Source organism: Zonotrichia leucophrys, chromosome 1A (assembly GCF_028769735.1).
Source record: "Zonotrichia leucophrys gambelii isolate GWCS_2022_RI chromosome 1A, RI_Zleu_2.0, whole genome shotgun sequence".
Lineage (NCBI taxonomy): Eukaryota > Metazoa > Chordata > Aves > Passeriformes > Passerellidae > Zonotrichia > Zonotrichia leucophrys.
Genome location: NC_088170.1, coordinates 23589400 through 23715294, shown reverse-complemented (window position 1 = coordinate 23715294; position 125895 = coordinate 23589400). Strand labels below are relative to the sequence as shown.

General features: G+C 40.2%; 5 protein-coding genes across 6 annotated transcripts; 2 read left to right on the top strand and 3 right to left on the bottom strand.

Moving 5' to 3' along the window:
- The first annotated feature begins 13495 nt into the window (after positions 1 to 13495).
- Positions 13496 to 30919, top strand: BEST3 (bestrophin 3). The gene is made up of 9 exons (XM_064731251.1): positions 13496 to 13647; positions 15317 to 15411; positions 15952 to 16185; positions 21302 to 21456; positions 22157 to 22234; positions 22653 to 22805; positions 26111 to 26191; positions 27483 to 27634; positions 30013 to 30919. Exons 1-9 carry the CDS (start codon positions 13496 to 13498, stop codon positions 30917 to 30919), a joined length of 2007 nt encoding a protein of 668 aa, XP_064587321.1.
- Positions 30920 to 35418: 4499 nt separating this feature from the next.
- LOC135456996 (cathepsin E-like) lies at positions 35419 to 45512 on the bottom strand. The gene is made up of 9 exons (XM_064731238.1): positions 45435 to 45512; positions 45082 to 45259; positions 42365 to 42482; positions 41739 to 41857; positions 41072 to 41271; positions 40288 to 40410; positions 39225 to 39369; positions 36699 to 36797; positions 35419 to 36613 (listed from the first exon to the last, which is right to left on the bottom strand). The coding sequence occupies exons 1-9, from the start codon at positions 45488 to 45490 to the stop codon at positions 36434 to 36436; spliced, it is 1218 nt and encodes a 405-aa protein (XP_064587308.1). The 5' UTR covers positions 45491 to 45512; the 3' UTR covers positions 35419 to 36433.
- Positions 45513 to 50081: 4569 nt separating this feature from the next.
- On the top strand, positions 50082 to 50918 carry LRRC10 (leucine rich repeat containing 10). Its single transcript, XM_064731224.1, has one exon. The coding sequence runs from the start codon at positions 50082 to 50084 to the stop codon at positions 50916 to 50918; it is 837 nt and encodes a 278-aa protein (XP_064587294.1).
- Positions 50919 to 53355: 2437 nt separating this feature from the next.
- On the bottom strand, positions 53356 to 63853 carry CCT2 (chaperonin containing TCP1 subunit 2). The gene is made up of 16 exons (XM_064701918.1): positions 63752 to 63853; positions 62949 to 63023; positions 62433 to 62498; positions 62228 to 62339; positions 61335 to 61411; positions 60509 to 60621; positions 59758 to 59960; positions 59493 to 59593; positions 59285 to 59412; positions 58763 to 58866; positions 57120 to 57239; positions 56440 to 56568; positions 56252 to 56355; positions 55141 to 55240; positions 54306 to 54447; positions 53356 to 53670 (listed from the first exon to the last, which is right to left on the bottom strand). The coding sequence occupies exons 1-16, from the start codon at positions 63752 to 63754 to the stop codon at positions 53640 to 53642; spliced, it is 1608 nt and encodes a 535-aa protein (XP_064557988.1). The 5' UTR covers positions 63755 to 63853; the 3' UTR covers positions 53356 to 53639.
- A 1674-nt stretch (positions 63854 to 65527) lies between these two features.
- FRS2 (fibroblast growth factor receptor substrate 2) lies at positions 65528 to 117246 on the bottom strand. Of its 2 annotated transcripts, XM_064701916.1 has the most exons (7): positions 117112 to 117246; positions 84136 to 84241; positions 81663 to 81754; positions 79686 to 79872; positions 76498 to 76656; positions 75537 to 75700; positions 65528 to 73194 (listed from the first exon to the last, which is right to left on the bottom strand). In XM_064701916.1, exons 3-7 carry the CDS (start codon positions 81726 to 81728, stop codon positions 72244 to 72246), a joined length of 1527 nt encoding a protein of 508 aa, XP_064557986.1. In that variant the 5' UTR covers positions 81729 to 81754; positions 84136 to 84241; positions 117112 to 117246; the 3' UTR covers positions 65528 to 72243. The 2 variants fall into 2 exon arrangements, with proteins under 2 accessions (XP_064557986.1, XP_064557987.1); XM_064701917.1 differs by lacking the exons at positions 79686 to 79872; positions 81663 to 81754; positions 84136 to 84241; positions 117112 to 117246 and adding an exon at positions 77324 to 77826.
- Between the last annotated feature and the right edge of the window lie 8649 nt (positions 117247 to 125895).

Sequence of the window (125895 nt, the reverse complement as noted above, 5' to 3'; positions counted from 1 at the left end):
TTATTTTCCAGTATGTAAATCTACATGGACTACAATGGGGTTCAGGCAGAAAAATGGCTACAGAAAGTCATCATCTATACTTTTTCTGGAAGCAACCTGAAAACCAAGAAACCAAAGTGCCAGAAGTGGAATATTCAAACAGCAGTATAACTTAGAGTTAGTTATAAAACCCCAGAAGGGCAGAGCTGTTCAGTATAAGGACCTTGAACTTTAAATTATTTAATTTGCTAATATTGACATGAGATAGAATCCAGGCAGTGCTGTCAGAATACAGGTTTGACAAATTAGAAGACGCATCAGAAATTTATTAAAAACACGATTGCAAAAGAGATGACAAATGGAATCATAAGTTGAAAACAACCTATTAAGACATAATAAACCAACAAGAGTCTATAATTAGGATCTGTAATCCTATAGTTCTTAATCCTGTACAATGACTGTGCTTGGCATGACAGTCTGCTGTCTTAACCAGATTAGACATCTTGCATTTCAAGAAATAAAAGCAATACAGTTCCAAAGACATTTGACTGCTAAAATTAATCATCAACAGATTTATTTTGTCAAAGTACTCCTGAATTTTGCTGTAACGCTTTAAAGAGTCAGGCAGCAACAAACCACAGAAAGCATAATTTACATGGTTAAAATTAAAAGCTAAAATAAATTGAATAAATAAATTGAATTAAATCCAGAGTCATAAATAAGAGAAGGAGTCTTTTGTGCTGGGCTGGGTGAAAAGAAAAAGATATTTTAAAAGAGTATTTTTATGCAGCCCTTTGCTCCTTCCTGAGCTGCACATCAGTGTCAGGGCAGAGCTGCTCCTCCAGGCATCATGAACTGAGAGCCAAGGTCACCAATGAGGGCACAGCCAAGGGCAGAGCCAGGTGGCTTTGCCATACACCAGTGACCATCACCCAAGGTGAGATGTCAAATCAAGTCCAGGATGCATTCAGGAAGTCTTGTCAGGAAAAGCAGGAGGCAGTACTGGAGTCATGTGTGACCTGTGCACAGACCTCCACCTGCAATGTAGGTCCAAGGCTCATCCAAGGAAGAATCATCCAAGACAGACTCACAAGACAGTATGGTTTGGCTGCTTGTTTTGAGCTCCATAGTGTGGTCAAATGCCCCAGATCAGAAATTCCCATTCTCCAACTAGATAGAACACTGAATAGGTATCTTGGCACAGGCTTGGCTGGAGCAATGTATATACTAAAAACTGAGTCTTGACTGAGTCTTGTGTAGATTCTCTCCAGTCATACTAATGGAAGGTGTGATAAAAATCACTGCAAACAGTTCCTGCACTGCACAGAGTCCTCCTGAGCTGCAGTTCTGTCTGTCAATGTCTTCTGTCACATTGAACCATCTGAGAGACTCTATCTTCAAATGTGGTTGTTTCCTTTCCTAACAGTTACAGTCCACTCATCCTAAGAAATCTGTTTCAGGGAGGAGAAAACAGAAGAGACAGGGCTCTCTGTTGAAGGCAAGGATTGCTGCAGGACTTCAGAAAAAACAAGTGTGTAGTTTTTCTTTGATCTGAATTTCGTTAAAGTTTCTCATCTCCACACAGAAGCGCAAATGCCGGCTAATGTAAGTTTTCCCCCTACAGGTTGGGAAGTGTTAAAGAAAGAGATAGTTGTTCTCTTTGTAGAAGATGTTTAAGTGTTTAGTAGGGGAGGATGTCCCAGCAATGTCATGGATAAATAAAACAAATAAAATTTGAAATTTCACTTTCTACTTGCCTATGGTACTTCTTACTTATTTTATTGCTTTTTAATATTGAATGAACTGTACTTATTAAATTGTACTCCCTTTTTGTCAAGATGTTACAAAACAATAAACTCAAGAAAGCCAAAGGATAAATCTATTAATAGCAGTCACACATGCATTGAAACCCCATAGTACAATGAAAAAAAAACCCCAAAGAATGATCCACTATATAGACAAAAAGGTACAGAGACTGTAAGTCTAACCTATTTTAGAAATTCTCCCCCTATTTCTACTAGCTCAGCTGAACCAGTGCTACAGTACTGGAAACTGTAGTTCCCCACTCAGGCACATTTCTTCAGTGTTTAGCTAACCATTTTGAAAGCAAATCCAATTGGTACATTGGCATAAATAAGGTTCCAGCTGATAGGAGCTCTAAAACTTCTCTTTATGCTGCCCTTCCTGTCCAACTAACAGAATGTTAAAACTGGTGAGATCTGTGTTATTTTTCAAATCTACCCACCAAAAAAAGGCCCAGAATAACAGAAAATAAGCAGGACTGATATTAACTGCTCCTGAAGCTCTTTCTCAAAACTTCCAACAGTGAAAGACAGAATAGCCTCCCTAAGCAGTACATTCCAGTGCAGAACTAACCTTGGAGTTACAAGTATCTTCCAAAGTCTAACCTCATCTCCTGTGCTGCAGTGTAGAGGAGGTAACGAGCTTATCTCAGTGAATCCAGGAAGCAGAATTCAGGGCATTTGATAGTATCATTTATACCCTCAGTTTCACCAAAGAATAAACAATTATTTTAATCTTTCCTCAAAGGTGATGTTTTTTAGACCTCCAATTGTTTTTATTGTTCTTGCTGGGTTTCTTCCTGTGGGTCTTTATCAGAACAGTGCTCAATTCCAGGCACAGCACTCCAGCTGGGGTCTGATGAGCACTGACTTCAAAATATCACACATCTGCTTATACATCCCACCAAAGATGCTTTGTTTTTTCTCTTTTGGCAGGAGAACACTGCTTAACCAGTCCTTCTCCAGCTTGTGTGTAACCTCACTTGTGAATTTTCTTCCATGTCCATTGATTCTTACGAATTCTAATCTTGTTCTGAAAAAAGTTTAAGATCTTTCACATCTTGCAGATTTGATGATAAGTGCACTGTCTATTCCATCAGCCAAGTCATTAATTAAAATACTGCATGTTATCAGATCCAGAATGATCCTCTGAGCTGAGATGATCCTCTTGAAAAATTGACCTTCTAAAAACATGGTTTGAGCAGGGTTTTCATACCCATCTTGTATTTTTTTTACAGTAGTTTATGCTGGACAGCATGCCCCTCCCTTTCTTATGAGATGTCACAGGAGGGGATTTCAAAAGCCTTAGCAAACTCTATCTGTATCACATATATTGATTCTTTCCTATTTGTCTTCAAATGATGTGCTCAAATCATGCAAGAAATATGTTGCAGCATCAAAACCTCAAACTGTTTTACAGTCTTCACCTCTGTTACCAATGTTATCAACTCCGTTGTCCATGCACTAAATTAATGTAGAAACAAGAACTTAAAATGACGTATAAAAAGGAAATACTCATTAAAGCTCTGTATTCATTAATTGAAAGTCAAGGCTTGAATACTAAAAAATATTAACTTGGCAAATAAATTCTTTTATACACAGCATACATCTATACACAACTGGCAGAACTCACTGACAAATAATAAAACAATGGCTCATTCTTTACTGATTAAAAAAAAAAAAACAAAAACAATGTTAAGGGAATACACAGAAAACAGCCTAACCAAGGAATGTAGAAATTCATAAAAATATAAATTCTTCATTAACTATTAAAATGACAAGGATTAAAAAGAAATTTCCCCTTCAAGCACGTTAGATTACAATTGCCCACTTTGACCGTAAGACTGATTCTGCAAACAAGCTGCCAAACTAGACAGATTCTACTGTTGAACATGAAATAATAATGTCTCTACATTTTTTTGAAGATGCTTATTAACTTAGCAATACTAAATAGAAGAAACATAACAACTGAAATGGGCTTACCATCTTATGTAAGAACTGACATGTGGCTTCGTTTATCTTTAGAAGCAAGCCAGGGACAGATCCAAAGTGTGATTAAAAATAGTACAACGTGTTCATCCCTAGTTGGAAGACAGCAGACATACCAAACCTGAACTCAGAAATCAGAAAATAAAAATACAAAATAGATTTTCACATGAAAGTTACCTTTCCAAAAATCCAAACCAGCTTTTAGCCCCAACAAACCTGTTGTTAAAACTCAAGAATTCTTTTACTTGATGAGACTCCAAAACCAGCTCCACAAATACTGAAAATAGAAGCAGTGAAAGGCACCAGGGAAGAACTCAGGAATCCTGTGTTTTCTTCACAAGCTTGCTTTGGACCTTGGTACCTTCCCTGTGCTTTATTTTTTTACATCTCTAAATGAAATTAATGAAACTTCTTCCTCCTTCCCCATAACACATACGTGATAAAGTTTAAATACTTTTTCAAAGGTCTTCATTCTTTCATACTGAAGTTACTGTGAACATGGAATATGTGGCTTTAATGAGCTGGTTTTTCTTTATTTTGCTCAACAACACAGAGATTCAAAATCAGGCTTCAGTCAAGCCTGACAGTTATTGCTGAGTTGTGCTCTATGAGCCCTATGAGGTGAAGCTGATCTTATGGAAAAGTTTCTACAGGTACCAACCATTTACCTGTGTGATAGAAGTACCATTTTATTCACCTTCTGTTTAGAGTTACCTAGTTGGTACAGGCATCACTCCACTGGGCATAGGAATGCATCCCAATTTAGAGTGGCCTTTTCTTCTCCTTGTCTTCTTCTCTCTTCTCAAGCTCAACACACTCATGATTCCAAGGCTCTGCAAGTTCAGTGCAGGAGAGAGGCATTTCTGAAAAGTAATCTGAGTTCTTTACTCAGTAGATGGTAAAAAATGCTTAAGTAGTATTGAAACTAGAGCAGTTTCAGTTGCACAAAATAAAGGGATTACTGTTACACTTCCCAAAGTGACCTTAAAAGTGCTAGGCCTCCCGGGACTTTAGTCTCCAGTATCATATACATCTCTGTTACCTTGATTGGAAATGTTCTCTCACACTCACTGTGGTAGGAAACATTTTCTGTCACCTCATTAAAATAGTCAAAGCATGGATTTATCCAGAGGAGAGTGAAGGATAAATTCCCCAGCTAGCACCATTCAATGCCTGTGCATGTTCTGGGCCAGGCACTGGCTCAGCAGCAGCACAGCAAGCAGAGGGTTTGTTTCATCTGCTCTTGGCAAATTGATTGAACCTCATGTCTGGGGAAACAACGAGGCTTTAGGTGCTGTTCAGGCAGTTTTTCTAAGTGAAAAGGTGCAGAGAGCAGAGAATGAGAGGATTTGTTGAAATTCAGGTGGAAATGATCAGACTTGCTGTTCATAGAAAAAGGTTAGTTGTTTATCTCTGTTGGTTCACTAAACATGCTATTCTTTTTCCTGCATGCTACGTGATCTTTTTACACTCTTTCTGGTTTATTCCCTCTTAAGCAATATCTAAAAAGTGAACAAATTAAGTTCTGAGGGAAATGTGTGGCATTGAACTATGCGAGGGAGGAAAGCCAGAGTTTGCTTTAATACAGGACTGGCAGGACAGGCTGATGAAGGAAAGTCCTCAGTTTTATCCTTTTCATGTGTGTATTACTGCTGCTTTGAACACCAGAATGTATTATTAGGGTTCTTTGAAATAAAACTAATTAAATAAGATAAAACTCATGTGAGTTGTTCCCTTTACAGAAAGAAATTAATGATGGTTAGCCATCTCAATGTAATAATTTTTTATCACAAACACCAATAACCATATTCTCACAAATACAGCAACAACAATTCCAAATTCTTTCCAGGCAATAAGTTACAAAAAAGAACTCACCTTTTCTAGACACATTTCCCTGGAAATGCTTTTCTGTTCTTAGTTGCTTTCTTGTTCTTGGAATCTCTTCTGTCTTATCTTTCCCTTTGTCTCTCATACAAGCAGATACTCCAACAAATCTCTCTGCCCAAAAGACAACTCAAGAAAATCCTCCATCCTTATAAATACCATTTGCATTTGCCGGTACCATGACTCTAAATTTTGGGTTGAGGTCCCCTTTAATTTGAATAGAGGAAATGAAGGGCATACTTTCTCCAATCAGTTGCCACACGGTTTAATCACACCTCTAGCAGTGTTATATAGGGTGAATTACTCCACAGTTTTGTATCACTCATCACTGCATGGTGTTATTATCTTAAATAGTGCACTAATCTGGATCATCATTCTTGTAGGTGGATTTTCATAAACACAAACCGAAATATAATCCTATGAAGAATTTCTCCAAATAAGCAAGGCTGTCCTTGTCAAATGGTAGAAGCAGAATGGCTCAGTTGTACTGTTATGTGTATTGTCCATTTTTACATACTATTTTTATTGTTGTTTTGTTGTTATTATATTTCCATGCAGGGCACATGGGTCATCATTTGCTATTCTGAGATGTAACATCCCTCACTGAAAACCTAGGCCATTAAGCCATAAAGAGCATGAGTTTATGTGGCTTCCAGTGATACCTCAAAAGTCTTGACTAAGAGCACAGAAATGCTTATTGAGCAAACAACAATGCATTATTAACTCTAATATTAATATATTAGGTGAATATTTGTGGTGCAAAATAAACATTTAAATGGGAGAGAACATTTATCTTTCTCTAATTTAACTCCCTTAGAAATGCAAGAGATATGAGTATGAAGTATATATTATGAAGCAAAGACTATCAGCTATCAGTACTCTTCAATGTCCACAACAACACAAAATTTTGTTAACATAAATTCTTCATTAAAAAGAAATTACAATTTTGCAGCATCAGCATGTTAAAAAAAAGAATGATTATGCAAATGGCTGTGCAATCAGCTGCATTTTTAGGTAAGTAAAGAAATTGTCTCATATCTAACATTTGATAATGTGCAAGAAGTTTTAAAACCCTGGTTACATTGCAAAGTACACTGACACTTCAGAAAAGCCAGTTCATAGAGCAAGATCAAGCACCTCTCCTTCTGTGATTGCCTTTTAACCATTTAGCTTTCACTTAAACTGTGCTAGCATGTATTAAATAACCTACCCAGATTGTTTCAGATGAACATGATATAGAGCACTTTGGAGACATAAGTCTTAAGTCATGAGAAAGCTCTCCCAGTCAGTCCAGGCACTGGCTTTTGAATCCAGTTTCTGGACGCCTTATTCCTGGGTGCCTTGTTGATCTCATCTTCTGTCTGATGAGTCCCATGGTGACATCGTGTGTCTGTGCCTTTTGCCAATAAAAGGATTGTTGAGGCTGATAAGAGTCACAGTAATAATATTTCTAATAGCAAACTCAGCACTGCTGCATAACAAATGATGTTTATTTCATTACAAGGAACTTGCAAAGCATAGTATTTTTGGTTGCAGTTTTACAGTACTCAGAGAATTAATCTGTCAGGACAGCAGGCTTTATCCTGCAGACAAATTCATTTGTAATCCTCTCAAGTATTCTACCATGTGACTTCAGGAGATAAAAGAGCCTCCTTTAAAGTATATTTCCATAACCCACATTGACTGATGCTAAGTACAGTGGTATCTCTCCCACTAGATTAACTTTTAATTATTGCAATTTCTCTCATGAAAGAGACTGTTAGATAGCACAGCAAGTCTCTACACAGTTGTTCTATGGGCAGAGGACATTTTATGTTAATTTACTGATTTATTTAAGACAGGAATTCCAGCAGCAAGTGACAGTAAGTAGAAATGTATAGCAAAACTCAATATATTCTCATTTGAGAAAATCTGACAGGGGATTCTTTAATGCTGCTCTCTTCCCAACACTTAAATTATTCACTTCCTTTCAATAAGAAAATTCTTTCATGTTGTTCAGATCATATTTTAGCCTATTTTTTATGGCATTTCTTTGGATATTGGCATTATGTGATGTTACAGATACTGAAGTGCTTGCTTGAAGCTTCACTAGCACATGATATGTATTAATGTCTCTTCCAGAAATCTTCCAGTATAAATGGGCTCAAAAATCAAGAGAAAAGAGAAGTCAAAATCATAAATATATTAAATAAGTTTTATTTGCTAGATTTCTATCTGTTACACTCAGCTGTCTTGTTAAACATCCATGGATGATACTAGCAGAAACCTGTCTAGTTACACAGTGCTAAAATGTTTTTGTCTCTTGTGTGTGTTCAAAGTACATCAAGAGAAAATGAATGCAAAATACACCATTATCAGTGATTATTAGTAGAACTTCCTGTAGAAAGGGACTTCCGAAAACTTATTTTTGTAGATGAATGTAGATGAAACTACATTTCCGTAGAGGGAAACAGAGGAAGAGAGGTAAAAACATTGTCTATCTTTGGAAATATCCGACAAGGAAATAGGGACACCTTAGAGATAAAAAAAGGAGTACTTCCTACAGAACCAGTCCCGATGGAGCTACACAGATGGAAACCTGTATTTATTTCTGCCTCTGAAAACACAGGAGCTCTAAATCTCATGTCTTCTGCAAAACAGCTCAGAGCCAGTAGAGCAATCTCAGCCACTCCAACCTGCAGGAATACTGAAGAGTTGCCAGGAAAACCACCTGATACCCCCTGACACATAGAGGTGCTATTATTTACCGCTCAGTAAGACCAGCAAACTATTATGCTCAGCAAAGAAAAATGTTTTAGGTCTAAGTAATAATTTTCCCAGTGACCTTAAAATATCCCTGTTGTTAAGAATTTTCCTTGCGCAGGGCAGTCTCTGTAATAGGATCAGGCAGTATGTTTCTCCATGCCAAGTCACTGAATGCTAAAATGATTTGTCATCTTTCGCCACAGGCCACTGCCTGACACACACATGCCACAGTCTAATATCTCGCCTGCTTTGACATCAAAGTGTCTTTCTTCGGCCATTAATAACAAGAGGAAAGGTAAACAATGGCAGAAACTTCCATTCTTTCTGGGAGAGTTTTAATTAAATAAAAGGCCTCAAATAGCTTAATGTGACTGAGGCAGGGGGGAAAAGGTTTCATCATGAAATGAATTAAATCTATAAATCTTGCTTATTCTCTTCCCCTGCATTTTTTAAAATTTACTTCACAGTCACATTATTTCTTTCTCTGCTGAAGTTTATGACATTATATGATACCTCCTGGGCTTTCATAGTCTATCACCTTTTACAGCTCACTCTTAATGCCATAGGTCATAAAAGACAGAGTTCATCTCATTTTACAAAGGGGAAAAGGGAAAGAAGTCCTATGTAAAACCTCCAGTTGCAGAAGGATTTTCACGTGCTGAAATATACAGTTGTGAATAGGTCCACTGAGGCTTTTCCTAGCACCAACTCTGCCTGTTTTGAGGGATGAGTGATTTCTACAGCATGCCCCAGAGACCTGATTTCCCAAATCAAATCAGCAAAGCAGAAATGCAGCAAATGCTCTCCTCCAGGGTGGGACCAAGGTGCAGCTGGGGAACATTTTCAGGTTTGGTGGGGTTGTCTCTGGTCTTCCTATTTAGATGTAGTTAATCAGTGCTATTCATTGATGTGTCTTCACAGGACCATGTTAGAGACATATCACTTTTCAAGACAAGTCTCAGAACAAAAAGCTCACTTCTTGTCCATCCCATTTTGGAGGAAATAAAATGCAAAAAAACTGTATGTGCCAGCCAAAACCATTGCAAGATTCTTCATTCAAATGAAAGAGGTCCTTCCGATGGCAAGTGGCGTTATAATTATAGACTAGAAAAGAGCAAGATCAGCAGCTGCTGCTGCTGCTGCTGCTTGCGTTTGTTCCCTGTGTAACTGACAGGACAGAGCACTTGGCAAAAACAGACTTCCAGAAGTGGAAAGACATTTTAACCCCTGTTCTTGTCAGTCCACTCCTCTCAGGGCTCGGCAGCAGCAACCCCTTGCTTCAGGTTAAGGGAAGAGCAAGGTGATTTTTGCAGATCTGAAGGGGACTTGGCTAAGGACGTCTGAGAAAGAGGAAGGGTCCAGGATTTGCCTTCGGGCTTGGATTGCTGAATCAAAATAGCAGGTCAGTGGATACAGCGTAAGCTCAATATGTTTTTATACTTGGCTTAACTCAAATCTCACTTTCTCTTCTATGCCGTAAACTAAAACATAAGGTGAACAATGACAAGGGGTAAGTCTGCATAGAGGTACTATTTATTTATATATTCTGTAAAGAGCCTTTCATGGTCAGTTAGGAAACATTGATGGCTGTTATTTTGTATTGTGGTTTCTCTCTGAATCCTAATGCATCCAGAAATTCTCAGCCAGGCAAAAATCCCATTTACAATTGGGTTCAATATTGACAGAGAGGACACACTTATATTTTTAGCTGTTTATGCCCAAGGTCTTCTAATGATCTTTGCAAAAGTGGAATAATATATAACTGTCATTTCAGTTTGTGCTTGAGAAAGTTTCAGAAAGGAAATAAACACTGAGTAAAAAAAAAAAAAAAGCAGTATCATAGATATGAGTCAAGGTCTCTACAGACATCAAATGGGCATAATTTGTGTTATGTCCTCAAAACTCACAAATCCATACCAGCAAAAAGCCTAACCCTATATCTGCTAATGAATTTAAGGGCAGCATGATAATTAGGAATGTTTTTCATTACACTGGTGCCTGTGGTATCTGATCTAATGTACTCTGTCCTTCTTCAGCCCTGGCCAAAAGAGTGCTTAGGAAGGAATGTGCTGGGGGGCATCGTTATGCTTTGTTCTTCCTGTCCATCTCAGGTTTAGCTTTTTAATTTCCTGTGGCCATAAGTAATGTAGGAAGGACTCTCTGCCAACATGCTGCCCATGAACCAAGGGCTTGGGACCACTCTGCAAGAGCCAGAGTCAGCCCAAGGCTTTACTCCAAAACTTCCTGTTGCAAGGGGAGGCCATACCTAAATGGTTGTTGTTGTCAGAAAAAAAAAAAAAATAAACCACAAATGCAGATTTAAATTTGTGTTTGCTGTGTTGAGAAATCTAACCAGACAAACGCAGAGCTGTCTTTCATAGCTTTGTATAGTCAAAACTGTTCTGTAATTACCTAATCTGACCTAATGTATATTTTAAGACTTTGAATTATATTATCCTGAAGTCCCTATATGAACCAAATAATAAATGTTTAGGAAAGCATTTGCTTAGCAAGAGGATAAAACAAGCATACAATAGGCAAGGAAAGGAAACCAAGGCACCAAAGCCTCAAATTTCTGTAACAGTCCCACTTTTCTTTGCCCCATTTCAGCGGCAGAAAGAATAAGCAGGGGCATCCAGTGTCTTCCAAGAATTTCTGTTCAGAGTCAAGGGCATTGAGTAAGGTGCTAAGAGATGGCTGGACTGTGATTAAATGAAATATAGTTGCTACAAGCGGACAAATTGCATTTGGTGGATAAAAATCTTCTCCCAGTCTAATGCATGTGGAAATATTCTTAATCTTGATTCCTGTTATCACTACAGCACTGCATTTGTGGCCAAAACCAATCTACTAGGCCTTGCAAGACAGGATTTGCTTCAGGTCTGTAGAGAAGGTAGACCCACTTTGTCCAGCTTAGCTACCGACCAGTTTTTGGCACTTTCCACTTTCTGGTACCTGGGAGATGGAATCCTTCCTGAACCTCCAATGCAGAAACTGAGAGTCGTGTTTTTGACACTAATGGTTGCCTTTCTGTAGAGCTGCAGAAGCTCCAAGGGTGTTGCAAGCAATCTTTTTTCCTCTGTGGCCCACAACAGATGCCCAGATACCAGGAGAGACCGGCAGAACCCCTCAGCCCCTGCCTGTCTCAGTTATGTGAATTCTTCCCAAAGGTCATCTTCTGTACTACAATTTGCCCTCAGCTTAAAGATCCTAAACAAGAGGGTGACTGTCTAGTCCCCTGTTCTGATATTTGGCTGCCCCCACAGTTAGCAGTTTATGTTTTGTTTCATCCTGCATTTGTCTAACTTCATCCTCTGATTGTAGCCCTGTGTTGTGCTGAGGGTCTGGGTTCTTGCCAAGCTACAAGCCCTCCCACTATCAGACATCTTTCCTAGATCCAAGTCCCTGCTGGAGATTTCCCACTGGTGATTTCCATTACAAAGTGGATATTAATGGAGAGATAGAGGCTCACTTGTTGGTGGCATGGCTTAGGCACATGCTCCACACATCAATGGGCAAGATCTAAAGGCTCCTACAATAGTTCCAGGAAACACAGTATATTTTTAAGCATATTCTTTTACCCCATTCCTCCCCTATAGCCCAGCCACAGATTTTTGTCATTGTTCATAAAGCCCCACTTTTTCTGGAGAATGGACATCTTTGCCTCCATTTTCTTAAGTATTGCATCCTAACCTCAAGATTTTTAGCAGACAGGACTGCATTTCCATGCATGCCGGTCAGACAAGTTGGCTCTTGCATTGAACTTCTTAGAGTACAGCAATGACAACAAAATTTTAAAGGTCTGTGCCAAGGCTCAGGAAAAGAAAAAGTACCATCTGGATTCTAAAGACCAAAAGCCATGCTTTTTTTTTTTAAGAAAGAAAAAAAAAACAACACAAAAAATAATCTTCAGCCCCATGCTGTCAAATATCGAGCAATCATTCTGCAGAGGAAAAGAGGCAGCCTGTCAGCAATACAAGGCTTATAGTGTCTTTTCCCTGCTGAGTCCCTTGGTGACTAAAATAAAAACTGGCAAATTTACAGGTGAATTTTAATGGCTTACATTATGCTCTGCATCAGAGACACGGCCAAGATGCACAAAATATTTGTCATCTATTAACTAGGAGTTCAGGTTTTTCTCCCCCATCCCCCCCAATAGATTTGCTACAGTGGCATCACAAAAATATAGACAAGAATAATATTTGTGATACACAGTAACTTTCTTGAGATTTTGTGATTGTCTTAATTACTCTCTTTCTTGCATGCTGCATAAAACATTTTTCATTTGCATTTGGAGCTAGGATTTGTTTTGTAAGCATGTGAAAGTTCCTCCAGCATCTCCCTGCACTGGGTAAGCAAGTACCAAACCCAGCGCAAAGTATTTACCTGTGTATTTTCAGTTGTACTTTAATTACACTGTGTCTCACACTGCCTACCTGGGCAGCCTTAGGGCTTGTTTTGCATGGCCATGCAATGCTGAAGTATTGAGGAGCAGTCTAGCTGCCAAGGGGAGAAATAACAGCATTCCCCAGCTGATTTCAGCTGCTGTAGTAATTGTTAATGAAAGAGGCAGTCCCCAAATCTCAATTGTTTTTTCAATGATTATAATTATCACAGCCAACTAAAAATACTGGCCGGGGATGTACCTGCATTTGTGGAATTTAGCTTCACTGCTGTAACCAAGAAGTTGAAAATTTTGAAAAAAATGTCAAGCAAATTTGTTTCCTATTCTTTGCTCACACTAGAGTGGAGAGGTGTAATATGTCCCAGCCACTGCCACCCAGAAAGGTGGCCTCATTCAGTGCTAACTGCTGGGTTTGGGTGGTCATTGACATAGAGCCCAAATACAGCCTTGCACCAGTCAATCTGCAGGTCTCAAGAGGGCTTGTAACTGCATGATTTTTATTTTTCCCTCTCTATAGATATATGAATACAAACACCGTGTATTTATGTACACATATTTTATATGTTTAAATTTACATGTATATCCATGTATCTATCTATACAAGGGTACATTCAGGTTAGGATACGCTGTCTAAAATGCTGTTGGTGTCCTGCTTCTCTTCTACTGTTTCTAGGCCCAGCCTACCACGACGATGACAGTCACTTATTCCAGCAAAGTAGCAAATGCCACTTTCTTTGGATTTCACAGATTACTCCTAAGGTGGAAAGGCAGCATCTACAAATTGCTGTACAGAGAATTTATTGTTTTTGCTACTCTTTACACAGCGATAAGTGTATTATACAGGTACACTCTTTCCAATTCACATCTCATTAAATGTTATGCTGAAGTTTCAGACTTCCTGGAGTTAGACTGATGAATGATGGGGGGAGGTTACTCTTTACTTATTATCTTTTCCTTGGACATTTTCCAATGTGCTTACCTTTCCATGTTTACTTTAAGGTTCCAGAGGAAATATATAGAGTGTCAATACTGTTTATCATATTCACCTGATTGTACTTTTAACCTAGCATTGAGCAACCATCCTACTGAAGTTAGACTAAATAAAAATTAAGAGCAAGCTTAGGTTATATAGCTTTTGTCATTCTGACATTGAGTTGTCAGTTGTGAGAGTGCCTCCCTGCCTTAGATCAAAGGTATAGACCTTTTGTTCTCCCTGCAGAACTCTGTCTTTGGTTGCTCAGTGGGAATTTAACACACTCAGAGGTAATCATTTTGGAGTGAAATTACATAGCCAAGAAAAGCAAAGTTTTGCTTCAAGCTAGGAAGGCATGCAAACTTGATTTTTAAGCTTGCAAAGAACCAAGTAAAACTGCATGGAAGCCAGACACGGTTATTATCTGTGTGTCACCCAGCACCTGGCACGAACATATTACAAGAATAATTGCTTTTTTCACCAAGGTGTGAATTAAACACCGTATGACAGATGCAATGCATCAATTAGTACAGTGAAACTTTTAATTGATGAAGTACCTTACACAGAAGTATCAAAATTATGGTTCAGTTCTTACTGTGATCTCTAATTAGATCTCTGGTTTTTATTGGAAGCAAGGAGAAAACGAGCTTCAGTTTTTCTCTGATTAATCGCTATTTTTTGTTCAGTAATCTATACCTGTAAACAAAGAAAGAAAATTATAGCATTAATATGTAAAGGAACACCAAAGTCTCACAGTTATTTAAATTAATCTAGTTTAATTGAAATGTCAGGCAATTGAAGACCATGATAAATACACGACAGAAAACTTTCTACATGTGCTCCAGTTTATTTCACAATTGTAAGCAAAACCCACCAAATATTTGTTATATGCTCCATTTATAAGAAGTCAAAAAATAACTGTAATACTCACCTATACAAAAAAAAAATTATACTGAAGCTTGTTGTATGTCATTAGACACCTTTTCCTGTGGGCAGAAGCTACTACCATGGCCCACTTGGTATCATTTGGTGAATATTTTCCTGATTGCAAAATACAGTTGTTTTTTAATCTTGTGGAAAAGAAAAATGTCATAGGAGTAAGAAAAACTGTTGCGACAATGTGACATTTTCAAATCAGAGGAATTTGATTGGTAATCTTTTGCAATTCAAGCAGACCTGAGCATTTCCATGAAGTACCACTCTGGAAAAGGAGACTAAGCTCTACTTGCAGACTTAGAGCTTGCTGTCGTCTTTGGTCTGTATGGGACAGCAAATTTTTCCAGACATATTGATCCAATTGGTAGTACCATTCAGATTAGTCCTGAGAAAACTACAAAAACCAGGGAATAATACTGTTGCTTCCTCCAGCTTCTTTAATACTTGCCAAAAGTGTTCAGACCTTTCCCTTTAAGAATTTGCTTGAAGGCATTAGCCAAGGTTGCTCCCCAGTGTACATATCTGATTATTTATACATGCTTGCACTTAGTAACTAGTGCCAGAATATTATGGAAGGACAGATACATTTTATTTTTGCTGCAGATTTTTTCTTACAGGTAGCCAAAAACGGTTCTTTGAAAAATTATCAATTTACTGTGACAAATATGCTGAACAAATCCCAGTAACTTTTGTGCTTGGTAAGTACCAGTTAAATGTGAAATTATTCTTCAACTATGTGTCTGTTCAAGCATTTTGTGAATGTTGGTGCATGGAAGCATTTCCGAGCTGAGGGGCACGTGGGAGGTTAGAGGTTCACAATAGCCATCTGCTTCCAACACCAACAGGACTTCTCAAGTTCAAGTTGTTTTTGTCACATCAACATTTAAGCTCATGTTTTTAATATACTAACAAAAAAGGTTTCCATATATCTAGATCATGCCCACTTACACTGATACCTTGTACGTGATCTCCCAATGAAATAATTTTGCCCTGAGTTTCACTACACAAGAGGAAATTTGGAAATTCATGGGTATGAGATACTCAGCTGGAATGTACTGTTACATTGCAATGTCCATTAAATAATTAGTATTTATTGCATCCTGAGTTTTGACATGGCTTACTGCATTTATTCTGGGAAATATAGCAGCTTAGTGATATGAACAACACTCTGCAAACTAAAATTAAAGTACCTGAAATCCTGATAGGCACTGGACTTTTTTTTCCCTCCTAACCCTCAGGGTTCTACGTAACTTTGGTGGTGAATCGCTGGTGGAACCAGTTTGTGAACTTGCCTTGGCCGGATCGCCTGATGCTGCTCATCTCCAGCTGTGTGCAGGGCAGGGATGAGTACGGGCGCTTGCTGAGGAGGACTCTCATGCGTTACGTGAATTTAACATCCCTGCTGATCTTTCGCTCTGTCAGCACAGCTGTGTACAAAAGGTTCCCCACCATGGACCATGTGGTTGGAGCAGGTACTGCCCTTCGCCTCCCCAAAATTGCTTTCCTTTCTCTCACAGGTGGGGGCTCAGGGAGGGAAGGAGCCAGCCTCATTTTTTCTTTCCTGTGGCCCCATGTGTGCCTTGTACTAACCCACCTCAAAGCAATCACCTTTTTGTTAGTGACTTCGATGATATAACCTTAAGAGTGCATCTTTAATGTTCTTAAAGTCTTTAGCAACACTATAGACAGTCTTATGTGAATCTGCTTTCAGACACTCAGGCATATGGAACATTCTCTAAAATACAAAAAAACCAAAATTGCAATATAGTATGATGTAGTAGGAATGGTGACTTGTTATATGGCATTGCCCCAATGTCTGGGATATAACTTGGTCTGATGTATCAGAGACTGATCTCTGGAGGCATTTCACAAGTACAGCTTTATCCCAATTTTTATTTAAGTAGACTGCATTTTTAATAGATTGCGCATTTTAAGTGTTGTGATTTACTAAAAAAATTCCTCAGCCCCAAGAGTTTTTTCTTTGTATTGAAAAACTTACTTTAAACTTAGTTTTTTCAATGATAACTAAACTAAGTATTAAACATGTCTTTGCTTTCAGTTTCTTTCAATAACACAGTGAGTGTAATGATGGTGAAGAGAGCTCAGTCGTGTAACACTTTAATTGTCTCTCAAGAACTGACTGCTCAGTATTTAAAGGCAAGGTGTGGCACTGTGCCTTCTGACTGGCATGGTCAGTGGCAGAGGCAGAACAGCAATGCAAAGACGTGGGGATCAGTTCCAAATAAAAGTCATGTTTTCTACTGAATGTCTTGAATTTCTTAAAATTATTCCTTTGGCAGGGATTAGTAAGCAAAGTTTTAGCAAGTTAAAATATGCAGTGTAATATACATATACACATTTAAAATATGTGAGAGAAGCTTTAGATATTAAAAAAAAATGCCAGGCAGAATGCACCAATCTTACTTAAAAAAAAACCCCAAACCATTTAGTAGAATTCATTGAATTTTAAAGCTCTCTTCCTTGTGTTGTGCAACAAAACTGTTTACCTGAGCCAGTGAGAGGTCAAGGAAGCTTCTGTCACTGTCCCCAGCAATCTGCTTCTATTATGCACTGGAAAATTACAACATTTCCAGGCAGCTAATCCAGCTCTGCCTCCCTATTGCTAAAGACAATCTGTTCCAAAGAGACAGAATGTCACAGCATTGTACCAAAATTGTAGACTGGAAAGCAAGTTTTGATTGTTGGTTTTTTTTTTTAACAGTGAAAAATCTTCTACTATAAACTGTGTATATAAGTATAGACAGTGTAGTCGGCTCTGCATTCCGGCACTTTTTTTTTGGTAGGTTTTAATTCATATTGTGCTGCAGAGCTTTTATTGATGCAGTATTGAGCTTTTCAGGGTACATTTTGCTCCTGTTAATATCCATGACTTAGACAATACCCTGCAATCATCCCCTCCCTAGCTCCCTGTGCCGTGGCATATCAGACTGCATGGGAAGGAGACATTTAATATGAATGTGAGCAGCACAAATCTGATACCTACAGCACAGTCATCATTGAAACAACTCATGATGATTTTGCATTTTGCTGTCAAACTGTGAACTGCTGTGACATAACTATTGCTACACACTTCTCTTTTCAGCAAATGAACTGCTTAAATTCATAGATTTTAAATTTGAGAACAGTGCCACAATGATCTAGTCTGACTCATCCATAACACAAAGCACAAAAGCAGCATCCTTTATCATGCTGCAGTTTCTGACTGAGCTAATACCTTCTAGGAATGTAATCAGCCCAGATTTAAAATTTGGATGGGTGTACTGGAGACTACACTGCATCCTAGGTGACCAGACATTCACAACAGTAAACTTGCTGTTGAAGAGTGACAACTTATTCTCAGCCTGAACTTACACAGTGCTATCTTCTATTCACTGGATTTTGTAAAAGTTTGGGTCCTTCTTTATTTTTAATTAGAAGAAAGCATATTGTTTCCCTCAATGGCTACCTGTTAGCAGACTGCATAAAGGCTTGAATGAAACTGAGGAGCTTCACCAACTGTTGGCTCTTTCTATAGGATACAGTCTTGAGTGCTGGACCTTCCTTCTGACTCTTTTTCATGTTTTAACACTCCTTATGGAGCTGTAGACAGTAGGTCCATGTGGATTCACTCCTTTATGGTGCTGACTGCTGGTGCACACATGCTGCAAGTGTCAAATGCCCAGCAGCTGTCCTGAGCACAGCAATCGTGTTGGCTGCAAGGGGCAAGGGGGAAGCTGGAACTGTTAAAAACAGAGTAATGAGTGAGCAGCTGAGCAGAGAGCACCCCAAAAGAGCTGATGGGAAACAGAAGAGAAACATGAGGTGTGAGCTCAGCAACAGGAGTATCTGTGGGTGGCTGAAGAGTGCAGCCCCAAATCCTCTACTGGAAGGAAGCACCTGAATTCATCCTTTCCCACATAACACAGAAGCAGAAAATGAAATTTTATCTACTTGATCATGATCCTTCTTTTCAAACCACTAGTATTAAAAATATTTAATATGAATTACCTGAACTAGTCTTGTCTCAAGCCATTGAGTTTTGACAGGAGAACTGAATACTCTTTGAATCACTCAAGGGAGAGCATGAGTGATTTTGTCCCAGCCAGGCTTGTGTTCTCATCAATAATTTTCCTGTAATATCTCTTTGGCTGACAATGTGATACTGCTCACATTAGTATCCTTTGATGGTTTATTGATTGCTCTCCATGTCACTCTTCTGAAACTTTCACAAGGATTCAGTGCCCTGTCATTCCTTAGGTCATCCTTTTCATGATCCTGGCACAATGTTTGACAAATATTTCCCATTTTCTGGAGCTACTTCAGTCTTCCAATGCTTGTCAAAACCAGTATTCTTGTTTATAGAGTTTCTTGGTTAAGTCTTTGAATACTTCTAAATAAAAATAGAATGACCATATTTAGAAACCATGTAATTTTAATAACTGAAATTTTATATCCTCCCTTATATTTAATGGAATATAAAGTGTTTCCTTACCACTGCAATATCAGTGAGCTATTCTTAACTGCATGTTGTCTGTATTGCCAGCAGTAAGAGCAATCCAGAATTAGTATTTTCTGCAATAAGAATAGTAGACATTATTAATATTAATCAAAGAGAATATTTAATCAATATTAACACAAAACTTCAATGCCAATTTGAACTTTATAATTTAAAAAATCAGATTTTGTTGAGCTTTCTGAACAGAAGGTGCCCAATTACAGTGGAAAGCTGAACTGATCCTTGCTGTTCTTTGTGACCCCTTCAGGCTGAGTCTTTCCAGAGCCTCCAAGTGACTTGCATCCAGTGTTTACTCCAGACGCAATTTTTTGTTTTTCTGTCTATCTGTTTCAGCCTGACAGATGCATGTTTTCCTGTCCTGTAATAAGCAGGCTGGCTGGACAAAAACTAAAGGCAGCCTGAAAGACTGACTTTTAGGAGTCAGGAGCCATGACTAGCAGGTTAATTTGTCTGGTTGCCTGAATATTTCTGTGACGTTAATTATGAGAAATGCAAAATGCCCAGGGAACTTTTAAAGGTTTATCTTATTCTGTTCTGAAATTCTATGATACTGCATGAGTACTGTCTCTTGCTGCTGAATATTTCCTCTTCCACAGTGTTTTCTGCCCTGCCTTTCTTCTCAGTAGGTGCAGTATTTCATACCTCCTGTGTAGTCTTGTTCCAACTGTGCAATAGTGACATTTTCCTCAAAAAGAGAATGTTTAAGATCACTGTGTTTAGCAAATCTCCTCTAACTTAATTCACATTTCTATGCATCACAACTGAGTTTATATATATTTATTTGTTTGCTGTGTCATGTGTCATTAACTATGTTAGCCATAGTGGACATATTCTTAGTTACTCGTTGGAGTCTACTGTCAATTCTCTTACTGAATTTTCAGCATTCAAACTTGTAATTGGTTGGCTGGGCCCCCTGTTTTGGGGCTGTCATGTTACTAACTTTGTCTTGTTTCAGAGCTAATGTCAATACAACAAAAGAAGCTTTATACCCACATGATAGATGTCACATACCTGAGCAAAAACTAAGATCCTTCAAACATGACAATTGCCCCGATGCCAGAAAATACAGGATTTGGAGAAAGGAAAATGTGAATTTTCTGAGGTTGTTTTTGTCAAAGCCTGGGTGGAAGGAGGACAGCAGAGCAGAGCTTTCTTCCCCAGAGGGGTAGAGGTGCTGCTCCAAAAGGCAGCTGCTCCCTTGCCAGCCCCAGGCAGAGACTGGCTCTGGTGCAGGATTTGTCACACGCAGCCCTGGCTCCTGGTTATGTGACCTTGGACTTGCTTGCAGCAGGGGGAAGCAGGGCTTCACAAGGCAGGAGAGCTCTTCAGGAAACCTAAAACCTTCCCAGCTCCCCAGCAAGGCAAATTGCCAGGCAGAGAGCATCTTTGCTTGCAGCCCCACAGCATGTCACCTGGCCCAGTGTCCCCTCAGCAGCGGGATTTCTGTGCTTGAGTCCCTCTTCATCACTTTGCATGCCTTCATAACCCCAAAGGAAACATCAAACAATCTGTCAGGGAAGTGTTTCACTGGCAGAAGGCACACACTCTGTTGGGCTTTGTTTCATGCATGCACTTGTATCCTCTGCTGCTTGCTCACTGCTTTGCAGATATAACAAAAAATTATCAGAATCAGAAGGTCATGTAACAGCCCTTACAATATGTCCAAATGCTTCTGAAAGCAATCACTGGTGAAAAATGTGTCTTGACTGATATGTCCAGTTCCTTATTTTTCTGAAAGCAGAATATGAAACTAGAGAGTAATTTGTACAATTCTTAGTATTCTATGTATCTACTATCTGTCAGCAGTTAGATATAAGAACACAGTAATAATAAATTATTGCCTATATTGGTAAAGAGGAATTTAGTATAGGTAATTAATGCAAAAAGAAGTTCTTTCAATCAAGATCTATCTTGGATTTTTTTTAAGAGAAGTTTACTAGTTAGAATGATAAGCTGCGTTTAACAGAGTTCTTTGCAAATAATACATAAACAGATAAAAACATACTCCAAATGTATAGAATCATAGAATAGCATAGAATAAATGAAGGTTGTTTTGTTTTTTTGGTAAATAGGTTTTATGACAAAATATGAAAGAAAACTTTTTGATGATCTTAAGTCTCCCCACCTGAAATACTGGGTCCCATTTGTCTGGTTTGGAAATTTGGCATCAAAGGCACGAAAGGAGGGAAGAATTCGAGACAGTGTGGATCTGCAGACACTGATGAATGTAAGTAACAAAAGGAAACCTACAAAAAACTAATCTATTGTTTTTGAAATTGCTATGTTGCTTTTCACTTACATAATTAGTTTTATTTAGTATGCACAGATCTCCTATGTCATCTAAATGACCTTACTCAGGATTTATCCTGCTTTTCTTTGTGTACCAATGCACACTTAAACACACAGCGGCATTCCCTGGGATTCTTTTTAATATGACTAAGAAGGTATTGCAAAAAGCAAAAAATTGATAAGTAAAAAATTATTGTAACATCACTCTAAATTCATACTTGTCCTGTTGCTTAAAATGTGAGAAATGAGAATAATTTGGCATTTTGAAGATTTTATTATCAGCTTCAGAGAAGATAATCTCCCTGAATATTTCATTATGTGGTAAAACATCATTTTTATGATGTAATATAATCTCTTTCATGTATCACTACACTGTGAATAAAACAGAAGCAGAAGATGAATTGTGAAGAAATACGAAGCATACTAAGCACTTCAACTCCATAAAGTCAATATTCAAATGGGGTGCTGGGTACAGTTATAGTATCAATTTATATATACTTTACCTTCTTTTCTCCCTGTCCTTTTATATGTGCAAAAATAAACTGCAACAAAATATTTACAATTCAGAATTGTATTCCATGCAATTCTATTTTGTTGTGGTTTCTTGTTGGTTGGGTTTTTTTCTTTTTGCCTTTTAGGAGATGAATAAGTACCGATCTTGGTGTAGCCTTTTGTTTGGTTATGACTGGGTTGGAATTCCACTGGTGTATACCCAGGTACTGAGCTATTATCCTGTTAGAAAGTTCAAAACACAGTTTCCATAAAAGGGGGGTTGGTACCAAACATTCGTTATATAAAACATTCATAGTCCCAACCTGAGTCTCTGAGATACTGAGCACTGGTTCACTTGCACAGGATCATGGAGGCCTGGCTAACTATTTAAGGCATATTTAATGCAGAGATGTTTTGAAGATGTTGCGTAATTTGGAAGAGGGGAGGGAAGCACTGAAATGTTCTTCTGTTTCCTGAGTGTTCTTCCTGGCTGTAATTATTCCTGTGGCCTCTGTACTTGCAATACCTCCTACAGGTTTATAAATTAGATGGCAAAAGGCAGACAAAGGCCTTTGGGTATGGGTTGCCCTGTGCATAAGATTGTATTGGTTCCTTATTTCAATGAAGTTCTGTTCTTTGCAGGTTGTTACTCTTGCAGTCTATACCTTTTTCTTTGCCTGCCTGATAGGGCGTCAATTCTTGGATACTGACCAAGGGTACCAGGGACATGACTTAGATATTTACATTCCAATCTTCACACTGCTGCAGTTCTTCTTCTATGCAGGATGGCTCAAGGTAAGCTGGCTTTCTGGACAGGTGAGGGGGAACCCTCCCTGGGGGGCAGGTCAAGGTGTCAGATGTGTGACACGTGTAAAATCCCCAATAAATACTGAAGTTACACTAGAGGTGAACTCAGCCTGAAGTGCTCTGTGGTCATATAGAAATATCATGCAATGCATTTTTAATTCCACCTGACAGACCATATGGTAAGAAATGGTGGTGAATCTGAAAGAGCCCATTTTAGTAGCACCAATGCCACAACTCCAAGGGAGTATTACTCCCACAAGGTCTCAGGACTTGAATTATAAAGTGACAGAAAAGAGAATTAAAAAACCCTTTCTGCCACTCCATTCTGCAGTGGGAAACTATGGCTGCAGACCTGGCATCAGCTGAAAGGGACTGAATGATACTTTCTTCTTATGATCAAAGCTGGAAGTATCTGCTGTTAACCTCATCAGATGCAGGCAATTAAAGGTCCCCAGCTCCAGAGGGCTATGAAAGAGTGTCAGACAATATTGGCTAGAAACCCACTGCATAAAAATGTTCATTAAGAGGAAGAGTTGTAGAGGAATTGGATGCTGCCCATCAGCCTGTTGATGACTGCTAGCTAACACATCACAGTCAATCTGATAGTTGAGTAATTAATCCACATACCTCAAGGTGGTTCTCTCCTCTGAAACAGACTTGCTGGAAAAAAATTTTCATTGGGGTCCATGTCCATTAGATTTCCTTCTGTGTTTATCAATCATGGATGGAAACATAGAGCTAACTTTTCTGTTAGAATATAACTTTTCTGTTAGAATATAACTTTTCTGTTAGAATATAGATTGAACACGGTCATATACATGCCTTCCCACAGCCAACTCTGAAGGGCAGAGTAGAGAAAACAGCACGCCGAGCTGGCAGATTATGAGGAAAAGTAAAGTGTGTGCAGGACAAGCTACTCTAGTGCTGTGTCCTAGGAAATGAGGGGGAAAGGGATTTTGCTGCATTGGGACCAGCCTGGATGGGAGCAGCAGAGAGAGGAAGGGAGGCTGTACAGTGAAGGCAGCAACTTCTGAAGAAAAGTAAGGCTTTATCTGTAGGCAGTGTTTTCCCATTAAGCTAGAGGGTTAAAAACTGTAAGCTGTTCCTCTGGACTGCCCTGCTGGTGCCCCTGAAATGGGTTTTCCTTCTTCAGCACCCAAGGATGTTTATAGCATCTCCTCCTACAGTTAGGCTCAGAGCTTCCAGCCAACTCCTGACTGTGGCAGCTATGAGATGCCATTGTAACTGAAAAATATTCTGCATCAGGAAATGAAAGAGAGGAGAAGAAGTTTTTGAATGTTAATTTAATATCAGCAGAGTTTCCTCAGACTGGGGGTTCATCCAAACCTTCAGTGCCCCGAGTCAGGATATTTTTGTCTTGAAGGTTACAGCCAGTTTCCTGCTGAGACTGTTGGACTTTGGCTGCCAGGCACCAAAAAGGGCCCTGAGGTATTGACTTCCAGTAACTTGGCAATTCCTCAAAAATAATGGGTAAGCTGAGCTCATTCCTTGGCCTCAAGCCTGGTCTGTTATACCTATAATAAAGGGCCAAAGTTTCCCATTACATGAGACCCTTCTAAATCCCCATTTTCTTTACAGGGACAGATGAACTGCTCAAATACAGAGTTTAGTTGTCCATCACTATGTTATTTTCTGGAGAATAAAGTCATGTCTCACATGCCAGGACGAGGTCAGCCAAAAAAACCACCACCACTATTTGCTCTGTCCCAGTCCTCACTTTTTTAAGCTCATTTGATAGGTTTTATGGTGGACTTTTGGGTGGTGGTCCACTGGCTTACATGAAGCTGATCCATGTCTTCCCTGAAGAGCCACAATACAGACTGTGTTCTGGTTCCTCCCTTTTGCAGCACTTTCATAGCTGTACCCAGAATTTAGTGCCATGTGAATGAGTGTGAGCAGAGGTGACCTCTGTCTCCTTTCGTTGCTCCCACCTTACAGGTGCTTTTGTAGTGTTAATCTACTCAGCAGTTCTTTTGTTGTGTGCCCATGCTGGCCTGGGAGGAGGTGGCCTCAGAGAGCCAGCAAGTGCTTATCCACAGGTACAGCCTAGAGGCACACAGGGGAAATATGCAGGGAGCAGCTGCCTCACAGCTATCAGTTATTTAGACATAGCTGGCCATGGTGAGGTTAATGAACAGCACTGTTTAATCATACAGCTGCTTTTCCCCTATCCACATTAAACCAAGGACCTACTGCTGCTCCTGTGCATGGCCCTGGTGATCACAAGGAAGGCTTGGAAGGGTTATCAGGAATGCCATCAGCTTCAAAACCAGGGCTTAAAAAGATAAACAGACGGAGAAAAGAATGGAGGGGAGAGGATATTTAATGTCAGTGTACCAAGAAACTAGGAAATAGAAAAGCACTCTGAATTTCCTAAATTTTTTTTCTATTTAACCTTTTTTTTTCCCCTCCATCAGCACTATATGCTTACTCTCCACACAATGTACTTTAGTAATCATGGAGTGTGGGGCAGTCTCTGTGGGCATTTTCACTGGATATGGGGAGCCAGAGAGAGTACCTTTCCAGACTAGCCCCCAGACTAAGGTACCTCAACACAAATGTGTCTGAGCTCACTGATTTTGTCCTCCATGGGATGAGCTTCTGCCCTGCAGTTTAACCACTTCAGGTACACAAACCCAAGCCAGCAGGGTTACCTGCTGAATTAAACCTGAATTAAAGACAGGTTCTATCTCTGGGATTTGGCTAGCATGATGCAGAGTTAACTTGAGTCAAGTTTTTTGTATGCTGCTTTTCCTCAAAAGCCCTGGAAGGTTGCCATTGGGGTTAATGCTGATAAAGAAGTAGGGGCTGAGGGCTGAGGTGGAGAGATGAGCCCTGCTCCCTCCAGCAGACTCCAGCTGCAAGGCTTGGGAATACTGATCCCATGGACTGGTGGACTGTTGCAGACAACAGCTCAATAACAGAGCCTCTAGATGCTAAACCATTCATTTAAATGAGCCAAAGCCAACAGTAAGGAAAGGTAATGACTATTGGATGTGACAATTACCTTGGCCCAGACATGTCTCAGTTCCCAGCACCTGGGAATTGCACTGGCAATTGTGATTGACAGCACCAGCGAGGCACAGAGATATGAATCTATAGTGAAAGCAAGCTGTTCCTTGGCTAGGCTGGCAGAACAATCACACAGGAGCTCTAGCTATGATTGCAAGTGACAGGCAGGGAGAGAGAGAAAAATCCAATCCTACTTTCTTTGCAGCAGTAGTCCTGACATGGCATGCCAACCTCTCTTCACTGTCTCGTTTTCTTTCCAGGTCGCTGAACAACTCATTAATCCGTTTGGAGAAGATGATGATGATTTTGAAACTAACTGGTGCATCGATAGAAATTTACAGGTTGCTGTTGTTATTTCTACTTCTAGCTTTACTCTACCATAGGTTATCATTACATCTAATGCCATGTCTTAAACTGAGGAATAAATCAGGGCAACAAGTGCTAGCAAAACATATTCTTTCCCTGAAGGATCACCTGTGGCTGTGATCCACAGAGTTGGTTTTCACAACCTAATTCATTGTGATTTTGGTATTTGGCCTTTACAATGCCTGACTAAACATGCAAACAGCTGACCTTAAATTATAAAACCACTCTATGCCTGGAAAAACATGTAATGTAGGTCAATCCTGCAAAATCCAAAATTCATTCCCACATAGATAAGAACAAATTTTGGTAATCTGAATGTCTTGTGATTAAAATATTGTATATGAACCTTCCTTTAAAGAGAAAGGCAGCAAAAATAGTAAAAACACTAAGCAGGGCCCTGAACTAATAAGCAGGGCCAGCAGCGTGACTCATGCTGGGATGCTGTCACCCACAGCAGTATCTGTGGTCAGCACAGGAGCCAGTGTCCCCAGTCACAGGGGCTGTGAGATGACAAGGGTACAGTTTTACCCCTGATTCCCAAAGAGCCCTGGCTGTTTTGCTGTCAAGGAGCTCAGAGACATGAGGAGGTCCCACAGCACCTTGCTGCTCCCCGTGCATAGAGCCAAGCACAGGGCTGGCTGAGCTGCTGTCGGACTCCAGGAAACCACATCGCAGAGTTAGGGGGAGCAAGGGCCACATAAACCACCAAACTAAGCAAAGCAACCAGAGTAAGCCATGCAGGTATGTGCAAGAATGGGAAAGGACTTCACATGGACAAAGATGCTCTCTGGCTTAGCACCAGGTCAGGATACTCATGCTAATGTGCCTTAGAGCCTGTTGTGTAAAATTTATTAGAAGGGTGTTCACATACTTGATTTGGAATGTCTTAAAATGGCAATGAAGCCTATCAGAAAGTTTCTTGACCTCTGGACACTCCTAGGAGCACATGTGTAATACTTTACACAGATTTTCCATAGAACATAAGGATCCCATCTAACTCATTATACATGTGGGAAGGACTTCAATCTGGCACAAATAGCTTTGCAGTCCAGAAAATTCAAGTTATGATAAAATTTATTCTCTCAGAAGTATAGGCAGATATAGGGGGTTTATTTTGTAGTACTGAGTCTCTTCTAATGCCCAGGCCATCATACACAGCTTATGTTAAAGGGTTTCTGAAAGAAATGACCCAGGGAGTATAAAGTAGACTATTTCATATACTCCACTATGTTGAAAGTGATATGATTTATGCAAAAAAAATTTAAGGTTTCACTTCTGGCTGTGGATGAGATGCACATGAACTTGCCAAGGATGGAGAAAGATATTTACTGGAATGATACCTCTGCCCGCCCACCCTACACAAAAGCAGCTGCTGATTACTGTATTCCTTCCTTTCTTGGATCAACTATTGAAATGGGGTGAGTGGCACTAAGGGTCCTTAATGCCATCAGAAAGGGCACCATCCCCACAGTCTGCATTGGCTGGCAGACAGCCAGTGCAGGGATGTGGGCTCTGATGATACTCCAGCGGAGAAGGTGAAAATGAGAAAAGAAATTAGGAGGGAGTGGACAGGCCAGTGATGGTGGGAGGGTGTCTCCAGTGGTCCATGTGTTCATCCAAGCTGCACATGCATATCTTAAATTGTATAATCAATAAATAGAGCATATTTGCTGGGAGGGTTTGTTGATAGTCTCTGAACACATATGTTGATAGTCTCTGAGCACAGGATGATACCTGAAGACAGTGACTGACTTATCTTAATGATACTTGCTTTGCTACTGCTTCTTCATGCATCCCCAATTAGCAAAGCAGCTATTCCTTTGCTCATTTAGTTAGTAGATGACACTTGAAATCAGTCCAGATTTTTGTGAAGATCAACAACAAATAATCTTAAATGTTTTATGACTTTTTATTGACTAATAATCCTGGCATGGAAGTTGAAATGGCCAGATTTTGTGAAGGTATTTATTTGCAGAGATCAGCAAAGAACAATGGTTACAAAGAATAGAGGGTACGGGATTGCCCCCTGTTGTCAGGATCTACATGAGGAGTCTGTGACAGGCCAGTTAGCCTAGAAGCTGTTAGTTTAAATACTTGTGACATGCTGTAATGCAGACAGATCAATAAGCGTAAATACCATCCTGACTGACAAAATACCAGGCAAGAAGATGTTCTCATCTGAAAACCTTTTTAAAAACTTTACAGCAGATATTTTTTTAACTTTAAAAAATATCTCAAGATATTTATCATTTTCCCATCGTTTCCCACCTTTATAAAAATAAAATGTCTTTAATTTTTTGTTTAATTTGGCTTTAAAATTGTGGTTTACTCTTTTTTTGTCTTCTTTTTTTTTTTTTATTTTTTCATTTTTGCATGCATTCTACTACAAAGGACAATGGTTTTATCACACACAGCCTTTTCAGAGGTTATTTCTTTCTGGAAAATAATATAAAATGGCAAAAAGAAAAGTAAAGAAGGAAATAAAAAAACTAAAGAAGAAAAATTCATAGAATATAATTTATTTTAAGGTAATTTCTAGGGGGAACAGGTGGCAAAGAAGAAACATCATTAAGTCTGCAAACAATTTTTTAATAAAAAAGTACTTCACACAAAAAACTTAAGGAAGGAGAAAATGAGAAATAGCTCCTGGTAGCTCCTGTGGAATGCAAACAGCTCTGATGTGTTGACTTTTTATTAATTATCTTCTCATGTGAACCATTTCTTTGTTCATATTTCTAAAAATTATGGATAACTCTTATGCAAACTTCAAAAACAAGCTCTAAAAATTCTTCCAAACCCAAAGCAAATATATAAAACCTGAGCCTAAACCCAAAGTCTTCTCCAGCCACCACAAGCTAACATCTGGAACAAGTTGCCTAAAGAGGTGGCAGGTGTCCCATTCCTGTAAACACTCAAGGCCAGGCTGGATGGGGCCATGAGTGACCTGATCTAGTTGAAGGTGTCCCTGCTCATCACAGGGAAGATGGATTAGCTGCCTTTAAAGGTCCCTTCCAACATAAACTATTCTATGATCTTCACAAATGCTGGATGAAGTTCCTCTGTCCCTCCAGGTTAGAGCTGCCTGCCTGTGCTCCATTCCCCAGATTTGGCCCAAGCCCCTTTGCCATTCTTGTCCTTAGGCCAGGTAACTGGGCCAGTTTGGCTTGCCCAGACTGCACTGTCAGTGACGTGCGCTGAATTCACTGGCACGTGCAGCAGTAGCTGTGCTCATGAAGCAGCAAGGCTGTGCAGGAGAAGAGTACCAGGTACAAGTGAGACCTTCAGACACACTGTCATGCCCCAGAAGTAAGTGAGATTTGGCCATCTGAGTAATTTCAACCTTTCTTAAAACTGTTGTCCTCTGCTTCCAACAGTAGCTTTTTCACTGTTGCTATTTTTCTTGAAGGATTCTCCTGAAAAGGTAACTACAGCACTGAGTAGGGTTCCTTTCTCCCCTTTCCCTCACCCTGAGCACAAGCCTAACCATGTTAGAAGGTTAGGCCTAAGAAGGCTGCAGCTCAAATATTAAATGGTGCCAGATGCCTGGCTGGATGCCCTCCCAGCCTGGTCTGTAGGGGAAGAGACATCTGGATGTGGAGAGTTCTTTGTGTGATCTGGCTGATTCAAAGGCACAGACACTCTTTCCTGGCACCCTCATCTTTTTCTTCCTTCTCTTAAGGGACACACTAGGGCCTTGGTTCCTATGTCTTGGGTCCTATGTTTGAGACAGAGGGATAAATGTGTATTGATGCTTCCTATATTTAAGTGACATGTACTGCCTGGCTTTACTTGGCAGGCTGGCTGATACCGAGTTTCTCTATGGGGAAGAGTGGCCTTGGGAAGAGGAGAAACACCAGAGACAGCATTCGGTTTTGAGAAGAGTCAAGAGGTTTCTCAGTGTCCATGAGGGTCCTTCATACCCCACTCACCAGCGCTACAGCCGGCAGACGAGTGAGAATTCAGTGTTTTTCCCAGCAGATGAAAAAGGGCACATCAGACGGCTGCAGGAGATGCACACAAGAGGGAGGCACTCCACCTTAAGCTTCAAGAGGAAACATGAAGGAGTTAGCAGAAGTAACAGACTTCATGGTAGCCGAGAGCTAGGACCCATAACAGAAACCTCCAGGAACGAGGCACAGTTTGGTGACAGTGACACCTCATCTGACATAGCCAGGCCAGTTCCTGAGGTCATCGTTTCTGAAGCCCAGGAGATTAAACCTGATGCGCTGGACGAACCAGAGCTCCCAACAGAGCGCTCTGCAAGCATGCCAGAAGAGAAGCTCCAAAGAATCATAGCTGAGGCAAATGTGGCTCTTCTGAACCAACACTTTTTCCCCCCAGAAATGACTCCATACCTCTCAAGCTCAGAGGTGCATCAGTCACTTCCTAGTGTGATAGGAGAGCCCAAACATGAGCCCCAGGTTAGTAACATAGCTGGTCTCATAACAGACCATGAGAGAAACCTTCAGCGATGGAGTTTACCAAGCTTCCATAGTCCTAGTACAGCATCAAATGCTGATGATGATCCACCTTCAACAGATTCTGGGACAACTTCACCACAAAGGACATTGAGTGATGGAAAAAATGGTACTTCTGCTTGTGCTCCACAAACATTTGAGATGCAGGACTTATGGGAAAACCTGGACAGTAAAGAAACAGCCATAGTAGAATTTTCTAATGAGGAGAGTGAAAGAAAACTTTGACCATTCTTCCTCTGGGTTTGACTGAACTTTTTGTCTTCTCTTGAATGTGGTTCTCACACAAATTTGCTGAAAGTGCAGAAGGGCAGACTCAGTACTCAGACAAGTTATGAACAAAATGCAACAGAGGATTTGGGCACCTAAATAGGAGGCCTTGTGGTGACATATTTTAAGCCACTTGGTCAATGGCTTGAAATCTGTGACCCTGTGGGAAATACATTTACAGAGAGTACTGGGAGCCTCAGGATGTATATGGCAGTGAGCTGTGCAGACATAACTTGAGGAAACACTAAGGTTTTCAGAAGAGTGGGTATGGTTCTGTCTACTTTGGATATGCACTGAACTCTGCTGCCTTTGTCTGCTCCGTCAGCTTAAAGTTCGTGACATCCCAGTAAGATCCACCAACAGTTTTGGTTTCTACTCAAAGGCAAGATGTGGGCTCAGTTCCTTTGTCAGCCTGGAGAGATTCAGCCCATCATCTCTCACTGCCTGGAGGAACACTTGAAAAATCAGGCCTCACATTTGTGTAGGACAGTATTCTGCCCCACGCCTGATAAAGCTATGCCACTAAAGAGTAGATAAAATAAAAGGATTAAATGTTTAATTTCATTTTAAGTAATGGGAGGTGCAAAATAGCTGATGGGCATGGTGTGTCTGAGCCCTGGAGCACATATGTGGCATGCCCAGTGACAGTTTATTGTAAAATGAGGCTCCCAGGCAGCTTCCCTAGGGATGACAGGGCAGCAGCACTCTCTCAAGAGGTGATGGAGCTGAAGGTGCAACTAAGCCTAAGACTCCACTCTTGTGGCGCCCTTCAGCTGGAAGTGCACAGGCTGTAGTCATCCCAGGCAGACAACAAAGTGACCCATGACTCCTACTAAAACTGGTCTCCACTTCCGAAACTTTTCCCTCATTCCCGTGCTAACCAGATGTACCACACACATTCTTAATTAACCCAAACCTAAGTCAGCATTAGGTGGCTCCTGCTGCTCCAGAGATGACCAAGCCACCTCCCCAGACCTGCTGATAGTGACCTGGCCTTTCAGCTATCACTCCTGCAAAAGAAGTCTCAAAGTAGGCCAGGAAAGCAGCCACAGCTCCTTGGGTTTAGCTCTCAGCTATGTTTACAAAAGTGCAGTCGGGAGCGGGCTGCCAACGTTCTCCCATCAGTGAGTAGAGGACAGACAAGGGAGAGACAAGGTAGCTCAGGGACTGAAAGGACAGAGAGAGGGGGGGACCAAAGGTTGTGAGTCTGCAACAACCAGCAAAAGCAGTATGGACTGCATGGACCGCAAGTCCACCAGCTCTCTTGCTCAGAAGGCTGCATTCAAAAAACAAACCAGCCTCTCTGCCATAGTAACTGGTAACACCAGTGGCTCCTGGGAGACTTTAGGACTCCCTGGACCTGGGAAGGGAATGAACAGACCTGCCTGCTCCTGTTCCTACAGCCAACAGCTTAGGTGAGGAACCCTTCTAGCTGGTATCACTTACAGCAGGACCCTATCTCATCTGGGTAGGCTTTGAACAAAAATCAACTGCCGTCCCCACTTGTACTTCTTCCAGCTTTATTTCAGCCTGGAAATTGGCTCCTGCTGCTGTTTGTTAGGCACAGTCTGAGCAGAGCCATGCTCTCAAACCCTCCAAAGACACTAGACAACAACACGTTTGTTTGTCCCGCCAGTTCAGGAAGCAGAGGACACCTGGCCCAAGGAAGCACTGTTTAAACTCATATTATGTGAATTCCAGTTATGCAGGAAAGCCATGCACAGATTTGCCAGGCACCTATGGAAGGACTTCACACCATGAGATGAGGTGACACTGGTGTCTGACAGCAGCTTATTGAAATTTGATCACAGTTTGGAGTCAGGCATTCTGGTGCAACCTCACACTTGCCACTCCACAAGTCTTCAGGCAATTCAGGTTGCTATGTTTAGGTTTGACCAACAAAATGAGAAACTCTGTGGAGTGAAATTTTACAGCAATAAACAGCACCTTAGCCTAGCAGTCCAATTTTCTGAATGGCCCTTATGCAGCTTGTGGAAGTATTCCCTTTTTCCTCCTGATTCCCTCTTTCTTGTAGCTGAAGCCACACTTTTCAATTGAATGTTTCTCAATCTAATTGCCTCTGCAACTGTCAAGGAACTTAATTTACCAATGTGCTTAAATAATAATAAATGGCTAATTTTAAGTACAAATAATACATTTTAAGGACAGCCAGACAGCTCCAGTCACACAGCTAGAAACAAAGTAAAAGTAACTGCTGCTTTCCTCTATAGCACTTTTGTCAGAAGAGCAGTACAAGTTTCTGGGGAGTTTGGCCAGTCATGTATAAGAAGGGTTTTCAGCAGCTGTGAAGGAAGCCTGGCCCACAATCTAACTCTCTCCTCACAGTACATCAGCTTGAGGAGCTGTGCTTCACACTGTACGGGAACTTCAGCCAGAACTTAGAGACGACTCTCAAGTGTCCACCACAAATCTGCACTGAGAGTCCTGTCCCACCATACATGCTCCCTCCAATCCTTCACACAGCTTCCACCAGGGCTTAAGGTATTGGACCAAAATGCTCTTTGTCCCCAACCCAGACATCAGCTTATTTCATCCCAGCACTGCTAAGCGTGAAAAGCCTTCCCAGCTTCTCATCATCGAGCTCTGCTCATCTTCTTCTCAGCCTGGCTGCTGCCCAGGAGGCACACTGCTGCTTTCCACCAGAACATCATCATACCTCTAATCAGCAATGATTTTGCTACCTCTCCCACTCGCTCTGCCAGCACTCCCCAGCCCTGCAACAGTGTTCATTATTTGATGGAGGCTGAAGGTGCCACACAGCAGCCATTAGGTAGGTAAGAGCTTAATTAGGAATTACAGCTCTGAAGTCATGCAATGCAATCTATAACACAACCCAGTGGGGCAGCTCCAGGTCAGCTACAGCATTCTGTTCGTTGCTTCTAATGAAGCTAGCGCTGGGATGAGTTACCAGAAAAATTTCCTCTTGTCATTTAGCCTGTTATCTCACTTTGGCAAACATCAGTGTACTCTGATTTGTATTAAACTGTCTTTTGGGATTATGTGCTCTCTTACGCACTTCTCTCAGTAAGCTGTTTGCCTTAGCATGGTAAATGGAGTACTTTGGCAACCCGACAATCTGCAATCCATGTTCACAGGTATTAGCAATCCTGAATTATTGCATGAATAAAGGCACTTTGAGACACACCATCGTCCTGGTTTTACTGAACTCAAGAAGCAGTTCTGGCAAGAGTTAGACCTGACATGCAAATCAACTTGATGTCTACCAGGAACAGCAAGGCACAGAAGCTGGCAAAGTTGGACAAGGATAGCACAGGGCCAGGATAGATGAGTAGGTCAGGGCAACAGTTTGCTCCAATAAGATGGTGTTAATCTTGAGCAAGATCAGATATATCAGAACAAAGAGAGGACTAACCCCTGTGCATGCTGCCTGACTTTCCACCTGTTTCTAGGATGTGTTCCCACTCTGTGCTGGAATTCATAGAGCCAAGACGTCAGTGCTGGGAATGACTGGCTGTGGGGACATGTCCCAACACCCTGAAAATCTTCTGTTGTAAATAACAGATCTCTAACTCTGCAAACTCATATTTATGGAACACATACATACTGTATGTATAATGGAAATGTACCAGAGTGTTAAGTGTGCTGCGTAGTAGAGAAAACAAAAATACCCTGCTGCTGTTAAATGGGGGATGGGGCTTTATAGATGTTTGTTCTTGATCTTGGCTCATGACCAAACAAATGACATTTTCTAGACAAATAAGTTAGCTCATGGTTAATCCACTGTTTAAGAGTGACATGGAAAAAGGGGAATCAAGGCAAGATTGGCCTGAAATACAGGGGGAACTTCACACAGCTCAGTCTCATCTGCAGAAAGAGACAGCTGGCAGCAGAGTCTCTTTTGCTAGAGGTTGATAGCCTGGATGCCAAATGTGTAACACAATGTGGCTGCAAATAGAGAGTCATGGAAAACAGGCACCAGGGAGAAAGATTATTTCATACTGGAAGGCAAGATCAGTATTTAGAGATACCTGCAGGAAAACCATTCTGTTTTTGTAATACTTATTGAGTCTTACAACTGAAAACTTAAAATCTAGGGGCTGTGATTCCACCAAGGCCAACAGCGGATATTGCCTTTGGTCTGTGCCAGGCACATCCAGACACACAGACAGCAGCAGAAAGTGCCTGGGGGCCACCAACGTCTGTTCCAGGGGCCACCACGGGGCCAGTCTCTACCTGCCCATGGCTCTGCCCTGCTGGGAAGGTGCCCATGCCCATGGTTGGGACTGCAGACATTTGCAGGCTTTAGGAAGATACAAGCAGCCCCAACATGCCAAGACACTTTTTATCCTCCAGGACAGAGAGCAACCTGAATTTTCAATAGTTTTTCCACCCTCGACTCCCCTTCCTCCCAGCACTGGAACCACTGTAAAGAAACAGAAAATGTAACTGAAACAGCACTAAGGTAAAGCAGATTTTGTTTGGTCAAGTTTTATTCATGTGTATGGGGTTTAGCAAACAAATAACTCAATGGGTAGAATTTAGGTGACTCTTTTGCCAAATCAGCACAGGTACCTGTGGCTGTTCCATCTGAAACTCCTGCCACTGGTGACAAGAAGTGGCTGAGCAAGGGGCAGTAGTAGTGTAGTGCTGGTGAGCGGGCCCCATAACTCATCTGAGGGGGAGGAACACTGGTATCCCTTTGCACGGGCTGCACTCTGGGTTTCTAATGTGAATGGATGCTGCTCCAGCTGCTCACACTGCCCAGGGGGAGAGGAGTCAGGCACTAAATGCAGCATCTGACCTAAGGCACAGACATCAAATGCTGAGACCCAAAAAAGGAGAGTTATCAAGGTATTATGAATCCCAGGGAAAAAGCAGGTCTGAGAGGTGGCATGAGGAGCAGGAAACTGTGCAAGGAACAGTAGCTGAAATTAGTGGTGATGCCACACAGGCATCAGTCAAATTCCCTTTTATATAAGCTGGTTGGAGCAAGCTAATTTAAAGAGAATTTCCATGGCACTCAGGAAATAAAATTGAACAAAACCCAAACCATGGAAAATACTGATGGGAAAGGAAAGCTGTAGGAAATGAGGTGAAAACTAGTGCACAAGAAGAAAAAAGAGATAGCCAGATCAGGCACAATTAGGATTAGTTTTCCCCACACACAGCTGCTGTCTTTTCAGCCTGGCACAGTTCAGCATTTTTATTCTTCCTGATCTTTTGCAAATCTGAGCGCTGACTGGCTCTGCTGCTTTATCCTGAGAGCTGTAGTGTCCATGAGTTACTCAGGAAAAATTGTTTCACTGATGTAAACATATAGATATTTAACCAAACTATATCGTCTGGGACAAGGATCACTGCAAAGTCCTTAAAACTTAGAGAGGAACAACACAATGTTCATTTAGGTCCAGAGTTGCAGTAAAAGCTCTTCTTCACACATGTGTTGAAAATCATTACATTAACTTAAGACAGAATAAATGCTATTACAGCTCAGTAGTAATCCTTTCTGTGAACAGCTTTTGCAAATCCCACTCTGTCATTCCCACGGTCAAAAATACAGTAAAATGCAGACATGAAGACATCTCCTAAAATCCAGAGCGAGCCCGTGCGAGTGGGGATGTCGAGAGACTGAAAGCCACTCATGCAGAAGGTTTGGTCATCAATAGACTCCTGGAAGGGAAAGCACATGTGCCTGCAGCAGCCTGCTCCATGCCCAGCTCAGTGAGTGAGGAGCAGGGAAGCTGCTGACACTCACCTTTATGATGTACTGCTCTGCTGCCAGCCTGTACTCGCGGTGTCCGATCGTGAAGCTAATGTGAGGCAAGCTCGACAGTCTTCTGCAGTCTACGAGAAACTGGAAACAATGCACTGACTGAGATGGGATTGCTCTGTCTTTCTTCAAGTACTGCTCTTGGATTCAAGGCTTTTGGAGTAGGTAATAGTGAATTTACTACAGAGAAACAGCATCAGGCTGGCTGGCAGCCCAACAGTGCCCTCCAGCTTTCGTGTACTCCCTCAAACCAGCCCAGCAGCCCAGACCAGTGCACCCTAGGGACCCTGGGCTGATGAAAATCCTTGCAAGTCCCAAGAGAAATGAGGTGAAGGGGCTCTGATATCCTCCCTGTGCAACTCAAAGGCACAACTAAGCGTGTGAGCCCCAGCCAGCCTAAATCAGCAAGGTCTGCTGAGCAAAAGTTCTCCAATGCTCTGGCCTTGACAGGGCAGAGGGAGCTGCTCAAGCCACAGAGGGAGCACCCTGTGGGTGCAGTTCACCCCAGGTCCTCCCACATGCCATCACTTTAGGGGGAATATAGCTAGTGAGGAACATAGCACTTTGTGCTTACACTTTGCCCTGGAGTGGGATTTAAAGAGCAGAAGGACTAAACTCTGGCGCGATCATTAATGTACCTAAATAACATATTCAGTTACAGCAACAGAGAACATAATGTCCTGGCCTTTCTAGTTATTTCATGAAACAACTGTTGTGGGAAACGGAACTGTAGAATGCTCCAAGTCCCAGAGGAACCTTTGCTGTAAACTGTAGTTTTTTAAGTCATTTTTTAGAGGCTTCCTAGAAGGAAAAACCTGCTTTTTGCTGTTTTTCAATCTATTTTATGAAAACATAACCGTACATCTTGTGCACACTTACCAACTGTCATACCATTAGAACAATACAAATCATGGGACAAGGGTACAAAAAGCCAGTAAAATGATTTGTAGGATACAAGAAGCAAGACATAATTCTTTTACACAGCTATTACAGAATAGTACATCCAGAACAAATCAATCCTTGCTGAAAAGAGATAAAAGTTCTGGTAAAACCCAGGGTGGATGCACTCACTTTTACTGGGATAAATTTGAGTCAATATGTGCAGTCTGTCTGTGATTGCTAAAAATCTGCCTCAGAAACTCCTATTTTCTGGGTGTTTTTTTGTGAAATCTGAGATACCAGATGAATGTCCTCAGGTCAGCACTGGTGTATATATGAGCCTACACAGCAATGACCCATTCCTTGTTTGTATTAGGCTAGGATAAGTACATTGGAAATACATATTTTATCTGTGTTCATTAGCATGAACCATTATAAAATCAACTTGTTATCAGAGCATACTCTTTGGCATGTATCTAAAAAGTTGAACAAAATCAAGATTAAAGGTTTGATTGAGAAAGAATCAGGAGCCTCAGGAGCTACACAGAGGTCACTGAAAGTCCTCCTCTTAAAAATGAAAGTCAGTTAAGAGTCCACTTTAGTCTGCCCTTTGTCCAGTGCACTGGGCACTTGCAATACTCTTTTCTTCCAAGAGTAGCTTTGGGTCAGGATCAAGACAAACTGAGATTAGCTCAGTTGGTTTGAACATGGTGCTAATAACATCAAGGCCATGGGTTGCATTTCTGTACAGGCCATTCCTGAGGGATGGACTTGATGATCCTTGCGGGTCTCTTCCAATTCAGAACATCCTGTGAAATGCAAAGTTAACAAAAGCCACACAGGGTTTGTTAACAAAGTTAACAAAAACTCAGTTTTGCTTGAGCACTGGAGCTGTGGCAATGTGCTGGTGACCTGTGGGAGTCTGTGGGAGTCAGCCAAGGGCCAGCAATAGGCATGGTAAAATAAACTGGGTGTAAAATAAACTGCTCTTTCCCTGAAGGCAGGACAGGAAGGAGTGGGGAGGAGTGTCAGCAAGGGAGATGCAGGAGGCAGCAGCAGGGAAAAAAGGAAAACCAGGAAAGGGTCAGTGGGGTAAGGTTCAGGAGGAAGAGTAAGAGCCAGCAAGCCTTGTCCTGTACCCTGCAAGGAGCCAGCATTGAGTGACACTGATGTGCGTCCCTCCCAGGAGCTCTGGCATGACACCAGCTGCTGACAGTGAGGGGCCCTGTCAGTGAAGCCACTGTGGGGCTGTCATTAAAGTACCATTCCTGACATGGCTGGCCATCAGCACCAAATCCCTCCTGGCTTGGGAGAGCCAACAGCTAGAGCTGGGGAGCTCAAAAAGACTCCAAGCTTCCAAAAGAAAATTATCTCTCATGCAGAGTACAGATCCATTCCTCAGTTCCCATTATTTCCTTAAACACCAGTATAGAAGATAAAGTGAACATTTAGGAAAAGGACTGGGACAAGGCATAGAGGTCAAAAGCAGCTTGACTCAGAGCCCAGTGCTGTCCTGGAAACAAGGCCTTCGCTGGCACCTGTCCAAGCCATCATTTCTGTTATTTTTCAACCCTTTGCATCATATACCAGTTTCTCTTCCTCTCTAGCTGTTTTCTGCTGCACAGTTTTTACCTCTCCAGTATTTGATGGGCTTGCCCCAATATATGCCTGCAATCGCCTGATTTGTGAAGAGGGGCCAGTGATAAGAGAAGTGCCCGAGTCAACGATGGCCTCACAGCCGTGGGAGCAAAATGCCACCCGGCCCTGGATCTTTATACTGCAAATTAAAAAAGAAAAAAAAGCAGCTTTAAGCAAATGGCATATACACTGTGACTGAAACACTGCATTATTGCTAGCTAAAGTATCAGAGTACTGACTGAAGTTAATCCCAGACAACAAGTGACAGGACAAGAGGAAATGGCCTCAAGTTGCACCACGGTAGATTTAGATTTGATATTAGGAAAAATTTCTTCACAGAAAGCACTGTGAAGTGTTGGAACTGGCTGCCCAGGGAAGTGGTAGGGTCACCATCTTTGGAAGTGTTCAAAAGATGTGTGAATGTGGCTTTGGAGGACATGGTTTAGTGATGTACTTGGTAGTGGTGCTGGATAGACAGTTGTACTCAATTATCTTAAAGATCTTTTCCAATGATTCTGTGTTTTTATGATTAAAACTAGCTGCCAAGCTTTGCTAAAGACAAGGATGTCTGTGGACCCACTTTTCTCTCTTGAGGCTCCTACAACTCTAACCATTTGCTTCCTGCTGATGAATTTGTCCTCACCCCCAGGTGTGTTCTCATCAATTTAGGCAGAGTGCTAGAGGTGGGACAAAGGAACACTGGCTACTTTGACCAAAGTTAGCAGGACAGATGAAAGCAGGACCCAGAGCTGGATTCTATTCCTGGGTGCCTTAACCTCTTAACTGAACAGTCCACCAAGGCTCATCTTGACCACTGGTGTATCATATTAAAACATAACCAGCCACCCAGGTCACAGCAGATTTACAGAACTAACAAACCCCAATCTCATCCTGGGGAACCACTCTTTGAGGGGCTAGAACACTGCAGCTGAACTCCCCTGCTCCTCTGCCACCAGGTGTTTCTGTCTCTGGGGCTTTAGCTAGGGAGGTGAATTTCACCAGGTTTTTTATACATCCATCCATCTATCCATCCATCCATACATACATACACACATACTTGTTCATGTGTATTTGCCAGTAGCTTTTCTCAGTGACTGGGACCCAGTGGATTGAACCTTTGTAGAGAGAATGGTCTATTCCCCCCAGAATCAACTCACCGCCGTTCTCGGTGTCGTCTCCTCTGAAAGCAGAAAACAGGTTAACACAGGCATGGGAGCATGCCAGTATGCCCAATGAGATCACACTTAAAAAGCAGAAGTCAAATCACAGCCCTTTCTTAATTCAGATATGGATGGCTGAAAGGGATTACTACTAAATTATCACTGTATGTTTTCCAAATCATACCCTCCCAACAATCTCTGAGAAGACTTAATGTGTACACCAAGGTAGGCATGGGGAGCAGGCTGAGCCAGATGCTACTGTCAGCTCAGAGGAAACACTAAAGAAATAGGTGGAGTTGCAGCTCGGTCCAGATTAGGGAACAGTATTTTTCTGAAATGTGGCTATTTGCATGTAGCACAGCACTTCTGCTCATCTGCTTGGGCCAGAGGGAAACCTCTGGCAACTGACATGGTGAGTCTGAGCTGGGAACTTTTATTTATGACCCGCTCCAACAAAAATAAATCTCTATCCAAAAAGTCATGGTCCTCTCCATAACATTTTTTTTCTTTTCATGCTATAATCCTCAATGTCAAATTGAAAACAAAGAAACAACACAAAGAATCAAAAAAATGGGGGGAATGTCTTTCTAGGGTTGAAGCTTTATACAGATGCACAGTTGTTTCTATCAACAGTTAAAATAGATTTACTTCTTTTTTAGCAGTGTTATTTTAAAGACAGACCTTTTCAGATAGAAAGAGAAGACTGGCTCCTCTACCAGCTGCTGGTTCATGATGCTGTCAAACACAGGCAGAGCGTTGCCCACTGCTAAGGAGGGGTAGCCTAAGCCCAGAACACCATCAAAGTGGGCAAGGACAAAAGTTGTTCCTGGCTCAAACACTGACTCGCCAAAGTCCTGTCCCTTGATGGAGATGTTACTTATCTGTTTGGTAAAAAAATAAAAAAAGAGACAACCACCATCAACCAAGCAAAGAACAACCAGAACTGAAAGTAATGACACCACCAATAACAAGAAATTAGCCATATTTCTGATCCATATCAATGCATTCATTCAGTTTACAAAACCTGGCTATCTTTGTGTGACTTGCATCAACATAGCACGTGTCCATTTGGCAGGTAGGCAGCACTGATTCCTTAGAATGCCTTAATTATGTGGCTGCCTCTTCATTAGCCCAGAAGAGGATCCAAGAAGACAAGCAGAAATGAAAAATAAAATGTGATGCATTTGTGTTTGTAGCCCAAAGCTGAAGCAGAACCCACACCTCTCAGCTTGGTGGGACCTCACTCTGCCCTTGCCTAAACCAGGGAAGGTTTTCCAGGGCAAGGAAACTGAAGTGCCCTGCAGACAGCTGATGTGGAGGCTGACAGCCATTTTTGGTGGACACTCACCTGCAGTGTGTCTTTGCCAGCAATGCCCAGAAGCTGTCCTGAGCCGTACTGCAGGGAGAAGGCTTCCCCTCCATGCTCATATGAATCTGACTTGAAGGACTTAAATTTCTGGTGTACCCCTACACAAAAAAAAATGACACCTCTACACTGAGGGGAGGTCCTGGCAGTCCACCCACTCCCCAATGCAGAACAAGATGAGATGTAGGAGAACGAGATTTTTGCTTCTCTCAAGAGAAAAGTGCTGAAGAAGTACTGCAGGCACCTCAGTTCTCCTGCAGACATACCAGTTTTTCTGTACCTGAGAGGTAATTTTGCATTTTAGAGAAAAATTAAAACAGAAATGGGCATTTCCACCTTTGTTGGCAGGTCTCCCAGGTCTATTTTTGCACCTTTTACCTCATGGTGGGCGCAGAGGGACTCTGGGCCGTTGCAGCCGGTGCCTGCCCTGGCTGCAGAGTGCCATGAAGGACAGAGCAGCAAACTGGGGAGAGGAGAGCAGCTCTGAGGGATGCTCCAAACCCTCCCCTTGCAGATCCCTGCTGCAGGCAAGCATTTGGGAAAGGAGAACGGGGCAAGGTCTCTGCAGCCAAGCCAAGAGAGGGGCCAGGGAGAGCACCATTTCTTACGGCAGGCCTCGCTGATGCAGTAGGCAGACGGGACCCAGAAGTTGGAGGAGCCGGTGTCGAAGACGACGGTGAAGCTCTGTGGCGGTGTCCCCACGCTCACCACCCCGTAGTACTGAGCCTGCGGGAGGAATGAGGCCCTCAGCCCCCGCAGCCTCCCGCCGGCTGCTCTGGGGAAGAGCCGGGATCGGGAGCATCCCACAGCGCTCCCTCAGGGCCTTCTGTGCAATTCCATTTAAACGGGAAGGCAGCCACACAGAGCGTGTCTGGAGCGAGACGGAGTCATTCTCCTCTTAGCCCTCACAGCAACCGCCTTCATTGGATATGTCCTACCATGAGGCCAAATATCCTTCTGAGGAGCTACCGTAATCACAAACCTATTCTCAGCCATCCCCTATATCGGCCAAACACTAGTCGAATGAGCCTGAGGCGGATTCTCCGTCGACAATCCCACACTCACCCGATTCTTTGCCCTCCACTTCCTCCTCCCCTTCCTAATCGTAGGTCTCACCCTCGTCCACCTCACCTTCCTCCACGAAACAGGCTCAAACAACCCACTAGGAATCCCCTCAGACTGCGACAAAATCCTGGCAGATCCTAGGGGGTCAAATCAGCATTCGTATGAGGATAGTTTTTCTGAATCGGGTGTTATTTGGGTGAGTCAAAAGTTTAGTGCAGTTAAGAGGATGCTTAGGGTTAGTGATAGGGCCAGTATGAATAGGATTATGTTTATTATTCTTCTCTGGGTTTAAAGCAGATTCTAAGGACTGGAAGTCCATCATAATTAGTGTACCAGAAGAGTAAGATCCTCATCAGTAGACAGAAATGTAGAGGAATAATCATACGACATCTACAAAGTGGCTTTGAGCAGCAGGTTTTACTGCAGCTGAATGAACGTGTGGCATTTGTAAAGCCTTTTAAGCAAATATTCAGCTGGGTTCCCTATGGAGTCAGCAAACCCTCTTGCACTGGCTTCAGAGGTGGCAAGGTCACTCTCAAGATGAAACTCTCACATGACCACACAGACTTCCAGGCTGTTCCTTACTGATGTCAATAAGAAAACAGTGTGGCAAAGTCAGGACGGCCTGCCTCTGCCAGCTTCAGAGGGCTCTGACCAGGGGCACAAACACTGTCTTATGTGGCTGCCCTTTTTCCTTGTAATTAGCAACTATTCTAGCAAGTCAAAAACTATTGTGCTGCACAAACTGTGCCTGATGTACTGGACAAAGTTCAGCCAGCAGATGAAGAAACCACTGACCATCCCTGGATACCAATGGAGACTGAAATAATCTGTGAACACGTGAATGCTGGAGTGAAGTGCTTATCCACATCCCGAATACAAGTGTCTGAGTGCTCCTATCTGGCCCTGGAAGAGCACTTCAGCATTAAGAGACCTATTTTTAGGAAGAGGTATTTCTGGAATTCAACCACAGATAGAAAAGCAATAGCTACTGCCAAACTTTTTTCAGTAATACAAGTATTTGAATATGTACCTTCAAGTGCACAGTTGTTAATTAATAAACTGATGTTTCTGACCCCAGAATAAGCAGTCTGAATGACACAATCTTGAAAGGGCAAGCAAGCATGCCATTTAAGAGAATATCCAACTATACAGTAGGATTCTATTTCTTCCTGCATTAAACAAACCTAAGTGATGTTCATAAAAAAAAAAAAAAACAAAACCAAAACACATACAACCAGAAACCCCACATACACACTGCAATAAAACCTTTCCTGGTGCTACCTGAATATGCTGGGGAAGTGGGATTTGCTTTGTTGTTTTGAGATTTTCATTTATCCCTCTTTGAAATAAGCTTTAGAGCAGGTTGAAGTGTTTCAGTGTCCTTTGTTCTTCTTCACATACTTATTTCTTTATTCTTTATGGCCCTCAAATGTCAGTAAGTTCTTGCTGAATGAATTTGGCCTTCCCTTCGATTCCATTCCCTGGTCAGGTGAAGACTTCACAACATTTCTGCAGCTTAGTTTCCCTTCAGATAAGCATAGCAGAAAAACCAAATAAAACAGAAAACAGAGACCATCCAAATGGACAAAATTCTAAAACCAGGAAAGACAGATTACAAAATGGTAGACCTGCTGACTTGCTTGTCTGAGATCCAGAGAAATTAATATTTTTTCCTTTTTCAGTTTAGATGGTAAATCCTCCAAGGTCAGTCTCCAATATTTAATACATATTAAATTCCAGAGATAAAAGCAGAAAAATAAAAAACTCTACTTAAGTCTTTATCATCACTGATTTTTGATTCCACCTGATCAAATAAATGAGATTTGGGGGATTTTTTTATAAGACAGCAGCATCCAAGAGTCTGATAAATAGAACATGACTAAATGAAGCAATCAGATTCTGCTGTGAAAAACCCTGCAGTTTGCCAAGACTGATACAGGCAAACCTCCCATACTTCTTTGGGGACCCAACCAAATCCACTACAGATCTGTACAAAAGTAAAACTTGTCACAGGACTACCACTGCTACTCTACATCAGCTTTCTACGCAGGTTCCATGCTATCCTAGATCCAGACATGCTTTATTTTACAGATTGCAACCTGGTTTTTTAGGATCTAATATTTATAGCATAAAGCAACAAGACACCACAAGCTCTATAATTTCATTGACAGACTAGATTTGAAATGTGCTGGGAAAAGAACCCTGACTCCAGTAGAATGATGAGTCCGAATGATTGCATTACCAAAACTGTACTTACATTCATGTAATCATACAGCCTTTCTGAAGCAGTTCCTACTGATAAAGCAATATCTGCAGGGAAACAATGCAGGTACCTCCGGGCAAAAACATCAGGGTGGTGATTCCTCCAAAATTCCTCTAATTCTCCCTTTTCCTTCAGCTGTTTCTTGATAGATTTGAATCGAATCAAAGGGATTCTATGCAAATAAAATAAACACACAAAAAAAACCTGATTGTCCTTTCTAGAACTGTCATATACTCCTTCTATTTTAAAAAAAGGTTCCTTTTTGGAGACCTCAAGTAGCGACAAGCACAGGTCACCCATGAAGCCAGCTGAGATGTGTGCCAGTTAAGGCAGAGGAGTTTTCTTACCGTTCCACAGCCACGATGAGCGGGATGTAAACCACTGCCAACAGTATTGCCCTCATGGCTCCAAGAGGTTCAGAGTCTAATGACACTCCTTTGCTCACAAGTCCCTTTTTTATGGCCTGCTGTCAGCTGAGGGCTGCTCGCCAGGTCAATCAATCACAGGAGGTCAGTGCTTTGGCAGAAAACTGATTCATTTACCCTCAGACTGGTTTGTGCAAATAGTGATGTCCATTGGAGCTACTCAGATAACCAGGGCACAGTCTAGACCAAACAGACATTTAACCAACAATCCTTAATGTCTTTTACATAAATATCATTCATGGGTTGACCGTGGCTCCTGCTAGAATGAGAAAGAGGAAGCTGTCCAAGCACTTGCTGCTTTTCAAGCTTGCTTTAGTGAGATGTTGCTCAGAAGTGCTCAATGCAGAGAAAGAGGACATAATATACTATACATCCATTTCCCTTTTGCAGGAGACATTTCAGCAGGGCTCAGAAGACATTTGGTGGGCTTGTGACAAGGCACCTCCTAACAGCTGAAGTTTAATTCCCTATCTGTGAGAGAGTTCCAGTCTAAACAAAAATGTGACTGCCATGCCATAAAATGGATCTTCAAAGTAAAAAACACAACAGTACAATACTGCAACATACAGCAAAAACCAGCAATAATTTTGCACACATTTCAGCAAGACATTTGGAAGAGCTCTCTTGGATTTATTTTCAGGCAAGTTTCCTGGGGTTAGTGGCTCCCACCCCTGCAGGTGGGTTCAAGTCTAGCCTGCAGAGAAATAATGGTGTCAAAAAGAGGCTGATTTGGCAGAGCACAACCCCCAGCCTGTCAGCTGCCCATGAGGAAGCAGAGCACTGAGTCTGCAGTTTACTTGCAAGACTTCTTGAATCTTTCCTCTGCAGAAGAAAGAGCAGTAAGCAACCACATACTGCAGCCTAGCATATACTAAAGTTAACTTTGAATAATCAGCCATTTTTGTTCAAAAGGCTATGGTAGGATGCTGGCAAAAGAGCAACCACTTTTTTTTCTTCACAACACACCATGTATATAAAATAAACTGCTGACTTTGCAAAGGTGAACTGGAACTAAGGAATTTTCCCAAAAGAGAGCAGATGTGCCACAGCACAGCAAGGAGTGAATGTCAAAGGACACAGAGGAGGCAGGAGTTGTCATCTTCTGCTCCAGCAGCAATCAAGAAAAAATAGCAGAAAAACCCAATCACACAGCATTTGTGAGCCAAGAAGGGGTCTAAATGCCCATCACAGACTTCAAATAAATACAAAGCAAACAAAAATTGCTCCTTTAAGTCAGTTCCCTTGCTATGTCAGACTGAGTATGGGGTATGAGAGCCTTAAAATCAATACATTTAGAGCTCTATTTATTAGTTGCCCCAGATTTTGAACTACAGTTTGCTTTTTCCAACGTACATCCAAAACTGTAAGGACTAAAAAAACACAGCAAAGGCTGAGCCTGGTGTCATCACACAGCAGCAGGCAGAGCTTTGGAACTGAAAAAGCACCAGCATCTCTATTATAATATCTTGTTTCAAAAAATAATAGAATCCCAAAAATGCATATTTTCTGTTGATTTCTATTTTATTCTATTTTTTTTTCAATTATATATCTCTGAGTAATACTCCCCACTTCTCCTGAACTCAGAGGTTTTACACAAGTTATCAGCAAATGATCACATTTTCTGCCTCACAGTCATCCCAGCCACTGAGTTGCAAGAGCTGGGTGCTGGAAATGGGAATAGTGAGCAAAGATTTGTGAAATCTAGAAAGAAAAGGCATTTCTCAAGGAGCCCCAACCTGTCACTTGATGCACAGCAGAGCAGATGCCATGCCCTTGGGTAGGGCAGTGCTGCTTTGACAAGAGCAAGACAAAGTCTGTGCCGAGTGCCTTTATCACTTGAACTTTTCCTCAAATGCTACAAATGCTTCTGGGAAGTCGATAATGTTCCTGTTGGAGGGCACCACGGTGACTTTGAAGACATGAAGCTTTCAAAACACCGCCTGGGTCTACTGTGAGGACTGGCTTTGCCTTAGTGCCTCCACTGAGTGGCTGATTCTCAGAAAGAACACGATTGTTCATTTTACTGCAAGTGTAGTCCTTTATTAATCCACACACAGAGGTTATTCTTTCCCAAATTCTCTGATCTCACTCTATGTTCCAAGCAGACATTAATTTAGCTAACAGAGGTACAAAATGCAGCAACAAAAGGTCATTGTGACCTTTTTTGATAAGCTGGAATAATGATTAAACTACAGTGCAGAGGATCCCTAAGAAATAGTTATCTGCAGCTTAAAAGTTCCATTAAGGAGAAATAATTCAAGTAGAAAAAAAAATCCATATCCATATCTGCAGACTTAGTACTTTGCTAAGTTATTTGTCTACATATGGATTATTAAGAAAAATATGCCTAAACTATACCATTAATATATTCTTAGCTATGCTCTTGTGTTGTTATGATTAGTAGGTTATCTGAAAAAATCTGTCTAAAAGACAAGGCTTTGCTGTGGATGTCTATTCATTATTAATTATGCCAAATGCATTTGGTTTTCCACAGTTTTATTCTATAGTGCCTTAAGGGGAGGGACGCTTGCCTTCAAAAGGTGCCATGGCTGTTTAGAAATGAAAACAAATACAACAGTCTGCTGACACACAGTGGTCCTCTGACAGGCCACAGAGCATCAAAGCAGTAAAGAAGTGTCTAAAAGGAGATTCTGATGCAGTGCAAACTGGCTTCTTGCTTCTGGGATGCCATGCACAGCACATCCCGCCATCAGAGAGGGAACTTTCAGGCCCTCTATTCTACAGTACCACCACACATGACTGTGCCATCATCTTTGTTCTCCAGGCTTGATGCCCTGCCCAGCTTCTCCATCTAAAACTGATTTTATGGCACTCAGGTCTCAGCACTGACTGCTCTCTGTCCTGTTGCAGTACTGTTCCTCAGGTGCCCTCTCTATTGTTCTCCTCCATGCATTTCATAGCATCACTGCTGCATAGCACAGCCGCTCATCTTGTAGGGAAAAGGCTCATAAACATCCTAAAGCCTATGCCCAATTGATAGCTAAGAGCTGCTTTACATTTGAAAGCAAGTGATAGTAGAGAGCTCTATATAACTAGATTTGACCAGAAATCCAGAGGCCACCTTAAGTGGTGCCTGTTCCTCAATTTTCTGTTTGCTCTGCTTTTCGTTTTTCAAGAGTGTGTGGCTCTCAGCAGCCACAGATTTTGGTAGTATAGCACCTAATACCCCAAAACCAATTGCAGATTGTTCAAAGAAAGTATACTCCCTAAATTATGGTAAGTGTGGGAAATTACAGCAATGAGCTGTAGATATCAAAGCAAAGAGCCAAGTGGTGAAAAGGCTATTTTACCTTAAAACACTCTGCCAGCTTTCACATCCAAAGTTCATGGCAGAGCTATGGCCAACACACGGGCAGAACAAGCACAGAATGGGTTGGGTTGGAAGGAATCTTAAAGATCTTGTAGTTCTAACCTCCCTGACATGGGTAGGGACAAATGAGTACCCAGGAAAGCCTGAAATAGCAGAAGCTCAACATTTCAAACTATGCAGAGGTTCCTATACATGGGTATGCTCCCAGAAATTAGAACTGAACAGCAAAATGGATGATGATGCGACTAGAACAGTTTACACTGTCACATCTAAATAGCCATAACTTTTCAAAATCACACTTATTTCACTAATAACAAATGAGAATCTTGATGGAATCCATGGGAGTTTCTTGACAGGTTTTGGTACAGACACAGGAACTGCAGTAGCACAGTTGGAAAGCAGAGGGAGAATAACCTTGGCAATTTGTGATAGCATATTACATTGAGATTCAGACAAGGAGTAAAACAATGTAATGAAAAAGGCCCTACAGACAAGAAGTAAAATGTAATGAAAAAGGCCCTACACAATCAAGAGTGCCAGAGGCTATAATAAATACCATTAAATTAGGAACATAAACAGTAGAACCGCTCAAGATAGCAGTTTGCCAAGTATTTGTGTTAAAGCTTTAAGATAAGTACTGGGGTGGCAAATTACACTCTGAAATCCATGTACTTGGTGCCTTTCAAAATACATCCCTGAAAATGCCACTCATCTTGAAAGTCAGTCAAGTCTTGACAGGTATTTTAAACAACAATTTGATTATATCCGACATCTCTGCTGAAAGTTTCATGAAAGTTAAATATCTAAGCTTAAAACTTCAATCTGCTGTGGTGATTTCAATTTGCTTTCCCAAGCCATCCTTGCTGCCTGCATTGGCTACACAGACAGCACAGCTGCAGCAAGAAGTTAGGGACCAGGTGTGACCCAAATTTTGTCTGGGGCAAAATCAGAGAACATTTACAGTGTGCAAGAGGAGGAAAGAAGGAATGCTTTCAGGGGGAAGGCGAGCATGTGGGAGTGTGGGTGAGAGAGGGAGACCTGGGCCCTGAGTCGTCCTGCCTATAATCCCCGTCACCAAACACTCATTCAGTTATCAGAAGCATTTCAGAGCCCTTGAGATTAATGGCTGGTGCCATGTAAACAGAGCCTTATATTGGGAAGAACGAGTTACCAACAAGCCAGTGTGCAGCAGGAGACCAAGGCAGCCTCCTGTCCCTCGCAGTCCCAGCCATCCTGAGATGGGCAACAGTTTGAAAGCCATACTTGCTTTTGTGCCCTCTAACAAGTGCCAGAAGTACCTCCTAGAAGACCTAGAAGAGATGCCAGTGGATAAAATGGTCGATCTGAGTGGCAGGCAGATGAGACGGCTGCCTGTGCACATCTGCTCTTTTAGGGAATTGGTTAAGCTGTACCTGAGTGACAACAACCTGAACCATCTGCCCCCCGAGCTGGAGCAGCTGCAAAACCTGCAGATCTTGGCACTGGACTTCAACAACTTCAAAGCACTGCCCCTAGTTGTGTGCACGCTGAAGCAGCTGTGCATCCTCTACCTGGGCAACAACAAGCTGTGCAGCCTGCCCCTGGAGCTCCGACTCCTGCAGAACCTGAAGACGCTGTGGATCGAGTCCAACTGCCTGCAGTACCTGCCCGAGGTGGTGTGCGAGCTCAGCCTGCTCAAGACGCTGCACACGGGCTCCAACGCGCTGCGCGGGCTCCCTCGGCAGCTGCAGGGCCTGCAGGAGCTGCGCACCATCTGGCTCTCGGGGAACCTGCTCTCCGAGTTCCCGCCCGTGCTCCTGGACATGCCCTTCCTCGAGGTCATCGACGTGGATCGCAATTCCATCCGCTTCTTCCCCAGCCTTGCTCACCTGCCCGGCCTGAAGCTGGTGATCTACGACCACAACCCCTGCAGGAACGCGCCCAAGGTGGCCAAAGGGGTGCGCAGGGTGGGCAGATGGTCAGAGGAGAGCCCCGAGCCCCGCAAGCGATCGGGGGCGGTGATAGATATCACGCTGGACGAGAAGCCATTGCTACCTCCTGCCGCCAAGGCCGAGCCAGACGCCGAGCCCTGCTGACACTCAGCTGCCCCTTCTGGCCAAGGCGGCAGCGCACTCCCGCCGCCGCCAACCTCTACCTCTCCCTTGCCTGCTGGTGTCCAGGGAGCACCACACTGCATGGCAATCTTAGGAGTACGTGCACCAGCTTGCAGATAATGTGACAGCACAACTCTTGTACAGACACCTCTCTGTCTTTGTGCAGCACCAGCACCCTCCCTACAACAGACTCCTTCTGTCTCCCATGCTGAGAGCACATAGGTCACAACAGAGATAAGACTCAGTTTAGACGTTTGCCATGGGTGGATTGCATAGAGCACATATGGACTTGCTGCTCCTCACCCATGGGCTCACTCTTGTCCCTTCCACCTTCTTGAGGTGTCCCAGCTCAGCTGAAACCCACTGCTCAATGTGATCCCCACAGCTCTAAAGCAGCATTGGTCTCAAATTACTTTGTCTGAAACACAGCAATACCTTGAAGGCTTCCCTGTCTGCTGAGTGGGAAGTGGTAGCAGGGTCCTGGCTGCACTATCAAGAAAACAGCACATACCTACAGGGGGCTCTCCTCTTTCTTCCTGCAAAATTTGTGACAACTGTTTCATCACTGCTGAGCAGTATTCAAATGATGGTGAGGAAAGCTGTAGGCTTTGGTGCTGGGTTTTGTTACTGACAGCACTGCCTCTAAGGACAGCTGTAAAGGAAAAGTTTTCATGCAGGAGCAAAGAAGAAAATCAAAGCCTGACAAAAGGAAAAGCCACAGGAGCTGCAAAGGTAAAGTTGCATGAATAAAATCCAGGCCTGTGAGCTGTCACTATAAGCTTGCACATAATCTGACTTGACAAACTTTACTCAGATTATTTCAGCTGGGTATTTCTCAAGCTTGCAACTTGGAGCAGTTCAGATCCCCTAAAAATGCACTTTTTTCCTGAGCTTTGCTTTAAGTGAGTAACAGAAATCTGGCTCAAAGTGACATTTTAAACTTTAGGCTCCGTCGCATGGTTGAATTAGGTGACAGGTTTTTTAACAAGGATGGAAAGCCCTTGGTGGCACACTCTGAGTCTGTCTCACCAGCACAGCCCGCAGAAGCAGCAGTTGACTTCCCAGAAAAGGTTTGATTCCATGCCAGTTCGTGACTGTTTAATGTCATCTACATGCTTGAAAAATTATCTGGAAATACACAGACTCTGCTAGCACTTGTTGTGTTGTAAAATGAAGTCCAAATTTGCATCTGGCTGGCACCCATGTAGTGTGCTATTGGTGAAATTAAATAAAAGTATACTAGCAGCCTGCCAAGTTAAAAAGTCCTTCTTTGGAATTAACAGCAAATTCTTTATCTAGTCTTGTTCCAACAATTTCTTCCTACAAAAATGAAAGCAGGACATGAGTTAGAGGTGCTATTTTAATATCCAAAGTCAATATTTTATATCCCACAGAACTGAGCTGGTACTGTATTTATCTGAGGGGATGGGGAAGAGCATGCTTTCACTGGCTTATCAATGGCCTGTGTTTCACTCAGCACTCACCACACAGCACTGTCACTTCTGGAGAGCTGAAGTCTCTGTCAAGAGTTAAGGGGAGGAGTCTGTAAGCATCTCATTTTAAGAAATCTAAGGCAGAAAAACCTTTGCACACATACTTGCTTACTTCAGCTTAATCTTTCTGCTTTGGCAGACTTGCCCTGCTGTTTGTACACTTGCAAGGGCCAGAAGGTCACAAGGTCTGTGGGCACCATTCTGGGCCCCACACAGACAGGGCCCCCGCTTGTCTGTGCTCACACTCCTCACAGGTCTGCATGCAGACAGCTGCAGGCATCACAGGCTTCCTTCCAGCCTAGGCACAAAGAAACCTGCCCAGTCGAGAAACATGTTGCCTTTGCAGCAACTAATCGAATAGGAAAGTGAATATGAAGACAGGATTCAACAGACATGAAAGGCATGGGACAGAGAGGGCTGAAAGTGAACGTTTAGGCCTATTTGCTGCTAAGTGTCCACAATTTTAAGTGTTTGTAAAGTCAGCCCAATACTTTACAGATCAGACTGTTTAGTCCAGAATGTTACTCTCTCTCTCAAACTGCATGTTCCTCTCAACTCTCCTGAGCAAAAAGTAAAATTTGTGGTGTAAAAAGCTGTAAGATCACTTAGTTGTAGTTCTAGGCACTGACTGAGGTTCCTCATCCACTCACTCTCTTCCATCATGAAAAAAAAAAGAGTAATACTCCATATCACTAGAAAAAGATACCATCTAACTTCAGGGCCTGTTTCTAGGACCCCAACTCAAAACCTATGCAGCCAGGCTGGAACACACCACTCATACTAACACAGCAGGTCAGCAGGAACCAGCAAGTCACAAGGGCTCAGTCACTCCCCGAAGCAGCCGAGGCCTGAGGCTGTGCACCACAGCTCTCCCCATGCATCTGCCCTTCCTGGCTCTACACAAAGAAATACAACTTTGGGGAATCTGAATTTTTATTTTTATTTTTTTTATTACTGTGTATTTTAAGTGGAACCTGGAAGGAACAGAATGAATAGAGTTGTATAAAACCCCTGGTTTATACACCCCTGAAAGTGAATTCTTCCACACAACACACAAAAGCTCCAGTGAGTAAAAACCAACTGAAGACAGTGCCATTGATGGAGATCTGTTTGTCTCAAGCTTCTGTTCCATAACCTCACAAAAACTAGACCATAAAAAAAAATTACTAGGTGAGATCTGGTCCACACATCCTCAGGTACTGAAGAAAATTTAACAGGGGCGATGGTCTGGTACACGTTTTCTAGGGAGAAAAAGAAAAATCAGAAAATTCCCACCACACTGATGCCCATCAGCCCCTCCTCACCCACTCTCATTTTTAATCTTTAGTTAGTGTTTCGTGTTCAGTGACAGCTTTATCTCACAGCACAAAAAACAGTGCCACCTCAAAGCTAACACACCACCCATAACTATGCTAAAAAAAATCTTTTGATTCAAAAAGCAGTGAAAACTACCTGGTAGTAGGCCCACCTGCCTATGAGTGGCAATTGTTCTCAAACCTTTTAAGAAACATGTTTCTGTTTTAGCTGCAGATTCTACCTCAGAAGCAGCTGGACATTTCACTATAATTCTTGCCAAAAGCAAAAAGAAAGCATGACCCCTTACATTTTGGTCAGCCACCTGTGCAGATGTTTAATGGTGACCCAGGATTAACTAGGCATTACTCAGGCACAGCAATTTAAGTTTGCTGATGGCTCTAAAGGCCTGATGATACTGCTAATGCAGTAAAATTATCTAATATGAACACCAGCATGTCACACGTCAGGTTCCCTTTCAAGCAGCATTTTTAGACCAAGACTTTTCTGCACCCTTACTCTTCCACAGAAGGAGGTTTACTCTACACCACTGTGACTGACCATGCAGATACTCTGCTCATACCTTGGTGCTGCTTTAATGATGTCATCCACACGAAGAATCATTTCTGCTGCTTCAGCGGCACTCAGCAACACTTGTCTCTTGACCTGGAAACTTTCTGTTACTCCCAAAACTGACATGTCCCCGATGACACCCTCTTTCATATCTGGAAGAAGAAACACATAAAGAGGTGTTTTTTTGGTTTTTTTAACTCAGCATTTTTTAAGGAAATTACAAGAAGCTGAGAGCACAGTAACTTACCTGCTCAAATGAACTACACTGATAGTTAGGGAAGTATTAAATAAAGTCTTCTACCTCAAGGGTCCTGATTAAAGCCTAATGTTGCAACTACATATGAACACTTGATGATAATAACTTTATACACTGTGATGAGGAGACAAGATCCCAATAGGACTCTCAGCACTATGTCCTTAGGTACATTAACTTCAGGGTTCTTCTCCACCACTCTGTGGTGGTTGTTTGGTTGGGTTTTTTTGGGGGGTGGGGGAAGGGGCAAAAGGAAGGATGTTTGGTTCTTCTGGGTTTTTAACTGGTTGCTGGTTTTAAAACAATGTTTTTATTTTTAAGCTTCCTATAACTAGACTCAGTGTAAGGGAAGTGTTTTTTAGAGGTGAAAACCATGCATTTAAGAAATGAAGGTTTTCACTCTACTGTCAAAAGCCTGCTAGAACAAAAGGAATATCGTGCTGTACACAAAGTTCTATGCAAAGCAAACAAACCAACATACTCAGCTCTCCCTGCTGAATATACGTGACAGACATACATGAACAACTTCAATGAGCCCAAAGGACCTGGCCAAACAGCAATTGAAACACAGAAGTAAAACTGATCCCCTTACCCAGTCCATAAGTAGTCTTCCCTTCACTATGAGCAGCTCTGAGCTGAGCAACCAAATCAGCACTGTCATAGCCAGCATTATCAGCTATTATTGTTGGGATCTAAGGGGATAAACACAGGTTGATTTTCATTAACATAGGGACTGATTGTTAGCAAACATGAAACATACTTTGATGTTACCAGTTTACAACTGAATTTCAAGAAAATGCTTCAGCAATATGCCAGATGATCTGTTTACTGTGGTAAGTAAAAGACTTAAACTACCTTTCTAAGAATTTCAAGACTCTTAGAAATTGTAAGAAAGTACCTATGAGGACAGAAGCATGTTAGCAATTTGTACGCTCATTTTACACGGACAGAAGTAAAAAACCAATCTTGTCATTTTATCATTTCAGACTACAACTGGAGAAATGTTTTCATTTAAAAAGCACAAATCTGCTGGTAAGCATTAACTACCTGACCATTCTGTTCACTGTTGCCATGACAGCAGTGCAAACTCACATGCACTGACTGAAGAGATAATGCCAAGTGTTACTATGCACTTAGAATTTAATTTTCTTGGGAGAAAGGTTTTTCCGAATTCAAATTGCAGAAAGTAGATTTTTTTCTCAAACTGACAGTCTGTTATCACAATTCTATTAATGTGTCTTGTGACACACTTATTTCCTACTAAGAAGCAATCTCCAATGCAAGACCAGAAATTTGTAGCTAGTACTAGAGCATGAATACACTCAAACAGTACTAGAGAATCAATGGAACAGAAGGGTTGCACTTTTCTAAATCTGTTGTCAGCTACCTAAGATGAGATTTTTATGTGCTACTTCTGCAGCACTTTTAACCAGCAGGTAAAGTGAGCAAGAACCATTTAGAGGAGGGCTGGCACATGAACATTTACAAGCCTGTAACATGCAGAATTATTAAAACACCAGTACTTTTTTCCTAAGATAAAAAACCAATTTCCCCCTTTGTTTATCCAAGATGTGTTGCTAAACCTCACTTCTTTACTTTGGACAACCAAAATTTTTAAAGTGAAGCAAATATCTGATGTCACACGTTAGTAAACTTCACGAAACTTTGTGTCTTAGCCCAGCAATATGATTAAATAAACCTACCATTCGCAAAGCCTTAGCAAAGGACTCCATTGCAACAGACTCTTTGCCAGGTGTTCTGACAGCAAGTTCTGCAACAGCGTTAGCCATCAGCATCTCTGAACACCCTATTCAGTGAAGACACACAGATGTTACACATCCAACCTTCAGTAATACCAAAGTATGAGAGGTACAAAGAGTCTGATATTCACCTCCACCATACACAGTTCTTGTGTCCTTCACAGTCTGGGCCAGGACACAGAGAGCATCATGCAGAGACCTCTCTGCTTCATCCAGAATCTGCTGGGTGGCTCCACGCAAAACAATGGTGCAAGCTTCACCTAGAAAGCACACGTGTAAAAGGATTAAAAAGAGAAACCAGGACACAAAATGGGCAATCACAAAGCATTTACAATGGTTTTGCTATCACTGGAGTCAAGTTCTGTATTACTTAATTTTGGGAACAAAAGAAAGCATGATGACATTTCAAAGACAGAATGAAATTATGTGCTATTGCTTTGGTTCCAGAACACCTTATTTAATTTAACAGAAAATTAATATTGCCTCAAAACTCCTTAAAAATTAGAGCATTGGCATTTACTAGAACAAGCTCTTCAAGTATGACACATTGCTACTTTTCTTGTCAACTGAATTTTCAAAAGCAGAAACCTTGGTTCCCATCCTTAAAAATGATTTTATGTTCATTTATCTAACACAAAACGTCCACAGTTTCAACCATGAAACTGTGCAGGACTTTTACTGAAAAGCAAGGCTTTAGTAGAAACAGTTACATAAATCATTACAGAATTCCTATGCATTACTGGCAACTGAACAGCACTAGCAGAGGGTTAACACAAATGTTACAATACACCATTAGTGATAAAACACTTACCCATTGCTACTCCAGAGAAATGAATGAGTTTATCTTCTCCAATCATGACTTCTTCAATGAGCTTGCAGCTTCCTAGTTTTACTAGCTCAGGGTGATCAAAGGTGGAAGCAATTTCACCACCTGCAAGTGTAAGATCATAAAGAAATCAGAGCTCACAATGAAAGCATCCTTTCAGGCAAGGTCTAACCAGGGTGGGGTGGGGGGTGGAAAAAAAACAGTCTTCATAATTGCCCCCAAATAAATTTGAACTAAAATTACTGATAAGCCAAGACTGTCTCATGTCAGCATGTGGTACCAGAAAACGTCAACTGCTGATAAATGCTGATAAATCCTCAAAACACCAATGTTTTGTTTCATATCACAAGGACTAAAATGCTTGTGAGTTGTGTCTGCTAACAGAATAAACATTCATCTTTGCTAGCATTAAATATCAGTATGTTTCAAGTTTTCCCAGTATTTACTGATTAAGTATTTACAAAATACTAAATGAAGTCTCCTATGCCTTAAAACTTGAGCTTGTGACAGTATTCCTTTTGCCTGCCTGATGATGGCTGAGAACCACCATTCTCCTGCATGGCAAGTCTCATTCCATGCTGCAGCAGCAATACTGGGCAGGATCTGTAAACTGCTGCATCATAAACAAAACAAGCGCTACAATGACCAAAATGTCTCTGAACACAACACCATTCTAGTTCTTGTCCCAGTTCTTTCCTCTTCCTATTAGAAAACTCTTTACATGTATGCATTCCCCATGTGTGCTCAATAATCCCACAGTAGCTTGCAGCACTGTGTAGTTGCAGCATCACAAGAAAAACCAAGACTTGGAGCAGAGTTTGTGTATATTGAAAACTTGTTCTTTTTTCAGCTATACTATTCTAGCCAGAGTGGTCTGATAAGGCCCATTTTCTCTGCATACAAAGTCTGCTTTCAATTTGTTCCAGAATGTAAGCAGTGTTCCTCTCAATCACGTGTTTCCAGTGTCAATGTGCCCACTGACACTTATATGCAGTTGCTACTTCAGTTTTGCTAAGCAAGTCAGTGTCTTCTCCTTTCTCCTGAAAAGCAAATTCATCCTTCTGATCACTCTCAAAATCAACTATGATGTCCCAGTTAACTATCTATTACTTCAGCAATGAGAATTATCTGTAGCATTCCAGAGGTCTCATTTCCATTAGTTACTAAAATCACATTTATGCTGACCATTACCCAAAATATCCAGGTTGTTCAGGTTATTTGAGATCCACCTCAATTCAAAAACTTAGGCCCACATTTTTAACAAAGGATGATTCCTTAGTCTTCTCTATCGTTACAGTCAAACAACAGCCATTTAAACCAATTGTTATCACAGAATAAAGTACTGTTAGTATTAACTTGTGAAATTATTCTGTTGCTAAGTTTCATCTTTTCTTTGTAGAAAACAAACATCAAAATCTTATCAAGCAGGAACTTAACTGAAAATATTTTTAAAATATGAAAGAAGGTTACCAACTGGCACTAACTTGCTAAACTGTTTCCCATGTTTTGCATTATGTTCCTTTATTCACAGATGCTGAAGAAGTATGTTTAAGCAAGTTCAATGTTTACTAATGATCAGACAAATAATGTGCCCCTCCAAGTTTCATACAACAAAATACTCTACACACCTGTGACAAGAGCCAGACGTTCTACACCTGCAAAGTCTGCGTGTTCAATAGCCATGACACCAGCAGCTCCAAAGAGATGTTCAGGGTAGTTGTAGATCAGCTGCCTAAAATTACAACACATCCCACCATCACACACAGAACAAACCTTTGAAAATAACACAGTAACAAAAGACACCAGCTTCTCAGTAGCATGGACACAGGACAGATTTCTGAAAGCTACCAAAGCAGTCAATGGATGAGGCATCTGCCACACATGGAATTTTACACAACACAGAAGCAAATGTAGGGACAGGAAAACATGCAAAGCTAAGGAAAAAAAAAGAAAAATCAAACTATGTTTTTTGAAATATCCTTTCTCTGAAGAAACTAAGAAATTATCACACTAAGCTCAGGCAGCCATATGCTTTAAGGTCTTAGTCCTTTGATCCTAAGTGCCTGCTGGACACTTAACTATTCTAGCAGAGTGAACTAGAACAACATGGAAAGTAATGTAACTCTCCCTTTTTCCCAAGAAATACATACCTGTTAATAAAGCAATTTATTCCATGTTTAAGAATACGATCCACTTTCTCCTTCATCTTTTCTTTTTCTGCCTGCTCTATTTCTGCCACTTTTGCTGTGGAGTCCACTCTAACACGAGAGCCAAAAATCTAAATCAAAGAGAAAAGAGCTCAGTCTCAAAATTCCATTTACAAAAACACAGTTTCTCAACAGTAGTTCTGTCACATACCTTAATCTTGTCTGTATCCATACCAGTATTTGCAATAAGAATCTTTGCATTTTCAATTCTTTTTGGCTGATTTACACCAATCTTCTTGTCAAGCAAAAAGCCTGTAGTAACAGAAAGGCCTTGTAAAACTTCAAATTAAAAAAGGAGAGCAATTACTAGTTATTACAAAATTCCCCATCTTTAGTATTCAATTTAATAATAACATAACAGTGTTTCAGACAACAAATTTACATAGATATGCAACCTTTAGCAGCTTTAGACTTACCTTCATCTAAGTAGGAATCAGCCAAACTTCCACCAAGTTTCTTAATGACATGGATAGCCTCCAAATTACCAGAACCTTTCAACCTAAGAACAGCTTCTACAGCTAGCTTGACAAAGTGATCCTTGTGGTGAGTAAGTAATTTTGAAGAAAGAGTTGTTCCCGCGATGTTCATCAAGTCTTCACGGAACTTCACTTCATCATTACTACAATGAAGAGAGCTCAGTTAAAGTGGAAAGTCTGAAAGCCTTAACCACCACTAGCTCCCACCATGAGTCTTGGCCCACATCTTCAAGCCTATATCTCTATATGTACCATATTTTCTTTTGAGGAATGCTGCACAGTATCCCTCCACTGTCCCAGAACACAACCTTCCACTTGAAATACAAGTTTTGTTAGGAGAATTTTTCCATTCAGCTTTAGAAAGTTTGTGCTCTCAAAGTGCTGGGCATGGGAAATAGTTATATTTAAAATGTGAGTACCAAATCTGAAGTAACAACTCAGATCTTTGTTCCAGGGAGCAAATTACAGCTTATATTTCATTTCTGCACAAAATAACACAAGTAATTTTGAAGCTTCTTTAACTCATCAGAAAAAATACCCAGTATTTTTTCTCAACTGTTAAAATTCAGGAACTCAGCCTTCACACTGCTTTAAAAAGAGTGAAGAATTTAGCAATGGACTGTAATTTGCATTGATGTTTTGATCTTGAGTAGTTTTTTATATAAAGTTACAGCAAAGGGGCATTACTAACCCATGATCCACAGCTGCTTTCAAAAGTGCCTCTCTTGAAGCCTTTGTGGCTGCTCTCCAGCCTGCAATGATCGTCTGAGGATGAATCTTCCTTGCAATCAGTAATTCTGCCTCCTATTTAAATGAAATCAATAATTATTTCCCCCCGCTACAAAATATAGTGACACTAACAAGAAAAGACATGTTCATTTATGGATGCAATTTAAAATGTAATTGAAAAAAGCTATCTTTATTTTTCTGTGGAACTTGGCAAGCTGATAGATCATGCCTTAAGATGCTCTTGATCCCAGTTACTGGCTCTGAGATGATCAGACTTTCTGACACAGCTCTGCAAGGAAGAATTATTCATTTCTCAAATCTCTTTCATAGTAATTTCACGTTTAGAATTTGGCAGTGTCAATTCTTCCACAAGCATAAAATCCATACAGAGTTTAAATGAACAGTATGAATTCAGGCCTTGAGCAAAGAACAGAATTTGGCAGATTTTTTTCCTATGGAAATGGATTTCAGAAGACTGAGATTCAGAACTAAGCAGTGCTTTACACTGCTCAGTGCAATAGCCAGAAAGTGAGCAGTAAGAGTCAACTTAAAATACTTGAGAGTTTATAAAAAATAATATAAGGAGTAATAGTCCAAAATAATACCCAAAAAATGATGATGCAATACCTAAGGGCTGTTTTTTGCCCCCTATCAATTTCACCAGCAACAGAGCAAGCTATTCCTTTCTATGCCATGGGAGCACTTTACAAAGACAGGATAACACACCTCCTACTGGAGGCACCACCGAAGTACACTGACAAAACCTCTGAAAACACAGAATACATCACCCTCAGTAATTCAGCTGCCAACACCGTGACAGATGTAGTTCCATCGCCAACTTCGTCATCTTGAACCTTTGACATATCTGAAGAAGGAAAAGACATTATTAATGCTATTTTTCTCAAGCATTAATTTGGACAAAAAAACCAGATCTTATTCTTTGTGTAAAGAGGGAACTCTAAAAAAACCCCAGAAAAACAAGAGATGCAAAGAAAACTTGGCATCCTCCAAACTCCTGCTCTTTATTTGTAACCAGTTTCAGCCTGGTGATGGTCAGGATGCTGCCCTGTGTTCTCCACCCTAACACAGGTTATCAAAAGGACAGATGGATAGAAGCTCTAAGGTACAGATACAGGATCAGAGACCATAGTAACCAGGTCTGCTGCATGAACTGCTGATAAACTGGGCCACAGCAAACACAGAATCATTAGGAAACCTGACACCCAATGGATCAGGCTTGTCACCAGTAGTGGACCAGTGGCACAGTAGAACAGTCACTCACAACAGTAAACTCTGTACAGAAGTACAGTGCCCACTGAGTGCCAGAGATTGAAATCCGGGAGAAACACAGGGAACCTCTGCTGCTGCACACATTTCTGCTCCAAATTTTCCCACTGCAAAACGAGGGGTATACAGCTGTCTTTTGTCCCTTCTGACTCCTGGGACAAAGCAGGGTTAAGGGAAAAGAAGATAAAAAACCAGTTTTGAAGAGCAGCACACACCATAATTTTACTTTTGCAGAACGCCACAACTCTTGCAGTACCCTGCCCTTCTTACTTCAGGATTTCTGCTCCCCCTCCCTTCAATTTTTCACAGTATTTCAACAACACTTTTCTAAGAACAAATAAAAACACCACAACAGAGTTATAAATTAAGAAATATCAGGCCTTTAAGAACTCACCAACCAAGACCTTGGCAGCTGGATTGTCAACTCCAATGGCTTTCAGGATGGTTGCACCATCGTTGGTAACTGTGACAGAGCTGTCTCTCCCGGTACTTAAAAGAATCTTGTCCTACAAGATGTGAGATTTAGCATACTGCTTGAAAAGGCACTGTGACTATTAAAGCTAAATCAATGGGCATGACTACCCATGCAGCTGTCTTACCATGCCTTTAGGGCCCAGGGTGCTCTTGACTAGGTCACCAATGGCAATGGCACCAACAAAGGATGACTGAAATGAAAATAATATACCTCAGGGAACAATTTATTTCTACTCTAGTACAAGAATTATACACTATCACATAGCTTTCAACATTTTCACCAACGCTTCCACCTCTTCCATGGAGGCTTAACTGAACTTAAGGCAAGTTTCTTAACTGCTAAATTTTGATAACCAGCTCAAATATACCTAAACCTCCCAGAAGCCATAAATCTGTCTCAAAGCCAGAAGAAATGCCATCAATCTTCTGAGCTCCAGTAAAGGTACTTAGGTTTTGACAATGAAGAGTTTCTCTAATTTTTAGCATTAACGAAACTCCCTTCTGTTCACAGACATGCAACAAGAAAAGTCAGCTACAGACAGAAGTTCCATATCACGATATAGTGAAAGTATTTTTAGTAACAGAAAAGACTAAGTTTAATTACCTCAAGTACTACCAGTTTCTTAGAGAATTAAACTTACCAACCGAGCTGTTTCTGCCTTCTCTTCATCTGCACCTGCCTTGAAAATGTTCACAGGAGCAAGGGAAATGGATGCCTAAAACACAGTTAATGTAATAATATTGTTTTAGCTTCAATAAAACTATGCGTTCTAAAAGCAAATCCCCAGCCCTAACAGCTTAAACAATGTTTTTTTAAATAAAATTACTTCCATACCCCATTTTGTTGTGATAACAGATATATTTAAGAAATAGCCAAGGTTCTTACCAATCTGTCCCGCAATGTGGCAGCGCAGCGCAGGATTCCGAGGCCGAGCGCAGCCGCGGGCACACCGCAGCGCACACCAGGCCGGACCAGCCCATCCCTCCATGGCCGTGCGAGCGCTGCTGCTCTGCCCGCCAGCCGGCCCTTCCCACAGCCCGACGGCAGCCGCAGCCAGCAGAGCCGAAACGAGCCTATTCACTGCCCAATGCCTACAGCGTTTTAATACCTGAGCCGAACTCGCCCTTTTTTTTTTTTTTTTTTTCATATCAATGCAAATTAATCATAGCGGTAACCAATGACACGCCTTTAAGGACCAGTATCTGCAGAGCACCCAAGGCCTTAAATGAAGAAGGATCAAATACCCGCACACAGCTACCACAGCTCACAGAATCGCCCCGCCCCGGCTCCAGAACCTTCGGGGCCGCCCCAGCCCCCGGCACAGCGCGGGGAAACGCAGGGCGCGGCCTCCAGGCCTCGCCATCCCGCCCGCCCGCGTGGAGCGCAGCCCCGCCGGCCCCGCCGCACCCCGGTCCGGTCCGGCCGCCGCCGCTCGCCGCTCACCATGGTGCCGGTGCCGCCGGGAGCCGCCTTCAGCACAGAGCCAGCGCCGCGCCGCAGCCCCACGAGCTCCCCCGGAACGGCGTCACTGCGGCCGCCGCTTCCGGCGCGCGCGGCCTGCTGGGACGGGCAGTCCGGCCCCGCGCCCGCCGCCCGCAGCGGCTGCGCCTCCGCCCCTCGGGCCGGGCTGGGCTCGGCTCTGTGCCCCGGAGCCCTGAGGGAGGGAAATTCCGTACGCTGGAACGGGCTGCCCGCAGAAAGCGTGCGTGCTCCATCCCTGGCAGTGCCCAGGGCGAGGCTGGATGGGACCCTGAGCATCCTGGCCGAGGGGAAGGTGTCCCCGCCCATGGCAGGGGGTTTGGAGCTAGGGGATTGTTCAGGTCCCTTCCAACCCAAAGCCATTCTATGATGCTGCGGTTCTGTGATACTCCTGGAGGTCAGTTCTCAGACAGGTCAAAAGCATTTTTAGTCACTGCTTGTGGCCTCCAGCGCCCTTGCCAGCCCATCCCCGATGGCGGCTGTTAGGCCTCGGCTCCAGTTATAAGTCGTGAACAGAAGATGCCCAGCACAATCCCACTCCATACGCTGCAATTCATACAGAAAAATTGGTGACTGTTCCCCTGGCAGCTTTGCTAGAGTGAGACTACACTTAAACTTTGCTTTGTCGCTGCTTTTCCTCTACATAAAGCCTGTTACCTGGTCATACAAGGAAAAAACCCAAACCCAACGTGTATTATTTTGTATGACTCATCTTCAAGAATTGATTCCAGCTCGTACCTCTCTTCTTGCTGCTAGGTACTAAACTCTTGGGATACATGGAACATTGTTTGTTCTAGATTCAAACTGGCCAGAGACAGAAATCCATCCCAATGGAGACAGCAAAAAAAGAACACGACTAAAACTGCCAACTCTCACCTGTATTGCTAATTTTGTCAATACCTGCTTAGTATTAGTTCTTGAGTATGTTAGGCCTTTCATCCTGTTTTCTTCACAGAGTTAGATACACTTCCCTCCACAACGCTGTTCTAAATCTAGACTGCTAATTTAATTTAAATACCTAGTTTTCATCATAGTTACACCAAAACTGTTGAAGTTTTGGCTAGGGCAAATAATACAACTAAAACAATGGAAACAGCTTCTCTCAGAATCACAGCTTTCATAAAGATGTGCACTGAAGTAATAATTCATTTTAATTCACGTTTGCTGCTACTGTGGTGAGTTGGGAGAAAAAATATTATAAAATGCTTCAGACTTATCCAAGTTATGGCCTTTGAAAGATCCAATGCTCACAGAAAAACTACAGCAAATCAGTGAATTGGGTTTAAGGGCCTTTTGACCGTTGCTAAGCTATGCTTTACAAAGTGTAAAGGCAGTGACACCAGACTAGGAAGAACACAGCAGCAGTGCTGGTTCTCCTCTCCCGGCCGTGCCGTGCCCTCACCCCTCTCGTGTCAAGGGCAAGTTTCCAAGTTGCACCATATGTGAAGAAAAAAGTGCCTCATTTAAAAAAAAAATCAATCACAATCTGCACACATGACAAAGGTGAGACAGAAAACCAGCAGAAATGAAACAAAGTCTTGGAGATGAATTTACAGACTTCAGAGCACCATGATCTGTTTTGGGGGTTTTTTTACTACTGAGTAATGAGTGGAACAGGGAGGCAGGGAGGAGGGCAGAAAGAGGTACATGAAGCAACGATTTAAAGAAAAGCAAAAAAGATGATACAAACAAAACACAATACAGTGACACTAACACTGCAAACTACTGAAGTAACCCACAGACAACTTTTAATGTAAAATCAATAGTTTATTGCCATGCTACAATTTTTTTTTTTTCCAAATGAAGTTGGCACTGGTAAGGGGAAAAATGTACATAACACATTTTTTTAAAAATGCACATTTGGTAAGCTTTCTCTATAACAACAGTTTAAAAGAAGTGAAATTATTATTTTTTTAAGATTAATGTGGAATGGCATAAAAATACACTCTTTCTGCATAGTATAAGAAATACGGAATGTTTGTAAAAACAAATTCACTGAACAGGGAAAATTACTTGAAATTTTATAAACAATTTGGCAATGGTACTCCCACTGTTTAGACTTTTTTATATAAAAGAAATAAAAATCTAGAAAGCTACCTTTATACAAAGTTGCTATATTTATGCCTTTAAGTAGGAAAAAACATTTTATAATGCAAATTAGGACATACAATAATCTTACAATATGATACAATGTAATGACAAGAAAGGAACATACAACATAAGATTTTGGCCTTTGTAGAAATGTCTATTTCTGCATTTAATAAATGCATTTGTGGCACACTGGTGACTACTGTATCACTCCTACCAGTCAGCTTGGACGCTAGTGCGGTGCGTTTGGCCGGGACACAGACGCTTGCCAGGAGACCAAAGGTGATGCTGCAGTGAAGCCAGATGTGAGAAAGGCAACGTGCCTGCTGGTCCAGCCATCTGGACTGTGGGACACCATACAACACTCTTTCCTCTCATACCAGAGCATTTCTTATACATTCAGGTATTACGTACCAAAGTCTTACAAGTGAGAACATCCGTGTTTGCGATTTGGCAAAATTTCAAAATACAAAGTTAGTACCAAATATATAATATATTATATATAAAATGTGGGTGTATGATATACACACATATTCCAATGCAAAAAAACCTGCATTATTATGGAGTTAAATTTGCTGACATCCATTCCTAAATAACATTATCATTAAAAAACAGGTGTAATCCTCATCTTTCACACGTTTTAGAATTACTTCCTCTTTCATACACAACAGTTAAAGCAATATATATGCAACTATGACTAAGAAATCAAAATTCCCATAATTATCTGAACTCTGACCACAACAAATAGGATTTGGTTTTCAGTACATGTAATTAAATATATTTATACTTTTACATCCTTTTAGACCATTCCTGAAGAACTTGACCAAGCAGGTCCTCAGGTGTAACAGAGCTGTTACACCAGCAGTACTTGATCTTGCAGGAGCACATCCAGTGGCCCTTGAAGTCAACAGGAATAATTTCTTTGTCTTCAAAGGACACTGCATGCAGACAGAACAAGCTCTGGAAGGGTCACCCCACTAACAAGGAAGATTTCCCGATGACATCAAAGCTCCTTGTCAGACTTCCCTTCCAGGTGCCAAGGGGCAGGAGCGGAGCAAAGGAAGCTCTGGGCTCCCTGGGTCCCTTGGCAGGCAGTGCTGGGACAGCCCTGCACTGCACAGCCCCAGCCCCAGGGACTGGCAGGGGGAGCTTCACCGCACCTTTCACACTAAGGCTTCTCACGGAAAGCAGGGAGCTGCTTCCCACACTCCTCACTTGGCAATTCGGTCACTACAGGTCTCAGACAGGAGCTCTGGCTGGGACCCCAAGGCATTTAGTACTTTGTAGACACAGAGGAAGATGGTCCCTGTTCTGAAGGGCTTGAGCCTATTTTTTATTGATAATTTTTACATGATCTCCTTTCTATATACACATATTTGCTACATAAAATAGAATTACACCAAAGTAATGGATATAGCGGAAAACATTGTCATAATATATGTATATTACCACACTAAATAATTACTAAAACTGCAAGAAAAATTTCAAAAATGCCCTTCATAATGTATAAAAATATAGAAATGTCCAACACTTGTTTCATCGACCTTATTTCTCATATTCTATTTCTACCTGTACACCTACATACTTCCAAACAAAATACTGTGTTAATCTGGAGTAAACACCGTGTTAGGAAAATATCCTCATAAGACATCTGACAGACTTACTCACATACCTTACAGCACAGTACAAGAAATAATGTATACATGGTCAGAGTTGCAGATGCTAAGTTGCTCCTTTTTTTTCTTCTGATTCACTCATCTTGTCCAAAAGAGGAAGTAATTCCTAAAGATTGTGAAAGAACCTCAACATGACTTCCTTTTTCATAATCTTCTGTAAGAAGGACATCAGCAAACCTGACTCCAACTTAACACAGTTTTTTGTGGTGGAATTTCTTCTGGATTTTTTTTTTCCTGGAGTGTATATGAATTAAAAATAAAGATATAATAAATGAACTTAAGTTTATATTAAGTAAATACTGTCAAATATAAATGCCTGAATTGCTACCTCAAGGAAGAGATGGGAAAGATCATATCATTAAATTCCAAAAACACCTAAATCTATCTATCACAATGAAGGACCAGACTCCTCTAGGGAAATAGGAGAATTTCAGATTTAAGTCCACTACTAGTTTCTACTCCATTAGTTTCATCTTCTTTGCAGCCATTAAATAAATTAGTACAGTGCAGAAATGGAATTTCACCATGGATCTCACCTTACACGAAGCGAGGAATACTGCTTAAAAACAGACGTCCAAATCAGATACATCATTGTATGCTCAAACTACTGACATGAAGCAGAATTTCCACTCTTACTTCACCCACAGTGAATAAGAACAATCTGTTCTCTCTTGAATCTCTCTCATTGAGAAGCAGGTAAATATAAAACAAAAACAAGAACAACCAGATTTTGAGCCAATGCACAGTGTTATAAAACCAGCAAAATCAACTGCTGATCCGTCACTTATAAAAAGCAGCCCTGTTTTGACATTGGTTTGGAATTTGTACACTTTACACATTTCCATGATCCTTTTTACACCCAAGCCCTGGTCAGAGGTGCAAACACACACGAATATCCAGACATCAAGTGGGGGGGAGCGGTGGGGGGAAGGACATTTTATCAATTTATTATATGAAATTTCTACTTCAACACTTATATTTTCTATAAAAGCTCTGAAGACATTAATAGGAATAGTGCTTCAATGCACATCATCAGATTCAACCCCTGTTAAATGCAGAACATACTTATTGGGGGAAACAAAAGATGTTCTAATGAGTGTCATGGTTTTCAGAATGGTCTTTTTCAATATTGTTTTAGGAAGTTATAGCAAAAACCACCACAAAAATTAAAACAATTGGTCCTCCTTCTGACATGATTTTGAGGGAAAGTTTATTTTCCTGACATAACAATGGAATAAATTCTCATTCCCTGTATTTCTAGCACAATATTATGTACTTTTGGTCACTTTTCTGTTTTCTTTAACAACTCAGTTTCCTTGTTTAAAAGATACAGTAACGTATGTCTTTCTCAAATCATTGCACTAAAGGAATACCTACAGTTAAAGGTTTCCCCTTGTTAAATGTGTTTGAAGGGCAGCAATGGACTGCACATTATGGATGAAAAGTAGAATTGGATGGAAATGCTACCATTTTTACAGGACCTAGTTTATGTAAACTTAACATGCCACATTTACTAAAGAAAATGGTTACATATTTCTAGTTTCTCAGTCTATACACCTGTGGGCCCAAAATAAATATGATCTAAATACCATGGAGAGATTTCAGCTGAAAACTGAATCCTAGATTACAGACACTAAATCTAACATCACAGCCTTTAAAAGAGACTGAATTGAAAAAATATTTACCAAGTCTCAAAGGGTAAAGTGCATTGCAACTGCATCTACTTCAAGGGGCAGAAAATAAGGAATGCTAAAGATGAGTAGTGTGGGTGACAGGGACTACCCAGCATGTTTGGAGTGTATACAAAACAAGAAAGCATTATCCCACCTGTTAAACCTAACAGGTTAAAAAGTAGTTCTGGAAAATATGTCATCAGACTTCTTAATATAATTAAGGCTACAGACAGTTGAAATTTCAGTATGTTCTCCATTCTGGGAACCAGAGCTAAGAAAACATTGTGAAACTTGCAACAGTGTAAAAAATTTGCTCAGACCATTCTTTTTAGCTGAGACTACTCAGAATAATGCATAGGACAGTGCACTGGAACTAAGGAGGGATATGGCTGGTTGTTGAAATTTCAGCAGGTCACTTATGATCTACCCAAAGACTCTGCTTCCCTATTTAGTAGTTAAGAATATTATTACTTCCCTGCCTCACAGGTGTGTTTTAAGGGTGCAGTTAATTAGTCCAAACTATACAGATGAGGACCATATATTGCTAAGCAGCTAGCGAGATCAAAACAGGTTTGCCTCAAAACACATGCAGCTCACAAATTTAGTGAGCTATATGCTAAGAACAATAATCACAGCAATATTATTAACCCAGCAAGTGTTTTGCAATACATGGTAATTTCTCTTCGGTACAGACCAGGAGGTCCATAAGGTGAGGCAATGGCAAAGATGTGAGGGAGCAGTTACAGAATCACAGAATCAGCAGGCTTGGAAAAGACCTCTGAGATCACTGAAGCCAACCTATGACCAAACACCACCTTGTCAGCAAGACCACAGCACCAACGGCCATGTCCAGTCTTTCCTTAAACACCTCCAGGGACAGTGACTCCACCACCTCCCCGGGCAGCATATTCCAATGCCTAATCAGCCTTTCTGTGAAGAAGTTCTTGCTAACATCTACCTGGCACAGCTTAAGCCTATGCCCTCTTGTCCTGTTGCTGGCTGACTGGGAGAAGAGACCAATGCCCTACCAGCTCTAGGTAGTCTTTACCTTCTTGAGTACCAAGGTCTCCTCACAAGTCAGTGAGTCTATCACAAGAGTATGCAGAAGCTGACCATTAAATAATTAATAAGGTTTTTTATTAAAAAATCTCTTTTAAGTTCCTCACAATGGTCTCAATGACTCTCATCTTTTACTTCAGCAAATTATGTTTTTTGTCCATCTGGTATTTCAGTACCATACACTTTGTAAAGAATAATGAAAGCCAGAGTGAAAAGGCGGCCTGATGCCACTTATTGGTATGGCAAGAGACATATTTCAGGTGCTGCTACTACTGCTGCCACTACTAAATGAGAGAAGACCAAAGAAAAAGGTTGTAGGAACAGAAATACACACCAATTTAAAAGACAGAAAATAACTGTAGTTCGGTTTTTATAAAACTTCAATTCAAATATTGCATGGAGACCCTTAATGCTTTTCCAGATCTCCAAATGGCTTTTCTTGCACGTTTTTCCTCACAGTTCAAGGGTTATTTTACATCATACCAGCTCACACAAGTGTCAGTTCCTTTGCAATCACAGGCTCAAGAGCAATCTCTTCTGCTGCTAGTACCAAGGTGCACCTGCAATACTGCCAGAATTCTAAGATTATTCAGACTATTAATAAACAAAACAGAAAAAAAAAAGTCTAAGGGTGCCTCTGGCATATTCAACAAACAACATTCTACCTGGATGTACCTGTAACACTGAGCAGCCATCATTGTAACCAAATTCAACACCTGCAAAAGGAAAACAAGTATGCTCATAGATAATACTACCTTCAGATAATTTACTATGTATCTTTTTAAATTAAAGTACATTATCACCTATGGATGCACACTGCTAGAACGTACAACTTCCTATAAAGAACTATTAAGTCCAGTACCCTGCCTCCCATGTAACCTGTGTTTGATGCTTTAGAGGAAGACAATAACTGCATAATAAACCTTTCCAGTTGTGCAATAATGCATGCTGCTGGAGAGCTGGGATATTTCTGTCAGGCATAAAAAAGTAGAACACTGGACGAAGACAACCATTTGACCTTCAAGAGTCTTGCTTTGTCAAAGGCAGAGAGTAAGACAAACACATAGATGATCATGGACAATTAAAGCTATGTACAAAATTTTGACTTTTAAAACAAGACATTATGGAACAAATAAAAAGGAAACACACAAATGCAAAGAAAAGAAGGCACACTGAACTAAGAAATGACAAGAGAGCCTTAATTCATACAGCCCACCTGTGAATTCCTTCACAAAAAACCCCAAAACTCTAATGAGATAAAATTTTCAGATTTCAGAGGGAATTTGATATGTCACTTGTAATTCTATTCCAACGGAAGGAGCTGAAGGTTGGTTTTTGATGTGTTTATAGCTCTGATCAACAACCATCAATGGGACCTCTCAAATATCACACAAGTTAAGAAAACTGTCAGGAATTAGAGGCCTTCTTGCCCACAGACAAAAAAGGTGTGGTGTTTATATTCCTTGAGATGAACCAATGTATCTCGTGTATGTCAAACTGAGTGAAGTAACATATTACACACAATTCATTCCGGAGGAACCACTTCAACGAGGAATGAACGTCAGATATGTATATTGAAAGATTAGGTTTACCTGCTAATAATGCACATATCAAGAGGCTTTAAAAAGTGTTATAAATGCCATTAATGAGTATAGGCACCAGACCAGAATATTTAAAAATTCAAAACTGGCATGTCACTCAGACTCTAATCAATTAAAGAGGCACTGTGAAAGGTGGTGATGCTGCTATGCAGTAATTACTTCTACTGTAGAATGAAATAGTGTTACCTAAAATGAATACTTGCTCTACATTAATTCCCTTTAGTAAGACAAGTACATGAAGTATGCAGAAAAAGTTCTATTAGTCTATAAAAGGCGTTAGTGTTAAGAAATGCAAAGTACTCGCATCTTCAATTTTATAAACTTCACAAAAGGTGCAAATGATTCAATGCTCCCCAGGCTCACATGGGCAGGTCAGTACTGTTATGTCTAGTTTTCCTAGAAGTACCGTCATCTCGGGGCAGTGCTTTTTGCAAGCTCGACATAGCAGCAGTTCTTTCAATGTCTATCACAGCATACAGCTCTGTGCGCCTGGTTGGAGTCTGCGGAAGTGGAGTGGTGGGGGTTTTTGGAGTCTGAGGGTTGTCAGAGTCACTGCCACCTTCCAAGTCAACCTGTATGTAGTTGAGCTGCCTGTGTTCTAAACTTGGACGCCTAATGTCAAAGTTAAAGACTGTTGGGGTGCAGTCCCGACGTCGTGTAAATTCTACTTTATGAGCACTTGCTGGTACTGTTACATTCTCTGTATTGACATAGTTATGCATTAGATCTAGGTTATTGTGGTAGCCATTCAGAGACGGGGTCTTTGGTCCTAAACTGTCATCTTCATCTCTGCTCAGCTTCCGGGCTTCCCAAACAGGAGGCAAGGATGGCAAGTTCTCGTAGTTCAGCAGCGCAGTTCTCCTCTGAGCAGAGTTGTTAATGTTCTGGGTGTCTGAGGTACTGGTTGATGTCAAGCGACCTCTCCTGACCCCTGAGGCACTAGGGATTGATAACCTATTTATGTTTTCATACACCAATTTATTACCAGATGGCGTCTCTCTACGTTCATCACTGTCGTACCCAGTGTCCCATTCAGTGTTGTTTGTGCTGCTGCCACTGACTTGATCTCTCCCAAGTTGTTCCAGTTTCTCTCTTTCCATTAACTGCCTTTGAACAGGTGTTGGTCCTAAAACAAACTTCACTCCTTCGGGCTCCAGGAGAACCTGAGCATCTCTGTCATCAGTACACATCTGATCTTCTTTCGCTTTAGTTGTTTCAGTGTTTGAAAGCTTTGATTCCAGTGGCACATGCACACTTGATCGATTTTTTCTTTCCTCTTGTACTCCAGTAGTGTTTACGTAAGTGTGCACCTAAAAGGCAAAGAAAAAAGAAGAAATTCAAACACTATTGTGCCTTCCCCTCCCTCTCCAAATTTATTAGCTTCTTAACTCCCCACTCTTCTAATCTAAATACCTGAAAAGAAAAACTTGTGTTGGCAGGTGTTTAAGAGCAAAAGTCACCTCTCCTGCATTTTGCTGAACTGTAGTCAGTTTTAGGTTTTTTCCCTGAAATTTCGTTATTATTTATGTTAATGTTCCTCTAATGAAAAAACCAGAATTTATATCTTACACTGATAATTATTTTTATTTGATGTTTTATCTCAATTGTGCTCTGGTTTTAGAGTTTGGCTCTAATCAAGGCCACCTTGGCTGCTCCAGCCTAGCTCATAACTATACCTGGGCAGATCACTGAGAGGTCTACTTTGTTGTCCCTTACCAGGGACCAACAATTACTTTAGCTAGATTTATGTTCATAACTTCCACACTGCAAGGAAATCTACTGTCCATAGAAGGAAAAAAAAAAAAAACCAAACAAAAAGAAAACCACAGAGAGACCTGAGAAAACCCTCGCTCTCCTGCTTTGTCTACTACTCCAGGAACAAAAAGAGAGGTTGAGGTCTACAGGAAGAACTATCCATTTTTTCTTCAAGAGCCAACAGCCTCCTAAGAACAGGAACTCGTAGAAAAATATACAATTCCATATGAAGTGTGGCACTCAAAACTAAAAAGAAGGAGGAGTTGGCACCATATGTCACCTAAGAAAGGCAGAGATACCCTCCGAGGTTATATCCTTCCAATTTCCACAGTGGATCAATACAAGGCTGAATGGGAAAGACTGGATTCCTTCTCTAAATCTGAATTCTGTCTGGATACCCAAACAGCAAAAGCAGTACTTTACAGCAGCAGTCTTGTAGCTTGCCAACCTCTCTGTCAAGCTCTGCCAGCTGAAGTGTCATTTACCAGATCACCTGACTCCTCCACTGTTTTTTTAAACTCCCTGACTATTCAGTAACTCCAATGATAACACCTGAGCTCTTCTGTGAGGGCTCCTAACAAATCCTTTCCCACAAGACAGTTCACAGCCCTCTGCTCTGGCTACCTTCTCTGGTTTCCAAAACTGTTTCTTGTCACACATGAAAGTCTTCCTAAACCACATGACATTTATAAATTTGACTGTCATTTTCATCAGCAACCTGAATGATGAGAGAGAAGTTTTCAGTTGACAGTTTTCAGTCTTTCTAGACTGGCAGGGTTTCCACTGAGAGGGATCTCTAGAGCCTAGAGAACCGACCTCATAGAAACCTTATGAAGTTCAGCAACAGCAAATAAAAGATTCAGTGCTTGGTATGAAACAACACCAACAGTACAGGCCAGATCCCAACTGATTGAAAACAGCCTTGCAGCAAAACGTCAGGGATCCAGGTGGATGGTAAGCTGAATATGAGTCATCAGTCTGCTCTTGGAGCAATGAAAACCAAATATGCACTGGTTTGTGCTAGCAACAGCACAGCCAGTAAGTTAAGGAAAGTCACTATTACCATGAATGCAGCTCTCACAGGACTGAACCTGAGCTCCAGAGTACACAACAGACAGCACCAGTCTGAGGCTGGTGCACTGGAGGGCCATGACTAGAGCTGGAGCACATGACATACAAGGAGAAGCTGAGGACACCATCTTAGTTCCATTTTAAGAGAATGCAGGGAACCACCTAATAGCTATTTTCAACTACCTAAAAGAGAAAGCAAAAACAGAGCCAGACCTTTTTTGGGGATGTTTAGCAAAAGGCCAACATTAGATGTAACAGGCAAAAATCTGATAACATTAGAGAAACATTAGAGAGAAATGATTTCACAACAGCAGTGGTGAAACACTGGAACACATGGCTCAGATTCTATGGAATCCCCTTGCCCATAGTATTCAAAACATGGCCAGGACAATGGTCTGTGCAGCTTTCTCTAACTTAAAACTTTGATATAGAGACTGGAGGTCCCTTCTATTGCAAATTATTCCATGACTTCTATTTGGCAAATAGAAGACTTACATATAAAGAAGCTTTTTGACCAGGATCTCTCATTATAATGTACAATTACTCATGCTTAAAAATAGTTACTGAAATTTTTGAAAAGAGTATATATAATGCAAACACATACTTTCTCTATCTTTTTTTTATATAAAATATAAATTCCTTAGCAAGCCATTCTACAAAGTATCATTTTAAAGAGGCAAGGCAAACACTTTTCTGAGGCAGTTAAAATACTGTAGGAATACTTTACACCTGATACTGAGATGCAAGCGAAAGCCAACAGAACAATCATGAGAAAAATCTGAAGCAATGTAGAAGCTCAGTTGTACAAAGGGAAAAGAACACCCACTTGCTCCTCTGCTACAAGTAAAGGATGTGTTGATTCTTCACCGACAGAGGGGAGGCGTGCGCTGCCGACAGAAGGGTGCCTGCTGGAAGGGTGTGATGAAGCATCTCCAAAAGATGGGTATCTGGGATAGCCGTTGGGTAAACTTTGTGCATTGAATCCAGGAGCTGGTTCAATTAGAAAACAGCCAAAACCATATTAAAATAGAACATTTTACTGTATATGAATAAGATACTTTACATCTTAAGTTTAATTTTCAAAAGAGAAAGTAAAATATGTAAAACAATATTAAGTATTCACAAAGCTCAATTTTGCTTGGAGGAAGGAAATGGAAAACAGAACAGCATCCCAGTATTTACCAGAACACATTTATGAAGCAGCCACTGAAAACTAGGTGTACTACACACCCAGTAAACTCCCTCCAACTTCTCTTTCCCCCACTAACATCTCCCCCTGACAAACAGAGAGATTCCTTTATCTAAGCTTCCATTTCTCTGAAATCATCAATAAACTGGAATTCCTGGTTTCAAATATCAAGCCATCTGCCTGAGATTTCAGAAATACCAGAAAATTTTAGATAAATACTTCACTCATCCTACTCAGAGCAAGAGAAAGATTCCAAACCAACTGCACATGTGATTTAAACAGTATTTTTTCCCACTAATCAAAAATTTGAAATCTTGCCCAGCATTAACATTTCTCTGAAATGCTACAGGGAAAGCATGTTGACATATCATAAAGCAATTCAATAGGTGTATTCGTAAGTGCTCTTATGCAACAATTAAGTTCCCAAAACTTACTTGAAGATAATCCTCAGCAAGTACCTTGAGAGAATGCATTACTACCTCTTAGCTTTAAATTAGCCTTCTTTTTAATTACTTAAAGATTAAATTCAAATCAAATGCTATTTTCAGCTAACTAAATTACATGCAGGTATGTCATCTGACAGTAGAACCATACTTACTGGTAGGTGTTCGAGGGGTTCTTGGTACTTCCAACTCAGTTTGATGATTATTCCTTTCTACTACTGGTTCTTCTACCACATTTATGCTGTTATTCTGCATTATCTCTTGTAACATGTTAAATAACTCTTCTGCCCGGGCGCACTTAAAGGCAAAGATTCCTATAAATACATCCAAAAAAAAAATCAAAACCCTGTAACTCAGAAACAGGCCTTACAATATATATAACTTGCAAGGAATAGAACTGGAATCCTCATAATGAAAACCTGTTAAAGAAGCAAAAGTGTTACGAAATTTTTATTGCACCAAAACACACAAAATTACTGTGACAACCTTTAAAGTGGTTGTCTAATAGAAGAATAAGGTTCCCATGCACCAAAAGTTAAATAAGAACAGAAAATCAATTCAGTTAGGAGCAAAAGTAAGTTTTGAGTGCTAAATGAGGGGAAAAAACCAAGTTGGTTTTTGGTTTTTTTTTTAAAGCTAATAAAAAGGATACCTGTTAAATAAATATGCATTTAAATACATTAAATGAAACTATAGAGGTGCTACAAAGTTGTATTTCCTAAATCAGATTTCTATTAAACTACCACAAAAATAAGATACCTGCACAACAGAAAAGGATTTAAACACTGGATATAAATTCAGTTTCTTTAAAAAGACTAAAATGAAAAGCTAGTAAGACAAACTGTGTGAAACAGACAGTAACAAACTAATTGCTTTAGGCTAAAGGATAGACACAGAACACAAAGTTAGCAGCAATACCGTGTATTTTGCGTGTGTATTGTGCCACTTTGCCTTTGAACAGCAGGGAGTGTCCCAACTTACCCTCACCAGCAAAGGCGCAGCTTTGGATTATTCTTCCATTGAAAGCATGAAGTTAAAGTTGACACGCTTGTTAAACGTGGGTGCAGGTGCTCATTTTTTAAAGTGAGTATTACAATCTTAAAACACTCTTTACTGAAAAGTACCTACCTATATAGCCACTTCTGCAAGTGCAGTTATGTGAATATGCTGGCAATTACTACCATCATATATTTATTTAGGGATGCAGAGCTGTGACAGGTGAGAACCACCAGAAATGCTTCACATGGCACAAGTTCACACAAGCCCACCTGGGAACACACCAAATGGGCTACGAGGAACAATGCTCAGCTATTACCATGCAGCTGCTGCACTGAATGAGCTTCATGTTTGCAACACTGCAGCTAGAGAACTTCTACTACTCTATGTCCCTGACCCCTAATCCAGCCATGTACAATAGACCATGTGTAATATTTTGTATATTTCTGAACATTCACACTGGATATTTGAATCTTAATGAACAAAACCCAGAATTTTTTAGAACTCTAGGTTCACAAACTTTAAAAAGTCTGTGAACCTAGAGTATGTTTCTGAGAAATTCAGCTGCCTTTAAATACATTCATATTAAATACAATGTGAACTGTCACACAATATGGTGACATACCAACTTGTCCAGGTTTTAAATCCTGAATTATCTGTTAGATGTGGTCCAAAGACATGTCTGCAATGTTTTTAATACCTAGCACAAACTCAATGTTTCACCATCACTGCTGCTCACAGCTTAACAATAGAAATAACTTGATATTAAAGGAAAAACAGAAACAGAATACTGACTAATGTAAGAAGTTGCTGGGCAGTATTCAGGGAATTCTCAAATGAAAAATTTGGTCATCCCATGAAGTGAAGATGAAGTTTTGCAACTGTGCCCACAAAACCCACTGTAGGTCTCAGGAACAATGTTCCATTGCAAAAGGGCAGCAGAGAACATTTTCTGCCAGATTTCTTTTTTCCCAATATTCACAGGATTTTAGTATTACATAAGGAAGGCAAGAAACAAAAGAGGGAGGAAAGGGTTGCTGCTTACACAGCCTGCTTAATCTTGTTTATTAAAAAAAAGGAAAAAATTAGAAGGAAAGTGGAGAAGTCAATTAAACTTGGTGTAAGATTTTGCAGACTTGCTAATAGACTGTAGAGAACAACCTTCAAATTAGTATTTCAATTAAGTATTTTTAGTATCTGTTTTCAATGTTCAGAAGAAACAGTAAATTCAACTGCAAAACACATTAAAGTTATTATTTTCAAAACAAAGTTTATTACTTTAAGAATTATGAAAATTTAGGTTAGTATGGAGTATATGTCAATGTTTGAAAATATCTCCATTTCTCATTAGGAGATGGACTGAGAGTGCCTTTTAAACTCCCATTAAAAAAAAACCTTTTCTTCCTTTACCTTTGCTTGGACAATGAATATTGACTAGGTTTATATGTGATCCAATTCTTTAATCTTTCTGACTTTTTAACAGTAAAATTAAAAAACAAAACCTGTGATTTCTCAATGTCTAAAATCACTGATAAGAACACTGGTAAATGCCAAAAATCCAGAAGAACATTGGAACTTAACTTCACAACATATGAATGCATAAGAATTCCAAGCACACACAGCTATTTCACAGTAGGAAGATGCAAAACAAGGCTGAGAGCTCAACAGAAACAGCTCAGTACCTCAGGGACTGCTGCAGGGAAGAGAGAAATATTCTCAGAGGGAGCCAACCTTGGCCAAGGCAGCCATGCTCTGGCTACTGGAAAGGTAACCATCTTTTTCTGATGAAAGCCACTCAAAAAATAACTGAGCATACCTGAAGTATACACACCTCATACAAAACCATCAAAATCTGAGAATTATGTCATTGATATTAATGAAAGTGGTATTTGCTTTAGGAAGAGGATGAAACACCAGTGCATTACTGAAGACAATAATAAGCTGGGGCCATCCTGTTCATATCAGTGCTCCAGGCTCTTAAAACCTTAAAAATAGAGAATTTGTTGAATTCTGAGGGCATTCCTTCAGAGTTTCAGATTCTACTGCCTCTCCCAGAGGTCAAGTCAACCTCTGAGGCAGGAGAATTTCCCTGTCAAACCCACCTCCTACGTTGACCAAAAGAATACTCACATAGAACCTTGAAGTCCTCCAGACCTACAAATGCCAAAAAACACGTGCAACTCAAATCCTCATTTTACCAGAAGACCATTCCTCATAAGGTTTATGTTCCATAAAACACATTCACATACAGAATTATAGCCTTTATAACTCTTGCCAAAGGACTGGCAAATATCTTCCAACATCAAATAAACTTGCAAGAAGCTTTATATACAAAATTTCCTCATACCTTGTCCAGTTTGACACCTTCGACCGCTTTCAAAAGAGAAAAGATTTGAGTCATAGCCATAGCGACGGAGACAGAGGTAGTGCCATTTGACAGAGTCCCTTTTACGGGTGTACAAAACTAGTTCTGTATCTGTAAGTTCCATTATGCCAGAACCCAGTTCATTACCATCATCATCCACATTAATAACCTATAAAAAAGAAGTTAAAAAGCATTAGGCAATTAGTCTTTTGTGAAACAACACCATTTTTAATAATCTTAATGCCTGGCTGGTAGACTTCATCTGTGCTATCGTATTAGTTACAATTCTTGAAGTGAATGTTTAAAAAAAAACAAAAAAACAACTTCATAAACTAGTTTCTGTGCTATCCTAACCCAGAATTTAGAAAATTAAAATAATACTTATTTAAAAACGATACAAATGAGGCTGCCTAACATTACTGTAAAATCTGATGAGAAATTTAAAGTAGAAGAGATTTGTAAGTTAAATATTTTTTTTAAACTGGCTTTATGTACATATTCTAGTATTCCCACATGGATAAGGCATACCTCAGATAATGGAATCTTTCAGAGCCCCATTTCTGAAAAAAATATTTGCTTTGTCATATAACTCTGCTTACAGTTGGGAAAAGGAATGAGAAAGGGTAAGTGGCTCCAAGATACAGCTTCCTTCACATACATGTATAGCCTTGCACTGCGCTGAATCAGCCAACAGTTTTAGACATTTGCCTTTTTAAAGTCAACAAATAATTCAAATACCTTATAGTTATCTTGTGTGAAAAAAATGTATATAAAGCTGAACTCCTGCTCTTTCTGCTTTCAGGCCAGTTTTGAGGTCATCTGCACCCTTTAGAGAATTTGGACAATATATATGTCCCCTCTATTTTACCTTACAATGCTGCTTTTAGTAGGATTCTTTCTTAATCAATAAAAAAGTTACTGAAAAAAATCCCTACAGAATTAATGTGACTCCTTAAAAAATACATTTTCAACTTGAAATCTAGTTAATTGAAAAGAATTAGGAATCATTTCATCTGCCTGTGAGGCTTATGCCCATTTTCCTCATTTTGCAGATTACATTCCTTCATCTCTCCCTCCCCTACCCCCCCGCTAAACAAACAATAGAGAAATTCTACAAGGAGAAAAATAGGAACTAGTTACATAAAGTGATGCATAAAGAGCAAGAAAACAGAAATATATTTTATCCTTCAGCTTTCTTAACTGATAATATTAAACATTTCCAGAAATTCCCATGGCTTTAAAGCTCATTTTATGGTTGCCCTAAGGCAACACATGAATCAGTTTTCACTATGGAAGCATTACATTCCTTTGTCAACTCACAGAGACAGTTTGGAGCACAGAAGCAAATCTGACTTGTGTGACCTATGCAAAGGCATGTTGACTTACAGTCACTGACTTCAGCTGCTTCATGCTCAACATGTCAAGCACATGAACGAGTGTTCACAGGCTTATAAATTCCAGAGATTTTTGAGACAAAAGGGCACTTAGAAATAACATTTCTCCACATAAAGGACAAAAGTTTTCAAAATGTATAATCAGTAGCAACCTTCAAGTCAAATCAGCAATCCTAAAATTTTCTGTTGATGATTCCACATTCAGGTTCATAATCACACTTCCCCAAAAGCTACTGATTTCCTAATGTAACTTTCCATAGGCAACACTCCTTACTTGGGCTCTACCAACTGAAATGGAGATGGATGAAAATCACAAGCTTCTTCTCTTCCCTGAAGATCCAAACTGTCCTAACAAGCCTACCCTGTCTAGGGAATTCCTGTCACTGCTGAGAAGAGAGGGTTTCTCAAAGGCACAAGAGAAACCTGTAGCCACAGGCACCTGCAACTGCAGTGCTTCAGCTGCTCAGAAATTTGCACTCCGTTCTCATTACTTTTTTTTTAATCACAGATGTGGTCTGTAAGAAAACAACAAAATAGTTCACAGCACATCACACCAGCTGCATACCTTAAACTTGTTTCGGTGGTTATCTGGGACAGTTTCTTTATCTGGACAGCTACAACAACTACCCATGACTTCTTCAGAAGACCATCTGATCTCTAAAGGGGAAAAAAAAACCCCAACCAACAAAATGATCATTTAGTTGAAGTAAAAATGAAGTAACATCAACAAACAAGCCAATGCAAATTACTCTGACACACAATTCTTCATGATGAATCTTCCAGTCGCCTTTAATAAAAAAGTCAATATAGATACTACAGATATGATGGTTAATTTGGATTTGACAGTAAGGAGTGGCAACACAAAGCTGTAAAGTCCTACCAGTAACTCACCTTGAGGTTACTACCAAACAGACTCATTTGATTTGTCACCTTAATTCCCATGGCAGCAGCTTGGGGGAAAAACAAAAACCCAATCACTTACTGTGCAAGATTTTAATTTCCTAAACCAGGCTCTTACCCTAGGCAGCTACCTAGGTTCCAGTTCCACTTAAATGAGCACTCCCTGGCTCAGGAGCACAGCACTAGAGACACCCCTAGAAGCCCTGGGCTGTAGCAGGTTACCAAGCACCAGCAAAGCCCATATGGCTGCCCAGGCTTTGGCAGCCCTGGGTTCCAGGAGGGGTTCCAGGCCTGCAGGCAGCCCTCTGCAGGCAGCCATGCAGTAAGGCTCTGTGCTTCCAATTCAGAATATTTCCCATATGGCAGTGTATATCAAACTAGGTAATCAAAGACAAGGGAAGGAAAAAAACCCACATTCAACACAAATATTTTAAAACTTGGGGTTTCTTTCCTTATTTCTGTTAAGTTCTATTTGGATTAAATTGTGTTACACATTTGTTTTAAAACAGTAAAAGGTGGTAACACTGAAGAGCGTGGCTAAAGTAATGAAACAAAAAAAAAAACACCTTGGTATTTTTGGTACTTTCATTTAAAGACTTCTCTGGGTATGGCAAAACTTTCACAAAACAGTTTAATAAAATGTTCACAGAACAAAGTCTCACAACTTGCTGTTTCATCCTCTACCACCATGAAAAAGGGGTTAAGTCTCACCATTCTTAAACACAAGAAAGTCTGACAAAAGAAAACTTAGCCCATATACATAATTTTTATATTGGATAAGAATTAAAATTTCCACTACACAAATGAAAAATCCTGGAAGAGAGCTATATTAAGTCAACAAGAGATACAACACTAGAAATCGAGAAGAATGAAGACAGTATGGACTGATAAGTTTTCCTGACTGGAGGGAAAAAAATCCTATGTTGCCATCTTAAGAAAATTATGACTTGGTTTTTAGATAGACATTTGTATTAGCATGCAGCAGTAGTATTCATGTAGCTCCTTACTCTGCTAAGGGGTAAGATGCAAAGAATACAATGAAGAGCAGTTAACTTTTCCACTTTTTTTCATCAGAAAAGCCACTCCTACTCTAGAGACTGTATAAATCAGCCACCAAGAACCCCCTGCAGAGGTAACAACACTGCTCCAATTAATCCAGTGATAAAGAAGCAAAGTACCAGACACCTATTCAAAATCATGATTCTTTAATGTCATTTCTGTCCATAACATGAAAACATGCATTATATTGACAAATATTTTTTCCCCAACTCAAAATAAAACCGGGCATTGCTCATTTGCTTCTACTGCTGCAGAGAGAAGCTATGCTACACACAAATTTATTTTTTTTTTTCCATTGCGAAGTTTTGAAATTTTTATAGTGGTAGTAGTAGCAGTAGCAGTAGTTGTTCTTTCTCTTCTGTTGAGAAAGGGAGATACAGGCAGTAACACCTGATCCTGGTTCCGACCCTGGCACCCCTCAGCGCCTCACTCCAGCAACGTTCAGATGTCCTTGTCAGCCCGGTGCCACGGCACTGCTTACCCTGGGAATCCCCCGCCATGAGGAGCAACAGGTGACAACAGCCTCAGGGCAGATTAACAGGGATACTCTGCTCCATACAATGTAGCGGCATATGCCTCAAGCAGCCTTAATAAATATGCATGCACTTAATAAAGCCCAGACTTAGACCTCCTCAAATGTTTTTTGTAGTGAAAGCAGAACTACATAGCTGCATGCTGTTAGTATCAGACTTTCTATGCATTCAGCATGAAATAACTGACCAAGTCTGTTGAATACAGGTGCTGCTTCCTTAAAAAAAACTTTTTAAAAAAAACAACCCAGAACTTAAATTGCAAAGCACTTTGGAGAAAAAAAAAACTCACTAGAGTTGCAAGAAGAAAGCTGTAGCATATTGTGGGTATCAAGATTTTTGAAGCACAGCCTCTGTACCTCAGGAACAACAAAGAAAGGGTATGTAATCAATAATCATACAAGCTTGTTATTTTGTCTCAAGTATGCTCTAATATTAATATTTCAGAAAACCAAGAACTGAAATGCTGCTTCAAAGGAGAGATGTGAACAAAGGCTATGAGGAAGAAATTAAACAGCTAGGGAACTGGCAGAATGAAAAAACACTCACCTAGATTTGGCCATTAATATTCCCAGCCTCTGCTGCAGCATCAGGGCTTCTGTCATACTCAAAGTGTCATGCTGTCTTGTCACAGAACTAATCATTGGACCTAGAACTAGAAGGGTAAATAAAAATAACATTTTTTTCTCTTGTTTTTGAGATGGCAGTTAGTAAACTAAGAAAAAGACATGCTTTTGTTTATAATTATTCTGCAAGTATTATTTCAAGCAAGGTCTTCACCATGTTTTAGATAAGACTGAGCTCAGAGTTGCCCTGACATTTCAATGCTATGGAAGAAATTAATCTGGCACTCCTTTCTGCAATGCAGCCTGTCACACTGGGGACTCCATTCATTCTCCACTCACTGCACAGCCAGTTCAGTGTGGAAATGACAGATGTGCAGCTCCCGTTATCCTCAGTGCATACCAACCCAACCCAAACCACAGCAGACAAACAGAAGAACATGTACAACTCACTCTATTTAACTCCCTCTTGCTTATCCTACTGAACATACACAAATGCTGACTTGTATGGCTAACACATCACCCTTTCTCTGCTTCCCTCATGATTCTTGCTCCATGACACTAACCATAAATTGCTTGCTTTTACTTCCCCACCCCCTGGATTATTCTCACACTAGCTATCCACTCACATCTAAGGCTTAAAGCTAACTGCTGCTTCCATCATGCTAACAGCTGGCAGTCTCTGTTCTCAGTTTGTAAAATTGCCAAACAAGCACTTGATGTTTCCTTTGATGCTGCTTATTAAACTCAATAAAAGGGCTAATTTCTCACAATAATACTTTATTATTATGTCTATGCAAACTTCTTTAAGACCACTGCAGCTTTGCTTACACATTTTTTACTGCAATTCTTTGTATTCATCAGCTGTCCCCAGTCTTGCCCCTGGATTAAAAGCATCTTGGCAAACCAAAGCTCTCTGCATTTTTGCATAACATCACATGTAATGTAGTCCTAATTTCCTCCCAGGTCCTAGGCATGATTCCATCAGTTGCAGAACCCTCTTACTTGTGAAGGGATTGTGCAAGAGATTACCAGAAATTCAACACTGGCAAATGCAAAAATAACACTCCTAGCAAAGGAGCTCTATCTGTTAGGAAAGATCAGTCACATAATCATGCAGCCCAATGGAAACTCTAGCTGGACAGCTATCATAAAGCAAATGAAACATAACTGTTTGGAAAGACTTAAAAGTGCCAAACCAAAAATACAATTCTACTGTGTGAATCCATAGCGTATCCACAGATGTAGTAATGTATGCCATCAGGGCTCCCCTGTCAAAAAACACAGAGTAAAAGCAGAAATATGCTACTTAGACAACTCAGCCTGAAAAAAGGAGCACACAGGGCAAGAGTACAGAATTATAGGTGACAAAGAGAAGATAAATAAAGCACAACTATTTCCCAAATGCAACTATTAGGGAAGAGCAGTTGACATTATTAAGGGGGGGTTCAAACACATAAAAGTTCTTTCTTGCACATGATCTGTAGCTAAGCAGATCTGCCATGTCTTGTGGGAATGAGCTCCAAAATGTTAAAGTTCAGAAAGTACACTGGACAGATGCAAGCTCCACGAAGAACTTTTAAACTCAAGGATGTCGTATCTTGCTAAAAAAAGTCTCTAAGGTGCAGATGCTTAGAAGGGTCTTAAGGAACAATCAAAAATGTTCCTTCTTACTACTCCCTTCCCTATATATTTACTACTGGCTCTCAGAATTTACTATATACTGTCAGAAACAGGATACTGGACAAACCGATACTTCAAACGCGACCCAATAAAGTCATTCTGATTAACATATACGGATGATCAACTCAAATTTGTGAGTGCTCTGCAATAAGACATTAAAAAAAGGAAATAATTAACAACCTATACTTAACTTGAAACTAAACCCTAGATTTCACAAAGGTACCAAAAGGTAAACTTATTGAACTGCTTGACAGAGATGTATTTTTGCATACACCTGTGTACCTATCCCTCTGCAAGGTCAAGTTTTGGTTATGGGGTGACCCTACCCAATCTAGCTGGTATTATTAAACTGTGGTTTCAGTCAGGTTAGATTTCTGCTGGCTTAGCATACCAAATCAGCTAGCAGAGAATACAGCACGTGCCAGGGCCAGCTGGGGACAGAATCACAGCCTTAGTCACTTCCACCCAGTTTTCAGAAAAATTAGCCACTTTACTAACTACTGGGACTGAAGTTTACCAAATCCCCTACTAAAATTTTCAGAAGAAGCAAATGGAAAGAGGGAGCAGAAAACCTGACCCACCCACTCTGGTGAAATCTTAGGAGGTAGTCATTAGAAAAATAATTAAAATAAAAATGTTCATAGGCAAGCTATCCTAATGCAGGTATGTTTGCACTGGTCTTTACCTTGGTATTTTTCTAGCACAGTTTTAAACCTTTTACATGGTTTGGCTACCTAAAGCAGAGTAGCCTATTTCAGTTACCTAAGAATGATTCTTAAACAATCTAAACAGAGTTTTATAATTGATTAAATAAAGCACACAAACTTGCAGCACCTAACTTCTTTTAAATGTAAAGCAATAACAAAATTCTCCAAACAGTTGCTTCCAATCACAAGTTGGCTGTTTATTCAGTTCAGGACTTTTTAAAATTTTCCCAGATTGCAAAATATTTACCCAAACTTAAATATACAAGAAGTAGACATTTCCACAGTCACAACCCTAAGTTATGTCTACAATGTCAAATTTAGTAGCTGTAATTTCCCACTCACAAAGCATGAGTGATGGCTGGGTGCAGTTCTGCAAGGAGGGGGAAAGGCATGGAGGGTATCTTCTGCTTATCCCTAACACATTCATTACTGCATTGCCAGGTAAAAATCCCAGGCAAGAGAAACCAGGACCAACACTCATCTAAACCTTGTTAATGGGAGTGAAAGGAAGGAACTGCTGTAACTTCACTAAGATTTATTACTTGGCTTTGTGAAGTAAAACGTGGCTCTTTCCCTCACAGATTAAGCAAGGCCAACAAGTTATGCTAATCTCTCACAAATCGAGGAAGACAAGGCATCCGTGTAAACAACAGTAGATACTTTAAAAAGAACAACACAGTCAAAAGCTTGCAGATATTCTAACATTTGCAATTTTGCAGTCTCTCCAGGCTGGCAATGATGAGAACAAGGCATGTATTCCCCTCGCACAAGAAAGGTCACACGGACATGCTGCTATCCTACTCCTCATTTGCTCTAAGTCACCCCATTCAAGTCAGCTCATGGTTGCAAAGCTGATCTAAAAGCTGATTTTAACTTAGTCCTGAGTGCTCTGGTTGCAGAATCGAACATGAACTTCAGGAGATATTTTCTGTACACATAAATTCCTCTCACAAACCTCCTAAAAATCAGGCAGAGAACGAACCCCAAACCACAGCACACCTCAGAAGAGGCAGGGAGAAGCAACGGTGCCTTGTCTGTTAACCCATCTTCTGCACAGTCTTTTCAAATGAAAAAGTGACCTTCCAAAGCACTAGCTTGCCACAGTGCTAGGCCCTCTGCTATGTCCTTCCATTTAGTCATATATCATTCTATTTAGAGCCCAAACATTGGCTGTCTAAACTACATCTAAACTAGACAATAGGAGTAAATATCACAAATAATGCGCTAGACAATTGAACACACTGAATGAGGCAAAACTAACTTGGATAACTTCCTCCCAAAGTTCAAAATTCCTGGCCCTCAAGAATTTGGATGTTGACATTTCCAGAGGGATCCAGAAAAGTATCCCAAATTTAGTTTTACAGCAAGCATCAGCACACCTGCCCATCCTGCAATCTCACATTCAAATTGCAAATACTTGAAGAAATCACAGCCAAATCCCTACAGATACATTCTAACTCATTTTCTCATCTCCGGTTCTGAGCAATTCTTGATGTCAATGGTTTTTCTACAGCAGGTGACAATTTCACCTGGAAAGTGTTGCCTCAGAGATTAAATTGAAACTGAGAGTATAAATCTGAACATTTCAGGTTATTCATAGAAAATTTCTAAGTAACTCATTACATGCTCTCCTCATGAACCAGAGTAGTCACTACAGCAAAGCGCCTTTCAGCTTTCCACAAAAGAAACTTTGCATCAAAGTGTAAGACAGCAGACAAATAAAATAAACCAATTTCACATATAAGAAAATATTATTTAGCAAGACAATTACTGTTTTATTGGCATGCTATTCACTTCAGAATATAGATGAAGGATGCTGAATGATAGTGCAGTCAGTCTTTTGAATTTTGCTGGTAGCTGAAAACTGCCCATTTCCCAACTGGCTAATGCAACCAATTAAATGGATAACCTCTGTACCAAATGTGATACACCCTAGGTCTTTAGAGTTGTGATGTAATCCATGCTGGCAAATTCTAGATGATTTAAGAAACCTGGTGTCCTACTCAGATTAAAATAACCTATACTTTGACCTTCTGTTTATTTTGGCAAGCACATCTTCACTGCCATGAAGCCAAGTTTTTCAACTGGAAACAAAATGTTTCTGGTACACGGGACTCCCACCTACCAGACCTCATATGTGCATAAGAGATGAAGCACCAAAATAAAGCTAGTAATTATTGAGCGTGGCCTTAAAATCCAAGAGCTTTATTTCCACAATGGTCAAAATAAGAACTTCTTGGCTTTATAATTACCAAAAAGAAAAAAAAGTAACATCTGTACATCAGCAAAGATTGACTTGCATGTTTGGAGTCACAACAGACAAAAGAGGTGCCAAAGCTGGAATGCTGGCCCATGGAAACACAGGGCTTTAATGGCATATGAGTGTTCAGAAGAGCAGGGAGAAACCCCATGAGAAATACAGCAAAATAAGCACAAAATGTTCTCCATGCCTGCCCACCATCATTCAAATCTACTCATCTTTCAGGTGTTCTGGAAGGCTCTTGCCTTGCACAGTCTGACAAACAGCAATGTAACAACAATTCACACCCAAGAAGCAAATGCGTTTTGGGGAGAAGGAGGTTTAACAGTAAAGCAAACTGAACCAGGGTCAGACATAGTCCTTGCCCTTCATCCACCTGGCAACAATTACTAAGAAAATTAATATTGAAGGTGCCTCAGTACGTTAGAAGGATGAAAAAAGTAGTACTAACAAACCATAGCAGAGTTAAAAACTACAATGAAGGAGATCCAAGAAGAAACTAAACATGCTGAGAAATAGTTTGGTGCCGCTGGCTGCAATTAGGGAAAACAAAGTACTAAGGGTTGAGGTGAAGCAGCAAAATCCAGTTTATAACTTTGCTTATGCTAACAGGTGGAGTTTTCACTCAATATTTTTATTAAATGAGCATGTTGTCAGACTTATGATCAAAACACAGCAATAAATGTACACCCCTTTTCTCTCTTTAGCCCTTTCCAAAAAAAAAAAAAAAACTAAAACAAAACAACAAAACTGACATAACCCAAGCTAAACTGTAAAAGCTTTCTGGCTCCAATGAAAACAAAATTATTGCAACCACACACCAGCTTGAGCAGACCAGCTTGCCATTTCAGTGCAGTGCCCTCAGAGCCTCTTTGAACACGCCCTGAGGAGGCCGATGCAGGATCACACCAGAACTCGCCCTCTCAGCAGCATTCCTTTGCGGCACCTTCTACTGCTGCCAACTGCCTGCTCCTCAAACTCACTGGAGAGTTTTTTTTCCTTACTCCTGCTTTTTAACACTCAGATCACCTCACAACTTGACCTATTTTGCTGTATATGTTTCCATATATTTGGATTCAAAATGAACAACTTTTTATTTCATATTTATTAGAGCCATATAAAAACAGCCAAGATCATTTAATAAAACTAAAATTGAATAAAATGAAACACTGGAGCCTTGTTGTTTGTTTAAATACAGAACTAGCAACTGATCTTGAAGAGTCATTATGCAAAAAATTTGAAATGGTATGCTACTATTAAATTAATTCTTTACAGTTCTCTTTAGAAGGGATCATTTCAGCAAAATGCTCAAATTTAGGTGAGATAGTTAACATTTGCAGGAACACTGTTCAACAGTAATTCCTTAAAAAAACCACATGCTCATTCTGACAGAAAAGCTTTTATATTCACCACAATTACCACAGAAGTGAAGATTAAAGACCAGGTCAAGTAGCTGAGCTAAGATGAGCAGAGAGAGAACTGCAGCAGGCAGCAATGTTGTGCCAACCCTAAATACTTCATGGCGCTTAAGACCAATTTACATAACACCAATCCTGCACCTCTCCACTTTGCTCCAGCATGACATTCTAAGAACTGCATTCCCTTATCTGGAGATGTGGTACCCCCATACTTAGGCCTGTCCCAGTGCAATATAAAGGGTAATCACACATTTCATTCAGGTACTAGGTTGGTACAACTGCTCTATTCAACAAGTGCACACAGACACACATACAGCCTTAAAAAGGAGTTTCAAATTTTCACCTCAGTGCATTTTGAAAACTCTAGGTCTTTAATGAACATCAATCTTGAACAGGAGCACAAACACTGTTTGCTTCACCATCCCCATTTGTCCCACTGAGGATGTGGGACATCGTTGCTTGTTCTACTCTTTAATCACTCTCCAAAAAATGATCCTCTTACACCAAACTTCCAGAGAAACAAGACTTATGTTTTACTTGGTATCATTTTTAAAACAACTTACACACATGCAAATATTTTCCCATCTCTTAGTAAAACAATTTCTCCAGATCCACACCACCATACTGTTTCCTGTGAATGTCTGCCAGATTAACTGCATCCTTTTAAAAGAAATAGCAGAACACCAAACTCCAAACCATGACAAAAGGTAAACAGGCAAGCATTATAAATTATTTTATTCTTGGAAAATCTGAATCTCTTTTAAAACATCCTCTAAGAAATAGCATATACTGAAAGCATCATTTTTACACAACAATAAACCAGCAGAAATGGGACTGAAGTTTTAAGAGCTGTGCTATGGAAATGCTTTTTGGATACAGGATCAAGGAGTAAGATGAGGAGATGGGAAAATATAGTGGAAGGCTACAATAATTAAGTAATGGGGCCAAGGAAGAAGAGAGAATCTAGCTTAATTCTTGAAAAGGAAGCCTGACTTGAAATTGTTTAAATAGTGAGTCAGTTCTCCAATATTTAACCACAAATGCCTTGTACAACTTGAGGCCTGCTACTCTTGCCAAGTCTTCAAAAGCCAGTGAAGTGCCAAATCTTGTCATTAAGTAAATGGCATTGAGTTTATATTTTGCAATATTTTAATCCTTGAAATATTGTTTGTTCAAACATTTCAGGAAGGGTTAAGTTCTGCTTTCATGTTTTTGACATGTTTTACACACAATTTTCTAATACATTAATAGAAACTACTCTGGAAAGCCTACGAGGTCTTTGTTACTGAAATCTTAAGCAGATTCAGCTAGAAGTTATCAAAGGTGAGACCATGACACTGTGTTTTATTAAAATAAATAAATAAACAAACACAGTTTGTATATCATTTTAGTATATATTCTCCATACATGCCCTTCTTCATCTATCCATTGCTTCCACTATCAGCAAGTTCTTAGCACTTGGATACAGGGAATCTGGCCTTACCTGAACATCAAGCTTTTATAGATGGTTTTTATTTCTTGGAAAACTTACAACCGAATCCTCCCAAGATCTCATTAAAGCTATTAAAAAATAGCTTGCCTTCTTTAATGACCACTTTTCCATTTTCCACACAGAACTCTTCCCATCACTTCTGAAAGGCTCACAATTTTCTTAGTTCTGTTTACATATCTCCTCATGTGCTTCTCGTACATTTTTTTCTTCCCACTTTAAGGAGACACTTTGATAATCATTTAAACTTACCTACCCTGTGGCCCCATATCACTACATAAAAGGGAAAGATTAACAACAGCTAGTTAAACCTCTAAATTAAAACTATGCAGGTTGGTCACTGAAACAAAATCCACAGTCTTAGGGTATCTTTTGTCACCACTGAAATGCATCTGCCAAAAAGCAAGTTTAATTTAAATTTATTTTCTTTGTATTCACAGTGAAGAAGAGCATAAAAACATTTAGTTAATGTAGCTGATTTGCTACATCATGGTAACTTGATTGAGTAGATGTCTCTCTGTGCTTAGGGCTACACCAACTCATTAAAATTCTGATTATTAGGATGTGCATGACAGATTTAAGTAAAACCCAATTATAATCACATTTTTGAATCCAAGCAATTATTTTCTCCTTTTGATTGCTGAATCTCTTACAGTCAATTTTATGTCATTAAACAACTACATCTTTGAGTACTTATTTGTTAGTGATTTAACATCCTCCCCAATAGTCAAGTTGATCCACGCCCTAAAAATTATTCTTTTATTTGAGATGGGAGCTACTATACACTACTTTGATCTACCTGTACAATGGAGAGCAAAGCTTCATGAAGCAAAACAACCTTTATTCATAGTTCTCCATAATTACCACAACTAAAAGGTCCACTTCCTTATATTATACTTCCATGTGTTTAAAAAGCTCCTTTTAGGGTCTTATAAAATGTGTCCTTCTTGATCACTGCTGAAACACTGCAGAAACATCTGTATTAGCCTACTTCTCTCAATACAGAGCCCTACAAAGATAGATTCTGTTGTGGATGATTTACATCACATTTGACAACTGCTGTTCAATGTTAAGATCAGGCACCATTTTGTTCTAGCAAAGAATAAACATACCTTTTTATAAATCCATATTGCCTGCTTTGCAGAACTGTCCTTTTAGTATTTTTAACAGCTATAAAAGTACTATAAAAGGAAAATATGTATCAATAGAAATGTGGATGTTAGCACATGCATGTCAATATCCACACACCAGAACATGGAGCAGGACAATGATTAAAGCTTAGCTTGCCCAGATAAGGAAGAGCACCAGGAGTGCTCTAAGGAATTCCCACAGGAGCGCTCCCAGCAGCAAGGCCTGATCAGAACAGCCACCAGTGGAAGAGCCTGCAGCCAATACAAGTTTGCATCTTACTGTGTATATTGTTCCTTTTCCTGTTACCATATCCCCAAAACAGATTACTGACACATATTTAAGACATATGAAATAAATAAAACAGAAAATTAACAGATGCCCCTCCTGTGACTCATGGAAGCTGAAGATTGAGAAAAGCATATCACAACATCTCATGACGATTAAAACACATCAAAGATCATGCAAAAATCATTATGACATTGCCAGTCAATAAAGATGCCAGAGATGCCATTTAAGATTTTACAGTTTTTTCTTGTCCCGTGTCACAACAGATGCTGGCTAAACCACCTTGGCACAAGTCTGGCTGCATGGTGAGCAAGTGGACACCAGAGTGCAAGCAAATTAAATCTGTCAGAGAATGCATCTCAGGTAACTTGAAGTTCAGAGAAACAAATACCACCTTGCCCTCCCATAGGATCTTGCACTGAATTATGTTAAGCCATTCTTCCTAAAAAGATAAAACTCAATCTCTGATTTCTATGATAAAATAACTGTCATAGAACCATTGGTTTCATTACAAAGTTAGCCTGAGTAACCACTTGCTCTCTTTTACTTTTCAACATAAGGAATTGCAATATGAGAATGAACATATGGCTTGCAAACACAGCCACTCTTTAGAACGCCTCAATACCATCAACTGTGGACCTCATTATTTGCTACTATTTACATAATTAATTTTTTTCCCTGGGTCACCTTTTTGAATTTCTATTACCAAACTCTATCTTTGTTTCCTGGCAGAGTATGGCTTGGGATGATAGGATTTGAGATGGTGGGAAAAGGGAAGGAAAAAACCAATCTGATTTTCTTCTTCTTTACGAAAAATTTAACTCCTCCCAAGACATTACTGTAGCTTCATGCACTTTACTGTCCCATATATTTATTTAAAGACTGTTTGTTCAGTGAAGGTGCCCATTTTGAAGAAAGGATGTTCTTAATCGACTTTGTGTGTCACATGACATTTAGAAGCACTGGGACATTTGACTACACAGAAAAATCACATTCTCTTTCCTGCACTGAAATTATTTGCTATTGTCATAAGTGGCAATATTTAAGGATAAAAATGGCAGATATTTAATAATATTATTTATTAATAATATTTAATAATTATTTATTAATATTTAATATGGCAGATATTTAAGGATAAAAAAACAACCTTTTTGGATTTTCATTTTCACAATACATGAACGTTTTCTTATCAACAACTATGATCCAGAATGTGCGCACTACATGCTCTCACAAAGCAATCATATCCAAGATTTGGATTCCTAAGTACCTATGAAGACTGAATAAGCAAGAGGGACACAACTAGGCTTAAAAAAACCAAAAAACAACCTCCTAAGTGAAAGGCCTAAAGAAGTGCTCTGAACTTTCCCAGCACAGGCACAGTAGCCTTAAGTTTCAGCTTCACACTAACTTCACACACCTTCTCTTCTCCTTGGCCATGGGGAATTCCAAGCACTGCAAAGTGTCAAATATCACCTGAAACACTGTAGCCTCAAAGCCTGCATACAGATGTTTTGTTTCTCTACAACTGCATTCAGTGGTGATCTCTAAATACGAGTTCACACTGGCTATATGTTTCTCTATTATTTTTGTGCCTCAATCTTTTGTGCTGCAAATTTCTGTAACTTCTAGATAATAAGAAAGAGGTTGATGTAGTTTAAATACCACACTAAAACTCCAAATCCTTTTGCATATGGAAAATAAACTGATTTGATTTACAGCTAGCATGAACAAGCTTGCCCTTGCCCATCCATTTTGTTAGCATCTGATGGCTATATTGAATGCCCATTTTCTCTCATAAAGAATTAATTCTAGAAACTGCTGAAGATGCCAAAACTTTACTACCATTACTAACCATGACAACATCAAAGCAGAACCCACGGCACTCTTTGAAAATGCTATCTATCAATTACACAACAGGGTCTTGTCTTTACTTGGGACTGAAGTCTCCAAAATTTACCCTTCACAGCTATACAGTTTGTGCTTTTTTCTGATTAACTTCCACAGTGGAAAACATATACATTTGAAGCTAGGGGGGCCAGCATGTGTACAGTATTCTACATTAATTCTTCATATTTATATGATTCTCTCTTTCACAAATCCCAACTGAAACTGATCACACTCCATGATAGCATATGCCAGCCATGCTATTTAATGGATAGTGAAGTAGTACCACTTGGCAGAGATCATTAGCTTATAAGGTCCAAACAGTAGCTCTGCTGGTAATTTTTTATTATTAAACTTCAAAAAGGCCTTGCAAGCAAGAAACTAAAACAAATGGAATTCTGAAGCTCTGAAAACCCTGCAGACCTCCATGTGAGTTGTCAATTCTGAGGCAGTACTGGCTAAAGCAAACAAGTTGTCTCCTTTATGAAGAGTCCCTATTCATAAGTCAGCCACCATCTCCTAAACCAGCAACCCTCAAAATGAAGCTCACAATCTCAAGGTTCATTTCATCTTCCCATCCCTCTTTTTTTCTTCCTGCAGTTCAAGCAGCTCTTTGCAGGAGGCAATGGAGAATTGCAATGGGATAAACTGACTTATGTTCTTCCTCCAGCTAATACATCTCTACCTATATGTACGCAAAATACCATTTATTTCTACTGAGAAATAAAATACAAAATAATAATAAAATCCCATAACTGCCTGAATTCCAGCTCTCTCAGGTTTTCCTTCCCAGAAATATTTTTTCAGTTACCCATCACTTCCAAACATCAGCAGGTCACTCATAACTGCTCATTGTTTTCCTTGCTCAGCTATTTTTTTTTAACCTGGACCAGCTTCCTGATCAGGTTCATCACATGAACAGTCAAACACAAGTCAGGGGCTGGCACTGTTTACACCGACAGCACCACAAAGAGAAATGCTCTTTGAAACCCTGCCTACAGATACATCTTTGTAGTTACTTATTCCATGATCCAGTTAAGTCATCAGCCAAATCTTACTGTCCATGAAAAGTCACAGAAAACCTGAAACAAAGGACAGGATAAAGAAGAATTCAGATTTAGGCAGGTTCTGTTAAACAGAATAATTAAAAGTTATGGTTCTGACCAATCCACGGGACATGGAACTTAATTCTAAAGCAGTTCCAGCAAGCAAAATGGATACCAGTCCAATACAACAATTTTCCAGAAGAGGACAGGTAAGTTTAGTTAGATAGTTCAATCAGCCAGCTTGCTGCTTCAGAGTATCAGAAGTCTGCCCAAAAAGGACACAAAACCCAGTCATCTGCAGATGCTGAAAGTACAGCCCTTTGTGGGTAAAAACTCTGCAGTCTCTGGCAAACCAGCACCACTTGTTTAAAAACATGAAATGTAATATGACTTGGCACAAATCCCATTTAAATAACAAACCCATAAAGCTTGCTGGCACTTACTTAGAAAGGAGTGGAAAGAAAACAAAATCTATTCTAATTCCCTCAATTCTAAGAACTAGATTTGTATTTTAAATGTAGTATTTATACATGACTCAACATCTTAAACTAGACTTCAAGTACAGAGGAATGCAAGCTGAAAACCAAATCCAACAGATAACTGACTCACTAAGCCCCTTCTAGATTGGCTCTCTAGGTGAAAACTCAAAGCAGTAACATATATAAGTACTGATTTCCTTTGTTATATTTCTCTACTCCAGCTTATTAGCACTTCTGCAGTGAACTATATATTTTACCAGCTTTTTTTGAAATAAGGGAAATTGCTTCTTACCATTGTTAATATTCAAAATCCTGTAAAGTAGTTACAGCATCTTCTCATTCCCTATAGCACATTTCAACTGCTCAGAGAAGTCCAAGGAATGATACACAAAAAGCCTGAACCAGCTAAACTGAACTACCACTGTCCAGAGAAGAGACTGGCTTTTACTAGTTACCATAACAAAATACAGTTTTATTGTGTGAAGAAATGCAGTTACTTTTCAGGCGCTCTCTTGTGTGTGAGAGACATGGGATATTTCCAGATTCCTGAGCTGTTTTATCTTAAACAAGTTCTATGATTAGAAGTTACAGTTAATAAATATTTACAGAAAAAATTATTGGCTACATGGAAAAAAAGGTTTACACTTTAGTAAACTTAGTTTACACTCAAGATGAGATAACTTGATAGAATGTTTGAAAATGAAAAAACCTTTTAAACCATTAATTAGAGAAACTACCAAATAATTAAACACAGAATAAATACATGATAATTAATGTCTGCAGTAAGATGACAAGAAAACTGGTGGAGCTTTGATGTCTTGAGCCCCAAGATCAAGGTTAAAAAACTTTCTGGAATACATAATTAGGTAGAAAGTTAACAGGTTGCAATAAATGGGTGAGATGTAGTATCTTATCAGAACACAAAGGAGTCAAGATAGGTTCATGCATGCTAGTCTTAAGCAACTTATAATAAAGAATAAACACTGGCATTAAAAAATCCAACCAAACAAGAAAAAACCCCTTTCTCCAATACTTATTGATTTTCAAAAGCAGTTTCAGAATAAAAGCTACATTTGAACTTTGTGCTGAAATATTCCTGGCAAGAGCTAAATTCTAGCATAACACCATGTGACATACTAGACTAACATAAATTACAGAAGCAATTACTGAGGACCTTCAAAAAATGGAACCATGGAAATAAAACCAATAAACACGAATATTTTGAAAGTATGTGGATGTTTGGATAGAAAAATGACAATGTTTGCTACGTAGCAAAGCTACGAAGTCTGAAATGTAAACTTTAAGGTTTCATTAATGTAACTGGTACTGTTAATCTTTTATAATTACTTACTTTGGTATATTTTATAATGACTTTCACATATTCATTAAAGGAGAAAATGCCACTGGACTCTCTAAGAGAAGGTTTTCCAATAGCAAACAGTACAGGTAAGATTTTTATATGACAACTGATTCATAAAACATGATTACTGAACAGAGTGTTTGTTCCTTTTATGACTACCTCAGTTACTTTTTCCTGTCTTTTCTATAACATTTCATCTCCACATACATCTCTGCTGGCAAACATCCTGAAAATAACAACTGACCCTTTGTACCAACCTAGGGGGGTTTAGTAAATCAGAAGGGTGTTCAGTAATAATCTCCACTGCCAGTTATTCTGTCCAGTGGAGACAGCATGGATGGAGCCAGGGATGGAGCCAGGAAGGCCAGGACCTTTTGTTTCCAGGACACCAAAAAGAATCTCTGTACAGCTCACGGATGGTCTTTCCTATGTTGTTGAGAGGTTTTCTTTCTGTTACAGTCCTCATCTCAATTTCTTGCACCGTCTCTTCTCAGGAAACCTCATCTCAAGTTATCTGCCTCTTCCTCCATTTCCTTTGTTCAACTCATCCCTAGCTCATATTTGGGAATTCGCTACCACCATTGTTGTCAATCTACAATCACTTATATAATGTAGTTTTCTTGTTTTGCATGCCTCTCTTACCCATTTAGACTCTACTCTAAAATACAGTTGGTAATACCTGCCCTAATACTTACACTGCAGCTACCACAGGAGATGTGACTGCAGCTGATCATTACACTCAGTGTAAGAGACACAAACACTCTCAAGTCCAGCATCAGCTCCTTTGCAGGAAAACCTCTACCAGTCTAAACTGGTGCCCTTTTTATGGCACAGCTATCTTGCTTTTTTCTGTTCCCACGCAATGAAAATATTCTGCATCCAAGAACTGGCAATGAGCAGACTCATTTCAACTAAGTTAAAACTGGTATGCTTATAACACAGTGTAGGTACCTTGTGCTTCATCCTTAATTTGTGTACAAGTTATGAGGGGGTTTTGTGTGCAATTCCACACTTACAGAGGTATTACCTGATATTGTACTGCTTATAACCTTTCTAACCCTAAACCATGAAGACACCAAACACACATTTGATTGTTACAGGCTTTTAAAAGAGGAAGTGTACAGTTTGTCAGTAAACTTAGCTTAAACAAAGCTTCCTAAGAAACTACAGCAACACCTTATTTATGGTCAGCACAGTGATGACAAATCCACTTTTTAATTTTTATCTTTAAAAATTTTCTCTGCAATAGTTCAAGAGACAATGGAAGAAAACATAATGATGGAGGACCTTGAAATAAAGAAACTTTCAAGACATGCTGTACCAATTAACTTACTTTTCTTACAGAAACTGTGTTCTTGGAGATAATGCAACTAGCAAGTCCAAAGGTCCATATTTAGGAAACACAAACATGTCTCATCTTTCCCTTAAATTCTGAAAGCTGTATAAAACAAAGTCTATGTGGCAAAGAGAAAAGGTGAGTGAATAGAACATGTACCCATCAAACATTTCAAAAAACTTACCGCCTGGCAAAAAAAGTTGAGCCCTTAGCAGTATGGATTACACTGTAAATGACCAGTGAAAACTTTAATGAATAGTCTTTAGGAGGACTTATTTCTACCAAATGCACAAAAATTATCTCATCAGTCTGCCCAAGTGGTCCAACAAACTTGCAATTTTGGATATAGGCATGTTTGGAAACACACTGGCAAGTATACTTGACTAGCTAAAAAAACTTTGATCAATTACTTGTATTGAAATACCCATTAATTACCTACTCCCAAAATACACAGAATTACTCCATTTAACAGCCTCTAAAGCAAGAAGTTCAATCTTTACTGAAACTACCCAATAAACTAGCAGAAGGATGTGATCATTTGTACTCATCAGCACGGTGATACAGATGCAGAGTCCCTGAGCATGTCGTTTCTCTTTTCCAAAGCTTTACCACACAGCAGAAGCCCCAGTTTCCCAGTGTCACTGGTTTTAATCAGGGCAGATTTTACATGTGGTCTCACCATACATAAATCCAGTATTTGCTATCCTAACTCTGAAATAGCTTGTTGGTCTTCACTTCATAAAAAGGAATAGCTTCTTTGAGTTTTCTATAAACTTCAAGGCACCAACTGCCCGCCTGTGCCTCCATCTCACCACTGCTACTGCTGCCTGTGCTAGCTAGATAAATCCTCCCACCTCTAAATACCAACATAGATCTCCAAAAAGTTGTACCAGATCTGTGAGAACTAAGAGAAAGATTTTGCACTAAGAGACAGTCCCCTCAAACCACCACTTAAAAACAACCAGACAAATTAACAACAGCTCAGCCACGTTTATCAAACTGTGCATTTTCCCATAAAAAATTACATATATACACAATATGAACTATTAAAGGATGACATTAAAATTTAAATGTATTTTCCACGTCATCCCTTAAATTTATTCCTTAAAGTATTTTCCAAGTCATTCCTTAAAAGCCACATCTTCAAATACCAGAAACTGATGCTTCCAAATTCAAAATACTGAAGTGGTCTTGCTTATTTAGTCTATCCAGAAAAAGACAGGAGTACAAATAGCAAAGCCAGATGTTGTTAATAACATCTAATTAACACCACAAGGTTCCTCCTGATTCACTGCAACCCCAGAAACCTGGAGTTTCTGGTGTTTTCATACAACCAGGATAGATAGGATGTTTCTGGGAAGAACACAGAAAAAGAGTGAACAGCTGTGTCTAATAACATTGCCCACAGTCAGTAAAGCTACAAGTTAACATTAAAAAATTAAGTTTCTTGTGGTAATGTTTCAATCATTCTGAATTTAAGTCAGGAGAAATCCCAAATAATTTTGCATTTTAATATATTCTGCACATCTAAGGACAATACTAATCTAGGTAAAATGTACCAAAAAGTCCAATTATTTTGCAGGTAGCAACAAGTACTTAACATGAAATGGAAATACAAAGGTTAAAAGAAAAGTGTGTGTTTTCTACTCCTATAAGCTCATGTTAATAAGGGCCATCTTTTATGTCAAAGGTTTGAACATTACAACTTTTAAACAGTTGAAACTGTGAAAGGTCTTTGGACATTATATTCAAGATTAAAGCTAAACTTCTACAAGTTTTGAGTTTCTTTTAAATATTCTCTTTCATAATTAAAAAAAGAAGATCCCACACATGACCTTAAATGTGTCCAAGAAGCCATATTTAAGTACATGTGATACAGGAATGAATAGGAGGTAGGAAGAAGGACATTAAAAAATTCCATAAACAGAAAAAATCAGCTGCATTCTACTGAATATAATTTTCATTATAAGAAGTACTTTAACCACAGTGCTTGATTTTAGTCACATAAAGAGAGTAACTTAGGGTGACACTACAATTTTAAAAGCAGAAAAAAAAGGCCAAAATAGTAAATATTGGTAATCAAAAAGTTGCATAACACTCACTAGAGATTAAGCTGGGCTGTTCTATAAATTTTTATACTGACAACCTCTGCTTGCTTGCCTGAAAAAACCCCCTAGTTTCTTACTACTGTTGTGAAATCAAAGGGAAGTCCAAATGACTCAATACTAATATTTACATACCTATGTCCTACTCCACTTCTTCTTTATATGTTGACACTGAAGCCCAAAAATGCCAAAAATAATTATTTTTAAAATTTGTAATTTTCTCTACTGCAGTTATGTCTACTAGAACTGACATAATAAGAAGTAAGAGGTAATAACAAAACCCATCTCTTTCAAAACCAGTTCTATGTTTCTAACAAGGGTGCATCATTTCCTCACATGTATAGAAAATAGCTGTATTTTTATGAAGTAGTGTGAAGCTTTCCTTTTGTAAATTAAAAAGTCATTGTGAGGTGGAATTTATTAAATTAACTGCTTTTCTTTCTCAGAATGCTATTTTGTGTTCCCCTCAGCTAATCTAAAGGTGAAAGACATGATCTTTCCTGCTCTGGCCATATTCTAACTGGCCAGACAAGCTTCAATCCCAACTCCTGCACTGCTCTTGCAGATCAAATGACCACACTGTGACCAGTGCCAACAAAAGGAAGGCTGGACCATGATGCCTAAGGAGAAATCAGATCCTTATTTTTTCACAGCAGGTCACACTTCAACCATCTTAAAGCCCTCATGAAAATAAAGCTTCATTATAATCTAAGATGATACTACCGGAATTTGCTAAGATAAATGAACCTGTGTATCACTTCTACAGAGCCCTACAGAAAATCTAAGGGAAAAGGAACCAATCTGCAGCCTCTGAAAATGCTCTCTTTTAACATAGGTTATGCAAAGCTAAGTTCATATAAAGGCAAAGTTATGTGCAAAGTGTAAATCTGTTTAAAAGTTGGGAAGAGTTTTATTCATACAAAGTACAGCGTTTCAGTTGCAACATCATAAATTGTACTGATAAGGCTTATTAAATCTAGACTTACACACACAGCTTCTTGGTATTCTACAACTTCTACCAGTGCTATTTCTAACTTCCATTTACATTGTAAGTGTCAAAAATTCTGCACAAACACAGCTTCAAAAATTCCTAAATATTTAAGAAAAGGATTTGTAACAATTTAACCAGCACAGATTTTGGTTTCTTGCAGAAGTGCACTTAATTTTGCATTTTGTTTAACATAAGAACACAAAACCTCATTTAAGTGTACAAGTTAAGATTAAGCTCCTGACAGTTAAGCTGTTTCAGCTGACTGATGGAAGTCATTCCCATCGTTTCTCAAGAAGTCAAATACGGATATCAAGTTTTAAATTATACTTTACATAAACACTCAGCATGAAACCTCTGGAAATTTGTCATTTTCTAAACCTGATCACTAGAGTATCCAGCAAGCATAGCTACAAACTGAAAGATTTTTGTTCTCTCATCTGCAAAAGATAAATAGGAGAAAAATTAATTCAGAGCAAGAAAAAACTTTAAGCCTTCACATTTCACATCTGATTTCTAATGACAGTGCAAGATAAATAATTTGCTTTCACCTTACACTTACTGCTGCCCTAGTTTACTGAATATCAGTTTAAAAACTTATTCTACTTGGCTTTTAACTTTCAAGTTAAAAGGATATCTTTGAAATTATAACTATGTATTGTCTGAAAATATTTTGGCACTGGCACAGAATCTGCAAAGAATAGCCCAAGCTTTAACTTAATTATCCTTTTACAAGAACTGTGGTTTGAGAAAATACAACAACTTCGTAAACATAATAATCACTAAGAGTAATTGCCTTTGGCAGTAATGTCCCAAAGCAAGTTTGGATGTCCAAGATAAACCATGATTCCTATTCTTTCTCTCTATACTTTTCAGTTAATATAAAAATTCAAAAGCAAATGAAAATGGTGTGTCTAACACTGTATAAGCAAACAAAACACAAGTTTCTGTCAGAGCAACATATTACCATCAATAAATAATGAAATCAGTCAACAAGAGTATGTTACAGAAACTGCAACCCAACAATAAAATCTGCAAAAGTTACATTATTTTCTAGAACAGAAATAGAAAGGAACTGATGGAAGTTTAGATGCAGTTACAGAAGCAGTGTGAAATAATCATTATGCTACTTACAGTATACTTTAATCCCAGATACACTATCCACTTACTGCAACCCCTTCACATATACTGGAAGACACCCAAAAGCACAGAAACCACTTATCCCTGCCTAAAAATATTGCAGGGATTTTGAAAGTCATTTAGAACTAAGAAACATGATAATTAGCTAATGTTAAGACAGTAAAAGACCATAATTCAAATTCATTATGTAACAGGCAAGATTAGGATAAATTAAAGCAAGCACACAAAATTCCTGAAAATCAAGCTTCTTCCAACTGATTTCAAGTCTCTTTTCTTTATCAGCTCCCATACAATTCCCTGTGCTGATTCACTGCCTTACCTTATTTTGCCCAGCTCCTACAACTTCTGTTTTAACCCACCAACCTTTAGGCTGCTCACCTGTGCAAAACACTGCAAGTTTTCACAAGTCCAGTTCTACATCTGAATTGGATGTATTCCCTCTAATAGCTGATCATTAAAAGAAGTTAATTATTACTGTGTTTGTAAACATATGGGCTTTGATACCACTGTACAACTGCAAGTAAATTACTTGACTCTGAACATTTTCAATATTAGTAAACTAACATCCCTACACTCCTTTGTAAATTCCAACCCATTTACGTTGACTATCTGAATATGCAGCTCAATTTCTGTACATTACCCCCTAAACTACAGCAGGAGAAAACTGTTCAGTTTAGTTGGAAGTCAATACTGTTTAACAAGGGAGTTTTAATCTATATTGTTTCAGTCATCCTATATACACCTGTAATGTCTCAAGTGAGAGGGATGCAAAATATAGTGCAGCAGGGAAAAGAAGCAGTTATAAAACCACAAGATTATATTCATACCTTGCTTCTGCGGTGCCAGCAAGTAAAAGCCTGTAGTATGATGCACAGAGGGCTGCTGTCAAACTCTGAAACCTGCCTAGTGCTGCAGGCAGACATAAATTCTCCTGCTGCAGCAGTGACTTTTGCAGGCAGCTCTATTTCACCCTCAAACAGGACCACGAGCATGTTAACTTTGCCCTTTCTAGCAACCCCACACGACATCAGCATGAATCAATTAACCCCAGCGGTGGAATTTTTCTGTTATTCAACCTAAATTGCATTAATGCTTGACTGCTGAGGCAATACATTTTGTCTATTACATTCACTGAACTACGACCAAACTGATAGGACAAATTTGTATGGGTGTGTTAATGCCATTTTTGTAACTTACTACGTATTGAAGCAAGAGCTGAGTTGTTTAACCTCTAGCAAACCTAGCCTTCCTTCGTGGTCATCAGATAGCCTAGGGAACCAGAAGCAATCACAGGATTCTAAGAACTCAGTCTGCTACTTGTGTGGTACTGTACATGACTCATTTGAGAGTTTCCCTAGGGAATCTTCTAAAGTGGACACTTATCAGAAGTCTCATTACATTTCTAAGTGTTTAAAATCTCTGCCAAGTCTCTACTATAGACTTATGCCATCAATTGTGAAATATGACCTTGGCTGAAGCACATCTAGTAGCTTGTTAGTTAAAAAAAAGTACTAAAATAGATTTATAAATAATGCTTAAAATCCATATGAAAAGCTGCAATGCACCACAAAACCCACTAGAACAACTCATTACATTAGGCACAGGTCTAATGTGTGCCTGTGAATGCATACACTTCATAGAGAAGCATTTACAGTTTTCTTAGAAATAAAATGAAGTTCTGGGAAGCAGAACCACCATCACCAAAAAGCCAGCAGATGAATTCACTGTACTCACTAGGTGCCAGCCCCCCACCAAAATCCCCACCTTATTCAGGAGACAAACACTGATCCACTCACAAATCAGCTGCTAAACTGCTGCAGCTTACAACACAGCCTCTTAAAGCAAACAAACAAAAAATACCATAAGGCCATACTGTAAACTCATTTACAAATAGTTTAACCATGTGTGTGCAAGAGGATTGCAAAACAAACTACAGAAAAAAGTGCACTACCTGCCCCCAGATATGCCACCAATTTTTCTCACTTAAAAATCCAAACCTACTGATATCCAGTTTAACTGTTACCACTTCACCCCAGGGTACAGCTGCTGGGCAGAACTGTGCTATTCAAAAAAATTAAAAATATAGTTAGAGAAAGGGGGATGATCTACTCACTGTGCATCTGCACCAGTACAAAACTTTCAAGTCTTGGAAATAAAGTGTTTCTATTAAATATTAAAAAAAAAGGCAAAGTACCTGGTCCCAAATTATACAATATTTAGCAATGATCAAAGGAAATCCAGCTTCTAGATTTCTGTGATGTTTGCCAAATTTCCATTTAACAATGGTTTTACTTTCACCACTAACATAAGAGTAATATATTCACAAATACAGTTTTGAAACCCAAAAAAAAGTTTATTTAAATTCTGTTATTAGGATTAGTCTACCAGCAGCTTGGCAAATAGCTTTTAACATACAAAATTTAACATCAAACATTTTTGGTTACAATTTTTGGTAACAATTTTAATTGCATTTTATTCTTAACTCCAGACTTGTATTTCATAGACAACACTCCCTTATTCTTTCTAGTTTTATGTTCTTTTTACCTGTCACTATGTAGTCACAATTTCCTACAACTACCCACTTCAAAACAGTTCATTCACACTGGAAGGTAATCAGAGATGTGACTCCACTGAAATAGCCTGGTATTGGAATTAATTCATAGAAAGCCCTTGCAATGAATGTCAACCAAGATCTCTCAGAAATCACTGTCAGACCACAATATTTATTGTTAGACGTACTACGTAAATAATCCACTCTTAGTGTTCACCACTGCTGGACCTTATTATTCCATCATCAGAAGTTTTCTGTGATACTTCCTTGTTTGAAGCCATCATTATGGAAGGTACATTTCCCTGGTACAGCACACTCAATAAATAATACTTCATACAGAATAAACCTAAAGTGTAACTACTTTAAAAGCTCACTAATACAGTTTGATAGGACACTGCTCACTTTAGAAGTCAGCACCAATGAAACAGCACCACTGCATCGTCACCAGTGCAAGAGCTGTCTGACATGTCACATAACAACTGATTCCATCTCTACTTATCAGCATAAAGGATCTCCTGGTAGTCACCATTTCATCACTTATTTAGAGCTTTCCCCAGAGCACACCACTGATCACTAACTACCTTAGCCTTCCCCAAGGCCTCAGCTGAACATATTTCTTCTCTTCAGACATCATCCTACATCATTAAAAAAAATGCTTCCTATGGAGAGCTTATAACCAGTAAAGCTAAACTGATATGGTAATGGCACAATGAAACCTTCAGAGAGGTAGTTTTAATTTGATACACTAACAACGTTAAACTGCTTTTCACTTTGAAATGAAACTATTTTAAAACCACACCATTTACAATTAGTAAGTTACATCCATGTAACAAATCAAATTCTACACTACAGCTGAAAGAAGAAATACAAACTCTTCAAGAGGAGTAAATTTATATTTAGCAGACATACATTAAGTTGTGCTCTATGGGACTAGTGAGTAGGGACTTAACAAAATAACGAACTCTAAAGCAGAAAGAAATAAATATTTATTAAGCAAATGTACTGACACTTAGGGACGAAAATCATTGTAAAAGAAAACACATTTGTGAAGGTCAGATGATAAACATAACACTGTAGGCAGAGAAAATCCAAGACAAATAACTTGAACTTTAGATTTTGAAGAGCACTTTGCTACACTTTACTAGTAGAAATATTTCAAGACCCTAAGTGGCCATAAGTATCTAAAAATAAGAGTCATAATGTACACTTAAACTCAAAGAGTCCTACAGAAACTAGAAGCTTATCTAAGTTTCTGGTATATGTTGTACCTCTGAGACAACACACACATTGCTCTAGAACTAAAGAGCCACAGGACAAGCTGGAAATACTCTCCAAAGCTCTGTTATCAGAAAAAGTTCTGGAACTTAGGGAGGGAGAATATAAGTGCTGCACAAGAAAGGTTCACCTCTCTACTGAAAAAAAAAAAAAAAAAGGAGGAGAGAAGAAAATACAAAGAAACAAAATAGCTTGTCTGAGGTCTATGTAGCACCTTCCCTTTTTCATTTCCTCTATACATTCTTTTCTAGTCCAACAATTTTTAGGAATGGAGTAGCAGGTCTGACCAATTGGCATGTATTACTCAGAATTTCTCTAACTATAGGGACAACAATATTGTTAATATAATACTAAAGAAATACCACAAAGTTCAAATTTAGGGAACAATTTATTGAACTGGATTTAATATTAGCTTGTTTGCTCTTCTTAAGAGCTAAAAAGTCCTAACTAAATACCTTTTAACAACAAAAATTAACATAATGGCATCCTTCCTAGCAAAACTGCAAGCACAGAAGAAGCTCTTTCAGGAACTGAATACCATCACCTAAAACCTGTACAGCAAATGAAGAAAGAGATAGCTATCAGAGACAAGCAAGGCAAGCATTCACATTCATATTGAGATCTGAATATCTGCCAATTAAATGCTTTTTGTAGCCTAAAGCAGTGGACAATTATTTAAGAATTTAAGTCTTTGTCCAGTGTGGCTGCAGAAATACTGTATAGTCTGACAGGAAACATCCAGCTTACTTTAGTATTAACCTGAGAGAATTAACACTAACTCTCACTGTCCTAGTCCTTTTACATTTATGGCAAAACAAATTGATCATCAACACTACATTCTCAATTTCAAGCTACAAAAGTCTACTCAGCAGATTTTAAGAGAAGAAAACATAAGGCAGCTGCCATGACACAGAAGAAATTCACAACAATTTAACTACACTATACTAAAACATCTCTAAAACACATACAGCAAGTTATAGATTAAAATTTATTATTTTATCTATTATAACTTGTTTACTTTTTCATGATATTACCAGCCAAAAAGCCTCAAATTACAAGTAGCCACAGCAGTTTACCTTTCTCCAAAATAAATTCCCCAAAAAAATCACAAGCAAAATGCAAAACACAAGCCACAGAAACCTTGGGACCAAAGTTTCATGACACATGAAAATATATTTAAGAGTGACTTGGCTTTCCTTAATAACCAAAAAAAAAGTATTACCTCTGTTAATACTAGCATTAGTTCTACAATAAGTCAAGTATATGACATAGCACTTAATACTACTTTGATTGCCAGTTTAATTCAATTCTTATATTATCTCAATAAAAGCTGCAGATTATATCTGCCTCACCAAAGAAACCTGCAAAGTGCAGAAAACAATATTTAGTAACTGAAATCACATTTGATACTAAATGTGCACAAAAAATGACACTGTATTTATTCACACAACAGATTTTAAAGCATGCCACTGGTGCACTTTACTCCAAAGTAAAATCACTGGACAAATGAATCACATTTAAAAGACGTACAGCAATATACATTTCCCAAGTACCTATAAGAAAAGATCTACAGGTAACATGTATCCCTGTCTGCTTACATAGTTTAAAATGTTATTTATCTGTATAAGCAAAGAGACAAGAAACTCTAATATCCAAGAAGAAAAGTCAGAGGTGGAGTTTAGTTTTCTCTTGTAATAGTATTAACATATATAACATCTCAGAAATTTTGTAAATCAAAGTATATGACATGAAACATGCATAAAGACATGGGGGGTGGGGGGAAGAAAAATACAGATTCAAGTGCCAAAAGTAGCAAGGAAAAGGACTATGATGCAGAAATATGAGACATGGGTCTTCGAATTCAAAGACAACAGGCAAGCTTTAGCTAGATGAGGAAAGTAACAGACTACTGAAAAATTGTAGCAGCTGTATTTTGAACAGATTGCAGAGATAGGAATATCAGCAGATGGAGAAGGTACTTGAAGTACTCCAGATGGCAGATACAGAAACTTCATTTGCAAAGACAGAAAAAGAAAATGTGGTCTTGAAAATGCTATTTGGACAAGGAAGGAGTGTATTAATAAACATGACTGTGGACTCAAGAAGAAGAAGAAGAAGAAAGGGCTACTCCCAAACAAGTGCCTCCCTGGGTGAGGGAGGATTAGTACACTGTCAGCAGCATTGCAAATGGCAGGCAAATGAGTTCAGTTTGAGAGAGAAGATTAAGAGCTCTGAAACATTCAAAATATTTATGATGATTAAAAACACTTAAATGAAATGCAGGACTGAATGAACACACATAGAGAGCCACAAAACTCTACAAAGCTTACAGCAACCTAAATATAGGAGATGCAGAGATTTCTATGAATGTTGCACACATTGGGGTCAGTGGGAAGAGGGTACAGATGTGGGAAGATGCTTGCAGCAAGCAGCACCACAAAGGCAGGAGAGGGTCAAGGCTGTGACAGCCAGGCAAGTTTCCCTACATCACACATCCTCTCATTCCCACAAACCTAAAACAGCTTAGTTATGCATTTTATAAAAAGCCCAACTACACTTGGAAAATTTAAATAATTTTTACTTGTATTAATGGACCACCTGACAGATGCACAACAGCAACTACCTTCAATTACAATTTTTGTGGTGATTTAAAAGCAAGACTTTATTTTATTTAAACTAAAATTTGTGCTTTAACTACATGCTTCAATCAGTGTGGAGTTACTGAAAAATACAGACAGCTACAAAGTAGTTTAATACCCTCTACTTGTAATGGTTGCCTGAAAAGGCTAAACTTGTTGAGTGACATCAAGGGGAAAAAAGGTCCCTTTATGTTTCATTAAGATTTTCTTAAAAGAAAAACAACAACTGTGCTTTAAAGGAGTAATTCAAATAGATTTAAAAAAAAAATAAATAACAAGTCCTACAACAAATGCTAAGATGTCAGAAGAATCTTAACGTACTTCCCTGAAGAAGTAGCCCTCCCTGTGTTTGCTTGGTATCTTAATTTGCCTTGGGTTTCAAAACCCTGGGCTTGCCAAGAGCTATTCCATTCAAAACCTCAGGAATTCCATTACTAGTTTTCAGCTAAATTAAAGGAAAATAGAAGCATTCAATGCATGGCAAAAGTATGCACAAAGTGTTTGTTGATACTCATAAATAGACTGAAAAATTTAGCCATGTCTGAAGGATAACTGCTGCATAGTCAACTCAGTTGGGCTCTGCCATGCTGCTAAGCAAAAAGCTGCTGCTGTCAGCTCAGACAAGCTCAGCATAAGATTGATACATTGCTACCAAGACTGAACACAGCACTAGATCATTCATTTCTCACTTCATGTTTAAACAGAAACCAAATTTGTATTTCTGCAGGAGAAAAAAAGGAAATAGTGAGAGTTCCCTCTTTAAAGCAACTCCTTCAACATCTCCATCAGGGAAAAAATGTCTCACTATCCTAAAGCACGGCAAAATCAGTCAACTCTCCACCCTGTCAAACATCTTGCAAGTAATGAAATAAAGACATTTCATCTCAGAAATTCATCTAGTATTGTGCTGATTAATATCTTTGCAATGTCCACACAATTGAGTCTCTTTCAAATCATATTTTATGATTCTCAGCAAGCAGTATTACTACAATCACATTTGCCCAATAAATAATGGTAAGAATGAAATGTCCTCACCTGCATATTGTGCCAGCTGTCAGTCGTACTATCACACAAGAAGGCAATATCCCTGTGCAAAGCATTGAAGAAAACCTTCATGAAAAACAAATGCTTCACCTGTGTCAAGGAGTGCAATCCCAGCAGATACAAACCAGTATGCAGTTTAACTTCTCTGGCTGTAGTTACAGGAGAACAGTGAAAATATCAACACCCTATTTTAAACTGCAGCTCTCATGAGAGATCAAAGATCTGTATCTTGCATTAAAAACACAGGAATCCGGGTATATGGGATAGAGAGTTTATTTTACCCTTCCAAAGGCAGGAAATTAAAGTAACTTTTGACCATTGAGTCAGCAGCACCCAGTTCAGATGAGGATTTGCAGAAACCATCACCACTGTGAGAGTGACAGCAGCAGCACCTCAACCCTGCCAGGAACAAAATCACAACAAAGAAAAGCCAAGGAAAAGAGTCAGTTCTTCAGACTGACAACATGGGGCTCTGGTCTAATCCTGACTTGGGCATACACACAGGAAAACTATCACTGTCTCAGATTTGCCAACTGCCCATAGGATTTCACATTTGCTACAAGCACACACAATACAGTATTTGTGAATGAGATTTTTCACAACAGAAAAGTAACAAACACACATACAAGAAAAAGGTGAATAGCAAGATATGCCTGAGCATCTTTTCTATAAGATGCACATTTATCATATATAAAGGAAAGAAAAAGATAAGCTTAAAAACTACATTTGGGGTATTTTTTTAAATCCTGGTCCAAAAATGTACCAACACAGAGGTGTTTCTATCTACAGCCGAAACAGGACTTAAACATCTATTAAAAAAAAACAAAAAAATCAAAAAAAAACACAAAACAAAACAACAACAAAATAAAAATACACCAAAAAAATCCCCAGTGAGAAGAAACAGCAGGTCTAGCAACTGGCTGATTTTAGAAGCTGAAGTAAATACAGGCCATCCAGCATGGTCAGATATGATTGCAATGCCATGTAACACAATGATTTCACATTTGCAGTGCCTGAGAGGAACACACTGCCTAACACAGATACTAGTACTACTTTGTTGACTGAGATTCAAGCAAAAAGTTCAGGGATTACCCCAGACTGCCTGAGAAGTCAGTGACAGATTGCATATCACTCCTGTGACAAGGAGCTTCTCATCTCACTACCCCACATATGGACATAAAAGCACTTTAGGAAAAGAACAAAATAAAACATGAAATTAAAGCACTCTAAGACATGAGAGGGAATCACAATGCCATTTCCACTAATTAGAAAAGAATGCATATAGTCAGTCCCAACCATGCAATAATCATGAATTTTTATTGTATAAACATCAGAAATAAGTTATTAGTTCTTTTTATTTAAGCCAAGAGGTGATTATTTCTGTTGTCATTTGAAGCTTGAGGGGAAAACCAAAATTGTGGAGAATCCCATAGTTGCAGGAAGAGGGAACTCAATAAAGAGTGAACTAAATTTGCCATCATGATTGTTGCCACCCTGCCAGATACAGTGAAGATGAAGCTTTGAAAAGTACCCTGTAGTTGGAGAATACATGACATACATAGTCAGACATTTGTATGCACACATATTTATATGAGAAAGCACCACACACCTGTTTATCATCAGCTCAAGTTTAAAAAAAAATCATCACATCTAGCACTGATTACACAGAAGGGCCAACAACAAAAGATGATGTTTAAGAAGAGAAAACTGAAAGTCTATTACAACTACTCTTCTACAACTCATACACAACCAAAATACCATTTGCATGCTCTACATGAAATTACACATCTCTGAACAGCAGATTTCATCCAACAGTTCCTCAAATCCTTTTGATTAAAAAAAACAGTAGCAGATAAAAATAAAACCTGTTACATTTTTACAGAAAACATTACTTAGGAGCTGCAGATAGGTCATCTCTTCCAGCAGCAGCTACTGCTCAGTTAGTCATCACCACTGAGCAAAGAGACACTACCACCCATACAGACTTGCAACAGAGTGAATCATGTAAGAGCACACTTATCCACTTTGGGAAAAATTAATCAAGGTAACTGACCAGCAAAGGCAGGCTGAGCTAATACTGTCCATTTAATGGCTGATTATGCCTAAAGCATGTAACACTGCATATGGCTTCTCTGGTGGAAAGGATTATCACACCTGGTAAACTACGGCACACAAGAGGAGACAAATGGATGGGGAACACTCTATCTACAATTTTCAAAGATATTAGGGGAGAAGAAAAAGGATAAAAATCAATGCCTATCCATATCCTGAAACATTAGCTACAAGCTCTATGACAGGCTGAACAAGACAGATTTTGAAAACCACTAACCATTACAGTTACTTATGAAGAGAAGTCACAGACTGCCTCCCCAGAAACTGTGTGAAGTTATAATTTCTATCTTACATCAGCCTCATAATTTTCATAGATTTATTCTGTCTCTTTAGCTACCTGCTATAATGCAAAATACGGTGCCATTTTCTTAGTGGACACTGATCACTAACTTTCCTTATTTAACTCTTTTAAATTTAAAAATTCAATATACATGCCAAAGAAATTCATTTGTGCAGTAATTTGATGAGCATCAGTTGTATGAAACAATAGGTACCAAACAATTTTTTTAATTGGTTACTATACAAAAGGCAGATTCCTTCAAAGCACAGAATGAAATCAGACACACACTACCCTGATTTAAGGGGTCTTAGATGTAAATATTCCCATGAACCATATCCAAACAATGTCTTGAAACCCTTAATGCTGTACCATCTTAACTTCACAGAATTAGGCCAGTATGAAATATACTTTAAACTGGCATCATGTGTCACTGTCACCAAAAGAAACAGACACACCCTGCTCCCCTTACTGCTTGCTTCCATCCCCATCTCTGCACCAGCACAAATGTTTGTGCAGCAAACTGATCCAGCTCCAAGAGAACCCTTCCCTGCCCGCCCCTCCCCCAGGTTAGCTCAATCCTCAGCCCAGCTCACCACACAACCATACAAGTATTTCCTGCACAAAGGAGGAAGCAGCAGAGCAGGGTGGAAGCAAACAGGACCATGTTTTTCAATGGTGGAGCTGGTCTGTGCCAGCTGTGTGCCAGTGCAAAGCAGTAGCAGCAGGCTGAAGGCTGGAGTCCTGCAACACCAACAGACCTGTCTGCACAGCCTCCCAGCTCCTGCCTTTCCTCTCTGGGATCCCACTCCTCTGCTCACACAGCCACTGACAGCTGTGCAACTGCTGGCTGAGCTGGTTCAGGGTGCCAAGTCAACTGAAAAATAATTCTACCAAGAAAACAAAAAGTTGCTAATTTTTAGCCAGTACAGGTTCGTGAACCAGTTCCCAGTGCAATCCTTACCAGCACAAGGAAGGAAGAGAAGGAAGGAGCTGGGAAGGTGGGAGGTCCAATTTTTATCAGCTTGGGATGCTGTGGAAACACTCAGACACCACCACATTTTAAATTTCAATTTGCCTGCGCAGCTGAATGTGACTATTTTAATCAATTTTTTCCAAAGATTAAACCTTATTCCAACCTTTGCGGGAGCCTAAGCAGCCATAGTCTCCTTGGGCACAAGAAGCAAGAAGTGAGGCCAGTTCACTACATCAACCACTTTTACCCTTCATATTCAATACAACAAAGAGGGAGCATTCGTTTCTCTAACTTAATGAGAGTTTTACCAGATAATTGTTTTAAACATCACTGATTAAGTGACCTCAGCTATTTGCATAAGAAGAACATACATGGAATAAAACAACTGCAGTCATGTTAAGTATTATCTTAACCACAGTTTAGTACTTACAAGGAATTTAAATGGTTCTGGTGATTTAAGTCATCTAACAAACCTCTCCACTCAGGAGTGAATTTCATCCATTGTTCAAAAAGTTGTTTTACTTAAACTACAAGTCCTAGTGATCACAGAAATTAACAAAATCAATTTCAATGAGGTCATAATCAGACACCTAATAAACATGGATGTAGTTACTTTCAGGCTATCTTTTGAATGTAAGTAGGAATACAGACTGTTAGCAACAATCTTTTTAATTTATAAACAATGGGATTTATAAATGAATTGTTAAATTTAGCATAGAACTATTTCCATGCAAAGTGAATGTACGTTTATGTTCATCCAGTTAACAAAGAAAAGAAATATGATCACATCAATTCAAGAGATAAGACCCAGCAACATTACAGCTCAAGAAGTGAAGTGCAGAATCAGATGCTTTTTCCTAAAAAAGTCTTCCCAACTGCCATACATTATATTTTCCCAGTTAATGAAACTCTCTTACAAAGCTAGATTCTTCCACAGACTACAGTAGCATTTGATAAAATAACTGATCTTCTCCTTAACAGAATTTTCTTGTATGACAAAAAGGTGTTCCAAAGTACTCTATAAAAATTTTAGAGAAGTAAGAACAGTTCATTTTTACTGCAATTCACCACCAACACTAGAGAGAAGACACTGAACTGGAAAGTGAGCAAAAGCCTGAAAAGCTATGTAACCATATATTCATACAACTGCTGGGACACTGTTTCAACATGCATTTTTAAAGCATTCTTGACATGGAAGTAAATAAACTCAGGGACTCTCTGTCAAGGAATAAGGTTCTTAATTTTGTTCCCTTCAGTGTGGAGCTAGCAGTTGGACCTGAACGGGTGACTTATACTGATACAGGTTTCCTTTCAAGCAGGCATAGACAGGTGTGCTGTTCAAATGCACTTGCTAACCAAGGAAAACAGACAATGGATTTCCCTGGCAGTTCTGCTGATTTCAACCAAAAACCAGAATGCTTATTGGATCTGAACCCGTATATCTTAATACCAAGCCACTTTTAACAGAGCAAAAAATCTTTAAAAATTAATTTTTCATTTTTCTAAATACAAATACACTGTAGAATTAGCAGAACAGATTAAATGACAGGTTCATGATACAGAATTACTGCAAATGTTAACACCATCTAAGATTTACTCAGAAAACTCGTTTTGCTCATTACGCTGAATATCACTTTGTCACTAGACCTTAACGTTAAAAAAAATCCAGGATTATTTAAAAGTCACAAATAAAATGCTTGTTAAAAATATTAGTATCAAACCACAGTTGTCAATTTTTTCAAAAAACTTAAAAAAAATCTATCTTGATTTCTACACTATTTATTTATTGCAATAACAGCATTACTTTCAACTCACAATCCAGCAACATCCCTAGTGATTTCTAATTATGATTATCACATCTTCTGCAATGACTTTGAGCAAGATGCAGTGACCAGGAAGACAAAAAAAATGTATTTTTCTTCCAAAATTCCAAGTTTAGATGAGCACTCAAGCCAAATCAGTGCTGAGACACTTTTTGACGTCAGTGTGTCTTCAGATCCATCCTTGCTACATTTACAGGCAGCTATATGTCAGAGGAAGGGCAGTGTAAAACGCCGAGGAAGCGAGCTCGGTATGGCTTTCATTCATATGCACAGCACCCCTTCCAGAGCCGGCAGGATCCCCTTCCCTGGCAGGCTCTGTCTGCCGTCCCAACCCCTGACCCGACAGAGCGCTCTGTTATCCCGGGGCTCGCACCTCGAACGCCCCCGGCTTTGCTCAGACGGGGAATAGCAAACGTACTTGTCTTGGCAGGCATGTGACGGACACAGCTGACCTAGAGGAAGGTGCGAGGGCTTGACAGGTGACACCAGATGAGACACCAGCACCAGACACGCCGAGCACCGAGGAGGCGGTCAGGCAGCCGGGACCGCTCCCCGCGCCAGACCTGCCTCCAGACAGCCACCGCAGGGACAAATTTATCGCCTCGTCTTTTGTTTCTAAACTCGCACTCGGCTCGTCCACCCCCGCTCCCGCCCCAGCCCCAGAGCAAGGCAGCGATCCCCCTCCGTGCCCGGCCTTCCCCGCCCAGACACAGCCCCGGGCCGGAGCCCCCCGTGCCCGTGGGGGCCCAGCCGCCACCGAGCTCCCGCGCCCGCACCCGCGGGGGAGGAGAAGCGGGTCCAACCGCGGGGCACGTCCCAGCCCGGCTCCCGCGGGAGGAGCCCACACAAGGGGCTGCTCCGGGGCCCCGGGGCTCCACTGGGAGGGGGCGGCAGCGGAGCCGGCCGGGCACCCCGCTGGAAGGAGCCGGGGAAGGGGCGAGGAGCAGCACCCACCTGGGCCATGAGCCCCGCGCTGGCCGCCGCGCCGGGCCGCCTGTGACGGGCGAGACGGCGGCCCCGCGTCGGGCCGGGGCACGGCTGCGCCTCCGACCGCGGCAGCGACAGGGCCGCGCTCTGGGCCGGACCCTGCCCGGCTCCGCTTCCGGAGCGCGGCACGATCGCCTTCCGGGGCAGCGCCCGGGGAGCCGCGGGGCGGGCCGGGCGGCGCTCCTGGCACCAGCAGCGGCAGAGGCACCGGCACCAGCACCGCCCGGGCGGCGGGGCGGCCGCGGGGCTGCGCCGGGAGCGGCGCGGGGGCCGGCGGAGGGAGGCGGCCGCGAAGCGTGTCTTACTGGTTCCTCAGGTTTAAAAAAAAAAAACATTAAAGCTGTAATTGCACGCAGAGCTCTGGGAAGAGTTGGCTCGGTTTGCCCTGACTGTTGTAGCACTCGGTGTCACGCTGTTACTTTGGGCGCTGCCGCCCTCACCTGCAGCCGTCGGAGCTGGGCTGCGTTAGCAGGGTTGCACTGCATGCCACTGAACGCAAAGGCTGGCGCTGTGCACATCAAAACAAAGATACGGCACATTTGATGCGGGAAACAGGAACCAGCGGAGGTGCCACACCTGTGCAGGTTTGTGGAAGCGCTTAACACTCCTGTCAGCCAGTGCAGAAAAACCCACACTGTTGTTTGTTCGTGCTCTCGCTACCTCCATGTCACCGTGTCTGTTCCCTCTTTACAGCCCGATGCGTGTGACCAGAAGACACTGTGATCTACAATGAATCTTGAGTGTGTAGGTACACATACACAGAAACAATATACATGTGTATTGTTTCCCAATACACACAGAAACACACTGCTCACAGTCAGAGCAGCCTGCATGAAATTCAGCTTTGTCTCTTCTTGCTCTCCACCTCCTTTCGCCGTAATCGAACTTCTGAACTCTTCACCAAACAATGACTTGTTTCAAGTTGCTTCACAGAACAGTTCTGTCTATGTCTCTGACTTTCTCAGGAGTTGTGCACCTTCACTTTTGACTCTGTTTCAGTCAGCTCATGATAAGGAGAATAGAAAGTGTTGCTCTCACAGTTGCTCACTTTCTTCCCTTCCCTGGACAGTTACTGCTTTGTAGAAGACATGTTGAAATTAAATGGATCACAGTACTCCACCATCCTAAGATTCATTTAATCTGTAGGTTGTGTGAGAGCTGAAAAAGCTGAAGTCCATATAGAAATTTTCTTCAGATGGACACGCTAGAAAGGTGATATAGTATATATAGTACCTAGAAGGGTGGAAGAGCACAGCTGTGGTTTAGCATTTGTACCACTGCACCTGTTGGCTCCTGTGCATCTGAGTCAGGGCCCAGAGGACGAGGTGGATAAAGCAGGGCAAATGGGATTTTCCTATATCTGAGTCATGTAGTAAGTGAAGTCATGTAGCAAACACTGTCATCTAACATACAGTATGTGCTCATATGCCATGAACATAATATACAATGGGCTACAAAGCAATAGGCTGTTCTTAAACATCTGCAGGGTTCCTTGTGACCTTCAGGTCACAGGACTCGCCTTAAAGTCTGTTCAGATGCACTTGTTGATCCCCATCTGTGAGTGCACATTCAGCTGAGTATTGTGCCTTGCATTTAATCTGTAGTCTTTTCAGCAGTGTCTGGATGAGCAAGGAACAAAGTTTTGATGTGTCTCTTCTTCTGGGTCATTTATTTATTTTCTCCTCTCTCTAGCCTTCACCACAGCTTCACCAGTTCATTTAAATTGCTGCACTTAAATTGTGTCAGGATTTGTATTAAATTAGGATAGCACAGTGTCTCTTTGACAGTCAGGTTCAACATCTTCATCAAAGGTGAAGTGCTGGGTTTGTTCATGTGTGAAATTGGTCATCCTTACTGTTAACCTGAGTGTTACTTCACCTAGCTTACTCAGATTTACTGACAGAGCAATTCAGTATTTCGATACTGGAGCTGCACTTTGTGGCTTTTCTAGATCTTTCTCCAGGGCATTTTCTTGCTTCTTGAGACCTTGCTGTGTTGCATTCATGGTGGGAATTTTTGTTCTGTTGTTGCTCCTTCTCATTCTCACTACATAGATGTCTTGGATCCATGACATGTTTGTTGCTGCTGCTATCTAGAATCATTTCTGTCATCCCAAAATGAGATTTTTGCAGCTCTGTCCAGATGCTGCATCAATTAAGTCTTTCAAAGATTACATAGCTGCTTCCAGACTTTTGTAAATTATGAATTTTTATTGCTTTAAATCCTTTGATGACATCTTCATTTCTATTAGATCTTGCTAAACTTTATGTCAGCTTTGAAGTCAAAACCTTCTGTGTTGTTTCACTGTAGCTCACATTCTCTTTTTTTAAAAAATTAGGTGCTTCTACCATCTTTAAAGCTTTTCCATAAATATTTCATCTGTAGATAAAATTTGTAAAATTATTGTTTGGTAACTAAACTTTTCAAATTGTTTGCTTCAGCATTTCTTTATATGGTATTATACAGCCACTACAGGGTGTGCTAAATGCATGGCTTTTCTGGGGCAACAGAATTTTAAAATTAGGTTATATAAGTATTTTTGAAAGATTCTTAATCTTTTAAGAGGAAATAAATTTGAAGTGCATCAGATATAAGATAGATTGTATATCCAGAAGTTCTTATTGCACTGTCCTAATGTCTTTCAGTGTTGATTCAGTGAGACCACTCTTGTTCCAGATCCTGAATTCTTACAAGATGATACCTGACATGTTTTGGTGCCTTTTATGATGAAATTTGGACTCTGCAGAGCAAGTGCTTTTGCCCATGGCCTGTGTTGATTTAGGCAGTATTCAATTCTGTAGGCAGGACCACAGTGCAGTCACATACATTTTAACAACAGGTTTTTTCCTCTGCACTGGTGAGGCCTTGCCTTGAGTCCTGTGCCTGTTCTGGGCCCCTGACTGCAAGAAAGGCATTGAGGTGCTGGAGTGTGTCCCGAGAAGGGCAGCAGAGCTGGGGAGTGCTCCAGAGGGTAAGTCGTATGAGGGGCAGCTGAGGGGGCTGAGGGTGTTTAGCCTGGAAAAAAGGGGACTCAGGAGAGACCTTATTGTTCTCCACAGCTACCTGAAAAGAGGCTGTAGTAAGGTGGGGGTCATCCTCTTTTCCCATGCAGCTGGCGGTAGGACAAGAGGAAATGGCCTCAAGCTCCACCAGGGGAGGTTCAGGTTGGACATCAGGAAGAATTTTTTCATGGAAAGTGTTGCTAACCATTGGAATGGGCCAGCCAGGGAAGGTGGTGGAGTCACCAGTGCTGGAGGTGTTCAAGAAGCAGCTGCTCTTTGTGCTCTGGTCCAGTTGACAAGGTGGTGATTGGCTGCAGGTTGGACTCGGTGATCTTACAGGTCTTTTCCAACCTAACTGAGTCTGTGATTTATCTGATTAAAGTAGTGTTTTCCTATTTATTTTGTATTCTTTCTTAATATCTGTACCTGACAAAGAGAGGACTCTTGGGGAATGGAATGCCAGATTCTGCATACTGTTCCTGCAGTTTCCTTTCACATGCTGTTCAGAGATTCATGGCAACAAACTTCTCAAAGCCATGCAGTGGAGACTTATATCTCTTTTTTCCAAGAACTTTGGAACTTTTTGCATTTCATGTGTACTTTGTCTTATCCTCAGGGAAGTCTTTTCTGACCAGTGTACTAGTATATGTCTACACCAGCACAAAGCCTGGATGTGTTTTTGATGAATATGGACTCAGATCCTTAATTTTCAACTATAGCTTCTACTCTTGCAGTGAACATAGGAGAGTGTACAGTTTCTCTTAAAAATAAAATCATAGCAACAGCCTCATGACAAATCACAGAAGTTTGCAGTTGCTCTGTTTTGTAATAAAGAAGGCATTTGATATTCCTGTAGGCACCACCTAACACAGCTATTGGTGAGGGCTGTTCTATACACACTCTTTCCTGGTTTATGGCTGCTGTGAAAGCATGTTTCTGGTTGAAGTGCAGTGCAGAAGCTTGTGCACTTTCTCTGCTACCTACAGTAATTGTATTCTGACACACACTTTCCAAAATCTATTTGACACTAACAAACCCTTCTTTTTAAATATTAAAACCCACATATTCAGACTATGAAAGCATTTCAGAAGCTGGAAAACAAATTTACAAAGGGAGAAAGTTGGACTTAGTGTGCTAGCTGAACAGAATAACTCCAGTCACATCACATTCTGCGTGCCCTCATGTGTGGCATGTTAAATAGAATAACCCTTTGTATATCACATCAAGAAGTTTTTGTTTTCACAACCAAACAAACCCCCTGCATACAGTAAGGGCCATGCAGGAGCTACTTATAGCCAGATCCTCCCCTTCTTATGAAAGCACACCTCTACAGTACAGTTAATATTTGGGGTTTTTTTTCAAAAGGAAGTGCAAGGTTGAGCTAGTTAAAACTAGTAGTTTACTGCTTCATTGAGTATTGTCATTAGTTCTGATTTCACTTAAAAGTGAAAAGAAAGTACAAATCCAATAGTAAATAAAGGTATCTTGCAGTTGGACATTCTAATTCCCATAGTGGTTTTTTTGCTGAAATGATTGCTGCAATATGACAAACTTTCTGCTCTCACTGGGAAAAGTGGAGCAGACCTGGTCATTCAGGAGTTCTCCAGATGGCAGTTTGTATTGTAATTTGGTTTACCTCAGTTTTATAAATTGTCCTGTCCTTGTACAAATAAACCACTGACAAGGTTAAAGGATCCATGTGTTCTAAGTAATATTCTATGAAGGACAGGGTGGTTGTGACAGTTGGTCAGTAAACTTTTAAAGATAATACAATAAGTTGCAAAAATGTAATTTTAAACCTAGGTATCTCCTCTGAAATACCTAGTCTGAGCTTGCTGTCTGAGGTATTATGTAGTTTATTCTTAGAGATGCTAGATGTTTGGTCCTTTATTATTTGAATATTGAGAGCCTGAAAAACATAATTGAAAGTGAAGCTGCTTTTTGGGCCTCACAGGTATATATACAATATATATAATTCAGTTCTTCTCACAAGTTAATGTTCTGTGTAACCAAATTGAACTGGTTTCATTTTCCTAAAAAAGGCTGTCATATGCAGTTCCTGTGACTTCTTGGTGATTGTTTCCCTGGGGAACCATCAGTTTGTTGAATGTACACACGTCTGTTTCCAGGTTATTACGCCTGCAATAAACAAGTGGGATATAAATCTAATTAAGGGCCCCAGAACTGTGTACACTTGACTGTGTGCTATGTACAAAACAGTGTCCAAAGGACACCATCACAATGGCAGACCTTCACAAATAGGCAACTTGTGCAGCTGTGTTTTTGACTTCCTTGTGGGCACCAAGTATGATAGAATTAGGTTGCCTATCATACAGCATTTTCCTATTCTGTGCCTTTTGGGGGACAGAATAGAGGCCTCTCACAGGAGGAAACAGCTGGTTATTTTAAATCTCTGCATGCAGCAAGTGCCCTTTGCCTTATTCATTTAATGAGTAAATACTTAGATATTCTTAGGGCATTTGTCATTGCGTTAGTTGATACTTCATTATCATTAGTGGAATTATGTCTGTGCTTCTTTGGCAAGAGAAGCAATAGACTTTCATTTTGCTTACAAGGAAATGTGGGTTAAGTCTGCAGCAGGTCTTGGTACTGCACAGCTCAGATTTGTGGCAGTGAACATTGAATAACCGTGGTACTGGGTGAATTCAATTGCATCTGGTTCTCTGTTTTCCAGGTTTCCTATGTGGTATGTGAGGGAAGCAAGTGCACAAACAGGATCACTTGGCATCCACTCTGAAAAAGATGCTGGCTAAACTTTTCACTGTGAAATGACATCTATGTGGCTGAAGTCGCAGTGACTGGGGAATAGTGCTGAATGATCTTGGCAAATGCTGGGCTTGTGTCAGTTGTGCTCATGAGCCAGTATTACAACTGCTCTTGGAAAACTTGTGGGTGGACTGTGCACCTTTGTCTCAGCCATGACAGTGCTAATTCAGGAATGTTCAGTCAAGTCCACACTGCAAGTTCACAGCCAGGACACTGACAAACAACTCCATTCTGCCAACACAGCAAGCGTTTCAGTGTTTCAGTGCAGAGGCAGAGCAGGCAGGCAAGTACAGATGCAAAACTTAAATATGTGTCCCTCAAAATCTTCAAAATAACAGAGTTGGAAGGACCTGCTTGCTCCACTTGGAGCTCATGTCAGTGAATATTTTTGGTAGACATCTTTTATGCAGAATGTGCATATTCAAGGCTGGGAGAAGCCATCCTGTCCTTTTCCTGTGGTTCAGTGATTAGAAAGCCTGAAATTCACCTGTGGGAGATGGGAGTTTCATTTCATCCTCAATCTGTGAACTTATAAATTAGGGTTTTCCACGCTAATTTATAAGTTCACACATTTCCACAGAGTGTGCTACAGCCATCATAGAGTTATTATAGCTTCCTTCAGCTCTGAAATCAATCCACAGAAATTGTTTAATTGATCATGTGGGCTGGACTTTTAGGAATAGAATTAGCTTGCTGGAATGTACATGTGAAAGTGGTCAGAGATGTTTTGGGAACATTACTAAAGAAAGAATTTATGGAATGCAAGCACCTTCATAGCTGGAAAACAACTGAGTGAGAATTTTTCAAACAGTCACTTCAGATTTAAGGAACATAAGTGTTCATTTTCAGCATCTGAGCCCTCTTGTTGGAATAGTCAGCAAGACTTGTCTCAGGTCACCACTGACAGAGAGGTGGGGTGAGGCTTTAGCATACAGAGAAATACGTCAGACTGTGGAAAAGTCAACATGGGTTTTCGTAGATAGAGGAGCTTTGTCATAATTATGAAGTTCTTTGACAAAATCAACAAACTGATAAACCCAGGGTGATACATTCATTGTAGTGATTTCAAAAGAGCCTCTGGCACCGTCTCTCAGCCGTGCTGCTAAGGAGTACTAGGTGTCACAGGCTAGGAAGGAAGCCTGTCCTGTGAATTAGTAACTACCTGAAAGAGAAGGGTTAACAAGGTAGCAATAAATAGTCATTTTTTACAATGTGGGAGAGTAGATTGTACTCCCACAGGGATTCATGCCGGGACCTGCACTAGTTAGCATACTCAGAAATGGTCTTGGAAAGAGACTTGAGTAAAAGCAGCAGCACAGTTTGCTGCTGATGCAAAATCCTGTGCAGTAGTCCACTACGAAGCTGACAGCAAGGAGCTTCAAAAGGATCTCCTTCTGCTGAACAGCATGGGTGTTGGACTACAAGTGGAAATTTGGTCTCTAAATGTAAAGTAATGCAAGCAAAACAGATAAAGGAAATAAAAGCAAAGCAGTGCATTAGCAGCTAGTAAAATGAATGGAATACAGTGGCCTTTGGTTCTGGTTTTCCCTAGCCAATGATTTACAAAAAGCTGAATATGCATCAAAAATGATTGTGCTGTGCTTGACCTGTTCTCTCTACCCTTCAGTGTTTAGTCCTGGTCATTAAGTCCAGAAGTGATACTTGTGTAGCCTGATGCAGTATGGCCATTTGGCAGCTAATATAGGGCAGACACACTGAGATGGTCAGAGGGCTGGGAAAATGGTGTATTGCTTCAAGGAAGCAGCTGCAGGAAGAACTTACTGCTGTTGCCCTCATGGAAAAATGTGCCAGATTCTTCTCAGAGGTGCACCGTGATAAGCTGAGAAGGAATGGACACATCCTGCTAAGTTCTGCTTAGATTCAGAGATTTATTTATTTCTCTTTATTGTTCTCTTTCTCTCTTTCAGTCTCTCTATCTCTCTTTCTGTCTTTCTTTCTATCCTGAAGGTGGTCAAATATCATAAGATGCTGCCAAGAGAGGCATGTGATCTGCTTGCAGAGAGATACCCAGAGTCTCACTAGACATGTTCCAGGGCAATCTGGGCTGGCTGGCCCCACTTTGGGCAGTGGCCTGTCCTAAGGGGCCTCCAGAGGCCCATTGCAACCTCTCAGTTACTTCTGGCTTCTTCTGGTGGGTTCTTACCACGTGCTTGTGCCCTAACTATACATTATTTCAGATGGCATATTCATGACAGAAGTGGAATGTATTTGCTCCAGCTTAACAACTACATATTAAAACTCAATTCAAGAACACTGTGGGGCTAAGAACCTTTGGATTTGGCATGAACAAACCAAGAGTGAGCTATGGTGCTTTCTTGTCTAGTGGCTTGACAAAGTATTAAAGTACTTTGTAAAATGTCAACAAGAGGAATTGATTGTCAGGGTGCAGCTATAGCAGGAGTCAATAAGTGGTACTGTTGTTTGTCCATTCTTAAGGTTTTTACTTCCTATGTCTTCTTTAAACAAATGACATAATTCATTTGTCAGACACTGAGTGATGGGGAAGAGTTAACCTGGCATAGCACGTGCTGCCATGTGACACAATGTGTTTGTGTAGGTACACATTCTCTGGATCAAACCTGTCTCCAGCAAGAGAGTCAGTAAAAAGATGTTCTTCACCATGATATGTCTAACTGGGGTCAGTGCTTCTTAGTACTTGGGCTAAGATCTTTGAAAGGTGAGATAATGCTGTTTGTGGCTGACTGCTTCTGTTCAACACCTGGAACGCGTGGCATGAACAAACAATTCAGACTACAGCAACAGCCAAAACTGCCCATCACCGTTTTCTCCTGTGATAAGAACTTTTATTTCTAAGCTGAAGATCCTGCCACAGCTCTGCAACTTAACAACTCTGTATTCATCAGTAATACTTATGGAATAAGCTGAGTCCTATAGTTTTAAAGAACAAATGTACTTCAACTTAATTACAGTCAGGCCTGAA

Bases quoted from the DNA above. Each gene is read 5' to 3' on its own strand.
- BEST3 (XM_064731251.1), top strand. From the start codon at position 13,496: ATGACAGTCACTTATTCCAGCAAAGTAGCAAATGCCACTTTCTTTGGA. The intron at 13,648-15,316 runs GTACACTCTTTC...TTTTTGCTGCAG, and splicing joins GCGATAAGTGTATTATACAG to ATTTTTTCTTACAGGTAGCC. The intron at 16,186-21,301 runs GTACTGCCCTTC...TTTGGTAAATAG, and splicing joins GGACCATGTGGTTGGAGCAG to GTTTTATGACAAAATATGAA.
- FRS2 (XM_064701916.1), bottom strand. From the start codon at position 81,728: ATGGGTAGTTGTTGTAGCTGTCCAGATAAAGAAACTGTCCCAGATAAC. The intron at 79,873-81,662 runs GTATGCAGCTGG...TCTTTTTTATAG, and splicing joins ACCACCGAAACAAGTTTAAG to GTTATTAATGTGGATGATGA. The intron at 75,701-76,497 runs GTAAGTATGGTT...TAATTGAACCAG, and splicing joins AACCCCTCGAACACCTACCA to CTCCTGGATTCAATGCACAA.
- LOC135456996 (XM_064731238.1), bottom strand. From the start codon at position 45,490: ATGAGGGCAATACTGTTGGCAGTGGTTTACATCCCGCTCATCGTGGCT. The intron at 40,411-41,071 runs GTCTGTCTTTAA...TTCTGCTTTCAG, and splicing joins TTCTCTTTCTATCTGAAAAG to AGGAGACGACACCGAGAACG. The intron at 36,798-39,224 runs GTAAAAACTGTG...CATTGTTTCCAG, and splicing joins GCCCATCAAATACTGGAGAG to TTTCTCGTAGACTGCAGAAG.
- CCT2 (XM_064701918.1), bottom strand. The intron at 58,867-59,284 runs GTATGTATTTCT...TTGTAATTTTAG, and splicing joins ATAAATTGCTTTATTAACAG to GCAGCTGATCTACAACTACC. The intron at 53,671-54,305 runs GTATGAGCAGAG...TTTTCTCCCTAG, and splicing joins ATCATTAAAGCAGCACCAAG to AAAACGTGTACCAGACCATC.
- LRRC10 (XM_064731224.1), top strand. From the start codon at position 50,082: ATGGGCAACAGTTTGAAAGCCATACTTGCTTTTGTGCCCTCTAACAAG.